The sequence below is a fragment of the Chenopodium album genome, chromosome 15, assembly GCF_948465745.1.
Source record: "Chenopodium album chromosome 15, dcCheAlbu1.1, whole genome shotgun sequence".
Classification (NCBI taxonomy): domain Eukaryota; kingdom Viridiplantae; phylum Streptophyta; class Magnoliopsida; order Caryophyllales; family Amaranthaceae; genus Chenopodium; species Chenopodium album.
Window position 1 is genome coordinate 41,178,312 of NC_137848.1, and position 144,179 is coordinate 41,322,490.

The 144,179-nt window shown below is 38.5% G+C and overlaps 8 protein-coding genes, 2 non-coding genes and 1 pseudogene across 11 annotated transcripts; 6 read left to right on the forward strand and 5 right to left on the reverse strand.

The window, feature by feature from the left end:
* Positions 1-20,283: 20,283 nt before the first annotated feature.
* LOC145581172 (uncharacterized) lies at positions 20,284-20,748 on the forward strand. Its single transcript, XM_081638229.1, has one exon. The coding sequence runs from the start codon at positions 20,284-20,286 to the stop codon at positions 20,746-20,748; it is 465 nt and encodes a 154-aa protein (XP_081494355.1).
* Positions 20,749-35,894: 15,146 nt separating this feature from the next.
* On the forward strand, positions 35,895-62,508 carry LOC145581173 (NADPH-dependent aldehyde reductase-like protein, chloroplastic pseudogene; annotated as a pseudogene).
* A 2,571-nt stretch (positions 62,509-65,079) lies between these two features.
* LOC145582235 (PHD finger protein ING2-like) lies at positions 65,080-76,415 on the forward strand. Its single transcript, XM_081639240.1, has 7 exons — positions 65,080-65,233; positions 65,331-65,402; positions 65,519-65,712; positions 73,958-74,021; positions 74,396-74,658; positions 74,760-74,798; positions 75,860-76,415. The coding sequence occupies exons 1-7, from the start codon at positions 65,188-65,190 to the stop codon at positions 75,965-75,967; spliced, it is 786 nt and encodes a 261-aa protein (XP_081495366.1). The 5' UTR covers positions 65,080-65,187; the 3' UTR covers positions 75,968-76,415.
* Positions 76,416-81,462: 5,047 nt separating this feature from the next.
* On the forward strand, positions 81,463-85,044 carry LOC145582236 (protein SINE1-like). Its single transcript, XM_081639241.1, has 3 exons — positions 81,463-81,700; positions 82,231-83,833; positions 84,365-85,044. The coding sequence occupies exons 2-3, from the start codon at positions 82,238-82,240 to the stop codon at positions 84,863-84,865; spliced, it is 2,097 nt and encodes a 698-aa protein (XP_081495367.1). The 5' UTR covers positions 81,463-81,700; positions 82,231-82,237; the 3' UTR covers positions 84,866-85,044.
* Positions 85,045-85,380: 336 nt separating this feature from the next.
* LOC145582237 (protein NDH-DEPENDENT CYCLIC ELECTRON FLOW 5-like) lies at positions 85,381-87,501 on the reverse strand. The gene is made up of 3 exons (XM_081639242.1): positions 86,898-87,501; positions 85,971-86,411; positions 85,381-85,858 (listed from the first exon to the last, which is right to left on the reverse strand). The coding sequence occupies exons 1-3, from the start codon at positions 87,438-87,440 to the stop codon at positions 85,664-85,666; spliced, it is 1,179 nt and encodes a 392-aa protein (XP_081495368.1). The 5' UTR covers positions 87,441-87,501; the 3' UTR covers positions 85,381-85,663.
* A 736-nt stretch (positions 87,502-88,237) lies between these two features.
* Positions 88,238-90,391, reverse strand: LOC145583154 (photosynthetic NDH subunit of subcomplex B 2, chloroplastic-like). Its single transcript, XM_081640324.1, has 3 exons — positions 89,853-90,391; positions 88,659-89,078; positions 88,238-88,543 (listed from the first exon to the last, which is right to left on the reverse strand). Exons 1-3 carry the CDS (start codon positions 90,336-90,338, stop codon positions 88,346-88,348), a joined length of 1,104 nt encoding a protein of 367 aa, XP_081496450.1. The 5' UTR covers positions 90,339-90,391; the 3' UTR covers positions 88,238-88,345.
* An 893-nt stretch (positions 90,392-91,284) lies between these two features.
* On the reverse strand, positions 91,285-102,793 carry LOC145583153 (T-complex protein 1 subunit theta-like). The gene is made up of 13 exons (XM_081640323.1): positions 102,559-102,793; positions 101,684-101,946; positions 101,436-101,582; positions 101,173-101,334; positions 100,099-100,176; positions 99,635-99,768; positions 98,113-98,185; positions 97,950-98,027; positions 97,697-97,819; positions 94,180-94,274; positions 92,841-93,050; positions 92,549-92,606; positions 91,285-91,669 (listed from the first exon to the last, which is right to left on the reverse strand). The coding sequence occupies exons 1-13, from the start codon at positions 102,704-102,706 to the stop codon at positions 91,592-91,594; spliced, it is 1,647 nt and encodes a 548-aa protein (XP_081496449.1). The 5' UTR covers positions 102,707-102,793; the 3' UTR covers positions 91,285-91,591.
* Positions 102,794-109,548: 6,755 nt separating this feature from the next.
* Positions 109,549-114,554, reverse strand: LOC145583155 (YTH domain-containing protein ECT4-like). Of its 2 annotated transcripts, XM_081640325.1 has the most exons (9): positions 114,392-114,554; positions 113,166-113,273; positions 112,648-112,724; positions 112,390-112,528; positions 111,875-111,945; positions 111,029-111,619; positions 110,723-110,935; positions 110,429-110,575; positions 109,549-110,131 (listed from the first exon to the last, which is right to left on the reverse strand). In XM_081640325.1, the coding sequence occupies exons 2-9, from the start codon at positions 113,191-113,193 to the stop codon at positions 109,934-109,936; spliced, it is 1,464 nt and encodes a 487-aa protein (XP_081496451.1). In that variant the 5' UTR covers positions 113,194-113,273; positions 114,392-114,554; the 3' UTR covers positions 109,549-109,933. The 2 variants fall into 2 exon arrangements, with proteins under 2 accessions (XP_081496451.1, XP_081496452.1); XM_081640326.1 differs by lacking the exon at positions 114,392-114,554 and having other exon boundaries at positions 113,166-113,312.
* Positions 114,555-125,389: 10,835 nt separating this feature from the next.
* Positions 125,390-126,259, forward strand: LOC145581174 (uncharacterized). The gene has a single exon (XM_081638230.1). The coding sequence runs from the start codon at positions 125,390-125,392 to the stop codon at positions 126,257-126,259; it is 870 nt and encodes a 289-aa protein (XP_081494356.1).
* Positions 126,260-134,913: 8,654 nt separating this feature from the next.
* LOC145583567 (small nucleolar RNA R71) lies at positions 134,914-135,020 on the forward strand. The gene has a single exon (XR_014100204.1). It is a non-coding gene; the product is annotated as a small nucleolar RNA R71 (small nucleolar RNA).
* A 7,685-nt stretch (positions 135,021-142,705) lies between these two features.
* Positions 142,706-142,777, reverse strand: TRNAD-GUC (transfer RNA aspartic acid (anticodon GUC)). Its single transcript has one exon. It is a non-coding gene; the product is annotated as a tRNA-Asp (tRNA).
* Positions 142,778-144,179: the final 1,402 nt, after the last annotated feature.

Consider the following 144,179-nt stretch of genomic DNA (forward strand, 5'->3'; position numbering starts at 1 on the left):
ATGACATTAAAGTCAAAGCATGGGGGTGCTTTTTCTTTATGGATAGGAGTTGGGATCTCATTTAGAAAGCTACAATCCAGAAATATTTCGAACCCAGGTTGTCTTATGCCGTTTACAACAAAGGGTTCTGGAAATTCGTAACATGGATAATCTTTTCCCTCTCTCATGAACTGTCCATTTAAAGTAAGAGGGTATTGATCCATTAGGATTACTTTCTTTTGTGTGCGGGCATTTCTACATGCTTTTGATCTTTCCCGGGCTCGCTTTAGATCTTCGAGAGTCTGTTCAAAACCAAGTCCAAAAGTATCTAATTTAGGGAGGCCAGGTAGTCCCATCTGTTTTGCTATCCCTTTCTTCTTTCCTAGAGTCATTCCAGGGAAATGTCCTTGTTTTCTCAGGATAGCATTGGTTATCATGTTGGAGTGGAGGTCATAGCGAAGAGGGGTCCTTTCATCTTCCTCGATTAAGGAGACCTCTTCATTAAAGCCCCACGGATCTTCGTCATTCTTATCGTGCTCCACATTAATTAGAGGATTTTCTACTGTTTTGATCCTCATGGGTGAAGCATCGATTGTAATTGGTACTCCTCCAACTATGGCTTTCACTTGTTGGTGAAGAGATGAAGGGATGGCTTTTAGGTCATGAAGCCAAGGGCGTCCGAACAGTAAGTTGAACGAGGCCTTAATATCTACCACATGGAATGTGGTGGCATGTTCAATTACTCCCACCGTTATGTTCATAGTAATTGTGCCTAATGCTTGGCGACGTGAGTTATCGTAGGCTCTTATTCCTTGTGTTGATGGAGATAAATCTTCATCTCTTATCCCTAAAATCCTCGCAGTTCTAAGTGGGCAAACGTTAATTGCCGATCCATTATCCACAAGAGTCATAGGGACGTTCATTCTCTTGCAAATTATTGTGAGGTTGAGAGCTTTATTGTGCTTCTCACCTTCCGGCGGTAGATCTTTGTCGGAAAAAGTGATCAAATTAATAGGACTTGGGAGATCACTCGTGAGGAAGTTAGCCAACCCCTCAGGAGTGGTGTCCGAATCTATCCCTACTTTAGCTAAGGCATCCATGACCGCAACTCTATGTTCTTGGGATGTAGCTAGAAGTTTCCATACGTTCATTTCGACCTTAGTCTTTTTTAATTGTTTGACAACATCGTTGTCTTCTATGATTGGTATGGGAACTTGCTGAGTAGTGGAAATAGGTTGTGTAGTAATGGGAGGTTGCATTCTCCCGGATCTTGTGAGGACATCTATAGGTGAATCCTCTTCATCCCAAATGTCACCTACTGGATATATTGTCGAAAGTGGAGTTTCTTTGACGTCCTTGAGGTAAACATCCTCGTCATCACTATCCCAAACCCCATTAATGGTAGCATCTTGTTCTTGTGGGATTTGAACTAGTTTCTTGTTATCAATCAATCTTTGGACCAAGTCTTTGAACTTGAAACAATTTTCTATAGTATGTCCTCCCGATTGATGATATGGACAGTAGTACCTATCTGTCCTTTTTAGTGATTCAAATGGTCTCGGTTCGAGAGGTTGAATTTTACCATTCTCGGAGAGCATTTTGAACATATTTGCATAAGAAGTCCCAATTGGAGTGTATGGCCTATTGCTCCTTTTGGGTGTGTCAATTACTTGGAGGGAGAATGATTTCTTCTCTTTAGGTAGAGGTTTACTTTTAAGTAGTTCGTTTCGTTCTTTTATAACCTCCATGGCCGCACGTAATAATTCTCTTGCTTCCAACACAACATGAATAAGGATACACACTTCTTGTTTAGTCGCAGGTTCTTGTCCACAAGGAAAATGATCCTCGGCATCCTTGAAGACTTCCTCCTCTTCTTCAATGGCTTCGACAGGTTTAATGAGATTCGAGGGGTCAACCTGATTTTCCTCATCGGAAATAGCCAAGGAATCCGACAGTGGTGCATTATTGATACTTAGCTTCTTGCTTGCAGGGGGCAATGGAAGTTTGTTGTTATCAATTAAATCTTGGATTGCTTCCTTTAGCTTCCAGCAATTTTCTGTGAGATGGCCCCTACCCTGATGATACTTGCAATATGCATTGGGGTTCCAGCTAGCCGTTCTCTTTTCGACAGGTGGGTCCCCAAACGGTCCAGTGGGAGTTATAAGACCTTTTGCATGTAAGCGATCAAATGCGTGTCATAACTCATACCAATAGGAGTAAAGTTCCTCCTAAATGGTTTCTTTTCTCCTTGATTATTCATAGTGAGGACTTCATTCAAATTAAAGGTGCTAACATTATTTTAGTGGGTGGTTTTGGAAGAAGAAGGATTGTCGTTCTTCTTGCCTTTCCAGCCACTATTAGAGTTACTATTGTTAGCAGCTTTTTATTTAGCTAGGTCGTCTTCAATATTGATACCAATGTCATAGACGGCCTTGAAAATGTGCAAGTTATTTTGGTATTTAAGATGCTCAAAATATTTTTCTTGGAGGTTCCTGATGAACATCCTCACAGATTCTTTCTCACTAGGCACCTCAACCATCTTTGCAGAAGTTTCCCTCCATTTATTATAGAAGGAAGTAAAGCCTTCGTTCTCTTTCTACTTAAGTATTTCAAGTTCCCTATGATCAGTTTCAACTTGAACATTGCATTTATATCTATCAATGAAAGCGTTTACAATTGACTCCCAACTAGAGGTTTTATCTTTATCAAGAGAAAAGTACCATTGCTGACAAACAGTTTCTAAAGATAGAGAAAACACAGAATGAAAAGCTTTCTTATCTATTCCCTTAATATTCATTACAGTTTCAAAGGCTCTTAAATGAAAATAAAGGTTATCCATTGCCTTGAATTTCGAGATGTCGTTGGCATTGAACTTCTGCGGAAGAAGATCCTTGTCCACCGAGACCCCTTGTGAGCTAATGCCCTGGAATCTATAGTCATTGGATAATCTGCTCAAACTTTCCTGGATGAGCTCCATTTGCTGTTGTCTCACAGGGTCATTGATTTGAAGAGTCAGATTCTTCAACATTTCAGCCATGTTAGCCACTTTTCCCTTGAGTTCGTTGACTTCTTCCTAACTTTCCATTATCTTCTTAGCTTTCCTTTTTCAACCGATCGGCTTATCAAAAAGTGAGACTTGAACGAAAGTGTTGTCCTTGATTAAACGCCCTTCCTTTCTTGACCACGCGCTGTAGATTAAACCATATTTGTTTTAATGACTTGACTCAAGTTGACTTTGATTTTATGGTTTAAAAAAAGCAAAAATAGGGTGCATATTTTTGGGAATGGGTTCAAACAAGTGGTTTAATTGGAGGATTAATATCCGACTTACCCCCCCTAAAAAAAATGACGGAAAACACGCATTCAAGATTCTCTAGACATGGTCAAGGTGTGACATACATGTTAAGTGTGTGCTTTATAAGTGAGTGCTAATGACATGTTTTGACTCTTGTATATGACCATGGGACTAAGTGCCTAGAATCAATTAAGGACTTAAATATGGCTAAAGCCATTAAAAAATTGGTTAAACTGATTAGCAGACTGTTTAATTAGACTCGTCGTGATGACTCGAATAAGAATCTTGACTGTCGCCGGAACAACAGAACTGTCGCCACAGTTTGAAGCTTGTCGCCAAACGACAAACTTATCGCCAGGCGACAAACAATAAACTGCGGCGCCACAGCCCAAACTTCTGCGCCATTGCTGGAACATTAATCTGGGACTGTTTCCAGTAATTTTACTCTAAGGGGACATGCCTACAGTCGTACTAAGTCAGACTGATTGCTTTATTAGTCTTTAATTAGTCAAATTAATTAATTAATTAGTTAGACAAAGTCCTTTTTAGTCATTAATTAGTTTATTTAGACTTAAACACAAGTCAAACGAACGGTTAGCACATATAGGGTATGCACAAGTAAAGAATGCACAAATAGTTCAAATAGTCACAATATGATGCAATGAGTTTGCAACCTAACCATGGCTCTAGTTCTCTAAAGTTCAAGGATATGGGTTAGTCAAAGAGGGTCCATGGTTATGAGTCCGGATGCATCGCGCGGAAGCCTTACCTTTGGAAGGGTTTGCGCGTATGGATGGGATCCCGCAAGTTACAAACTTTGTTCCACGGTTTGGTGGATTCACAAACTCGGATGTACCCGTCGTTGCCAGAAGCGATCGATTGGGTAAATGGAGCGTGAACCCCCAGAGGGTTATGTCCGTATGTAGAACACATATGGGTTTTAGAAAATAGAGAAAAACTCAATCAGGAAGTAGAATCGAGCCAACAGTGCTAGAAATGGTCAAAACAAGAAGGCAGAGTTCTAGCTCGGTATTGGAAGAACTTGGCACCAGACTACAGGGACTGTCGCCGCAAAAGTACCCCTGTCGCCAAGCGACAGATCTGTCGCCAGGCGACAGAGCCCTGTTTTCTAGACCTTAGTTCCTACATGTCTCAGCAGGTATCTACGTTCTTAGAATTTTCCAGATTTCGCAGTATTATTTCAATTGTAGTTGTGAAAGATATTTCTCAAGTTTCCTACGTGTAAAAATTCTATGTTTTTTACTCATTTCGGATGGTCTATCCAATGAGGACCTTTTTTATGCATATGACAATAATGCTAATCAAAATTACGCACATGAAATACTTAGAACTTTTCGAGTCTCATCCACTCATTCTAAATCATTGCCGAAATAAATTTTAGGAATTAAAATAGAAATCCTCCCCAGTGGAGTCGCCAAAAACTTTAGGGAATATTTCAAGCATTACCCTAAACTTGAGCCCCACTGTGATCATACACTTAAGCATCGTGGCGTCCAAAGGGAAGGAAGCTAGAGCAAAAGAGTCGCCAACAAGTTTTAGGAACTTGTAAACCGTTCACAGGGTGAAGGTTACACCCCTTAACGATCTATGAGATCGTCAACTCCAAAAGGTCTTGAACCTAATAGGGTTCGGGCATGAGGGTACGAATCCAATCTACAAAAGAAAGAACTCGTCCTAATAATAGGCCTCTACTTTATTCTACTCGTATTCATGTGCGCTTTCTGACTAACATGCAAACATTAGGTTCATCCTAAACTTGTTTATCTATGTTGGTTGATTTTAATGCACAAGCAAATCTATTATTGGTGATCACTTGAATTAAAATCATATTAGCCTAAACCAAATTATTAATTATCTTATTAAGCGTGATTTAAAGTACAAATTCCCTTTAATCATGCATAAAAGGTGTGATCAAGCAACAACAATAATAATATAACATCAAGCAACATAATAATCATCATAATAATCATAACAATTATAATCATGTTAATAATAAAGCTTAAATATAATAGCAAGATCCTAGGCATGATACTAACAAGATTAATAACAAATCCTAGCATGTCACTAAGCATTAAAGATCAAAGCTTTAAACCTAACATGGTACTAACATGATATTAGGAAAGACAATAAAAGGCATCGTAGGAATCATAATAAGCATATTTGATATTATAACCTTTTCCCTAAACATGATATTAGTAATCAGAATAGGAACCTAAACATGATTTCTATATCATAATATCAATTAAACAATTAAAGTACTTACTTGGATGCCCGTATCTCTTTCTTTCACGTCTAGGGCGAAGGCAACTTTGAACTTGGTTAGGTGCCTCTAGATCTCGTGTATGCGGAATTATGTTTGTGAAAAGCTAGAGAGATGAGAGCTTAGAGAGAATTTAGAGAATAGATTAATTGTTGAATGTAGATCGTAGATTATAGATTGTAGATGAATAAAAACGGAGGTTCAGGACCCTATTTATAAGAAAACAGTCCGGAAATAGGTAGAATTTGATAAGGAATAAAACTCCACGCTGTCGCCGCAAAACCAACTTGTCGCTTGGCGACAAGCTCTGTCGTGTGGCGACAAGGCTTGTCGTGTAGCGACAGGCCTGTTGTTTGGCGACAGCCTGGATTCCTACGCTCTTTCAAACACGGAGTCCACTTATCAATCAAAATTGACTTGTAAAGTCCGTATGAAAACTGAAATCGTATTTTTCGTAAAATAATATTTTATTCCAAGTAAACTTATCAAGATATAATTATTAATTCTAATTTTATTAGGACTTAAGAGAACCTTCTAGAGAATTCTAGAAGACTATAATTAATTCTAATAACTTTAGGAATAATAATTAACATTGGGCCCTCCCCTAGATCATCAGGCCGCATGTAAAGATCAAACCGGGCCCAGTTAAGTATTTTGGCCATAACTTCCTCTTTATTCATCGGAATTGGGCTTATAATATATCGTTGGAAAACTCTTTGCAAGCCCCATCCAACTACACTATTATTGGACCCTTTTCATGGACCAAACTAAACTGGATTGGCTGTTTTCATAAAATAGAGTTGTTTTTCGAAAACAGAAAGAAAGAATTTTTAATAAAAACTAACCGCAACACCTGACCTTTCACACTTTCACTTTGTTCGATTATCATTTGACGCAAAAGTTATTCATCACTGGGTTTGGTTTTGGGGAGACACAAATGGGTGTCTACCCTTACCTAGATTAAAAAATGCAACCACAACCTTCGAATATACATGGATATCGCGATCAGGCGGAAGCCATTACAAGAGTGGTGCATTCAAAGAGTTAAAGCTGGATAGAAAAGACCTAAAAAGGGTGAGCTATGAAGTCACCGGGTTCAATGGCTCCGGACTGATTCCTGAGGGTATAGCCGAGCTCTCATTCCGAGTTGGAGAGAAGTCAAGGAGACGTGATGCTCGAGTAGAATTCTTGGTAATAGACTCCCCATCACCCTACAATGTGATCATGGGAAGATCACTCATTCACAAAATAGGCGGGGTGGTATGAAAGGAATAGTGTCCTTCGAACAAGTGTATTATTCCGATAGGGGTTCGGAATTATTAAAAAGCTAATTTTTTAGTTAGGTCAAGTGATCGGAATGCCTGGGTGGAGGCCGCTTCTGATCAATAATATTAATGCATAATTAATATTACAGCTTAATCTTGACTGAACCCTTCGGGTCACACCCAAGAAACTAACGAGCCGAAGCGACGAATTAATTAGGAATTAATTAATAAGTCGACCGAGTAATTAATATTTGGACGTCAGAAATTCGAGCTTGGAGCGTCGAAAGTCAAATCGAAAATAGTAAAAGACGAGACGTGAAAATAATAATAAATCAACAAAGACTAAAATACCCCTAGCATCGGAATGCCCCAAGCAAACCGAGTGCTAGCGGATATGGCCTAACATGGTGGCTAGCATGCACACCAAGCCGAGCCTAGGCTAGCTGGTGCATGCTAGCGCACCAATGACTAGCATCGCATTGCTGGGCGCTGCCTTGTGCGTGCATTGGCTAGCAGCCATGCCGCAGCAGCAAGCTGCAACAACTAGCACGCTAGGCGCGCCAGCCCGCAGCAGCATGGCTGGGCCATTGTGTGCTGCCTAGCAGCCCGCAAGCAATGCGTAGCTTGCTAGGCCGTGGCAGCTGGTATCCCGCACCAATGTGTGAGGCATGCTGGCAAGCAGCAGCTAGCAGCCCGCACATTGTGCGCGGCGTGCTGGCAGCTAGCCTCGGCCAAGCAGCCCGCACTTGGTGCGTGGGCCTGCTGAGCCGTAGCACATGGCATCCCACCTTGGGTGCCTTGGTGCCCAAGTGTGGGTGCCACATGGCGCAAAATAAATGGGAGTTGGAGCATTGAGGTGGCCGGTTATGGGAGTGAGAGTGGGGAGCAAGTTTGGTCCCCCCTCTTCCAAATGATCCTCACCTAATCTCTCATATGAGTTTGTCACTTGTTGATTTATTACTAGTTTGATTATTAATTTTATTTTAGCTTTAAAATAAAATGGGAAAATCAAATTCTCCCACATTGATGGGAGAGCTTTTCACACTCATGATTATCCCTATAAATACCCAAGTTGAGGTATTTGAAAAATCACTTGAGTAAGAGTTGAAAAAGGCATCACTAGTAGTGAAAACCTCTGAACTCAAGAGTTGAAAAAGGAATCACCTTTGTGAAAACCTTTGAACTCAATTACTCGGGTTTCGGTCGGGCCTTGCTAACTCCAAGGCATTGGACCTAGTCGGTGTTCGAGTTGTGGGTGGACTTCCGTTGGAGGTCATCGTATTTTCGAGGCTAGCTTTCGAAGTAAGAGCCCATTGAGGTCGGGCGAAGCACGCGTCAAAGGTATAATTATTATCTTAATCTTGTCATTAAGTTAATTATGTTTGTGGTTTATTTATTGCGAGTGCGGTCTTGGTTTTGGGTTTGTTTCCGCGGTGAGTCGGACTCACCAAACCCCAACAGCGGTTTATATTGTCAAAATCTCAAGATTAATTTAAATTTCTTAAATTAATAGTGAGAAATTGTCTTATTTTGTTGCACCAAGTTAAACCAATTTTATTAAAGAATGATTCTTGGAAATAATTTAAGTTGTATGCATTGGATGAATTTATTAAAGTTGGACTTGTTATATTTTCATTTTTCCTCAAAATTAATTGATTCTAAAATTAATTTAGAATTGATTAAGAATGTCACACAAAATCGGGAATTTTTCCCGAGGCATGAGCATACAAATCAAGGCCTAAGAGCCCCAAGCAAGCTCTCGGCCAGCTGGGCTGCTCACGCAACCCACATGAGGCTGTCGAGGCTGCTGGGTGCCTCGAGTGGTGTGTGCGTGCGAGGTGTGCGCATGGGCAGCAAGCTGTGCGTGCGTGTGTGCGAGGGAGGTAAGTGGCTGCTACTCGCTGCTAGCAGCATGGCGCGCCAGCCAGCAACAAGTAGCAGCACAGTGCAGCAGCAGCATGGTGCTATGCGCTGTGTGTGCTGCTATACTAAGCTGGCCATGGCTGGTGCGAGCAGGAGCTCGTGCGTGGCTTGGTGCGGCAGTGGTGTGCGGGGGAGGTGCTGCGAGCTTGCGGCATGGTGTGCATAGCTAGCAACCTTGTGCAGGCTCGTGGCTTGTGTTCTTGCACGCCCCGTAGAAGAGTCGACGCGTATGCGGTATTCTAAGCTATGGGTGTGACGCTTAGCATGAGTCATGGCTATGCGCACCTCCCCTTAATTAGCACATATACCCCGGTTTTAAGGCAATGTTATTTTGCATTTTAGCCGTTTATTTAATTAATCTTGTGTATTTTAAAATTTTGGAGGCTAGGACTAGGTTTTGAGCGGTGTTGGCAAAATTTAATTTTGGCAAATTTTGGGCTTAATTAATTAGATTAATTAAGTTGGATGCGGAATTTAGTTGGAGCTTCAAATGATAATTGCGCTTATTTACATAATCGGTTAAAACAACTTTGACTAGTTTTAATTGGGCGTGTTAATTGGATTAACCACCTAGATTAGTTACTAGTTATCGCGTGTTTATGCATTGTTACTTGTTTTATCGTTGTAAAATGCATGGGCCATTCACAAATAGTGAATGGATGAATGGAATATATGTTCTCTCACAGGTTTAATAAAATGGCAACTAGTGGGGCTCGATTAGGATAGAAAATACGGATTGCGATCCGTGATGTATTTTTGTAAATCTAAATACGGTCTGCGTACCGTTGAGTATTTTTGTACCATAATATTTAGATTAGTCCTAATCGTAGATACTAGTAGTTGCATAATTTTGGTCAAGTCATGAAGATGGAGGTTCTTGGAAGACAAAGCCATGAAGTTGCAAAAGAAGACCTTTTGAAGACTTGAAGAATTCAAGGGGTCATGCTAGTTGCCAAATATGCATCAAAATGCTTATGCTTTACATATTTATGATCATTTATATGAATTATATGTTAGATGCATGTTTAGGATTTCGAATGTTGTGATGATTAATTAAGTTCACTTAAGTCAACCAACATAGAAACCCTAGGTCCCTAAAATATTGAGTAAAATTGCCATTCCAAAACAACACTTATTGACCTATTGAAAGTAGTGATGGGCTACGCCAAAGTGAGGCATCACTACTACTCCCTAGACTCATAAGGCATACCGGGAATGCAAGTTGGTTTGGGTTGTACTCAACGATATGAGTGATGGAGTCCTAACATGTCGTGGCAAAGTGAATAAATTGTTGAGAGAGCATTAGATGCGACGATTTATTCAACCAAGAGCGGCTTGGAGCCATTAGCAAAGCGTTGCTTACCTTGGGAGATTGAGTGCTAAGACAAGCCAAAGCATGCTTAGACACTCTTTGTTTCCTTGGATCTTGGAATCGACCTATTTTCACAAAAATAGGGACAATTTTATGTGTAAATAAGACGTTAAATAAGTTTAAAATATGCATGAATTAAATTCAATCTTATTTAAGTATTATGAATGGTTTTTCATTAAAATTCTTTCAATTGTAGAATCATGTCTTCAAGTAACTCAAACAACCAGTTTTCATTACGCCCAATTCTCGACAAGGAGAAGTTAAGTGGGCCAAATTTTCTTGATTGGCAAAGAAATTTGCGAATTGTTCTCATGAAAGAGCAAAAGGAATATGTCCTTGATGAGGAAATGCCCGAGGCTCCCAATGAGGAGGTGACTTAGGCTGCCCTAACCGATGGCAAAGTGCCAATCGGGATGTCAAATGCATTATGTTGGCCACAATGTCTCCCGAGCTTCAAAAGACTTTCTTTGAGAAGGAGACAGCTTTTGAGATCATTTCTAAGCTGGAGAATATGTTCCAAGAGCAGGCCCGAACAGAGAGGTTTGAAACCCACAGACAGATCCTTGAGAGCAAGCTCAAGAGAGGAGAGTCAGTCAGCCCACATATACTCAAAATGATAGAATTAATTGAGAACATGGGAAGGCTTGATGCAGGGTATTCAACCGAGATGGCAATTGACATCATTCTCCACTCGCTACACAAAGGCTATGATCAGTTCAAGATGAACTATAATATGCACAGCATGGAGAAAACCCTTACTGAGCTTCATGGTATGTTGAAGCAAGCCGAGCAAACGCTCAAGGATGAGGGAAAACATGATATGCTCATGGTCAAAAAGGGCAAGTCGTTCAAACGCACGGGCAAAAAGAAGAAAGGCTTCAAAGGGAAAGGTAAGATGAACTTTCCGCCTAAGCCGAAAGCTACCAAGGACAACAAAGGGAAAAAGGTAGCATCTTCTAAATCTGATTCCGAATGCTTCTATTGTAAGAAGAAGGGACATTGGAAGAGATATTGCCTCAAATTCAAGGAAGATAAGAAGAACAGAATCGTTGCTTCTGAATCAGGTATATTCGTTATAGACTTAAACTTCACTAGCTCAACATCATGGGTATTAGATACCGGATGTGGCTCACACCTTTGTTCCAATTCTCAGGGTCTAAGGAACGTTAGGAAGCTAGCGAAGGGAGAGGTTGAACTTCGGGTCGGCAATGGAGCCAAAATTGCAGCCGTATCCGTAGGAACTCTCATTTTGTCTTTGCCCTCTGGGCTTGTTTTGGAACTTGAAAGTTGTTACTATGTTCCCAACATTACCAAAAACATTATTTTAATTTTGGCGTTGGACGCCAAAGGTTTTGAATTCCGAGTAAAGACAATGAATGTTCGTTTTGTCTCGATAATGTTTTATATGGTATTGCACATTCTGAAAATGGTCTTTATGTGCTTTCTTTAGACAAACAAGTTTATAATGTGAATAATACCACCAAAAGAGCTAAGACCATGGAGTCAAATCAAACTTACTTGTGGCATTGTCGTCTTGGCCACATTAACATCTAACGCATCAAGAAGCTTCTATAAAAAGGCGTTCTTGACTCTTTTGATTTAGAATCTTTTGAGAATTACGAAGGATGTTTATTAGGCAAGATGATTAAGCAACCATTATCCAAATTGGGAGAAAGGGCCAGTGACTTATTGGGCCTAATACATACCGATGTATGTGAACCAATGAGCTCCACCACAAGAAATGGACATCGATATTTCATCACCTTCACAGATGATTATAGTAGATATGGCTATGTCTACCTCATGTCGCATAAATCTGAATCGTTTGACAAGTTCAAAGAATTTCAGAGTGAGGTGGAAAATCAGCTTGGCAAGAAAATCAAAGCCCTTCGATCAGATCGAGGTGGTGAATACTTGAGCCAAGAATTCGATGACCATCTAAAAGATCATGGCATACTTTCAGAACTGACACCTCCAGGAACTCCACAATGGAACGGAGTATCCGAACGGAGAAATCGAACCCTGTTAGACATGGTACGATCAACCATAGGTCTTAGTGATCTTCCTATCTCTTTCTGGGGACACGCACTTTAAACTACGGCACTAACACTGAACCGTGCTCCATCGAAAGCTGTTGAAAAGACTCCATACGAGTTATAGACAAAGAAACCTCCTAAGTTGTCTTTTCTAAAGATATGGGGATGCGAAGCATATGTCAAGAAATTGATTTCTGACAAACTTCATCCCAAATCTGATAAGGTTTACTTTGTGGGCTACCCAAAAGAAATCAAAGGGTATTACTTCTACAACAAATCGGAGAACAAAGTGTTTGTTGCTCGCGATGGTGTCTTTTTGGAGGAGGAACACCTTTCCAAATTGACAAGTGGGAGGAAAATCGAACTTGACGAAGTTCGTGAAGATGAGCAACAAAATCAGAATGACAGTCAAAGGGCTCAAACAGAATCTGTTGACAAAAGTCAAAGTGATCAAAATATGCAAAGTTGAACCGACAATGAAAATGCTCAATCAATTACCCTACGTAGGTCTCAAAGGCCTAGATCTCAACCTGATAGATATCTTGGTTTAGTATTAACCGAGAATCAGGACATCCTGATCATGGATGGAGATGAACCGGCAACCTACAAGCAAGCGATGGCAAGCACCGAATCTGCTAAATGGCAAGAGGCCATGAGATCTGAAATGGATTCCATGTTTAAAAATCAAGTCTGGGACTTGGTTGACTTACCCGAAGGTTACACACCTATCGGATGTAAGTGGATTTTCAAGTTGAAAACCGACAAAGATGGAAATGTATTCATTTACAAAGCTAGATTGGTAGCAAAAGGTTATAGACAAGTTCATGGTATTGATTACGATGAAACCTTTTCTCCAGTCGCAATGCTTAAATCCGTTCGGATTCTCCTAGAGATTGCTGCATATTACAACTATGAAATATGGCAGATGTACGTCAAAACCGCATTCCTAAATGGTATTTTGGAAGAAACTGTGTATATGACACAGCCTGAAGGTTTTGTCAACCAAAAAAACGCTGGAAAGGTATGAAAGCTTAAGAAGTCCATTTATGGATTAAAGCAAGCAAGCAAAAGTTGGAATCTGCGATTCGATGAAGCCATCAGTAAGTTTGGTTTTATCAAGAATCTAGATGAATCTTGTGTTTACAAGAAGGTCAGTGGGAGTGGCATCGCCTTCCTAGTCTTATATGTCGATGACATATTGCTCATTTGAAACAATATTCCGTTACTAGAGTCTGTAAAGGCTTGGCTCGGGTAATGTTTTTCAATGAAAGACTTGGGAGAGGCTCAATACATACTAGGCATCAAGATCTATAGGGATAGATCAAAAAGGATGATAGGATTGAGTCAAAGTACTTATATTGATAAGGTACTAACTCGATTCGGCATGGAAGGAGCCAAGAGAGGGCCACCTACCCATGTCGCATGGCATAACCCTAAGCAAGAATCAGTGTCCAAAGACACCTGATGAGCGAGAAAGGATGAATCAGATTCCATATGCTTCGCTTATTGGATCAATCATGTATGCCATGATATGTACTAGGCCAGATATATCGTATGTCTTGAGCGCTACGAGCTGATACCAATCAGAACCAGGAGAGGCGCATTGGACTGCAGCCAAGAATATCCTAAAGTACCTGAAAAGGAACAAGGATAAATTCCTGGTCTATGGTGGCAGAGATGAATTAGTTTTTTAGGGTTACACCGACGCAAAATTCCAGACAGACAAAGACGACTTCAAGTCACAGTCTGGGTACATATTTTATCTAAATGGAGGAGCATTTAGTTGGAAGAGCACTAAGAAAAGCACAACTGCAAATTCTACAACTGAAGCCGAATACTTGGCAACATCTGAGGCAGCTAAGGAGGTAGTTTGGATTAGCAAGTTCATTGGTGAACTTGGTGTTGTACCCTCCATCGAGGGACCAATAGACCTCTATTGTGACAACAATTAAGCTATTGCTCAGGCCAGAGAGCCAAGAGAACATCAAAAGGTCAAACATGTTAAGCGGCGGTTTCACATGATTCGGGAATGGAAATCATAAGGTGAAATCATAATATATAAAGTTGGAACGGATGACAATGTAGTCGATCCACTGACTAAACCTTTGCCTCAGGTGAAGCACAACAAGCACGTTGAGGCAATGGGAATCAGGCACATCGGAGAATGGCTTTGATTTCCTTGTTTTAATTAATTTTGGACAATTTTAATGTAAAGCACTATGATGAACCATTCAGTTTTGAAGTAATTAAATTTTCTTGCAATTTAAATCACTCCATTGGCTATTTAATTGTGGTTTAGAATTAAATAATGAATCCATTCGATTCTTGGAATATTCAAAATAGGGTATCAAGACCAGTCTTGGTAAGGAAACACCTATTAAATGAACATTGAATATTATAATCGAAAATTATCCCTAATCAAGGTTATTCAAATGATGGACAATTAATGACCATTTGAGATTAGTGTGTAGTTTGATTTATAGCACCGTTTCTTGTGCTACAAGGATATGATCGTCATAAATCATTTGCACAGGTATTGGTTTAGAACAATACTGGATCGACCTATGAGAATACTTTAAGAAATTAAAAATCGTCATAAGTATACTTCTCATTATTGCTATCGGAACCTTTTTCCTCGACCATGAGTATGGTGAGCTTTCTTGTTTGAGTACTAGCCCGCTTTGATGATTGTCAAACGTCTTCCGTAACAGGGGATTATAACGGTATCACTCGGGCAGCTAGGTCCTCTCAGTAAGAGAAGTTACATTACAAGACTGGAAATGTCCTCCTATTAAATATAGGAAAGATGTCTTTGTTTTTTACAAGGCCTCTCGTAGAGCGAGACTGTAAAACTGCATGGTCGTGCTCGGATGGATTTTAGAAATCATCTGTTTATTGACAGTCGGACTCGGAATCGAGAAACACTTCTGGACGTAATAAGGATGACAAATTAATCTTACCTTATAGTTCATGAAGAGGCATTAAGCGACATAGGAAAAGGGCTATACACTAAAAGCACACTTGTCCGAAAGGACAAGTGGGAGATTGAAAGGAATAGTGTCCTTCGAACAAGTGTATTCTTCCGATAGGGGTTCGGAATTATTAGAAAGCTAATTTTTTCAATGAGTTCAAGTGATCGGAATGCCTAGGTGGAGGCCGCTTCCGATCAGTAATATTAATGCATAATTAATATTACAGCTTAATCTTGACTGAACCCTTCGGGTCACACCCAAGCAACTAACGAGCCGAAGCGACGAATTAATTAGGAATTAATTAATAAGTCGACCGAGTAATTAATATTTGGACGTCGGAAATTCGAGCTTGGAGCGTCGAAAGTCAAATCGAAAATAGTAAAAGACGAGATGTGAAAATAATAATAAATCAACAAAGACTAATATACCCCTAGCATCGGAATGCCCCAAGCAAACCGAGTGCTAGGGGCATATGTCCTAGCATGGTGGCTAGCATGCACACCAAGCCGAGCCTAGGCTGGCTGGTGCATGCTAGCGCACGAATGACTAGCATCGCATTGTTGGGCGCTACCTTGTGCGTGCATTGGCTAGCAGCCATGCCGCAGCAGCAAGCTGCAGCAACTAGCACGCTAGGCGCGCCAGCCCGCAGCATCTAGTAGCAGCATGGCTGGGCCATTGCGTGTTGCCTAGCAGCCCGCAAGCAATGCGTGGCTTGCTAGGCCGTGGCAGCTGGTAGCCCGCACCAATGTGTGAGGCATGCTGGCAAGCAGCAACTAGCAGCCCGCACATTGTGCGCAGCGTGCTGGCAACTAGCCTCGGCCAAGCAGCCCGCACTTAATGTGTGGGCCTGCTGAGCCGTAGCACATGGCATCCCACCTTGGGTGCCTTGGTGCCCAAGTGTGGGTGCCATATGGCGCAAAATAAATGGGAGTTCATTGAGGTGGCCGGTTATGGGAGTGAGAGTGGGGAGCAAGTTTGGTCCCCCCTCTTCCAAATTGTCCTCACCTAATCTCTCATATGAGCTTGCCACTTGTTGATTTATTACTAGTTTGATTATTAATTTTATTTTAGCTTTAAAATAAAATGGGAAAATCAAATTCTCCCACATTGATGGGAGAGCTTTTCACACTCATGATTTTCCCTATAAATACCCAAGTTGGGGTATTGGAAAAATCACTTGAGTAAGAGTTGAAAAAGGCATCACTAGTAGTGAAAACCTTTGAACTCAAGAGTTGAAAAAGGAATCACCTTTGTGGAAACCTTTGAACTCAATTACTCGGGTTTCGGTCGGGCCTTGCTAACTCTAAGGCATTTGACCTAGTCGGTGTTCAAGTTGTGGGTGGACTTCTGTTGGAGGTCATCGTATTTTCGAGGCTAGCTTTCGAAGTAAGAGCCCATCGAGGTCGGGCGATGCACGTGTCAAAGGTATAATTATTATCTTAATCTTGTCATTAAGTTAATTATGTTTGTGGTTTTATTTATTGCGAGTGCGGTCTTGGTTTTGGGTTTGTTTCCGCGGTGAGTCGGACTCACCAAACCCCAACATGGTATCCACCTATCACCTTGCCATGGCATACACAACCAATGATGGGCGATCTGCAAAGCTCAGGGGAAGCCAAAAGACAGCCCAACAATGCTATATTACAGCCTTAAAGGAGCCAGCTAGGACCAGGCAATAGCCAGGCTCAAAGACAAGGTCTAGTGAGCATGTTGAAAGGAAATCAAGAAAAAGGAAGCAAGAAGAGTACCACAAGGAAAAGGATAAGAAGAAGTAGCAATGGAAAACTTTGAGCCCGCAAAGGAGGAGGCAGTCAGGCCACTGATAAGCGTCGTTTTTGGCGCTCAAAAGAATAAGATTTAGGTTCATTTTCTTTATTTTCTTTCATCATTTTCATATAATTCTTTTAGTTTTATTTGATTTTCCATTTTTATAATTCACTTTAGTTCTCGATTGGTTTTTACGAGTTTTTCATATTTTTAGTTGATAATTCATAATTTTAGTTTTAGTTTTTCCTTGCTACGCTTCTTCTCTTTGTTTTATTTGTGTTTTGTAGGTGAATAATCAAGTCAATTTGCTCATTTTGGGACTGCCATGTTCGCGGGCATCATCTCGAGTGCACTGATGATGGGGATGCTCGGGAGCACGGAGTTTGATCAAGCAAGCGAAGGAGCCAAAGCCTATGCATCGCACAGGGGTGCGCGCGCGTGGCACAAGGGTGCGTGCGCGCAAACCTTGCTGTGCGCGCGCGCCGCTGGGCTGTGCGTGCGCACGGCCTGTGCGGCCCTCTTCGCTCGATTTTTCTTATTTATAGCTTTTGACTCTCTTTTTGGAGGACGACTTAATTTGTACTAGAGAGAGAATTTTTCCAGAAATAGTAGAGAGAGAAGCTTAAGATTTACTTGTTTGTACTTGAATTTGATCTTAGATTCCAATTTGATCTTGAAATTCCTTCTTCAATTCAATTCAATGAATGTTTGTAAGATTTCTTTCCCTTGATTTACTTTTAATGCAATTCCTTCTAGTTTTTTGGATTTGATTGAGATTACATTCCTTGTTTTAGAATTCGTTGATTGATTGATTTTCTTTGATTTAGCTTTAAATGAATATGAATTTGATTGAATTTGTTTTGTTTCTTAATTTCACCATGTTTAGTGAGTAGATTAGTTGCTAGGGAGAAGGGGAAGCATGCTTGATTTATGATTTTTGCTAGTTGATGATGCTAAATTAATTTGAATGGTGCAATTAAATTGATTGACGTAGTTGTGCATGTGATTAATTAGATTAGGAGTGATCAACCTATAAGATTAATCTAGATTGCATTGCAAATTTCAATGACATGAACCCTTGATTTGAGAATTGCTTTAATTGATTGAATTTGATTGTGATTTTCCTAGCTAGCCATTCATAGTGAACCCTATCTTGGCTTATAGGAGATAGCCCTTGAATTCCTTTGATTGCAACTATTGTTTGTCCTTTGCAAAGTTTGAATTGATTGAGTGATCATTCAATTAGCATAATCATTGAGCTTGCATGTGGAACCTATATCCCTAGTGTTTAGTATATTGAATTTCTCGATTTATCTAGATTTCTTGATACCTTAGTTACCAACCGCATCTTCCCACAAACTTCGAAGTAGCTTGACCTAGGCTATAGCTTACACCTATTCATTCCCTTGGGTTCGACCCTTGACTTACCATATACTCGTATTAGGTTGGTCGAGTGTTTATAAATTTTCTTTGGCTTTAGGAAAGGGTAGAGAACGACCTACATTTTCCTCGTGCCAGCCACTGCCCAGTGGGGAGCATATAATTGTTGAGCTTACAAAGGGCGATAACTCTAGAATGGTAAAAATTGGGAAAGATATTGACCCTGGAGTGGGAGTACACCTCATAGAGCTGCTAACAGCGAAAAAGGATATTTTCGCATTTTCAGCAGATGAGATGCTAGGAATTGACCCCGCAGTTATGGTTCACAGGCTGAATGTGAAAGAAGACATCAAGCCAGTTAGGCAGAAAAAGCAAAGCTTCTCCACGGAGAAGAATCAGGAAATCTAGGAAGAGGTGGACAAGCTCCAAGAAGAAGGATTCATAGAGCCTAGTGATTATCCAGAGTGGTTAGCCAACGTGGTCATGGTAAAGAAAGCAAATGGCTAGTGGGGGATGTGCGTTGATTTCACATATCTCAACAAAGCATGTCCAAAAGACTGCTACCCGCTGCCATGGATCAATCAGCTGGTAGACTCAATCAGCGGTCAGGCCTTGCTAAGCTTCATGGATGCCTTCTCAGGGTATCATCACATCAGCCCGCACAGCCAGACAGATAAAAGACCGCGTTCATCACTGAAGGGGGAGTGTACAATTACATAGCTATGCCCTTTGGGCTGAAGAAAGCAGGGGCTACTTTTCAGAAGACAATGGATAGAGTGTTCATGCACCAAAAGGGAAGAAATGTTGAAGTGTACGTTGACGACTCAATTTTCAAGAGTGTCGCGCAAGCAGGGCATATCATGGACCTAGAAGAAACATTTGCCATGATGAACAAGTACAATATCAAGCTCAACCCAAAGAAATGTGTTTTCGAGGTGAGCTCTAGGAAGTTCTTAGGTTTCCTGGTCAGTGAGAGGGGAATCAATACTAACCCAGAGAAAGTGGAGGCAGTCCTAAGCCTCCCAGAGCCCAAGTGCACTAAAGATATCATGCAGCCGGCAAGAAGAATGGCGGTGCTGACTCGGTTCATCAGCAAGTCAGCTGACAAAGCCCTACCATTCTACCAATTGCTGAAAGGAAACAGAGAATTTTAGTGGGGTGAAGTAGAAAAAAGAAGCTTTAGAGGGGATCAAGGAGCATCTGACCAAGCTTCCAACCATGATCAGCCCGGAGCTGAGTGAAAAGCTATAGTTGTACATCTCTGACTCAATACAGACAATCGCGTCAGTTCTCCTGGTCGAAAGGCAGAAATAGCAGACACCAGTGTACTTTGTAAGCCACGTGCTGATAGAGGCTAAGTAGAGAAACCCATTGGTAGAAAAGCTGGCCTTCGCAATGGTGACAACAACAAGGAAGTTAAAACCCTATTTCAACGCGCACACAATTCAAATCCTTATAAATCACCCGCTAGAGAAGGCCCTGCAGAAAATGGACGCCTCAGGCAGGCTCCTGAAGTGGGCGATAGAGCTCTCTAAATATGAGTTCGAGGTCATGCCTAGGGCAACTATCAAAGATCAAGCCTTAGCAGACTTCATAGTAGAAGCCTCTTGCGAAGAAAAAGAGGATGAAGTTGGAGTTTGGAATGTGGCAGTGGATGGATCTTCAACCCAAACAGGAAGCAGAGCAGGAATAATAATAACATCGCCAGAATGCAATGTATTTGAGTATGCCATTAAGTTCAAATTCAAGGCATCGAACAACGAGGCAGAGTATGAAGCAACTCTAGCAGGCCTGAGAATGAGTATTGGAGCAGGAGCTAGAAAAGTGCACCAGCTGAAGGGGGAGTATGAGGCTAGAGAGCTTACAATGCTAAAGTAAACAACCAAGGTGAAAGAGCTGGTGGCTCAGCTAATGCATTTTCAGATAGACTTGGTCCCCAGAGCGGAAAATTTCCAAGCTGATGCACTATCAAAGCTAGCCAGTTCTACTCTACAAAGCCTCATAAGGACAGTCATGGTGGAAGTCCTAGAAGAGAGCAGCATCGCAGAAAACAAGCAGGTGAATTGCACCAAGCAGCAGCGAGCATGGTTCACAAACATACTGACCTATAAGGTACATGGCTTGCTGTCAGATGACGAGGCACAAGCTAAGAAAGTCAAAAAGGACACCAACTGGTATGTGGTGATGAACAAGGAGCTCAACAAGAAGGGCTTCTCCAAGCCACTACTGAGGTGTATTCTAGAGTGGAAACAGGAAAAAATCATGGAAGAAGCACACTCAGGAATCTGTGCCAACCATATTGGCAGAAAAGCCTTGGGAGTTGAAGTACTAAGAAGAGGAGCATACAGGCCAACCCTAACGCAGGATGCCTTAGTATACGTCAGAAGGTGTGAAAAGTGTCAAAAGTACGCTCCAGTTATAAATCAGCCAGCAAACGATCTGACCCCAATTCTCAGCCCGATCCCGTTTGCTCAGTGAGGAATTGACATATTAGGACCTTTCACCACTGGGTCAGCGGGCAGAAAATGTCTCATAGTGGCAGTGGACTATTCACCAAGTGGATTGAAGCTGAGCCCACCAAGTACATAAAGGCAGTCCAAGTAAGAACGTTCATATGAAAGAACATCATAACAGGATTTGGGGTGCAACAATGCATAGTCTTTGACCATGGGTGCTAGTTTGACTATGACACCATCAAGGACTACCTGGAAGAGAGCAATGCCCTAGGAGAAGCAGCAAACAAGCTGATCCTAACAACCTTGCAAAGAAAGTTGGAAGAACATAAAGGCCTCTAGGCTGACCTAGTCCCGGAGGTATTATTGGCAAACAGAACAACAGAGAAGGAGTCTACTAGAAAAAGTCCTTTCACCCTGGCTTATGGGGCAGACGTAGTAGTTCTATTGGAGGTACAAATGCCCAGCCTGAGAATCTAGCACTATGAGCAGCAAGGAAACGAGAAGCGCTTGGTGGAAGAGTTGGACTTCCTGCAAGAGATGCAGCTAACAGCAGCTCTTAAGCTAGTGGCCCAAAAGAGCAGAATCTCGAAGGCTTTCAACAAAAGAGTCAAGCATCGAGAACTGCTGCTTGGGGACTTTGTTCTCAGAAGATAGCAGCAGTAGGGAGGGGAAACCAACATGGAAAGCTATCAGCCAACTGGGAAGGCCCTTTCATCGTCCATGAGCAAGTAGGGCCAGGTGCTTTCCTCCTCGCAGATCAAGAAGGTCAGGTCTTAAGGAATAGTTTCAATGCAGATGTGTTAAAGAAATATTTTGTTTCAAAAGGCAAATGGCTAAGTATTAATCGAAAAACTCTGTTTAAATTACGCAAGAACTTTGTTTAAGATTATGTTATGTTAGTCAAGGCAATTTAAGCCATTTGAATTCAATGAAATACGAGCCTCTACGTAAGGAGTATACCATATGAGCTTGTTTAAGCATGTTTATCTGTTGAGTTATGCTTTAGCATTGCACACTAACATGCAGAAAATGCCATACAAACATTAAAGGCAGAAATCATCACAATAAGGTGCAGCAACACGACATTAGGCAAAAGAAATCACACTTCCCTAAGTCTAACTTACCTGCTCAAAGTAAAACAGGGTACCACCTCGGGGACGCCTAAGGGGGAGGCCTGACACGTTCAACTTGAGCAGGGAAAGGTGAACGAGAAACAAAGGAGCAGGCTGAGCAGGCATCACCAATGTTCTCTTGGTCCCACCTAGCTCACCTCTTTTATGGGGGGAGAGGAGATAGGCCAGCAATAAGCTCTTACAAAAGATAAGTAAGATGCAGAAAATGATAAGTCGCAGCAGAACAAGCTGAATGACATAAATAAGTCGCAGCAAAACAAGCTGAACGGCATACAAACAAGCCATCGCCAAAAAAGCTGAACGACATAAATAAGTCGCAGCAAAACAAGCTAAATGACATAAATAATTCACAGCAAAACAAGCTGAACGACGCACACACAACTTACAGCCAAGCAAGCTAAACGGCATGCAAGTAAGTCTCTACAAAAACTAAGTATATGACATAACGCATAAGCCTTAATCATAAACAAGATGAATGGCATAAAATTTAACAAGTTCCCACCAAGCGCAATAGAAGGCCAAGAAATAAGAGGGCCCTATACAGCCAGGTCAGGGAGCAAAGTCAGAGAAGCAGTTAGAATAAAAGCAACAGGAAAGCTCAACCTATGAGGCTTCACCTAGTACAACAAAGGGGCTGTTGAGTTAAGGTTTAGGTACTAGTACACCATGGCTCAGCAGTGTGTCTAAACAAGCATACTGGCAGCAAGATAAGCAATAAACGAAATAACAGAGAAGTTATCAAACGCATATACTAACAACTTGAACCTCTGCCCACCAAGGCAGAGTAAACATTCAACAAGAAAGTTACAACATTCACAAAGCTAAACCCCCATCCACCTGGATGAGGAAATATTCAGCAAAATAGTTAGAAAAACACATAATTCAAGTTAAGCTGGACAAGCCCAGCAATCAGAAAATAAAATGTTATGGGAAAGCACACAGAAAATACAATCTTTGGCGGCTATACACCCCAAAGACAATAACAAAAGCTACCTAGTGACTACAGACCTAGGTAAGGGAAATTCCGATGAACCGTTGGAAGGGGGTAATAGCCGCCAAAACCTTTATTGCTCATTAGCCAAAGTCTCCACTCTAATGGCAACAGCAATGTCAGTGCATAAAGGTACCTCCAGATTCAGCACAGCATGGTTGGGGACTTTGCAGTTAGCAACACGAGGATGGTCAGCAGACTGATAAAAAAGGCCAGCTTCCCCAGCAACCTCAACCTTAGCCTTAAAGGCGTTGAAACGAGCCTTCTGCTCCTCACTCTCGCCGTAAAGACCGCTCACGTAGTGAACTGCGACCTCCCAACCTCCATCGTGGCGATTAGCGAGCAGTTTAGCAAAAGTTGGAGAAAGCACAAAAGACCTAAGTGCCTACTTCTTAGCAGCTTCAAGCTCATTCTCTCGCTTAGCCCGCAGATGAGCCATTTCAGCTTCCAATGCCTATACCCTGGCTTGAGAAGTTCCCAACTGTGAACTAGCTTTGTCTTGGTGAGCTTGAATTCTCCTAGCTGAAGTTGCAGGGCATCCGCTCTCTCTCTCTCAATGGAGCCACCTCACCAACCATCGTATCCCTCTCAGAACAAGCCTGATGGACCTCCTTATCCTTCTGAGCAAGGGCCAGGTCCTGGTTTTGGTACTCCTTCTCCACTGTAAGCAAGGCATTAGCCAAGTCGCCAACAGACTTGGTAAGCAGCAAACAAACTAAAGGACGAAAATAAGATAAGGAAAAAGCAAAGAAAATCAAGCTAAAACAAAACAAAAGCGAGCAAGCTAAAATAAATAAGCAGGAGGAAGCCAAAGCAAAAAGGAAAAGCTAGAAATATAAAAGCTAACCTTCTACAAATCATGGCATGCAGTGGCAGCAGGGAGACTGACTGAGCTGCTAGTAGAGTTAGCAGGGAGACGAACGCCCTGAGTGAGGCGATATCCCAAGGTGCCACCATTCTGTGGGTTATCCACAAATAAAGACTCATCAGCACGAACATTCATCAGAGGACGAAAGGGAGCGTTCTCAGCCCCAGCAGGGCACAGCAGGGGACGAATAGTAGCATCAATGGGGACCTCCCCAAACTCTATAGGTCTCGTAGGACGAAAAGTGCCTCCAGCAGAAATAGAGGTCGCAGAGAGTGGGTTCTCAAAAGCATCACCCAGGAACTGGTGAACACAGCGATTAAGCTCACTAGAGTTCTGGGTGCTTGTCTCTTTACCAGCATTCTCACCAAAAATCCCAAAGTTAGCAGAGTGAGAAGCAAAGGGATCAAGAATAGAAGAAGTACGAGCTTTCTTAGTAGAGGGCTAATCGGCGTCACCTGAAGGGGAAGGCACAGGGTCATCCTCCAAGTTAATAACTGGATGATCCTGTTTGTGCGAACCTCCAGGCTGAGAGTGCCCTTCCCTGTTAGCACTTCACAAATGGCCTCGCGGCCCAAAAGGGCGAGGTGGAATTTTGGTAACTCCATAATAGCATCATCAGGGAGCTGAAAATCAAAAGCCTCAGTAGAAGGACCAGTAGCGTCCTTAGCAGCAATGATAGTACCAATGCTGGGAGAATAGAGCAGAACATGCTCAGCAGAAGTTGTGGGTTTCTCACCCACCGCAGCTTTAGTCTCAGCCTCCTCAATGGAAAACTTAAGAACGCTGCCAGCAAAGTCATCAACATTATACTTGTAATCATCAAAAGCTTGATTTAGTGGTTCATTTACCACAGAAGTTTGAGGTGCCACCTGGACGAAAGCCGCAACAAAACGCTTCTCACGAGAAGCACCCTGCGCCACTAACGCCTCAGACCCTAAGATAACTTCCCTGGGTGCAGGGCGAGTTTCCCGTCGACCCCCAACAGTGAAAGAGGAAGGCTCAGCTTCAGCACGACTAGACCCTGCACGATGAGCAGCGGTCATAATGCCAAAAACAACTCTCAGTTCAGCTGGGGCTAAGCGAACTTCACCCTTCAAAGAGCCAGCATAAACCTCTAGGGTCTTAAAAAGCCCTGGAGGATTGTCAGGATTGGCAGTAAGAGGGTCCTTCCAATTGCCCTTCAGCCCAAGAATACCCCTATCCAATTTTTCATAACCTGAAAATCAAGCAGCAAAAGAGACAAAACAAAGGACATAAGAGCACAGCATAAGTAAAGGAGAAGAGAGAAAAACTCTTACAAATAAAAGGCAAAATAAAAAACAAGGCTTACCAGGCTCATGGGTAGAACACAAGTGCATAGCAGAAAGCTGCGCATTGCCCATAATGTACAAGGAGTTAGGCAGCCAAAACTTGGGAAACTTAGCGTCACATGTGCCCGCCCCCTGCAGCATGTCAAAAGCGTTTGTTTCGCGAGCAAATTCAGTGGGGGAAACAGTAACCCCAGCCATATTAGTACGAATCTCCCTGAAATTGCGTGGCACAGCAAAAGAGGAAGGCATTGCAACCTAGAAAAACTTGCCAATCCAGTCCCTAAAACGGTCAAATTTAGGGTAAGACAAAACTCGACCTTCTTTGGGAGCCACGTAATACCACCCAGACTCGGAACCAGAAGACGACCTTTTCAGGCTAATCAGAGATTTGAATAGATGCAGTGATTCTAGATACCTCCGAAATCGCAGAAACCACAGTAAACATATCAAAGTGTGTAGAGAAGCAGGATGCAACAAAGCAATACAAAGGTTGAAGGCTCGAAAGACCTTATCCAAGGTAGGGTCAAGAGGAAATCTCAAGCCTAAGTCCAGTTGAGAAGCAAAGGCTGCAATATGACCAGCAGGAGGAGCAGATAACTTGGAGCCCTTAGCTGGCAAACCAGCTTGTAGCCCTGACCAAACCCATAGAACTTCTACCCCACAACAGCAAGATCCAACTTCCTTGCATCCTTACGCCAGTTGGAGTCCAGCACGCAATTCTTAGGGCCATGACACCTTTCGTCCAGAAAGAAGTCAGGTTTGCCCTCTTCAACGAGCACCTCTGCATAAATGGGATGATAGTCATAAAAAGCACTCTCACCAAGAGATTCAGCCACCCTGCTCATACTCGCAGCTGGAGAATGAGATGGTGAAGAAGTTGCAGCGCTGCCACCCCGCACTACATAATGGTCAAACCGATTCACATCAGCCATGTCATCAAGCCAAGCAAAACTGTTTAAAGGCTTAACATGGGGAATAGGGCTAATAAGAGAAACATCAGGGGGATTAGCCTTGACCATGTCAGCTAATATCTCATGGAGCATCGCGTGCCTCCTTAAACGAGCAAAATGGGATATAGGTACCCCATCCTGAATAAGCACCCGCTCACAATAAGTGTTAAAGAAATCAGGACGTGGTCTAAGCCGAAAAGGGCGGAAAACGCTACCCTTAATAGAGCGACTACTACCCGACTCAGGTACAACAGGAGGAGTCGTAGCAGTACTTGCCTTGCCCGCAGCAGGAGGGCAAAGGCATAACCATTTGTAAAGGAAGGGGGGAGAAATAGGAAAAGCAAAAGAAGTGCACGCAGAGCGCTCACCTAAGTGAGATGACTCTGAAAGAGAGCCTGACCTAGTGGTCATGAGAGGCTCACTCACATTTTGACTGTCAGAAGCGTCAGACATCCTAAAAGATCTACAAAGACAGAAAAGCCCCCCAAAGAAGATGAAGAGAATGGAGTGCCAGAAAAGCAAAGATCAGTTAAATTCCAAAAGAACGAGTGCAAGGAAAGCAGCGCAAGAATCGGGAGAAAAGAATTGAGAATACAAATACAACAACAGAAGGGGATGAATTGGACGAAGACAGTCAAAATTGATCAAAATAAGCAATCTTGCAAAGAAGAAAATACAAAAAGAAACAAAAATGAGCACATACATACAAGAAAAGGCACAATGAAAGTACCTTTATGACAAAAAGTTGCTAAAAGCAACAGAACACGACAACAATGGCCGCACAAGAAGCCGAACGAAGGACAAGGTCTCAAACTGCAACCAAAAAAGCAAGAAATCTCAGTGAATATAAAGAGTGAAGGGAAAACAAACAAACAAAACAAAAGTAGAGCAAAACAAAGACGAGAACTTACAATAACAATGGAGGACTGATGCACGTCTGTGAAGAAAATGAAGGGCGAGAAATTTCAAAAAAGAAAGAGGAAGATGAAAAAATGAAGAAGGTAAAAAGAAAGAAAGGAAGACAGTGAATTTAATGGGGAAATAAATAGGCAGTTGAGTCAAGCAATAAAGCCAAACCGCTCAGATGACCGACACGTGTCCCACTCATGCAAAACACTATTCCCGCCCAAAAAATAATGAGCCCGGTAATCGAAATTCCTTCCTGCAAGCCCGTCATTTTTCAGACTTCAACGGGAGTAATCGAAATTCCTCCCTGCAAGCTCGTCATTTCCCAGACTTGTAACACCCCAATAATTCTCTCTTTAAACCTGTGAGTACCATGAACAAAATTCAAGAGAATTACTGACGTGCTACCGCCACGTGTTCAAACGTTAAGGCTATATCAAAAGTTAACAGCGGAAAAACTAATTCAATTATAAATAAGTTTCAAAACCAACAACCAAAACTAAATTAAGTCTTACAACTTGGAACTATTAAGGCCCTTATTCAAAACCCAAACTAGTAAAAGTAGTGTATAGATGAAACCGAGTTTAAATAAATTCAAAAGTAAGAAATAAAGTAAGCTGTGAAAGGTAACCAATACTCAACTCAAAATCCCACCACCTCGATGCAAATTCTAAATATGTAAAAACTTGTGGTTAATCTGCTCCCCAATATTACAAGTGTAAAAATTGGATCGTCAAAGGGTTATTGAAAGGCGAAGGCCATGACCAAAGAAAGACACGCAAAAGCACGCAATCAACAACACTGAGTACATACAAGCTACGAAATATAATAAGAAATCCCTAGCATGCTACTAATATTCAACCATCACATACAATTAAATTATAGACTCAAACACACGACTCAACTATCAACTTTACTAAGACTTCGCTAGTTAATAATAATTAAATCATTTCATTTTATTCATCGGATTAAGCAATAGACAAGGTTGTCCATCCCATGCTCCATTTGGAACATTAATAAAGAAAAACCCCATGCCTCCTTTCGGAAACATCAATAAACATCCAATGGCCAAGAGCGCGACTCCGTGACTATAGCTAGTATGAGATCTCATCTAACTCCTAGTTTTTGAAAAGTATTTGAAACAAGAGACTAATAGATCAGACGGCCTCTAGAAAAGTGCATGGCTAATACCCCGTGTACCCCAACCCCTGATTGTCATTACTCTAGATGTGCACAAATATAGAATTTTTTTGCATGCTCATCCATCTTGCACTTTATGTGATTTACATGTTTAGAATTGGTGATGACTCGTATGCAAAACAATACAATCAATCCAATATCAATTCAATCTAGTAAACCAAGTTTCCAATTCAATTCTTGATTTATTAGTGACAAGCAATATTTATTATTGATTCCCTTTACTACCTCGGTTTTAAACACCTTAAGTGCATAAAGCACCCCAAAACCTTAACCCCGTCTTGTAAGACTTTAATTCTTCCTTTATTCATTCCATCTCAATAATCATGAACGAGTAATAAAATAATTCATTTTACATATTCACGTACCTTTGCCTCTAAAATCATCTTGCAGTTGAATGCATAAATAATACTTACAAGATAAATTAATACACAATCCTCATACTTGAATCAAAACCAACTATCACATCAAACATTAATCACAATTACTACCATACAATTTTAACCCATCCACAAGTTCCTAACATGATTCTAAGTTTTCCAAGTCCTTTAACATGCTTCTAAAGTCTGAGTTTCTGTATCCTTGTATGTACCTTGAGTAAACGAATTGGTATGCCACTTTACTAGTTAGAAATCACCTTCTATAAAGTCCTCTTCTAAACCAAACAATAAGATTTCAATCAACACCCAAACAACCATATTTACAGCAATACTAACTCACTTAAAAACCTTCAAAATCTAATTAAACAATACTTTAATACCTTCCCTTTAATTAAATCCAAAAGCTTATACATAGTTCTTTATATTTCCTTCATAAAAACCTTAAAATACACCTTTGTACATAAATTACAGCATACTTAAGCTACTAAGAAAATCTAAAAATTTAGTTTGTTATTATCTTTTGGAAAATCAACAATCTACGCTTGAAATATCAAAGTAGTAGCTTAATAAAATATGTAGAAACATAAAAACTTCTTATTTTGATACTAAAACAATACAATTCATATTACAAAGTCTGAAATTTAATTACAAACTTTAAATTTGAAACTTTTTTAGCAACCCTTTAACATAGTTAAATTAGAATAACCAAGTAGTATAAATAGAACTCTAAAATATGATTTAGGATAGTTAAACCCAAAAATCCATACTTTTATACTCTGAAAATTGAATTTAATCCCCAAAAATAAAGTTTTAACATAACATAAGCACAATATAATAAATAACTTGACTAACACATTTTAAGCCCTAAAATCAAGACTTTAAACACAAAATTCTTAATTAAGGAAATCTGAAAATTGATCCAAGAATTTTAACATCTAAAACTCATAAATTTATAGTCTTTTGAATTAAATAAACACTTAACAATAGTATTACAATTTAAGACCAAAAATTAATAAAGATTTAAGCTTGAAACAATTTTAACAAAAGAAGGAAGAAAGAGAGGGGAAAACGGTGGCTGGACGTGCGGTGGTTCAAGGGCGGCAGCAGGCGGTGGTGGCTCTGGTGGTGCGTCGGACAGCAGCAGCTCCAGCAGAGCAGGTGCAGCTTGAAGATTTTTTTTTTCCCTTTTTTTTGTAGTTTGTGAATGAAGGGGAAAAGCAAGAGGGAAAGTAGTACTAGTAGTAGTACGTGAAATTGCAAGGAGGGGCGAATTTGAGGGTTTTTGTTCTTTCCAATGAAGTGGGCTTGGGGTTTCTTACTAACTGGGCTTAAACTAGTGAGTTTAAGGAGAAATATAAGAAGAGTTAGTCCAAGTACAATGATAGTAGAATAAAATACATTTCTCATTGAAGTAATCCTCATTAAATATATACATAAATCTTTGATTAAATTATATTAACATAATCTAAACAAATACATAATTATAATAATATACATATAGATATCATAAAATATAATTATAAATTTCACAAATTTGTGGGGGATTACAATATACCTCTCTTAAAAGAAGTTTCGTCCCCGAAACTTAACCCAAAATCCATAATTTTTCAAAATAATTAAGAATTTTATATTTTTGTATTGCTGTAAATTGCTTGCATCGCAACATGTATACTCAACAAACTAACCTTATACACGATAAACTTGTACTTGGCTAAAGTTTACATACTTTAATTGCATGTAAACACAATAATAATGTATAATAATAAGCAAAATCATGCAAACTCAAGCAATAAATAGCATAAATGAGGTAAAAAGCGCGGAATTACATCGCATTCTACCCCTCTTAAAGAAAAGAGTTACGCCCCCGTAACTCACCTCAATAACAACATTAGGCACTTCTTTTTCATCTCTTCTTTCTGCAATGATTTATTCTCAACTTGCTTCTCTATAATTTTCTCAAATATAAACAGTTCAATTCACATGGCATTTAATAATCCCTTTTAGCTCTCCTTGGCTAACAAGGTAAGGCTCTTATGATCCGTAAAGATCTTACAAGTGACATTGTTTAGATAATGTCTTCGAATAAATCTCCAATGTAAATAGTATATCCGCAATCTCAAGATCTACCTTGGCAAGAAGCATTATCATTTTCCCATTTCATTGCAACACACGCCCATTAAGTATAAACTTCAAGTCCACCACTCCCATTAAGTAAGACTAAAACAAATGCAGGTTATATGTTCTTTAAGAGTTTAAAAGGCTTGTGTACACTTCTCATCCCATTCAAACTAACTCTCCTTTATCAAGGTAGTTTCGCTAGCAATCCTCAAAAATCCTTTACAAACCTCCCTAAACATCTAATCCCAATAAACTCCTTGTATCGGTCACATTGTTAGGTATAGGCCACTCAATCACTGCTTGAAAATTAAAATCAAAATACTTTTTTTTTATTATTTTTTTTTTATGTAATCTCCGAAAATGTAACTTTTGGTCATTAATAAAACTCACACTTCTGAAACTTAGCATATTACAGGTCATCCCTAAGAGTTGTCAACAGAATCCTCAAATGCCTATTATGATCCTCCTCACTCTTCAAGTATGGCAAGATATCATTAATAAAACCATAAATTTATCGAATTACTGTACTCATGGAACACTCGATTCATTAAATCCATAATGATTGCTAATACATTAATTAACCCAAAAGACCTGATTCATATTTCCACATTTATGAATCCATGGACTCCTCAAAATTTTCTTTCACAAAATTAATTGATAAGACTCCTCTCCAACTTGGTTTTCAAATTCTCCCAATGAAAACTCAACTGTCTTACGAATCGTGTCTCTATTTTATTTCCACCAAATTTATGCTCCTCAAATTCTCATGGCAATTCAAAGCAACAAAACTCATCTTTCACAACCTAATTCTACAAAAAAACATAATCTAAGTGAGCTATTTATACAACTTTACAAACTCGTTATAAAAACACTAACCGATCACTTGAGCTCCTTTAGCTACTATCACTTGATCAGCCTGCTTAAACAATCTTGACTGCTCACCATTAAGGACAAATTCCAAAATAGATCGTCGCAGGACCACCATAAGAAAAAACATGGCCGCAAACACAAATAGCACAACAAAACAACAAACACATCAGCAAAAGCTGAGTAATCACCACATATCAAAATACAAAGTATAATATAATAATCAATATTACTAGATCAATTAAACAGTGTAGTTCGAAACTACATTACACATTGTACTCTGGAAAAATAACCTTTATCAACTCAACCTCGAATAATAACACGAACCTTTACTCAACTCATCTGTCCCATAAATGTACCACTCTCTTTGTTTTATACCTAGCCTTGGACATGAATAATTCGAACAACAAACCAACAAGTATAAAAACTTGAATACTCTCAATAACCAGAAAACACCTTGAACCAGACCACATACAGGCTAAATCCCACTATAGGGGACCATAGAAAAATATAAATAAAGATTGTACCTCATTCTTAACTCATGATCATTATCTCATTACCAACATGCCAAGGAATAAAGTCTATAACGCCGAGCCTCAAACCAATAACAAAATAATATGTTCAACCTTTTGATCTCATACATTGATCAATTAACCATTCACAAATTAATTTATAATATCTCAATAATGGCACATGTTCCCAAATAACATAACAATTCGATTCATGAATATTTCAACTCTACATTATTAACCCTAATAATACTAGCACCCAAAATTAATTAATTCTCAACCCAAATAATACTCTACATTAGTAACCCTAAAATCTCAATAAAACAATACTCCCTATAACAAATACATTAAAAACCCTAGAAAAATAACACAATCAATCAATACCACAAAAATAATACGGCAATTAGAATCATATTATACCACACACTAATCATGTGTATATATATAAGTCATGATCATATATAATTTACAAATTATAAAATTTACACATAACAATACGGAGTACAATTAATATATACTAACGATTTATAATCAAACAAATCCAAAAATTAATTAATATCGTGTGATTACAAATAATAAATAATACAATCAAATTATAAACAAACAACTCTAAAGGGTTGATAGTGAGATTACCTTTCGGAAACAATTAAACAGATACGAAGTATAGAGCAAGGTAAAGCATTGCGGCCTCTCGAGTCACGACTTGCAATTCACACGCAGGATATTAAAAAGATAAGTGGGCTCATATAGTGGTTGTCAAAATAGAAAGTTTGGTGGAAGAATCAGGCTACAAAATTGGTTGATAATTTGAGAATCAAGAGTAAGTGGAAATTGCATAATCTTTAATTGACGGAAACATGATAATATTTATGATGATCAAAGTTTGAGCAACAATAATATACAACAAGCGTGAGACGGCCGAGCATAGAAAATTATCAACAGAAGCCTATATATATAGATATAAGATATTAAAGAATATATAATTAGGGTTAACATGTAATTATAGTTTCGTAAACAAAAGTCCAACTAGATATAAACTTTTGAAAAATAAACTTTGTTGTTTAAAAAAAAAGTTACATAATATCAAATAAATTATTTTAACTATTTTAAGAAAATATCATAAAATAATCGGGTATTACAAGACTTCAGCGGGAGTAATCGAAATTCCTCCTTACAAGCTCGTCATTTCTCAGACTTCAGCGGGAGTAATCGAAATTCCTCCGTGCAATTCCGTCATTTCTCATGCTTCAGCGGGAGTAATCAAAATTCCTCCCTGCAAGCTCGTCATTTCTCAGACTTCAGCGGGAGTAATCGAAATTCCTCCCTACAAGCTCGTCATTTCTCAGACTTTACCGGGAGTAATCGAAATTCCTCCCTGCAGGCGCGTCATGTCTCAAATTCCAGGCGGAACAATTAAAGATTCGTCCAGGAAAAACCGTTCCTCTAGCATCAGCGAGAATAAATGAAACGTACTACGATACAGAAAGACATACGCGTCGTCGGCGGAAAAAAGCCACTATCACCAAGCACAAACGCATCGCATCTCCACCAACCTACGGCATGACCACTCAAGTCTCAGAATCGCGTAGTCAATCTAAAGACTTGAGGGGCTAGTGGTACACGAGGTAGTTTAGCCAGACGACCCATTGAGCAACGGCCGATAAGACCATGCGCTCAGAATAGCTGGCATGAGTGACCTCATACCATCTCTCGAGGGGCTAGTTGTAGGGGATAGCTCCTGCTGTGCTATTTTCTCCAGCCGGAACCATTAAAAAAGGATTCACCGCGCAAGCAAGAGCCGGCATGAGTGACCTCATACCACCTCTTGAGGGGCTAATTGTATAGGATAGCTCCTGCTGAGCTATCACCGGGGTCCCAGACTAGCCCCCGAGGTGCGCACTCACCGCTGGAAGAATAGTCGAAGGGGCTCCTCGGCCCGACAGTGTCAGCCCGCAGGCTAACCAAGTATGATTCCCCTCAAAGGAGATCGTACGCCTATAAATAGAGGACAAAGTACGACGAAAAGGAGTTTAGACACACAAGTTATTACACTCTCTACATCTCTCTAAGTACACTTTCTCTCTCTAAACACATTCTAACTTAAGCATCGGAGGGGGGTTCCTCGAGCCACCCCCGAGGGCAGTTTACGTGTGTTGCCTTGCGCAGGTCATCAACGGGACCCAGCTCGCGCCAGCAGAACCCTTGAATCCACACCTGGAACAACTATCATTTCTCAGCATAATTACCAATACTCCATATCATCCTCACATCATATCATATCATATATCACTAATATATAAAACTGGTCTCGCAGCCAGACCGCGAGACATCGACACTTGGCATTCCAGTTTTTCGCCAAGTGTCAAGCCACGTAGGCGACAAATTGGTATTATTGTGATTAGATTAGATGTCACGTTAAATTAGATTAGATTGAATAGATTTGTTTAGGATAAAAAAGTATACATAAAATAATTTATAATTCTTGTAAAAAAATTTATCTTTTTTATTAAAAATAGGAGTAGAATTTTACTTATAGCAACACACCACATATGAATATCCAATTAATGATACAATTTTACTCCTATACGAATTACCACGTAATTATAATTATAAATATAGCCATGTACCATTAATTTATTTATTTTTTTTAGTCTACCATTGTTATTGATTTACCATCAAAGCTTTTGAATCAAGTATTCTTCATATTCGATTGTAATATTTTTGTGTATGTTTGTGATTTTGTTAGACATTACTAAGTAAAAAAACAAATACTAAAATCAGGACAAAACATAAACTGTATAATACAAGGGAATTTTGAAGTGAATTCAGTCAATGTTAGGAAGCTAATTATGAATAATTTTTCACTTAAAAAAGTGTTTTAATAATTTTTTTTTTTTTTTTGCTAATTAAATTAATATTTTTTTTAGCTTATTTTAATAAGAATGGAAGCAGTAAAAAATAAAGGGTACTACTAAATTTAATACTACAAATTATTATTATTATTATTATTATTATTATTATTATTATTATTATTATTATTATTATTATTATTATTATTATACAAACATGCCCACACACTTTCTAAAATGGGTATCTGGGGCAACGCCCGGAACACGTACTAGTCCAAATATAAAATTACTCCCCTAAAACCAATGATAGCTTTAAATCATAAAGCTACAAAATATAAAAATAAAAACTTCAATTCTTACTCGGAAAAGTAAAAATAATAATTGGGAAAGCCTTGGCTATATGATAAACAGAAATTATCACATGATATTTTGGTAAGAAAATCTACAATTTTATCAGGTCATTATCACTTGGAGCCCGCTTTTAAGGAAAAAATTATTGATTTATTGATAAAAATGTCATATGATAAGAGATAATTTATTTTATTTCATAAAAACCGACATGTATACATTTAATATATCTTGTGCTTGCTCAGATTATGTATGAGAGAAAATAGTTTACTGAGATGATTTGATTTATTTTTTTTAAGTATTTGCGTAAATTTAATTAGCAAAGTTCTCAAATAAAGATTTACCATCTCAATTATTGCACCTGGAACTTTAATTTTTAATGTAATGTTTTCACAACTGTTTAGTCCATTTCATGAAAACCAACTGGAAAGATGTTGATTTCCACTCATAATGCAAGTGAGCCTCAGTAAATAAAGTGAATTATTATTGAACACTCCATTATCTATATGTACCCATTATATGTGGTGGTGAAGCAAAGTTTAGACAAAACTCAATACTGCATAATTAAGCTCATATCAATCACCTCATTCTTGATCATCTCTTCAAAATTTCCAATGGCCGAGCTCGGAATCTCCATTATTGAAAACCTCATTGAAGTTACTGGGAGCAATTTGATGTTAAAGTCATTCTTTGTAAGATTCTAGAGTTAGTTTCTCATATGAGCCTTGATGGTACATCCACAATGGAAATGGTGCAAAAGCGATTTCAAGAGCAATTAAAAGGTAAGTACTTGCTTGTTCTTGATGATGTGTGGAATGAAGATTGTGAGAAATGGCGTAGACTCTATAGGTTCTTAATGTTGGGTCAAGAGGGTATTCGGATTGTGGTGACTACACGTTTAGAGATGACTGCAAAAATTATCGGGGAAAAACATGTTCACAAATTGCAAGGTTTGTCTCAAGTTAATTCTTGGCTCTTGTTCAAGTCTGCAGCATTTAACAAAGGTGAACAAGAGAACGTAAATCATCTTGAGTTTGTTGATATTGGGAAGAAGATTGTTGAAAAATGCTATAGCATCCCACTTCTATAAAGGTGGTAGGAAGTCTTCTATTTGGCCAGCCTATACATAAATGGCAGACATTTGAAGAGAGTGGATTAGAAGAAATTGGAAAAGGTGATACTGAAATTATGTCTGTACTTAAGCTTAGTTACCACAACCTTGCACCCTCTCTGAAGAATTGTTTTAGTTATTGTGCCTTGTTTCCCAAAGATTTTTATATGAAGAGGAAGGAATTAATTAATCTTTGGATGGTACAAGGATACATTGTGTCGTTGGATGGAGGTCAAACCATAGAAGATGCTGCAGAGGAACATTTCCTAATTTTGGTTCTTTCAAAACACAAGGAAGGATAAATATGGCGATATTGAGTTCGTGAAAATCCATGACTTGATGCATGATGTTGCTCAAGATGTGGAGAGGGAGGAAATAGGTGCAATGATCTCCAATACATCCAAATTCGGAGATAAAGTTCGTCATGTGTGGTGTTTTTGTCCCTCGGGAGAGTTACGTCACAAAGACTGGTCCGGTGCGATCTGTACTTGCTAAACACGGAGACTCCGGTTGGTAGGAGCTCCGCCTCCGACGATCAAGTTAGTATCGATTGAAAAATATATGAAAAAGGTGCGGAAAAGGTAAAAGTGAGATCTTCTCGGATTTAGAGATCAGGTGTTTTCTCTGACGTGAAAGAATGTAGGGTTGTTGTAATAAATGAATTGTGTCCCCCAAAATGGGGGAGATCTCCCTATTTATAGGGTCATTGGAAAAAGTGCCCTTTATTAGGTCAGGATGACCTAATGGGCTGCACCGCTTTGCGGCGCTCTTGGTAATTGGGCCCTAAAGGCCGTAATTCCATCTGTTATCTAAGGCTAACAAGTGTCAGCTGTTAAGTAGTCCATATTAGACCTGTCCAGGGCTGACACGTGTCCCTCTCTGATTAGGCCACGGGTCTAGGGCATTTTTACCCTAAACATTTTCCCCTCATAGGGGTGACGTGGCAGGCCACAGGGCACCTATGACACGCGTCCCCCTGTGGATGGTGAACAGTAAAAAGACTGTTCACCTTCTGGTAGAGTGATGGGGATGCCCCTGTTTTCACCCTTCTATAAATAGGGTTTTACCCCCCTCCTTCTCCCCCATCTTTGACCATTCTTCAAGTCTAGAGAGAGAAAGAGAGCATTTTTCTAGAGAGAGAGACTCTGATTCCACGTGTAGCTGATTTCTCAAGTTTTTCGTCTTCCTTTTCAGTGGACACAACCGGTCACCGTTTGAGGCTGTTTTCAGAGTTTTTCAAAGTTAAACAAAAGGTAACCGCCTCTCCTCTTCTCAAGTTTTTTACAATTTTTTCGTTTGTGTACATACGCTTTCAAATAAAAAGGGCTCTCCATCGATACACACGGCACTGCCTAAGTCATCAGCCAGTCTCCTGATATGGATGAGTCTAAGACCGGGGATGCCCTTTCTGGACATTCGAACCTACCTTGCTCATCCCCAAATCCCTCCGTCTCTGTGTCTATGCAGGACACGATGGCTAGAGTAAAACAGACGGCTACCAAGCCAAGAATACGGCGTGCTCTGAAAGTGTCCGCCGATGAAGTTACTCTAAATGGGGAGTATGAGGGGTTAGATGAGCGAGCAGGATCTTCTCTGAGTGGCCCCCAACCACTCCTAGTGATGGGATCTTGAGGGAGTCAGGCGGCGAAGAGTCCGCCTCTACCCACAATTCAAATGAAGAGTCAGACGGCGAAGAGGCCGCTGAAATATCCGGATCAGAGGCTTCTAGCTCTGACAAGAAAGATGTTGCTGCTGAGTATTAGCAGCCGGCCAGGGGGCCATCTATGACAAACCCCACGCAGGCAAGCATGTCCCTTAGGGGGATTGCTACTTTAGAGGGCAGCTTTAAAGCTTTAAAGATAAACACCCAATAGGGGACGGTTGGGACATAGTAGTACCGCTTGCGGAGGCGATGGTGGCCTAGGACGATGACATTGCGAACGCCAATAACTATTACGGCTGCTACGAGGCTGTGATTAGAGCTGGCCTCCGCTTCCCTCTTCATAGGGGAATTAAAAGAATTTTGAAGGGGTATGAGTTAGGCGTCTGGCAAATCACCCCCAATTCATCCTAAGTTATATTGCCGCTTGTGAGTTTCAAAATATTGAGCCTAGCTTTGAGGCCTTTGCTCACATGCATTACATGAGCCGGGCTCCAGGTGGATGGGGGCATGGTACACCTTGACAAGTATATGATTACATTGGACAAGCCGTCTAAGTGGACCGGCTGGAAGGAGAAGTTCTACTTGATCTCCTCACCCACTTTAGGCCACAACCGGTTCCTACGCCAGTACAATAAGGACCCAACTTTGCTGGGTATAAAATGCGCCCTTCCTCGCATTCCTTCCAAGGCTTGGGAGCAAATAATAGAGCCGGGGTTTTTTGAGACCACCACTGCCCCTTTGGATGATGGGACTCACATAATTGTACCCAAGAATTAGGTACCTCACTCGGATTTTTTGAAAGATGAGGTGTTTCTCTCCGCCTGTGGTCTTAGCACCATGTTTGAGAGACGTATGTAATTTATTCCGGCTGCTATTTTCTTAATTTTTGCTTTTAACAAACTTGTTGTAAAGTAACTATCCAGCCGGTTTCCTTCTGTAGAAGAAGCTTTAGGAATGGTGGATGTTAACAAGACGCCTGCCAAACCGACTACTCAACTGAGGAAAGAGCAGCTGGAAAAGAGAAAGGCGGCCTTGGACGCCAAACAAGACGAGGTAAGGCCCGCCTACCATGCTTTCTTGCAATTGACTTATATTATTCTCATGTGCCGACTATAACCCCTTTTCCTGGTTTTTACAGAGTGGCAGTAAACCCATCCCCTGCCAAGGTAGGGAAACAAAACCCCCCCTCGACCAACTTCTTCTGCTCAGTCGAACCCTACACACCCAACAATAGGTGGCAAGGGCCCGGTTAGTACTTAAGGCCTTGAGCGAAAGCTCAAGGCCGTCTGCGAAATTTCCGAACACCTCTACGGCGTCGAAAAGTGGCGTGCCACTCGAAGCTACAACCGGTAATGCAGCGGTTGGGTAAGGGGGAACTTCCCAACCTAAGGACCAAGGTAAGAATAACTGCTTTGAACCCCCATGGCCGCTTAACTTTATGAAAGTCAAGACTCGAGCAAGCCCGTCTAGAGATTCATGTAGCAGCCGGCACAACTTAGGTGTCGTCTACGCTGCCCTCTCACCAAGTACTTCTTGTGGTGCAAATGCCTCCAGCAGCCGACCTGATGTACAGCAGTTCGCCAAGCGGATGCTTAGGACCCTCACTAAGTCGGAGAAAGACAAAGTGCCTGGGCTGTAGGTGGTTAACTTCGACCAGATCCTTGCCCTGCTAACTGAGGTAACTTGGAATTTATTTTAAGTACGTTATTCTTCTTGTCCGAATTCTAACTTGTCGTATGTACTCTACAGACAATGCTGAGGGTTGACGGGCTCAGGGTCTCGTTCAGGCGGAAGCAAGAAGAGGTAAATGATGCTAAACAAAGGGCCGAGAATGCTCTCAATTTTGCTCAATATCAAAATACAATGAGTTAAATAAAAATTAAAGCTCAAGAATTGAAATAGGAGGAGCTGATCAAGACCTTGACGGCTGCAGTTGAGGAAGCCAACACCAAAGCCACCAACTTAGAGTTGGAATTAAAAAATTCTAAGTCTGAACTGAAGGCTTTGGAGGCGGTGGACAAGGAGAACCTCTAACTGAAGGAAGAGAACAGCCGGCTCAAAATTGAGATGGTTTAGATGAGGAACCATCACCAGGAGGAGCTGTCCAAGGAGCAAAACCGGCTGGTTTCTGAGAACAAGAAAGATACTGAGGCCAGCCTGAAGCTGGCTTGGGATCTTGTTCACCCAGGGTCTGACTTTGAGTATCTCCGGTTGAGGTATGAATACGCCACAGCGGTGTATGATGCTGAGGTCTTGGAGGAGCAGGCCCCGCCTTCGTTCAAGGAATAGGCCTTAGAACAAGGCATTGAGGTTGCCTCTGATGAGGAAGAAGAGAAGAAGAGGGATCAAACTGATCAAGCCCGGGTTGATCCTAATCTGGTCCAACCCGACCAGACTGAAGCAAACCTCCCAACAGGCCATGACCAGCCGGAGCAAACTCATCAGCCTTAAATTTTCTACAACAGTATGCCAACCATATTTTCTTCGGCCTGCGTGCCACACATCTGTGTATTTTACCGACTAAGGAGTCGAGTAAATCAATGATTTTTATTTTTTGTTTTGACCCGGATGCATATCCGGTTAACATTATCACCCGGCCATTTAGTCGGTTTTAAATTTATGAAATATACCGGCTGAGTCGGTTTTGTTCAATTACTTGTTTCAATTATTACGTTTGTTTTTGCGTTTGAATTTTGCATACATATATATAAACTTGAATTTTTGCCTAACTCTTTGAGAGCATGCGGCAGATGACAAACCAGTTGTACTTGCCCCTAGGCGGCTGTGTGGTTGGTTTCAGTACTTTGTTGATTGATTGGCTTGGGAACTTTTGATACTTTAAGGATTCTGAGATGTTCTCAAGTCAATCAATCATAGTAGTGATTGCCCCAAAACAAGTACACAGTCGTCTAATCATACAAGAAAGAAGCCGTTAGCCTAGACGGTGACATAGTTACACTCAACTTTCTTGAACTCTGCCTAGGGTATTTGCAATCTAATTACGCTCAATGTCCTTTTGCCCCATTGGGAGGACTTTGCATAATTTCGAAAATAATCTAAGTTAGAACTTCGGCCGGTAACCGGCTGATGTCCTTGGACATCTGGTTTTCGTAAACTTAGTCGTTCTTTAGATTATCCTGGTCAGACGGCTATGAGTTGACCAATTAGGTCGTTCAATCTTTGTCGTCTGTATGCGCTTGTAGAGCACTGTGTCACCCGGATGGGAGTTACTCTCTATGACGATTCTACCCGGATGGCCGTCGCCGAACGCCATACTCATGTTGGAGCAGACGAATTTATAAAATTAATTATCATCCGGCCATTAGCCTCGCGTCTCTTATATATTTATTTAGCTACTAAGTTTTTAACTTAGTTTATCATCCGGCTGTCGGCCTCACTTCTCTTGGACATTAGCTACTAAGCTTTTTAACCTAGTTTAAATATAGTTCGTGAAAGTTTACCGTCTGTACATTGTACAGGCGGTGCTTGAAACATTGCGCATGTTAAATAAATAACAGTATCGAAAACAAAAAGCAACTTTTTCATTGATAGGCTTTTTACTTACAAAAATTTACAATCCTTAGAAGTAGTACTTTTTTAAGTTATCTACATTCCAAGTTCTGGGCAGCCTCCTGCCGTATGGGGTTTCCAGGCAGTAGGTGTCGTCTCTTACTTCTTCATAGATCTGATAGAGGCCTTCCCAATTGGGAGTCAACTTTCCTTGCTCACTGGCCCTACTGGTTGCCTCCATTTTTCGTAACACAAAGTCCCCAACTTTCAAGGGTAGTTTATGTACTTTCTTGTTATAGGCTCTAGTCATTCTCGGACAGTAAATCTCATGACGCAAGGCGGCATTGCCCCTACGTTTCGGGAGTGAGTCCAATGCTAGCAGCATGGCCTCCCAGTTTGCCTCTTCATCGTATAGCATGACTCGTAGAGTCGGCTCGTAATGTTCGATGGGCAAGACAGTTTCATCACCGTATACCATGAGAAATGGGGTTTAACCGGTTTCCCCTTTTTCAGTTGTTCGGATGACCCATAGGACGTGAATTAATTCTTCTTCCCATAAGCCACCGGCTCTTTCTATTTTCTTTTTGATGCCGTTTGAGATGAGTTTGTTGAAGGAATCAACTTGGCCGTTTACCTGGGGTCGGCCGACTGATGCAAAACAATGTGAGATCCCTTGATCTCCCAACCAAGTTTTGAGTTGAGGCGTTTCGAACTGAGGACCATTATCAAAAACCATAGACATATGTACCCCAAACCGGGTGATGATGTTCTTCTAAATGAAAGAGATGACATCCTTTTTCTTGATATTTTTAACCGCCTCTACCTCAACCCACTTGGTCAAATAATCCACAGCTACCAAAATGTACCGTTTTCCGCCTGGTACAGGCGTATACGGTCCCAAGATGTCCATGGCGTATGACTCAAGAATGAGCCAGAAGTAACCCTGTCGCCTGGTCCTAACAGCCAGGGATCTGCCGCCCATGTGAGAGGCGCAGTATCTCACATGCAATTCTTCGATAACTTCCTGCCCCTTTCTGGGGTAACATACTTCAATAAAGGCTTTAATTTAAGAAACTTGCCTTGAAGAGCTCTCCATTTCTTATCTCAAAGTTTGCAGCTCCTTTCTTTAGGACAACCGCTTCCTGTGGTGAGTCAGGCAGCATGCCATCTTGCAGGTATGCCCGGATTTCGTCCATCCAGGTAGAGCTTCGTTCAAGTACTCTAATGGGCTCTTCTTCAGTTATACTTCGTTTTTCCATAACTTCCCAGAAAACTGACCGAGGCGTATCACAGGAGGCAGAGGATGCCAATTTTGATAGTGCATCCACTTAATTATTTTCAGACCTGGGTACTTGACTCGTGTAGAATTCTTCAAGTGTCCAGTTTCAGCTTTGACCGCCTGAAGGTACTTGATCATAGCCGGATGGGTGGCTTCAAAGTCACCATGGTATTGGCTTACGACCAACTGTGAATCAGAGCATGCGTCAATTTTTGTTGCCCCAACCGCCTTACACATGCGGATACCGGCTAGAAGGGCTTCATATTCTGCCTCGTTGTTTGAGACCTGGAACTTGAACCATAGTGCATACTCATATTTGTCCCCCTCAGGAGACTGACAGATTATGCCTGCACCACAGCCGTTCATGGTAGAGCTCCCGTCTACATACACTTTCCAAACCTGATCAGGATTGTACGGAGCAACCAGCCTTGTCATTTCGACAATGAAGTCGGCAAACGCCTGACCCCTCACTTCCTTTCTTGGTTCAAAAGTGATCTCAAGACTTTGCATTTCAATAGCCCATTTGAGCATTCTACCGGATGACTCCAAGGTTGTCATTGGCCCTTTGAGAGGTTGGACTGTGTAGACAACAACCAGATGTGCCAAGAAGTAAGGTTTCAACTTCTTGACAGCCATGTAAAGAGCAAGGCTAAATTTTTTAACCATGGGATACCGTAGTTCAGCATTTCTGAGTACATGACTTATGAAATAGACTGGGAGCTGAGTGTCGTCTCTCTCAGCAAGGAGGACGACACTAAGGGCATGATCTGAGACAGCTAAGTACATGTAAAGCATCTCTTTGGGCAGAGGGCTAACAAGCCCTGGCAAAGAGTGTAAATGTTCTTTTAATTTCTGAAGGGCCACCTCAGCATCATCCCCCCATTCAAACCTTGTCTTCTTTCTGATCGCCTGGAAGAAATAGAGGCACTTGTCACCTGACCGGCTGAGGAATCTCCCCAAAGCCACCAGGCAACCGGTAAGTTTCTGGACTTCCCTTATAGTGCAAGGTGACTTCATGTCTATCACTGCCTGTATCTTCTCCGGGTTAGCCTCTATCCCCCTTTGATCAATCAGGAATCTGAGAAACTTCCCAGACTCAACACCAAAGACACACTTCTTAGGATTGAGCATGACCTTGTGCTGCCTGAGTGTGGTGAAGGTTTCTCGGAGGTCAGAAAAGTGATCCGTCTGTTGCTTGGATTTGACTATCATGTCATCAATGTACGCCTCTACATTCCTCCCAATTTGATTAATAAAGACGGTATTAATCATTTGTTGGAAAGTAGCAGGCGCATTCTTCAAGCCAAACGGCATCACAGTATAACAGAATAACCCCTAATCGGTGACGAAAGCCGTCTTCTCTTGATCTTTTTTCCATAAGGGTATCTGGTGGAAGCCTGAGTAGGCATCCATAAAACTTATCAAGGCATGCCCGGCTGTAGAGTTGACCAAGATGTCGATCTTTGGGAGCGGGTAACTGTCCTTTGGACACACCTTGTTCAAGTCAGTGTAATCTACACACATGCGCCAGGTACCATTCGACTTTTTTACGAGCACAACGTTTGCAATCCAATCAGGGAAGTTATATGACCGAATGAACCCAGCGTCTAACAGCTTTTTGACTTCGGCAGATGCCGCCTGACTTCTCTCCTCGCCGTGATTTCTTTTCTATTGCCGGATGGGATTCTTTTTAGGATCCACGACGAGTTTGTGGACAGCGAGATCTGGGCTGATGCTTGGCATCTCTTCCACTTCAAAGGCAAAAATGTCTTTGAACTCTTTCAGCAGAAGGTGCAAGTCTGCACCTAAACTTTCAACGGCAGCCATCCCCACCTTAACAGTTCACTCTGGACGGCTGTCATCTAGAGGAATATCAATGTGATCGCCAGCCGGCTGGGGACGGAGCTCATCTGACCGTTCCCCGGTCAGTGATTGCTATTTCTTCTCTTTCTTCACCTCCACCAACTGATCAGCTTTTCTTTTCTTTCTGGCTGCTGGTGGGGCTGGGTCAGAGTCCTTGACATTGTCAAGGTCTATTGGCTCCTTAACATGACCGGCTGCTGGAGTCGTTGGTTTAACGTCTGAGAATTAACACTCCCTTGCCGTCTTCTGGTCCCCGTTCAAGCATCATCCTTTTCATATTTTAGCAACATGAAAGCTGGGATGAAGACGGCCTTGCACTCGTTCAAAGTGGGACGGCCCAGAATAATGTTATAAGCAGTCAGCTCATCAACCACCAAAAACTGGACGATCATATGTCGCCCTTTTCCCCTCTCCCCCATCCGGAGGGGTAAGTCAATTTGTCCAACTAGGTGCACAACCCCTCCCCCGAAACCAACTAGAGGGTGGGAGAAGTCTCGCAGGTTGTCTAGCTTGTAATTCAGCTTGGACAGACACTTGTAGCTGATGAGGTTAGAGGAGCTACCCATGTCTATAAGGATCCGACCAACCAGTTGGTTGGCGACCTTGCATTCAATGACGATCGGGCCGTCATGCGGTCAGCGGACTTTGCCCCGGTCCTTCTCAGTGATGAGGACGTTTGGGAAGTTTCCACTGGCAAACGCATGTCCCTCATCAACAGCATGGATCATCTTTTTCAGATGATCCTTGGTGCCCCGGATAGTCGGACCATCGCTTGCGAATCCGCCTTCTATGGTGTAGACCGGCTCTTTATCAATGTCCAAGCTACTAGCAGGCTGGGCAGTCTTGGACGACTATCCAGGATTCGTCTTGATAGTCACTCTAGATTTCAAGATTTAAGATTTCAGCACCCCCTTGTCAGCCAGACGGTCCAACGTCCGCTTGAGGCTATAGCAGTCGTTGGTGTCATGGCCAACATCCTCATGTAAGTGGCAGTATTTATTTTTGTTTCGCGACTGGACAGAGCTCTTCATGGGATTCGGCTTCTCAATGGTCAGCCGATCCATTATCTCCATGAGGATGGAGTAGTAGTCTTTATTAAACTCGTACTTTGGGACGTACGGTTTGAATTCTTTCTTTTTCTTCTAGGTCGGCTGATCAGAATCATCAACCGCCCAAACTTCTTTCCTCTTTTTGCTCTCTTCAGCTTTCTGAGTCGGCTGAGCAGACCGACTCCTTTTTTTTTGTCAGACTTTTTGGAGTCTGACTGATGGCTAGACGAGTAGAGATTGGTGGCTTGAATAAAGCTCTTCGCCTTTATCAACGCCTCTTGGAGGGTGAAGACCCTCTTCCAGACGAGGTCAAACTTAAAGGTTGACCTATCCTTCAGACCCTTGAAGAAGTCTGTATAAGCTACCTCGTCAGATAGCCCTTGTATCTGGATTCTCACCAGATTGAACCGCTTGGCGTAGGAGCGGAGTCCTTCTCTCTCTCCCTGCCGTATGGTGCTCAAGTCGAGACTTGTTTTCTTGGCATGGATGTTCATCGAGAAGTTGGAGGCAAACAGGAAGGCAAGCCTCCTGAAGCTATCAATGCATCCGGCTGGCAGGTTGTCAAACCATTATTGGGCTATGCCCTTCAAGGTAGCCGGGAAGCATCGGCACCACATAGCATCCTCCAACCCCTACATGTGCATAAGGTTGGTGTAGTTCATGAGGTGGTCCTCAAGGTTGGTGGTACCATCATAGGCACCAACTAAGACATTCTTAACCTTGGCCGGCTGTGCCGCCTCGGTTATTTCCTTGGTGAATGCAAAGGTTTGTTCACCAAGTCTGAGCAGATGGAGCTGCCAGTCTAGGGGTTGGACATTGTGTGCCGCCTGACCTCCGAAGAGGGCCGGCTGCATGAATGGTGGGACATACTACCTTTATGGCATTTAAGGCACATACGGGACTGCCCCAATCATCTGAGGGCCAGTATGGATGGACTTGCCGCCTGTATGGCTCTCATGCAAGGATTGAGAATTCCTTACGGATGTATTTTTGAAGCTATCTGGAAAGCTTGATGTAGAGGCTGACTCAGACAGTTGCTGGCTACGGTTGTGCTCGATGATGTGTCGAGCATCGGAGAAGGTTTTCTTGCTTCCATCCGACTGAACAACTCGGATGACCTTCCTTTTGCCCTTCTGGAGCAGAAGTATCTTGGACCAGTCAATGGCAGGCGTAGTCTTCTCCTTTGGATGTGGAGTAGGCTGCCTGTCTCTGACTGACTTTCTCCTCTCAGCTTAAGGAGTCTTTTTGGCCGAATGACCCTTGCTAGAGCCAGTCGTCCTCTTGTTGGTCAGGTCCTTGATTTCACCATTAAAGCTTGTCATGAATTTCATGAGTTCATCTCGGGTGACTAGAGCCTGGCCCTACGCCGCCTGGGTATTCCCAAGCAGTGGTCCAATAGACCTGCTGGTACCAGCTTCGTTGTTGCCTTGTTCCAGCCTATCTCTGGGACGGAGGCGCTTTGAGATGAGTGACCCATCAAGGGCCACATAAGTTTCGACGTCGCAGTCGTTATCTGAATCTTGGTCCGTGTGGACCTCCTCGGCCGGTTAGGATCAGGTGGCAGTGCAGAATCTTGAACCATCTTAGAGGTATTCTCCCCACAGATGGGGCCAAATGTTTTGGGTGTTTTTGTCCCTCTTTAGACATACGATATCATATGGCTTATATTCATATAATAGTGTACTTTTTGTATTTTGTTTGTAAATAGATATCTATGTTATTATTGACTTGACATTATTTTTATTGAATCTAAATTATTTTTACTGAACTAAAAGTACTTTTACCAAAATAAAATTAGTTTTACTAGTTAATACAAAAACTTATTTTTAATGATTCTCTAATTTTTTTAAAAAAAAATTAAATAAAAATACATTTTTAATGCTGCTAGCCACACCATCTGACCGGACAAAGTAACCCTTATCAAACTGACCGAGTAACCCCGGTAATACTAACTGAGTAACCTCTAACATTAACTAAGGGCATCAACTGATTTATTGAAGTGAATTAAAATGATTGGAGCTGAATTGAACTTAACTTAACTTAACAGAAAATAAGATGAAGAGAACAAGCCCTAAGTAACCATTATCTATATCACAAATTGAGTAACCACTATAACACTGACTAAGTAACCCCTATAGCATGCACTAACGAAGTAACTCTTGTGATTTTAAATATGTTATAAATGGATCTTATTTTAAAGAAATTTCTAAAACGAATTTGATGATGGAAATAGAATTGAGTTATAAGATATTTATTAAAAGTTATGATTAATTTTGTATATATGAAATATTAGAATTCTATTGATAATAAAACTCTATACAATTATTTTATCTTACAAAATCTATCCAATAATCACTTACTTAGCATCATATGTGTCACAATAATTCCTATTTGTTGCATATGTGGTTCGACACTTGGCGAAAAACTAGAATGCCAAGTGTTGCTCTCTTGTGGCCTGGTTGCGAGACCAACTTTATTTATTAGTGATATAATATTTCGAAGGGTTTTCCATCAGATCCTACTAGTGAAAAGCCCTAATTTAAGTTTTTTTAAATTTATTATTTTTTTACTTTTTGTTTTTGTTTTTAACTTAATAATATGGTTCCTTCGTTTGAGATGAATTTGTATCCCTCAAAAGAAAAGGTTTTTCCTTTGCAAAAGAAAAAGGTTTTTCACTTGCAAAAGAAAAGGTTTTTTCGATCTCTTTCAAAAAAAACAAGGTTTTTCGACCTACTTCTAAAGGCAAAGTGTTCAATGTGCTTTAAATAGTATTAGGATATGTGGGGTTAAGATTGTTGTTGATTGCTCGGATTCATGTTACAAAACAATTACAAGAATTTTCTTCCTCCCAAAAATACGAAGCTACAACGGATCCACTTATAAAGTTGTATGAGATAACGAATCAATAATGTGTCGAATTGTTATATCAATGTATTTCTAATCTTAGTCCTGTTAAAACACTTTTACGAAAGCTTTATTGAAAATGCGAGAAAACATCAAAAAAGAAACAACTACTTTTTGGTTTTAACTCTGCAACATAGACGAAATAAGAAATTGCCTTACTGGTGAATTCTTGTTTGATTTTGTTAGATCTATTTTCTTTGTAATTGTCAATTGTAATGTCATATTGCCTTTGGGGATTTATTTAAATAAAGGAAAATGTTATACATAGCCCTAAGGGCTACATATAAGCATTAAATTTACACTTGAAAATCGTAAAAAGTTGAGAAATCATAAAAATATAAACACTAATAACACTAATTTACGCAAGTTTTTATCATTAATTCCTAATTTTATACAATTTCCAAGAGTATATTTAATGCTTATATATAGTCCTTAGGGCTACATATAACATTACCCTTAAATAAAAATTACTCGTATTAGATTTAGACATGATAACCACACCAATAAATGAATTCTCTTTTTTATTCTCAAGATAAATGAATTCTCTTTGGGCCACCATTTTAGCCATATTGAGTTAAACTTCAATAGAAAATAACTTATTGGAGTTCATGATTGATGAAATGTTGTCTCTATTAACTTTTCATTTTCATTTTGGAAGATTACCCAATTTCTTTTACATATAGGCAATACATCATGTTCTCTATAATTCCATGACTTTTCCTAATAGTAGTCGTAATAACCCAAAATTCCAATTACCTACTCGTATCAAACACATGCACAACGGAGAAAGCATTAGCGCTGCCAACCTGCCATCAACACTAACCTACCCGACTAAACTTCTCAAACTCTCTTTTCCTAACCTATATTAAAAAAAATTTACAACAATTAAACATAACACATGAATTTTTAGGCTTTTTAATAAAATTAAATTTAAAAATGAAGTAGTAGAGTATTATGAAAATATATATTGAGATTATTAATCCAAAAATTTACTTAGTATTTTTTTTTTTTTTTGAAACCACGTAACCATAGTTTCATATATATATAAGTAAAACAACCATACTTGTAGGATCTGTTTTATAGGTCGTACCTCTGAATCCTTAGCCTCTAAGGAGACAGAAAACTAAGTCTGGATGGGTGATGATTTATGTCCGATATGATCTGAGTGTGACTATCAGCTATATATATATATATACATATATATATATATATATATATATATATATATATATATATATATATATATATATATATAGGGATGGGATCTAATGAGAAGGGATCTTAAAATGAGAAGGAATCCTAACCATTCAAATTATTTAATGCAACGGCCATGCAAAACTTGGAAATATGCCCAACAAAAAATTAAAAACTGACCAAGATGAGATTGAAAACCCCGATTAATTGCTGCTACCTTAATTTGTTTTATGGACAACTCTATTTGCTGCTTACTTCTTCCATGGACACAACTTCATGACTTTCATATTTTTCACTCCTCAAATCTCCCACTTCTTTTCAAAGCTTTGAATATGAATTTTGGTGATTTATCAAAAATCCTAATTTTATAATTGCAAAATTTAATTTCTTGCTCTTGGTTCTTATTCTAATCTGGAAAAAGTTCTCGAACAATGTCGTCAACGACGCCAAAATAACTAGGTACAGAGTAAAACATATTACTCCAATAGTCTTTTTTAAGTGGTTGTATTATTTTACCAGATGGTATGTAATTCACAATTGTAATTAATTAGTATTCTTTGTTGCTAAATTTCGCGTATCTAGTTGAGAAGGATGCACATTTAGCTTAATACTTGCAAGAACAGAAGATGAGGGAGAGAATCGAAGAGACTCTTAGGTGAATGAATAAAAAGGAGTAAATATTATGCATATTTTGAAGTAAATTTTTGCATATTTAGTAGAAAAATCATGCACAATTAATATCAGTTTTCTTTCGATTGAACACATGTAGTAGCATCTTAAGGTAAACAGAGGATGAGGAAGAGAGATCAAGAAGTAGACTCTCTTAGGTGAACGAATAAGTGGAATAAATATTATGCATAGTTAGAAGTAAAATTATGTATATTTTGTTCAAAAGTTACGCACATCGAATTTGAGTAAAAAATATTTGCACATTCGGCTCAAAAAATATACACATTTAGGAAGAAAATTATGCACATAAAATCCTTCTCATCCTTCTTGTTTAGGATAATTTTACCCCGCCATGTGGACCAACCAGAGGGTGACACGTGTCAGCCCCAGGGTGGTCCAAAGTGGACCTATCCCTGCTTGACACGTGTCATCCCAGATATTTGGAGGATGACGGCCTTCAGGCCCAAATCCCGAGAAAGTCGTAAAACGGCGCAGCCCACCACTGATTAGGGTTCTGTGACCTAATCAGGGGCATAATTCCCAAGGACCCTATAAATAGGGAGATTCCCCTCTTTTGGAGGGCACGTTCTACCATTTATTACAAACTATCCCTTTGATAGAGACAACTGAGCTTGGAACCCGAGCAGATCCCCACCTAAATTTCCGCACCTTTTTCTCTCCTTTCAAGTTACTAACTTGATCGTCGGAGGCGGAGCACCTACCAACTGGTGTCTCCATTTGTCTTGCAGGTACAGGCCGCACCAGACCAGTCTTCGAGCTGTAACTCTCCCGAGGGACAAAAACACCCAAAACATTTGGCGCCGTCTGTGGGGAGAGTACCTCAAAGATGGTTGGAGAGTCTGTACCCATTCCTAATCTTACAACCGGTTATACAACCGGAGAACCAAGAAAACCCTCAACCGGCACCTCAGCCGGGAGGTTCTGGAATTCCTCAGTCGTTCCCTCGGCCTCCGCCTGAGGTCGTCACTGAGGATGAAGCTGATGATGAAGATGATGATGACGTGGAGACCTATACCACAAAGGATGGGTCCTTCGTGTCTAAGTACAAGCGTTCCAAAGATAAATTGGAGCGCAATCTTGATCAGGCGGGCCCAAGCAGGCGCCCCTCTGGAAGGCCAAAAGAGGAAACCCAGAAGGCCAAAGGTCAAGCCCCAGTCACCCGGGATGAGCTCATGAAATTCATGACCTCTTTCAAAGGTGAAATCAAGGCCATGATCAACAAAAACAAGGCAGGCTCTAGCAAGAGTCCGCCGGCTAAGAAGTCTCCCACTCCTGGGAAGAAAAAGCCCGTCAAGGACAGGCGTCCAACTCCCCATCCCAAAGACAAAGAAAGGGAGAAGGAGAGGATGGCCTTCAGACTTGACTGGTCGAAAATTCTACTGCCTACTGGTCCTCAGAGGCAGCCTCGGCATGAACAGCCGGGGACCAGCAAGAAAACAGCCTCCGACGCTCGACACATCATCGAGCGGAGGAGAAACCAGCAGCTGTCTGAGTCAGCCTCTACTTCGAGCTTTCCAGACAGCTTCAAAGAAACTTCTGTAAGGAACTCACAGTCCTTACTTGAGAGTCGGACAAGCGGCAAAACCGTCAATACCGAACCTCAGCTAATGATTGGGTCTGTCCCATATGCGCCTCAGGCGCAGTATGGGCAATATGGCCTACAGTTCATGCAACCTCCTCCTTTTGGAGGACAGGAGGCATACACCCCCGTCCAGCCTTTGGACTGGCAGCTCCGGCTGCTCAAGCTTGGTGAACAACCCTCTGCGTTTGCTAAGAATATAACCGAGGCGGCTCAGCCGTCCAAGGTTAAGAATGTGTTGGTGGGCACCTATGATGGTACCACCAACCCAAAAGACCACCTAATGGCATACACCAACCTCATGTGCTTACAGGGTTGGGACGATGCCACCTGGTGTCGATGTTTCCCGGCTACACTGAAGGGCATTGCCCAACAGTGGTTTGGCAACTTGCCAGCCGGCTCAATTGATTTCTTCAAGAAGCTAGCCTTCTTGTTTGCCACCAACTTCTCAATGAACATCCCTGCTAAGAAAACGAGCCTTGATTTGAGCACCGTTAAGCAGGGTGAGAAGGAAGGGCTACGCTCATATGTCAGGCGGTTCAACCTGGTCAGAATTCAGATCCAGGGACTGTCTGACGAGGTAGCTTTTACAGACTTTTTCAAGGGTCTGAGAGACGGGTCGGCTTTTAAGTTCGACCTTGTCAGAAAGGGGGAATTTACGCTACATGCGGCCCTGAGGAAGGCGGAGAGCTATATTCAAGCTACCGACCTCTGCACGCCTAGTAGTCAGTCAGACTCAAAGAAGTCTGACAAACAAAAAGAAAGTCGGTCTGCTCAGCCGGCCAACAAAAAAGAAGAGAGCAAAAAGAGAAAAGAAGTTTGGGCGGTTAGTGATTCTGACCAGCCGTCCCAGAAGAAAAAGAGAGAGTTTAAATCGTACGTCCCCAAGTACGAGTTTAACAAAGACTGCAACTCCATCCTCATGGAGGTAAAGGACCGGCTGTCCATTGAGAAGCCGAATCCAATGAAAAGTTTCGTCCAGTCGCGGAACAAAAATAAATTTTGCCAATTCCATGAGGAGGTTGGCCATGACACCAACGACTGCTTTAGTCTACAGCGAACGTTGGACCGTCTAGCTGACAAAGAGCTTCTAAAGTCCTACATTTCTAAGTCCCTAGCTAGGGCAAAGAAGAAAAACAAGGGTCAGTCCCCCAAGACTACCCATCAGCCTACTAGTAGCTCGGATACCGACAAGGATCCAGTCTACACTATAGCAGGCGGATTTTCATGTGGTGGCCCTACCATCCGGGGCACCAAGAGCCATCTTCGAAAGATGGACAAGGATGATGATGATGAGCAGGCGTCTGCCAGTTCCACCTTCCTTGACGTCCTCATAACTGAGAAGGACAGGGGCAGCGTCCGCCGTCCGCATGACGACCCGGTCGTCATTGAATGTAAGGTTGCCAACCAGCTGGTTGGACGGATCCTTATTGACACTGGCAGCTCGTCGGACATTATCAGCCTCCGGTGCCTGCAGAAGCTGAAATACAATGTCAGCTGCATGCATCCGGTCACCCACCCCTTGGTTGGTTTTGGGGGTGGGATGGTCTACCCAGCCGGAAGAATTGACTTGCCCATCCGGCTGGGAGAAAAAGGCCAGGGACGACATATTGTCGTCAGATTCTTGGTCGTTGAGGAGTTGACCGCCTACAATATCATCCTTGGTAGGCCAACCCTCAACGAAGCCAAGGCGGTAATCATCCCGTCTCTCATGCTCATCAAATATGAGCGGGATGATGGCTCTGTTGGTTCCCTGAACGGGGATCAGAAGACGGCTCGGGAGTGCTACCTCTCAGCCGTTAAAGACACTGTGGCCTCAGACGGCCAAGAGAAGGAACCAATAGACCTTGACGATGTCAAGGATGTCAATCCTGCCCCACCAGCCGTTGGTAAGAAAAGAAAAGCGCCTCTGCTGGTGGAGGTGAAGAAAGAGAAAAAATAGCAATCACTGACCGGGGAACGATCAGACGAGCTCCGTCCCCAACCGGCTGGTGAAAACATTGATCTCGTTCTGGACGACAGCCGTCCAGAGCGTACTATGAAGGTTGGTACGGTTGCTTATGCTACTCTGGGTGCAAGCTTGCACCTTGTGCTGAAAGAATTCAAAGACATCTTTGCCTTTGAAGTGGAAGAGATGCCAAGCGTCAGCCCGGATCTCGTTGTCCACAAACTCGCCGTGGATCCTAAAAAGAAGCCCATCCGGCAAAAGAAAAGAAACCATGGCGAGGAAAAAAGTCAGGCGGCAGCTGCCGAAGTCAAAAAGCTGCTAGATGCCAGGTTCATTCAGCCTTGTAATTTCCCCGACTGGGTGGCCAATGTGGTCCTTGTTAAGAAACCAAATGGGACCTGGCGCATGTGTGTTGATTACACAGACCTCAACAAGGCGTGTCCAAAGGACAGTTACCCGCTTCCAAAGATCGACAGTCTGGTCGATTCAACAGCCGGTCACGCCTTGATGAGCTTCATGGATGCCTACTCTGGTTTCCATCAGATACCCCTCTGGAAGAAAGATCAAGAGAAGACGGCCTTCGTCACTGATTTGGGGTTATTCTGCTATACTATGATGCCGTTTGGATTGAAGAATGCGCATGCCACCTTCCAACGGATGATTAATACGGTCTTCATTAATCAAATTGGGAGGAATGTGGAGGCGTACATCGATGACATGATAGTCAAATCCAAGAAACAGATGGATCATCTGGCTGATCTCCGAGAAACGTTCACCACCCTCAGGCGGCATAAGGTCATGTTAAACCCCAAGAAATGCGTCTTTGGTGTTGAGTCTGGGAAGTTTCTCGGATTCCTGATTGATCAGAGGGGGATAGAGGCTAACCCCGAAAAGATACAGGCGGTAATTGACATGAAGTCACCCCGTTTTGTCAAGGAAGTTCAGAGACTAACTGGTTGCCTAGCCGCCTTGGGAAGGTTCCTCAGCCGGTCAGGCGACAAATGCCTTTACTTCTTCCAAGCAATCAGGAAGAAGACCAGGTTTGAATGGGGAGACGATGCTGAGACGGCATTTCAGAAGCCAAAAGAGCACTTGCATTCTCTGCCTAGGCTGGTCAGTCCTCTGCCTACGGAGACGTTGTACATGTATTTGGTTGTCTCAGGTCATGCTCTCAGTGCCGTTCTCCTTGCTGAGCGAGACGGCGTTCAGCTCCCGGTTTACTTCATTAGCCATGTTTTAAAAAATGCTGAACTCCGGTACCCCATGGTTGAAAAATTTGGCCTTGCTTTGTATATGGCATTCAAAAAATTGAAGCCTTACTTTCTGGCTAATCCGGTGGTGATTTACACCGACCAGCCACTCAAGCGGCCAATGTCTACTTTGGAGTCAGCCGGCAGAATGTTGAAATGGGCTATTGAAATGCAAAGTCTTGAAATCACTTACGAACCAAGGAAGACAGTGAAAGGTCAGGCGTTTGCTGACTTCATTGTTGAAATGACCCATCCGGTGGCTCCGGATAATCTTGATCAGGTTTGGAAAGTGTATGTAGACGGGAGCTCTACAAAGAACGGCTGTGGTGCAGGCGTAATCTACGAGTCCCCTGAGGGGGACAGATATGAATATGCACTACGGTTCAAGTTTCAGGCCTCAAACAATGAGGCGGAATATGAAGCCCTGCTAGCCAGAATCCGCATGTGTAAGGCGGCAGGGGTAACAAAAATTGACGCCTACTCTGATTCACAGTTGGTCGTTAGCCAGTAAGAGGGAAAATTTGAGGCAACTCACCCAGCTATGATAAAATATCTTCAGGCGGTCAAAGAGGAGGCTGGGTCTCTTGAGGAGTTTTATTTGAATCAAGTACCCAGGTCTGATAACAACCAGGCGGATGCACTGTCAAAACTTGCATCTTCCGCCTGCCATGATACGCCTCGGTCAGTCTTTTGGGAAGTTCTTGAAAAAAGAAGCATCTATGAAGATCCCATTGGAGTCCTGGACCGAAACTCTACCTGGATGGATGGCATCCGGGCATACCTCTCAGACGGTACACTTCCTGATTCGCCACAGGAGGCAGCCATTCTGAAAAAGCGAGCCGCAAGCTTCGGGTTGAGAAATGGAGAACTCTTCAAGGCGGGGTTTCTTAAGCCTCTTTTGAAGTGTGTAACCCCAGAAAAGGGGAAAGAAGTTCTTGAAGACTTGCACTCAGGATTCTGCGCCTCCCTCATAGGCGGCAGATCCCTAGCCGTTAGAGCCAGACGACATTACTTTTGGCCCACTCTGGAGGCAGACGCCAAGAAGTTGGTGAAGAAATGTGACAAGTGCCAGAAATTTGGCAAACTTATTCACCGTCCGGCTACTGATCTGGCGGTCATCCACAACCCAATCCCGTTTGCAAAATGGGGCATGGACATCTTAGGTCCTTACACGCCTGCCCCAAGCGGAAAGCGTTACATCTTGGTGGTTGTGGATTACTTTACCATGTGGGTAGAGGCTGAGGCGGTAAAGAATATCAAGACATCAGACGTCATCTCTTTCATCTGGAAGAATGTCATCACCCGGTATGGGGTTCCTATGTCCATGATGTTTGATAATGGTCCTCAGTTTGAGACGCCTCAGCTAAAAACTTGGTTGGGAGATCAAGGGATCTCAAGTTGTTTTGCATCAGTCGGCCGTCCCCAAGCAAACGGCCAGGTTGAAGCTTTCAACAAACTGATCTCAGACGGCATTAAGAAGAAAATTGAAAGAGCCGGTGGCTTATGGGCTGAGGAATTAATCCATGTCCTATGGGCCATCCGGACAACAGCAAAGGGGGCAACCGGTGAAACCCCATTTCTCATGGTTTACGGTGCTGAAGTCGTCTTGCCCATTAAACACTATGAGCCGACTCTTAGAGTCATGCTTTATGATGAAGAGGCAAACTGGGAGGCAATGCGCCTGGCATTGGACTCACTCCCAGAACGCAGGGGCAATGTCGCCTTGCGTCATGAGATTTACCGTCTGAGGATGACAAGAGCCTACAACAAGAAAGTACACAGGCGTCCTTTGAAAGTGGACGACCTAGTGTTACGGAAAATGGAGGCAACCGGTAGGGCCAATGAGCTTGGAAAGCTAACTCCAAATTGGGAAGGCCCCTACCGGATTTATGAAAAAGTAAGAGACGGCACCTACCGCCTGGAAACCCCAGACGGCAGGCGCCTGCCTAAAACTTGGAATGTAGACAATTTGAAAAAGTACTACTTCAGAGATTTGTAATGTTTGTAAACAAGATGTAAATTAATGAGAAATTGCTTTTGTTTTCACTTGTTTATTTCTCTGAGTTTGTCACTTGAAAATTAAATTAACGTCTGATTAACGAGAGGCCAATGGCCAGATAATTAAGCTAAGCACAAAACCGCTTAGTGGCTATACAGCCGGTCTCAAACAAGACCAGAAGGCCAATGGCCGGATGGCTGCTTTTCCCATAAATTCGCCTATCCCAACATGGACAAAGGCGTCCAGCGACACCCCTCCGGGTGCAATCGTCGCAGAGAGAAGCCAACCTGCTTACTCTACATACCAATGCAGGCGGCCACAATTGGACGGCTGAATCAGCCATCCATAGCCGTCTGACCTGAACAGTCTAAGGAACAACCAAGTTTCGGAACCCGGATGTCCAATGACATCAGTCGGCGACCGACTAAAGTCCTTACTTAGCATTTTTTCGTTTTAAATTGCATACATCCTCGTTTGGGGCAAAAGAGTTGTGCAATGGCTATACAATCTCTACCTAGACGGTCAACACCGTCTAGATAGTGACTGGAACGCCTGTTAATGTACGGCTGTGCACTTGGTTTAGGGCAATCACTACTGTGATTGATTGACTTACAAACGTATCATGCTCTATGCAGCATCAGACGTTCCCAAGTCAATCAACCAACTCCACTTGAAACCAACCGTATACTTTTGATAAGTTAGGCAGAGATCGCCGCATGCTTTTGATAAGTTAGGCAAATATTGAAAATGCAAAAAATTGAAATGAAATTGAAGTGCAAACACAAGCGCAAAGTAATAAAAACCGACTCAGTCGGTGCATTCATTGAATTTCCACCCAGCCAAACGGCTGTGATGGATTAAATGTTAACCGGACCCCGTCCGGGTAAAGGAAATTGTTTGACAACACGGCCCTACAGCCGGTAAAGATACAAATATACTCGGCACACAGGCCGGAAAAGCAAGTTTGGTGGCATACTGCCGCAGATAAATAAAAAAAAAAAAAAGAAATTGGCACACAGCCGCTGAATTCATTGCCCCGCAGACGGTCCCTCCTGGCCCTTCTCCCCTTCTTCTTCAGTCTCGGGGGCTTCAGGCTCGGGGTGCTCAGTGTTGGCCCAGGCGAGGAAAGACTCAGGCTCTGGCTCACCCTTCTCTCTCAGGTATATCACCTCTTCAGCATATTTGTAAGCCAGAGCCCAGACGCCATAATCCTTGTTTGGATACAAGGCAGCCCAGGCGATCTTCATCATGGCCTCGCTGTCGGCGGCCATCTCAGCTACCAGGCGGTTTTGATCCGCCTGCAGAGTCGCTCGGAAGTTATCCTGAGCTTTGGCCGCCTCCTTCTCCAGCTTGGCAACCTTGCCCTTCAGATCAGTGTTCTCTTTCGAGACACCCCGAAGCTTCTCAAGGTCCTCCTGGGCCTTCTGGAGGTCCTCCCTGAGCATGGGGAGGTCCTCCTCCGCCTGTTTTTGGGCCGTCTCTGCATCCGCCGCCTTCTTCTTGGCCGTCCGCAAGTCCGCCTCCAGCTCTTGGATCTTGGTCGCCTGTGTCATTTGGGTTGCTTTAGTTTCAAGATCGTCAATGATACACGAGTATAAAGCAACATTATTGGCGTCTGAGGCGGACTGCTTGGCCCGTCTTACCTCATCCCGCTTGTGGGTGTAAGGACGCTTGAGCCCGTCTACCCGCAGAAGAGCCTGCAAAAGCAAGCAGGGTTAGCACTGCAGGCGGAGAAAAACTTGGAGAAAAAATGATTCAAAATTATTCAAGTGTCTTACCTCAGCCAGGAGGGACAAGATACGTTCAAGATTGAACGTCTCAATCCCCGGGATAGCATCCTTATCCCGCTTGCTCACAGCCTCCAGCATGGCCTTGGCGTGCTTCTGGACGTCTGGCCAGCGAGGTGATTGATCTGCACCACAATCAGCGTCAGAGTGTGAAACTAAAGCAGCACCAATCTGGTTCCAACCGTCTGAGGATGACGTCTGCTGGGAGTGTGATTTCACTCGCAACGGCCACCCCAGCTCAGGCGGGGATTCAAAAGGGTTCTTACCTGCAGAGCCGGCCAGACGAGAGCCGCTGGCAGGTGCGGTGAACCCCCCGATTGCAGATAGGGGGTTGGCCAGGTCGAGGCCTAGGGAGCCACTCACCTTCTCCGTTCTTCCCCCTATCCGCATCTGAGTCTTCCCGCCTGGGGCGTTGGGAGTTGCGGTGGAGGCTGCCTTTTTCGAGGACTTGCTGGGGTTAGAGGCGGTGGTCTCCTCCCTTGCCCGTTTGAGTTTTTTCTCAAACGTCTTATCCACCTCTCCCCCCTAAGAAAATAAACAAGTTAATGTTAGCAGTCGAAGAAAGCAAACTTTGAAAGCAAACTCAAGAAAAGAGTCAGACGTTTACCTTGGCCCTGAGTTCCCTCGCCTGAGCCTCGGCCAGGTCTCTGCGGATTTGAGCAGAGGACCGTCTGGGAGTCTTCTCGTCTGGCAACATGTTCAACGCTTCTTCTGCAAAAAATAAAAAGGAATTGGTTAGTACATCATTAAAAATGATTCCGATACAAAAGTACTACAGACGGATATTGATTCAGGCGCATACGTCTGGTGAACATGTGCCCTAGCCCGCAGGCGGCTAAGAAGCATTCGTCCCTGAGCCAGGCGCTCTTAGGGATCCAGTTTCTGGGGACTTTTATTGTCTCCCGGGTTGACAGTGTGGCGTCTGTGAGGCCGAAGAAGTCAGCCTCAATTATTTTATCGAAGTCCTCATCCGGGATCCGGGGCAGACAGCATTTCCGACCCAGAAGGTCGGGCTTTATATTGTATTGGCGGAGCTCACAATTCTCCCGCCTGGTTGGGGCCGTCAGCAGGTAGAACCTGTGCTTCCAGCCATCAAATTTGGAGACCTTATCCAAGGTCATCATATATTGAGGAAACGTGGTCAAAGTATACCATGCTCTGTACCCGCCTGGGCTACGGCTAAGATAGTGCATCTTAGCAAAAGCTTCCCAACCGGGGTGAATTCCTTGGAACTCACAGGCGGCAACATACCCTAGAATGTTTGCCCAAGAATTGGGGGTAAGTTGCCAGACTCCGAGGCCGTAGCCTCTCAAGATTGCCTTCACCGCCTGGTGAAGGGGGAAGCGCAGACCAGCCTTGAACGCCGCCTCGTAACAGCCAAAGTAGCCGTTGGCGTTTCGTTCAGTGTCTTCCCAAGAAATGGTGCCGTCTGCAGGAGGCACCCTTATTTTGTACCCGTCTCTTAACGGGTGCACTTTCAAAAAAATTTCAAGGCCTCTTTCCATGAGGTCCCTATCTTTGTTGGAGACGTGGATCTTGTAGGGATCGTCCTTCTCATTCCACCTCTTCCTCTCTTCTTCCTCGCTATCCTCAAGCGGGGGAAGATCATCACTGCTCTCAGAAGAGGAGACGGTAAATCCACTCCCCGTCTCCTCCCCAGATTGGGAGACAGAAGCTGAGGCGGCCTCCTCACCGCCTTGGTCGCACTCGTCCAAAAACGAGTCTGGAGGAGTTGGGGGGCCACGCGGAGGGGATCTCTCCGGAGCCGTCTGGTGTTCTGAGCCAAACGTCTCTCCCTCAGGCGTTTGGCCGCCTGAGCCTTCGCTCCTATAATTCGGATCATGTGCCGTCTGCATAGTCCGAGCCATTGTGTCCTGCACAGACGCGCAAATGGTCGGAATCCAAGCATGAAGGTGGTCCCAACACCCTGAGACGGCACTACCAGTCCTAGACTCAGCTGTTCCTGGTGAACGGCTGGATTCTAACCTAGGTTGTGCCGTGTGTGTTGGTGATGAATCCATTTATTGCAAGAAATATGTACAAGCAGTAAAATGAAAAAGAGCTGAGAGTGTCAGAGACGGTACCTTTAGATTTGAGATCTGAAGGTAGACGGGTCCGCCTGTGTTGAGAAGAATGAGTTTTCTTAAAACTTGCGCTTGACTCAGCAGATGACTTCTGCTCTCTCTTTCAAGATTCTCTCAAAGTTCTCTCTGAAAATTTTTGTGAAACGTACAAAAATAATGAGGGTAAACGGCTATATAAGGAGGGTAAATTAAGGGGTATTCCTGTAATTTACTCAGATGGTGAACGGTAAAATTTTGGCGGTAAAATTACCACCAATCAGAGAGTGACGCGTGTCACAGATGCCACGTGGCGTGCCACGTCACATCTGTGAGGGGCAAATGTTTAGGGTAATTTTACCCCGCCATGTGGACCAACCAGAGGGTGACACGTGTCAGCCCCAGGGTGGTCCAAAGTGAACCTATCCCTGCTTGACACGTGTCATCCCAGATATTTGGAGGATGACGGCCTTCAGGCCCAAATCCCGAGAAAGCCGTAAAACGGCGCAGCCCACCACTGATTAGAGTTCTGTGACCTAATCAGGGCACAATTCCCAAGGACCCTATAAATAGGGAGGTTCCCCTCTTTTGGAGGGCACGTTCTACCATTTATTACAAACTGTCCCTTTGATAGAGACATCTGAGCTTGGAATCCGAGCACAATCATCACCCACCACAATCATCACCACCACCACCAACACACTCCAAGACCGAGTCGCCATCGTAACCGGCTCATCTCGTGGAATAGGCAAAGCAATCACACTCCACTTAGCCTCATTAGGCGCAAAACTTGTAATAAACTATACCTCTCCATCCTCCAAAACCCACGCTGATCAATTCGTCCCTCAAATCAACTCCCTCCCTATTTCCTCCATCACCACCCTATGCGCAATTGCTGTACAAGCCGACGTCTCCGACGAAACCCAAGTCAAAGCTCTCTTCAACACCGCCGAACAAACCTTCAACACTCAACCCCACATCGTCGTCACCTCTGGCATATTCGATTCCAAATACTCCTCACTCTTCGACATCGAAGCAGCCCACTTCGACCGTATTTTCGGTATCAACACCTGGGGTACCTTCCTCTGTATCAAGGAGGCAGCCAACAGAGTCAAGCGTGGTGGCGGGGGAAGAATCGTGACAATGTCATCATCAGTGGCGGGGTCTTCGAAGGAGAAGTATGGGGCTTACGCGGCTTCGAAGGCGGCAGTGGAAGCAATGACGACGATATTGGCGAAGGAGTTGAAGGGGAGTGGGATTACGGTGAATGCGGTGGCACCGGGGCTGGTTGCGACGGAGATGTTCTTTGAGGGGAAATCAGAGGAGATGGTTAAGAAAGTAATTGATAGTTGTCCATTGAAAAGGTTGGGGAAGGTGGAAGATGTTGCATCTCTTGTTGGCTTTTTGGCTAGTGATGCTGGTGAATGGGTTAATGGTCAGATTATTCGAGTTAACGGGGGCTATGCTTGAGGCCTTGAGTTATATACTTTTATGTGTTCGGGTCTAGTTTAGTCGACACTTTATTATTGTATTATGTTTAGAATGACAACTAAATACGGATGAATAATGCGAATTAATAAGAGTACTTGGCAATTGGCATAGTTTATGTTAATGCTTATCAGCTTAACTATATGGCATTGTAATGTAAGTTGTCATATAGTACAAAGTATGAAATAAGTCTCTAAGTCGTGGTTGATTAATTTTTTTATCTTTTTTTTGTGACAAAAACAGGAGTAAGTATAGGTCCATATCTGGTATGGTCCATACTAAGTACATTTTTTATTTTTATTTATCCTGTTATTATTAATAAATATATTGTTATTAGTGCGTCTTGTGTGTGGCTGGCCACATCTTGAAAAAGAACAAAGTAATCCCTATAATATTGACCGAGTAACCCCTGTAATACTGACAGAGTAACCCTTAAATAACCCTCATAACACTGTCGAAGTAACCCCTGTAAAACTGAACGAGTAACCCCTATAACAAACCCTCATGATGGATAGTCACACCGTGTGGCCAGCCACATATAAGACTTTGTGTATTGCTATTGTTGCTTTTATACTGTTATTTTTTATTCTATACTGTTATTATTCCAGCGAGATTTTCAATGAAGAAAGAGGAAAAGAGAAAATAGCGTATATTTTTACCATACTATTATTATTAATTTTATTATACTATTATTATTGATTTTTATACTTTTTGCGTCCCTTGATATGGACCATACCTGATAGCGGCCCATCACGCCTCCGAAAATAGAGGAGAGGGGCTTATTTATTCATGGAAATAATGTCATTTTATTACAGAGCATTGAGCTGCTTGTGGAACTTTTTCAATCCAAACTATCATCCCTCATGAGAGAACTACAAAGATGAGCTAGCTTAGGGACAACTATATCGCCACTTCTTCTAACATGCAAAAAGAACAAGCATTACATATTTATGGTACAGAGCTAATGTCTTTTACAATGTTGCCAAATTTCCATTTTTTAATACCCAACTGCTACATTTATAACTTTTTGTATTAAAGGTTTAAAGTCAGTTAATGTCGCGTTTAAAGTATGACACTAAAAAAAACTAGAATATAAAGCGTTACTCCCTTCCTATTTTGTTTTTTTTAAGTAAAACGCGTTTCCAGTCATACATATTAATGCAAAATTTTGCTTAATAATATCTTTAATTATCAATAAGTAAAAATAATATCTTTAATTATCAATGAGGTTTCGTTCACTTCACCTTATTTTTGCTGAATTGAAATTATTTTTACTGAAACAAAATTAAATTTGCTGAACTTAAATTAATTTTACTGAACTGAAATTATTTTTGCTGAGCCGAAATTATTTTTACTGATTTTCTATTATAATTCTTCTTTAAGAAAACTGAATTTTACTGAACTGAACTTACTTTTACTTAACTGAAATTATTTTTACTGAACTGAAATTAATTTTATTGAACTGAACTTATTTTTACTGAACTGAAATTATTTTTACTTAATATTATTTTTTTAAGATGAAGTGAACAGGGCCTAACTATCAACAAGTACCCATAAACCTATATTTTTTTCTTATAGATAAATCATTGTCATTAGTCAAAATGAATTAAGTAAATAAGGCAAAAAGTCAAAATATTTCACGGAAATAGGAAAATTTGTCAAATGCAATCATATAAAATACCCACTTTGCCAATTGTAGCCTTTTAAAATAAAAATTGCAAATTGCGGCCTAAAAGTTTCAATATTTTGTTAATTGACGCCCATTTTCATTTTCGGCCAAATTTTTTTAAAGAATGACATTATGCATTTTTGCTATCGTTCACGTGTTTTGTTGGGTAATTGAAAATCACAAAGAATTTTGTTGTCGATGTCACACAATTCAGAAAAGAGTGGAGATATTTGGGTAATTTTCTCACCCATTTGTTTCCAAAAATATTGAATTCGTGAATGTTGGAATGATTCAACCAATACTTACACCGAAAATCATTCTTCTATAACCAGAGAGTGAGAAAATTGGTCAATTGGAGAAATAATTCCATCAAAAATGTTAGGAAAGGAATTGGAGGTGGTAAAAAGGTGGCTTGTTCACCACTTATGATTGTGAATAAAAAGTGAGTAGCGTATAAGGATGGGAAAAAGAAAATACAGTACATAACATTATTCATAGGTACGCTATATTTACCAAATTCGGTACTTTTAAATGCCTACAATCGACAATTTTTTCCAAAAAAAATTAAAAACATAACCTAAAACCTAAGGGCTTGTTTGGCATCATTTTTGGTTTTCAGTTTTCTGTTTTTTTGAAAACCAAAAACCAAAAACAGGAAACAAGAAAAAGGTGTTTTCACTTTTCTGTTGTCAGTTTTCAAAACTATCATGATTTTAATAAGTTTATATAATTTTTGATTCATTATGGGACATATATCATATACTTTTAAAAATTAAAAAACCAAAAAACAGAAAACCACAGCAATGCCAAACGAACCTAAGTTAGTATCCGTTGTAATTTAGCGCAATCAGTAACAGAAATCTGAAAAACCCCTAAAAAAAATTAAAGTCTTGCTTCCCTCCTTTTCTGAGATCGAAATAGAGAGAGAGAAGTGACACTATCATAATTCGACAAACACAAACCTCAATAACGCACTACAAGAGAGAAAAACAATGGCAATTGCAAGAACTGGTGTTTACGTCGATGATTATTTGGAATGTTAGGGTTCTTATTCCCTAATTATCTTCATATTTGATTAATTTCTCAATCCCCAATTTTCATTTGATTAATTTCCCAATTTTCTGTGATTCGACAGATGCCAGTACCTTGCCTGCTGAGCTTCAAAGGCTTCTCAATACAATCCGCGAACTTGATGGACGTTCCCAAGGTACTTTCTCTCTCCTAATTTTGAATTTAATTGAATTTGAGGTGGATTTTGGAAAATTAGGGTTATTTTTTTATTTGGATTTTTTGAAAATTTTTGATTTGTGGTGGTGGTGGAAGGAATGATAAATCAGACGAGGCAACAAACGAAGTATTGTTTAGGGATTTCGGGCCAGAGCTCGAAAAAAGGGTATAATGGTGAAGATGATGATGTTGGGCTTGACAAATTGCGAAGAGATATAGAAGCGACTCAGGATAATGCGTTAAGCCTTTGTACTGAGAAGGTTTTACTCGCTCGACAAGCTCATGATCTTGTAAGCTTCTCCTTTGTCTCCGTTTTCTCGTTTTAATGTTCGATGTTGGAGCTTTTGGTTACTTACATGCTCGTTTCGCTGCTAATAATTATAGAATTGATGGTGGATTGTTATACTGTAGTAGGCAGCTTATTCTAGATGTAATTGGTATGATGTAAGATGTAACTGCTAGTATAAACATAAGCCGGAAAAATGATATGAGTAAATTGTAGCCAAAGTACTTACAATAGTGAATTAGACTAGCACACCAATCACTTCAGGAATCTTGTTATATATTAATATGTTTGCAAACCATAACCTGGGAATTTTGCAAATTCTGGCAGGGATTCTAACTATTCAAATTTTCCATTAGTATTATGTTTGGATCTCTAGATACTTGGTTTGAGTTGCTGAATTTGAGCTAGTGGATTTAGTATGTTTGAGCTCTTGCTTCATCTACTAATAGTTTGGATATTTGAAACTTCCTTTAAAGGGTTTTGCTTAACTTAAGTTCTTCGGGTGTTGCAGTTGATTCCTTGAGTTAAATGTCTTTTAATCTAGGTACATTATGAGTTCTAAAGTTAGACGCCAAAGTCATCTGGTTGGTCTTAGTTTATACTCTCTTTGTCCCATAATATAATGTCCACTGCACGGTCTTCAAAACGTACTTTTGACTACCAATCTCTTTAATTTCAGATTAACTAAAAATTTAAAAAGTTAATATTATAAACTTCACATTGACATGAACCTACCATTATTTCTCATGACTATATATTTTTGGATGTACTAAGAATTTTTGATTAAGATTAAAGTTTGACCATGAAAATGGATATAGGCAATATATTATAAGACAATAGGAGTATAACCTTTCCTTCTATTCTCTCACACTTTGTCATTTTTTGGCATTTCTATGCATGCTTTAGGAGAGAGATCTTGAAAAAACAAGTGCTAGCTAAAATTTCTAATTTTTATTTGTTGATATGTTTGTTGCTTTGGGAGTTTAGGTATTACTCCCTCTATAGCCGAATAATTGTCTCATATACTGTTTTGGTCGGTTCCCAAACAATGTCTCATTAGCTTAAATGAAAATTTTTCCTCACCAAACTCATTTAACCCATGTGATGTGTGACTCTATGGACTTGTTATCTTCACCTAAAGTAAGATGGTCTTAATTTTTTAAGATCTAATTTGAATATTTGATCTGGTGTGGTCTAATTCTTCTTGTCATTATTTAACAAGTTTATTTAGTCTAATCTGCATATTTTTTATCTAATCTAGTTTTGTACTTTTATATCTATATATAATAAGTTGAAGAGAACAAGTCCTACTACTAACTACCTCACCTCTCTCTCTCCTTTTCTTCTTATTTTATGGGATGTGGGATCTCTCACTAAATCTTTTTCTATCAATCTATTTTTTCCACTATCTATTGGTAGAGGAATAATCGATCATTGGACAATCACCCTAAACCAAACAATAATTCTACCTAAACCAACCTAAGACAAGTCTAGGGTAAGTACAGGATCGTATCCACAGGGAATGGGTAAAGAACACCAAGAGTATGAAACAGTTGTAAGCTAATTCGGTCACAAATTGGGTTTTGATTAGTTAACTTCTAAATAGAGGGATGCTAAGGGAAATAGGATTCAACACCAACCAAATCAAAGAATCAATAACAAGGATAAATCATGAGCATACATGGGAGATAGAATAAGAACTTAACATTGTCTTCTTTCAAAGTCAAAACATAAGTATTCCCTAGAAAAGCACTAAAATGACAAGGATTAAGTCTCACGAATAGGAAGGGATTTCTAACTCGAGTTTGTCTCTCGATCGTTCCGAACTAGCATGAAGCACAAATAATTGGGATTTCTCACCTAATTACCACACTAAAGCATTCTACTCAATAAAGCCAAACATCCATAAAACATCCATAATCATGAAAGTAGCATAATCTAATTGCACAAGAAAGAACTCACTCCAAAACCCCATCTTTCGATGTAAGTAAAGGGATGAACACATGAGCATAAAGTGGCCATCAAAATACACATGCAATAATCTATTCAAGCACAAACAACTATCAATCCAATGTAGAACATGAATAAATCCAAGTCAATCAACCATGGCTTGGTTGGGTTTTCACCCAACCCCTAACTAAGAAACTACTCACTAAACGTGGTGGGAACTACTCCAACAATTATATCTAGGGTTTTCATGAATTCAAGTAAGCTAGGAGAGAGATAAAGCAAGGATGGATTGAACATGCAAGAACAATTAATAAGGATCAAGCAAGAACTAGAATTAATCAAAGATAAAATTAGAAAATTAAACAACAAAGGAGAAAGAAAGTGATTACTAATTGATGCTTAAAAGTTGAGGAAATGTTGAATTCAAGAGAATAATCTTCAATTAATCCTTAAAAATGATTGAGTTTGAGAAGATCTATGCTAATTAATGAGAGTTCTAAGAAACTAAGGGTCTAAGAAGACTAAAAGGGAACAAGATTCGTACAAATGAGTTCAAGGGAGGTATTTATAAGACCCCCAAATATGAAGACGGAGAAAACAAGAATCGTGCTCGACTGCAGGCCCCACGTCCGTCCGTGCGGGCTATGTTGCACGGACGTGCCATGATGTGCAAGGTCGTGCAGAACATGAAAAATAGAAACAGTAGCTACTGTTTTGGTGCTGCTGACTTGCACGGACGTGCAGGAATCCTACATGGACGTGCCATATGTTGCACGGACGTACCGATTTCTGCACGTCCGTGCTGGCTGGGGAGAGTTGAATCAGGAACTTCCTGATTCTACTTGGACACCCCTCACGGACGTGCAAGTGTTAGCACGGCCGTGCAGGGTCTTCTTGGTCTTGCTTTTCCTTCCTTTCTTCGATCTTGGTTTTTTTTGTTCATTTTTGCTTCACTTCTCTTCCTCTTTTTTAAAATTCCTTACATACTTCCCACGATGCTTCGTAGTCCGTTCTTTGGGCCTAAAATGTCATCAAAAACAATAACAACCCGTGAAGCACGTAATACACAAAAAAATGCATAAAAATAGACTGAAAAATAAAATAAGGCATCGATTCCTCACATATTCAGTGTTAAAAACCACTCTATAATCATACAAAATAGCAAGCTATCATCTATCAAGAAGTATACAACATGGTATTAAATCTTGGCTGCATGATCACATCTCGTCCGCATTGTTAAAGGAATTTGAGCTTACCACAATCGATATATTAGGCTACAATAGTCATATTTCACCCACATTCCCCGGGAAAGTGGTTATGTGACCGTTACCCCGATCGTGACGACATCTAAGATTCAAAACCGTGGTCTACACACCATATTATTTGTTATTTATACGTGTGTTGAAGCCTTGAGGACAATAGTTTGAGGATCAAGGGAGTGCATGATTATGGCTACTAATTTGCTTATTAAGGGGACAACCATTGGTATCATTATCAAAGTAACGTTCTTAAATGCACCCTCTTCGTTTCGTAATAATCGCAACACTATGTGTTGCACATAGTTTAAGAAAAATTATAGGGTAGGGTCCAAAAATGGAATTTTATAATATAAAGTATAGGTATTGGGGATATATTTAATTGTTATAATAAAAAATAAAAATAAAAAATAAAAAAAGTAGTGTAAATAGGATTGGTAGAAGGGAAAAATAATAAAATAATATGAATCCTTACCAAATAAAAAAGTGTTGCAATAATTATAAACGAATGTAAAAGGAAAATGTTGCGATTATTACGAAACGGAGGGAGTAGCTATTTTAAGTGAGTAGCTATTTTAAGTCTTCAAACTTGTATTTTTTTTTATAAAAAAATTAAATCAGGTTTAAGCAACTAGTAATAATTAAATCAGGTTTAAACAACTAGTATTTTTTTTTAACTAGTTTTTGGTACAATGCAAGTTGACCAATGGTCAATTAGAAGACAATGTCAAAGAGAGTTAACGGAGAGAGGTACACTGAGAATATCAACAATGTTGTGTAGGTGATGAGATGTGCATCACAAATTAAAACGTCTAGCAAGATGTTATGAAATTTGAAGTGGAAGATTGCATGCTTTTCTAAAGTCAAGTATGTAGTTACATGTTTGTGTTGAGATTAAATAAACAGTATATCGAGTTCAAGTCGAAGTTCATCACAATATAGATCATTGTAGTTAGTAGCAAGATTTAGCAATTGTATGTGATTTTGAATCAAGGGGGAGTGTTGAGTAATGTGATCAATATCAGTTCCTATTATTTAGGAGTTTTGGTAGCCTAGGATTCTTAATTAAATAATGTAGTTTGTTAGCATGTTGTTAGTGGTGAATAATCCTAGCCGTTAGTGGAGGGTACGTCACTAATTCTTAGAATTTCAATCTGCTTTCCTATAAGAAGCCTTGTTAATTGTTCTTAGAAAGAACTTTTAAACTTGTATTCAATCAATTTCAAAACAATTTACAAGGCTTTAAATAGGAAATTGCTACTAACAAATTGCAGAATGAAATACTAAGAATTAGTGACATGTCTTCCACTAATGGCTAGGATCATTCACCACTAACAACATGCTAACAAAGTAACAAACTACACTATTTAATTAAGAATCCTTGGCTAACAACACTCCTAAATAGGAACTGATTTTGATCACGTTACTCAACACTCCCCCTTTGATTCAAAATCACATACAATTGCTAAATCTTGCTACTAACTACAATGATCTATATTGCGATGAACTTTGACTTTATCTTGATATCACTTTTTTTTTTATATCTAAACACGAACATGTAACCACACACTTGACTTTAGAAGAGCCTACAATCTTCCACTTTGAATTTCATAACATTTTGCGTTCTTGCTAGACATTTGAATTCGTGATGCACATCTCCTTACCTACATAATATTGTATACATCATCACCAACATGATATTGTCGGAGCACCTCTCTAATCGACATGTCAACTTGCCTTGTACCAAAAGTCTTTGGTACAATCTTGAAAACCGTCTTTGCGTTGATTACGACTTCCACACTCGCAAAGATTATGTGATCTTTACCTTAAACAATGTTTTTCCCTCTTTTTTGCATGATTAATTTCATGGGCTTAAAGGGAACCCATTAACACACCAAGTCAATCATTACTTCCATGGTTAAACACTCACAATGCAAAAAACGTCTCTCGAAAAAAACCTTATTGCTCACAAAGTCGCAAACAACGAATCAAGCTGCTTTGCTTGTTTCTCTTAATCAATTTTTTTATTTTAATACTCTCTTTTCTCTCTCTCTCTCTCTCTCTCTCTTTTTTTTCATCTCTTTCTCTTCTCTTTCCTCGAGTCTAAGCTGGCTCTAATACCATGTTGAAATTATAATTAGAGAGATGAAAGAGGGGAAAGAACATTAAAACTTGTATTCAATCCATTCCAAGAACAATTTTCAAGGCTTTAAATAGGAAAGTGCTACTAACAGATGCAGATTGAAATTCTAATAATTAGTGACATATCCTCCATTAACGGCTAGGATCATTCACCACTAACAACATGCTAACAAACTTCATTAGTTTATTAAGAATCCTAGGCTACCAACACTCTTAAATAATAGGAACTGATTTTGATCACGTCATTTAACATAAAGGTGGAGCCCCATGAACGTCCACATCCCTTTTATTGTTTGAATTGTAATCCCATATGGCTATTATAGGGTCCACGATGCGAATAAATAGGGTGGAGCAACTGGACCCCCTTCTTATTGGCTTAAATTGCCATTTAGTCCCTATTGTGGTATGGTTGTATGTGAGTCTGAGGATGCTGATCTAGATTTTTTTTATGGAGAATTTTGATATTATGCAATGGAAGAATTAGAATCTATGGAACACAACCGATGTTGGTGTTAGGAAGTACGAACACCCCCCACCCCTTCAACGATGAAATTAGTCATAGTTCAGGAACTTGAATCGCTATGATGGTCAAGAAATCTGATGGTTGGAAATATAGATTTGAAGAGAGATGCTTTGACAACTTTTGTGTATGATGACAGTGGAATGACACTTGTTTCAAAAATTAGCTCCATGTTCACTGTTCATGTCCTCATGGGCTTAATTAAAGGCCTCCAATAGTGGAGTACGCTTGTGAGATTATATAAACTGATATGGATCCTATGAATCTTTACTAAAATCCAAGTTTTTGAAATAAAGTCCATGATATATTACTTGAAGTTAAAGACCTAAACTAAAAGGTAAGAAGTGGAGAAAACAATTCGTTGGTTTTGAAATCACTATAGCTCAAGTTTACTAATATTATCTCACACAAAAATTACTAATATTCTGAGAGGAGTACAAAGGGAAGGGCAATGTGTAAAGTAGAGCTGTTAAATGTCAAACCGTGTAAACTGAAATTCAGTGCTAGTTACTTTGCGCCTATACTCGACTAATTATCCTTAGCCCCTAAAGTATATCATATTTCTTTGTTTTCATTATCCACCCGAAATAATAAGGAAAGTAACATGACTTTGCTGCTAAAGGCAAAAACACATAAAATATTCCAGCCCAAGTTGCTTATTACAACATACTAAAATCATCATTTTCATAGTATAAGGAAGTAGTTAGTTTGTGATCACCAAAATCAACATCATCATCATCATCATTTTTTTTACAGAGCTTCTAGTGTAGTTAGTTACTGTAAACTAAAATACTTCCTCTGTTCTCTTTTAAATGCATTACTTGTTTCATTTGATCTTTTTTTTTTTTTTTTTTTTTTTTTTTTTTTTTTTTTTGATTAAATGTATCACTTCTATATTTGTTAACTTTATACCATATTTTATTTTTATTTCTCTGTTCTCTAAAACCCCACTCAAAATATTTTATCATTTCTTTCTCCTTCATGGTCCTTATTCAAATGATGAGAAAAACTACTTTTTCTGTCACATGATATCTCTTTCATGGCCCTCATTGTACTTCTATTAATTAAATTAAATATCTCTATTCAAAAAAGTAAAATAAAAATTAAATATCTACTTGCCCCACTTGCACTATATAATATTAGAGCAAATAAAGTGTCCTAAAACTCTGCATAAATGCAAGTGATGTATTCTAAAAAACAAAGGGAATAACATATTTTAATCTAGATAATTGTTGTGCTTGTATTAAATCCTAGCCATCTATTGATTATTTATAAAATAAAAATAAAAATTTGTAGCCATCTTTGAAAGCTTTCTCAAATGTTGCAAGCTTTATTTTTGTCTTTGTATGTTCTTTTTTAATTTCCTGATGAGCATAAAGAACCTCTTGCTTTCTCTCTGACATGTCCCGTTTTTATGTTTTTTTCACAATTAACACAAAAATACTATCTCAAAGACTTCCTTGTATACTGCCTTGTATTCGAGCTCAGATCCTTGTTATGCCCAATTCTTTGACTAATGATAGCCATATGAACCCGGTTGAGAGCGATGGTTGAAGGTGTAACTATAGAACAAAATCTTTTTCATTTTCTTTTTTTATTATAAAACATGAATTTTGGTGATACGATTCGACTAATAACCCAGCCATAACGTAACATCTTTTATAAGTTGATTACATCGTACTTTAGGAGTTGCACAATTACCCCCTCTGTTCTTCAGTATTTGCAAAAAATTGACTTCTACAGTTCACTACATTTGGTTGTGTAAAAGGTTGTTGGATTAATCTTAAATGTTATTATATTAATTTTTTTAATAATTTTTATTAATGCATAGAAGGACCTATATGTTTGGACTATGCAGCATGTACTAAGCACAAGCATTTTGCTAAGGACCTATACTCTCTGTTCCATAAACGTTACAACATTCGAACTTTTATACTATTCACACTTTCTTTTGACCATCTATTATGATTTATAGTTAAAAAATAAATAGTCATGTGAGATCTTGTTAGATTTGTCTCGGTTTATGTTTTCAAGATATCAACTTTATGATTTTTACCTACTAAATACTTAAGACATCAATGGTTAAAGTTGTGCGTTAGGAAGCATGAAATTCTACATGATGTAATGAGTCATCCGGTGCTTGTTAGTGGCTAATTTTAGAGGTGCTTGATGTCTTCTTACTGACTTGTTTTGTGGAAAACAGAAACTTAGGTGTATTTAAAGTCTGGGCTAATACTTTTGTGACATGCAATGTTTAACTCTTATACAAACAGCTTATGAATGGAAGAGTGGACACCAAATATTACATTATAGGATCCATGTATATTCATTTGCATGTTTTCCTTGCAATTAAACTGCTGAAGCAGTGTATTTCCTTGCAGATAGATAGTCATATAAAGCGTCTAGATGAAGACCTGAATTACTTTGCTGAAGATCTAAAGCAAGGTATCTTGTTCAATTGTATTATTCAAATTCTGACCAGCAGTAGCTCTCCTCATCCAAAAAAACCTTCAACCACATATTTGTTTTCCATGATCAAGATGCTTATAACAGATTGACTTATTTTTCTAGTATTCTCATATTGCAAATCTGAAGAACAACCTTTGTATACTAATTTCACTTAGGAGGGGAGGGTGTTGCTCCTGATTGTTGGTGATGATTGTGCTTGAATTACTTGGCTCATCTCGTCATCATGGTCCTATCTCAATGAATCATAGTCAACTCACCAATACCTTTTTTTTTTTTTTTTTTGAGGTGGTAGGCTTTACTATTAAGTTAGGCTTGTGCTCATTGCTGATATTTCCTCTGAACTTATGCAGAGGGAAAGTTACCACCGGATGAGCCTGCCATTCTTCCACCCCTTCCCATAATGACAGTACCAAAATCTGAAAAGCAGCGAAGTGCATATGGAACACCTCAATCAAGGCGCTTTAGTTACAGAGACAGGGATTGGGACCGTGAGCGTGATAAAGATTCAGAGCTAATGCCACCTCCTGGTAGCCACAAAAAGGAATTCCCTGTCCCTGTTGATACTGATCAGCCTATTGATCCAAATGAACCAATCTACTGCGTTTGTCATCAGGTGACTACTTAATAATGAATTATTTGGTTTTGTCTAAAGTCTATTTAAATGCATATTATCTTGCTTAAATTTTTTTTAATGATATATGTCCAATATTGCAGGTATCCTTTGGGGATATGATAGCATGTGACAATGAGAGTGTAAGTTTTTGCCTTTTGTGTACTGCTCTTTATATCTATTGATTTATGGTCTTTTAAAGGCTCCTGAGTTCTTGCCTTTTGTCTTTCAATGGTGCACCTAATGATACATGCCAACTTGGGTTTTTCCTTAATGCAGCAAACTTCAGTTTGTGAGTGGACATTTTTTTTTTTTTTTTTTTGTGGTATGTGTGGATGTGTTTATTGAAGTTTGAAAACCAAGTGTTGTAGATATAATTCAGGATTATTGGAACAAAATGAAGATTCAACCTTGTATACCCTATTACTACACCATCATGCTTCCCTTCACAATGATTTTAAAATTTTGACTCCTTGTGTCCATTTTATTGGTTTAGTGGATTTGTTTTGCTAATGTGAGCTTGTTTGAGAAAAGTTACGCCCTTTTCGCTTTCTCAGTAGGATAAAAAGAGGGGTTTCAGGTGGAGGTATGTAAAAGAGAAGAAACATAAAAGGGGTTCTGTCAAGATGCTCTGTTTTATGTTGCTTATTGTATTTGTTACTTTACCAAAGTAATTAGTTACCATTTGTCCATTATTCATTAACATGTGGTTTGACAATAGGAAACATTAAATTTTGGTTGGTTTAATCCTGCAATTCAACTGCCATTATGCTCTTTCTTTTCACTTGAATTTAAAAAGGCAGTGAATTTTCTGACTTAATGTTTATACAGAGATCTAAGGACAAATATATGATATTTTTATTGGGTAAAACTTTTATTCTAATCTGGAAATTGTCCATTAGTTGTTTGTCTAGCTTTGTCTGTGAAGGCTTGACATTCTCTACTAATTGATATCAACATGATTACAAGCAACTAGTTTAACCCATGTGCATCATTGCCAAAGAACAGCAATAGCTAAGTTCTCTCCTCGTTTTTTTTAACCTTCTTTTGGTGGAATTTTATCACTCGTTTTTCACCTGAATTTGGACCTAACAGCCATTTCCTTTATCAGCTTCAGCTGCTGTTTTTCGTTGTTTTTTCCCTGCGGTGTGTACTACTGTTATTTTAGTTTATTATTCTGAAAGTAAAATTCTGATGTTGTCAGTGTCAAGGAGGAGAATGGTTCCATTATGCGTGTGTTGGACTGACCCCAGAAACAAGATTCAAAGGGAAATGGTACTGTCCAACTTGCAGCCCTCAGTTTCGGAATTGAATCACTTTTCTGTTTTTATCAACTCAAAAGCCAGGTACATCAGCATAATATCATTTAGTTCAAGATTCAGAAGTCATTTCTGTACTTTGCCTCAGCAAAGCGATTCAATTTAACTGCCATCGGATTAACAATTTTTTTGAGTCACATTTTGGGTGGGAATAGCTACTTGAAGCCTTTGCAACTATTACGAGCTGTATAATATTTTTTTTAGGAATTACAACTTTCCGAGATTGATTTGGCTGTTATGTGCATTGTAAATATGGCCTTAACAGTTTGTAATTTCTCTGGGTGTCAATTTTCCTTGTCAAGGCCTCAAGGGAATGCTAATTTCCTCTGTTAAGCCAGAATGTGGATTAGTCTGCAGACAGCACTACAGCAGCAGTATATGATACTCTACAACTTATATTTTTTTTGTCTTGTGCTATATGGCTTATGTGATTTATTTTTAAAAATCTAATATACCTAGATAATTTTATAATGATTAAGGTGGCTAACGCGCGTGCTATATCTAGCCATTTTCAGGGAGCTTTTTCTGTCTAAATTTAGTTGGTGACAACATTTTCATGGCGTACTATTCGTTTTGCGTGTCTAATTATGTCAATTACGAGCTTAATAATGCCGATTTAAACACACAAAATGAGACATTTACGTTATTTTTTTATCAATTCTAAACTCAATTTGGACCTTAAGTACCCGCAATTTTCAAGGCAAAAAGTATAAATGCACGCAAATTGTTGCATATTTTGACATGCAAAACGAGACACTTTTGTTTTTTTTTTTTTGGCAATTCCGAGCTCAATTTGGATCCTTAAGATAAAAAATGACCCTCTAAAACAGGACATTTTTTTACACATAAAACGAGGAAAAAAAATTAATAGCTTACCACTAATGAAACCCTAACGGAAACCATTAAGTGATAGCAAAATCTTTTTTGTGTGTGTTTTTGGTTGTAATAAAATAAAATAAAGTAAAATTTTAGATTAGTAACAAAAATCAAAGTGGTGCTTTTTAGTGGTAGTAAAAGTCAAATTTTCCAAAACTTTTTAGAGTATAAAAATTGTCCAAACACTATTAATAAGAGTTATTTCAAATTTTTTTTTTTAAAAGGTAATTATTACATACTTTGGCAACTATTATCTTTTACTCCTTCCGTCCCTTATTGATAGTCCCTTGTGGCCAATTTTAAATCTCAAAATGATAGTCTCATTTGCTTTTTTCAAGTACCATTAATATCAATTTTTTACCAAAATTCCCTCTCATTTGGAATTATATTTGTGCAAATTTAACTTTCCCATGTAAATTTTACTTTTCCATGTACATTTATTACTTTCTCTCTCTACTTTTTTGCATACCCGATATAAATTTATCTTTTCAATGTACTTTTACTACTTTTATTTATTTTTATTAATTCCCGTGAAAATTACCCATAAGGGACTATTAATAATAAGGGATGGAGGGATTACTAATCATTATAGTAAGTTTATTATTGTTATTGTCATAAACCTCTATGAAACATTATTTTTTTTCCCAAAAAAAGTCCTTTTTTTTTTAAGAACATACCTTAGACTAGATTTTGAGCATTGACTATGTTTGTTAGTGTTGACCACATCATGTGTTCTCTCAAAACAGTCGCCCTTTATTATTTTTCTCTCAATTGACAATTCTCTCTCCTTTGTTCTTCGAAACTACCCTCGTTTACTATCTCTCTTCTCCTTCATTACTTTTCTGCAAAAGATTTGTCATAGCATAAACGAATTGATTTTAATTTTAGCCTCTCAAAAGAGTAAGTTTTTTACTTTCTCTCTCCCCACATTTTGTTAGTGATTTTCTACTTTTGTAAATCTATAGTTTGTTCGTCCTTCATGTGTCTGCCATGGATTAAAAAAAAATAAAATTAGGAAACTTGTAGCAAGAACAACAATGGTTGGTTCCCACACCCGGGTGTACCATGTGCATGGTACACCCGGATTAAAACAGAAAAAACATAGCTTATAAATGCAAAGAACATCATTAAATTATAAAAGAACACATCATTGAAATATAAAGAACATGGTAAGTTATGAGAAATTAATTTAAAAAAAAAGGTAATACATAGTTACTAATTAATTTTTACCACGCATTTAAAGTCAAATCATTTCAAAATGTTGGGTTTTCCAGGATGTCTTTATCTAAGATTATTTTCTACCAAAAATAATTCAAGATTTCATTTTCAAATTTCAAAAATTCAAAATTTAAAATTTTATTTTCAATATACTTTATTTCAATTTTTTTTAAAAAAAAAATATGTACAAAAATTAATCATATATTTTCACAGTTACCAAAAAAAACATAAGGGATAAAAACAAGAGAGCGCAATGATTAAAAAAAAAATATTAATACAAGTTTTAAAGCAAACGCACATTAATATAGAAGAACATATCATCTAACTTAAAAGAACATTATTTGTATTAATGAAACCCAGCAAAGAACATTTTTAATCTACATATATTAAAGTGTATTGTTTATAATGTAAAGAACATATAGTTCATATAAAGGAACATATTGATCGGATTTAATGAACATATTACATTCCAATAAAAAAAGAATATGTATCAAGAAATGATAAAAGAATATTTATCATAATACGAAGAACATTATCTTCAACCTGAATATAGCACGAAAACAAGGAAAAAATAAATTTAAAAATACCTTTTCTCTCAACAATGAATTAATCAATTACATCATTAAGAGATTATATTGGAACGATAAAATCAACTCTATTATAACATTGAATCACTTAGAAATACAAAATTTACCATGGTTTCTCTCTCTATATAAATTCAATTTCTCTCTAAACAAAAAAAATGAACTTCTATTCACCAAAAGTATTCTATTAATATATAAAATGTAAATAATAAATCAATTTCATGAATCAAGGAATATAAATAACAAATCAATACCTTAAATCAAGGAGGGAATCATTTTGATTTTTTCTTTTTTTTTTGACTCATGTATTTTAATTTGTTTGCAATATTCTTTTTGCAATTTTTAATAACCTTGTATTATGACCGAGTATACCATGCTCATGGTACACCCGGGTGTATGGTGAAATTTGCACAAGCACAAAGTGTGGAGGAGTGAGGGGGATTAAACAATTTATACAAAAACCACAATGACACTTTTGGCCCTTCGAAATCAATGTTACATCCAGGCTATACACAACAGTGGGCATAATCAATTCCCATTTCAAAGAATTAATTTGTAATTAAAAATCCTAATTTATCGTAAAAGGAACAAACTCATAGCCTCGAAATTAGTAAGTAGCAAATTCATTAAATTTAACAACTTACCTACCTCGAAATTAAGTGAATTGAGGTGCCCCTAGTTGCAAAGTGCTCATAATGCATCCAGGCAAAATAACAACATATTTCTTTAGGTTTAGACCTAGTTATTGGATAAGGTAGCATAATGATAATAGGGTCGAAGTCAACCTTAAAGGACTCTTAATGATTAGGGCCTTTAATTGACAAAGCACATATTAGTTATGATCAATAATTCAATATTGGGTCAAAATATTTTTCTAATTTAAAATATTAAGAAAATAAATAATGTAAAAATAATTACATACTCCCTCCGTCCCTTTTTTACATTCCTATTTGTAAAATTACACGGGAATTAAGGAACTTGGAATAAAACAAAGAACAATAAAACAAAGTACAATGAAAATTACAAGACAGTAATTGATGTCTTTGAGTAAAACAAAGATAGAATAATATTTAATGCTGCACATATCATCAATCCTTTGAAAGAAAAAGGACCAATAACATTTTTTGGTGGAAAAAAAAGGATCAATCATATTCATCTAAATTAATGCACATGGATTCTGAAAATAAGAGTGAGAAAATAGAGAAAACATTAATTACAAAACAGAAAAATAGGAATAATTTGGGATATTTGGTAAAATTTACTTACTAAAAAAGGAAAGTAGGAATGTAATTTTGAAATACCTAAAAAGAAAAGCAGGAATGTAAAAAAGGGACGGAGGGAGTAGATATTTTTGTATTCATAATTTCATATATACTAAATAATGTTTATATCTATTATTTATTTAGTTGGTCCACCATTATCGACCTCGCTATTGACTCGCAACCCGCATTGGCTCAACTCATTATTAGCCCTATAAAATGTTTGACATGCAGTGACCCTGACCCGACCTGCCCAGTAGCCAAGTCTATTTAGAACTACGTGATATTTGGTTTTGAATTTATATGATCTCAACATAAGTCGTTCTTTTAATTTCATAACGGTCTCTCATCAATAACGGGTCATGAGAAGAAGGTTGCTAGACTGAAGTCCAGAAAATTTTGTGGTTAGTTTTATAAAATTTTTACTGTATAAAAAAGGGCTTTTAGGCATCTCGGATTTGTGCCTATACTATGGTGTAGGCGCTTGAAAGTTGCGCCTACACTATGAGAAGTGTAGATGGGCATTAATGATACGAGAGACAAAACACGTAACTTTAGAGTTGCCACTACTAATCTCATTGACAAGAAACTAAGAAACCCACTATCCAACTAGTCGATGTCTAGCTAGATTGATCGACTTTCTCCAACTAGACGATATCTACTATATCCTTATAATTGACAAGAGTTATCCAAAAAAGGTACACTTGTTCAAGAATGATAAATGTCTTGGAGTTCATAACATGGTTTATATCACACACAAACAGTATGATGAGTAACACATGCACGATAAATAAGAATGACAATATTAGACGAATATCTGTGAACTCAATCCATCTACTTCAATACATTGGACGAAAACCCCAATTGAATGGATGAGAAGAGGTTTGTGACATATGAAGCAGGTGATGGATCAGATCTACTTTATCCGTTTAGCATCGACCCACTAGTATAAATGCTCTTAATTCTTGTACGAAGTTGAAATTTGATATTTCGTAATTGAATAGTTTTCTTTCAAAATCAATTCAAATCGTTACTACCTTTCAAAATAAATAACCCTATTTGACTTTGCATTATTCACATACACTACTCTGACCTCTATTTGTGCATTATATGTGTATGATTATATTTAATATACTTCCTATAATGTAAAAATAGAGATATACGAGTATCATATAAATCCGTACTTAAAACATAGAGTGTGTATATTCCTTAGACCACAAAAACAAAAACAAATTCAAAAAACAAAGAAGAGCTGAGGAGAGTGAGGGACAGCGGAGGGAATTACATAAAAAAAATAAAAAAAAAATTTCAAATTAAAGGGTATTCCCGTTTCCCAAGACTAGATTCAAATGGTTTTGTCTTTATTATGCACATTACTCAAACGTCACAAACACAATGCGCGCATTTCATGCCAAGAATTCAAACCTATAAACATTTTAAAATTGGATCATACAGTACACATTCTTAAGTGCTGTAATAATTGTTTAAACCCTAAAAAAAACCAAAAAATTAAAAACCCCAGAAAAAAATTTAAAGCCCTGTTTCATGCATTACAGCTGCTCTTTCCTCCTTTTCTTTCACTATTCATTTCTCGATTTCTTTCCAAATTTTGAATATTTTTACTTTCTTTGTCTTCTTTAAAGAGAAAGAGTAGATCTTTCATTATCTTTTCCCATTTAAATTTTTTCCTGTTTCAAATTAAAGAATTTCATCATTTGAATTTTGAGTTGTATATCTTCAACAGTAATTCGACTTTAATCTCTTTCTTTAATCTGCTGCATTGGCCCAGGTAATTTCTTTCTTCCATTCTCTATTCTTATAACTTCATAAAAGTGTAACTTTTCTTGTGTTTTTTAATTTGATTTGGGTCAATTTTTGGGGTTTTAAGGTTAAATTGATGTGGGTTTTTGTCAAAATGTGTAAATAGTTGATGGGCTATTAATATTTTAGCAAATTGTATAATCACAAGGCCGAAAAATATGATTTCTTGGTTAAAAGTCCACTCTATTTTTTCAATATTTTTGCTGCATTTTTTGGTAATATGTGGTGAAATTGATGTGGGTTTTATTCAATAATGCAATTAGTAAAATGGGTGTTTGATTATTTTGGGTTTAATATTATAAAGTTCAGTCCTTTGTGTATTTGTTTTATCAATTTAGTGACAATTTTTGGTTCCTTATTAAGTAAATTGATGTGGGATTTTCCTTTCAATTGAAAATGTGAAATGGGAATCTGAATGTTTTTAGTGGATTAAATTTATTTTGTAATGTGATTTTTATTGATTAGTTTCTTGTCTTTGTATGTATGAAATTGGACCAGGTTATCAATGGGTAGGAATTTGAGTCCTGCATTGCGGCAAGAGTTAGCCAAACTAAAGGATGCAGACTGTAGGAGGTCTGCAATGAAAGCACTGAAACTGTATGTAAAAGACATGGACTCGAAAGCGATTCCACTATTTCTTGCTCAAGTTTCGGAGACAAAGGATGCCGGTTCGTCGCCGGGGGAGTACACTATTTCCATCTATGAAGTTCTTGCTAGGGTACATGGGCCTAACATTGTGCCACAACTTGATAATATCATGTCTTCTATTATTAAGACTTTGACTACTAGTGGAGGGTCATTTCCTCTTCAGCAGGCATGTTCTAAGGTGGTTCCTGCAATAGCTAGGTATGGGATTGAGTCTGCTACGCCGGAAGATAAGAAACAACAGTTGATCCATTCGCTTTGTAAGCCGCTTACAGATGCTCTTTTGGGTTCTCAAGAGAGCCTGTCTTGTGGTGCTGCCCTTTGTTTGAAAGCCCTTGTGGATTGTGATAATTGGAGGTTTGCTTCTGATGAAATGGTGAATGAGGTTTGCTTAAAGCTAGCTAGTGCTTTGGAGGATAAATCGACACAAACGAATTCTCATATGGGGTTGGTTATGTCGTTGGCCAAGCGCAATTGTCTTACAGTTGAGGCTTATGCACGGCTGTTGATAAGGGCAGGGTTGAATATCTTGAATTGTGGCCTGACTGAGAAGAATTCGCAGAAACGCTTGACAGCTATTCAGATGGTGCATTCCTTGATGAAATGCTTGGATATCAGGAGTATATTTTCGGAGCTAGACTCAATTATTGTGGAGATGGAGAACTGTCAGTCTGATCAGATGCCATATGTTAAGGGTGCTGCATTTGAAGCATTGCAGACTGCTAAAAAACTATTAGTAGATCAAGGATCTAAGATCAGTTGTGATGAGGTTTCAACGACTGGTTCCAACTTCAGTAGGAGTAGTAATAGCCGGAGACAGTTATCAAGTCCTGGCAGTCAGTCACCGTTATCTGTGTCACCCGAATCACAGACCTTTGATTCGTTTGGTGAGTCTTTCATGGACTCGCCAATGTCAATGAGTCAAGCTTCGTGTAATGGGAATCATATCAGGAGAAATTTCAATAGGAAGCAATGGAGTCAAGAAAATGGATATGTGAATGTGTCCCTAAAGGATGGACTTTTCTCAGAACTTGCTCACGAAGGCGTCAGATCTCATGTGTCCTCTGAACAGGATGAAGGTTCTGATAGTAGGAGAAGTTATACTAATGGATTCCCAGGATTTATTCCTGGAACTCCAGTAAATGGATCACTGAGAAGCCGGCCTCAAAGTCCATCAAATGGAGCATTCAGAAGGCGAGCTCAAAGTCCAGCAAATGGAGCTCTGAGAAGCCGACCACAAAGTCCATCTAATGGAGCATTCAGAAGGCAAGCTCAAAGTCCAGCAAACGGAGCTCTGAGAAGCCGACCACAAAGTCCATCAAATGGAGCATTCAGAAGGCGAGCTCAAAATCCAGCAAATGGAGTTCTGAGAAGCCGACCTCAAACTCCAGTAAACAAAGCTTTGAGAAGCCGATCTCAAAGTCCATCAATGAGAAGCCAAACTCCCAGTCCTCAGGTAACATAAACATTCATCTCAATTATTCCTAAAACAATAATGTTGCGTAGACTTTAGCATCTTAGTTCCCTGATTACAGTTGCTAGGAAATAAAACTTGACATACAAGGTTGTATGGGCCTAGAAACATGCTATAGCATATGATTCTTCTACCAACATGTATAATTTTTGAAATAATTGCTATTGTTTAGATCTGTGTTTAGTTGCTTGAGTGTTTTTAATAGCGCATTCTTTATGCTTTTGTTTATATTTTATCACATCCTTTTTACTCCCTCTACTTTTTAATCATGGAGCTAGAAATTGTTGGCATTTTTAAGTTTTGATTTGGTGCATAATTCTGAATATGTATGCCATATCTTCTTAAAATTAATTAAAGGAACTATTACTTGGCACGACATCATATTGTCATATTATAATTGCCTATTTCAGGATGAAAATTTACGGCCTTACCGCTTTAATCTACTTTATTGATCTGTGGCTGCAATAATCTTGAAGCTTGCTAAGCTAATCTCTTTCTTTTTGGTGTTTTCAGAGGACACGCTCTCAGATAAATCTTGATTATTTTAAGATTTTTACTACTCCTAGGAAGCTTGTTCGTTCACTTCAGGATAATGATGAGAACTCAGACTACTTTGGTGATCAATCTAGAAGACAGAGAAGTCCTTGCTCAGCAAATTGTGAATGGAGCCCTGTAGTCAAGTATGACCAAAGCAGTTGCTTAAATAAAAATAGGCCACAAGATGGCACTGGCAACATGACAGATGGATGTGAAGATCATCAAAGTCATTCTAATTCTAATTCAGAATCAGTCTCATCAACTCAAGATGTTTTGGCCATGGCTAATGGCGATGTCTCTCTCAAATTGTTCCATAAAGATCAAAGTACATCTGAGAAGATTGTGAAAATTCCTGGGCGGAACTTTCGGAAGATGTCCACTTTGGTGTTGTTAATCGTCCTGGTATTTTCTTTAGGTTTTGCATCAGTGTTATTGCTAGGTGATCAGGGTGAATTCGTTGGAATGGTTCCAACTTAGCTTTCCAATGTAGTATGATTAGTTCATTTAGTTGTCATTGGAAAACTTCATTTTTTTTCCATAAAAGAGACCTACTATGTATCAGTCTGTTAAGCTGTATTGTATCTGTACAAATGAGTACTTGTTTCATCTTCTGAAACTTCAAGTAGCTCTCTTTGGAGAATATCATAGGTCTCTTCTGGCAGGAAATTATCATATGAGATTTCTCGTATTATGCTTAATTTATAAATTTCTTTTATGACCAACAGCTTCTGTTAATCAACAGAGCTTGGTGCTTTTTGTTCAGTCATATTGTAAAGAGAATGACCACAGAAAGTTGGTCTGTCATCAGTAAAAAAAAACAGTTCCATTTTCAGATATCAGTGAGCCTGAGAAAAGAGAGAAGGCAGCATAGAAGGATACTCCCTAAGTCATGGTGGTAACTGATAAGCAATGTTTTTGTGATCAATCTATTGGGTGCAGGTGAACTTGTGAGCATGTCAAGTCTACCATTGTTGATAAGTTATTTTCTAAGATTCTCGAAAAACAACATATTCACAATTTATTTGTTTTCAACAATGATAGCATTTCTGGAAATTTATACAAAAACCTGACCTCTAAAACGGGGAGGAATATAACCTGAGAGCTAGTCAAATAGTCAATAAAGACCTAACAAAGAATCATTGTTCAGCAGTTCTGTGAAAAGAGAAGAAATAGAAAATTTTGACATCAACACAACAAAGCCAGACTCAATTCATTTAGTTGATGCATTTTGCATGATGGGTTCTTTTTACAAGATGGAAGTGTTAACTATGGAATTTAAAGATTTGGATTATGTAAGCGCAGCTCGCCTTTCCACGATTGTTCAGGACCTAAAGTTATAGGTTTGAGCAAAGCTGATTGTCCAACACATAAGTATGCATACTTGCCATAGAGTTCATGGCTTGACCCTGGACTGTACATGTATAATTCTCCAAAGCCCCTCCTTCCAACAATGACTGAATTTCTTTTACCCTGTTAAAAAAAAAAACAAATTTCAACAAATTAGTCCAGTAAATAATCATTGTGAAGTTTTATCCATAATTTTTCAAATTAGTTATCAAAATAACAAGTTAAAAAGCCCAACCCTGTCTATTATTGTGAAGTTTCGAGGTGCACATGTGTATATCCTGCTCATTTTTGCAGATAAATGCTTATAATTATCTTCCTCTTCACCTTCTGTTTGCTCGTTTATTTCTGTATCGTCTGTTTTTGCACCAAACAACTCTTTGAGTGATGATAGAGGCCATGACTGACTAGTCTTTTTGTTCTTTGCCATGTTTGGAGGCATTATGAAGAAGTCTGAGATGGGAGGTAGCTTGTTGACATAATTTGATCCCTCTAATCCAATTGCATAAGTGGCATCTGGTGAGCTCACAGTCAGATGGCTTAGAATAGAGCCTGTTGACTCGAGTTCTGAAGATCTCGAGTTTGAAACACTGACCTCTGAACTCAAGGTATCATCTCTCAGAGTTATGTTGTATTTTACTTCAACCATGTTTTCAAGTTCTCTGCTTATCATTTCTACCTGCATTTTAAGATATACAATATGCCATCAGAAAAACTGTGGCGAGGAAACTGAACTTTAATCACCTTACAACAGCTAAAATGTCTATAAAAATTTGCACCATATGGTTAGTTCAGCAATTTTTAACTCAATTTACTCACTTAAAGAGGTGACTACTAATTCACAATTGCTGCTGCAATCAGATACATATACACCATCCACAACGTCCCAAAGATAATAATTGGTCACTCATTCTATAGTAAGTTAGATTTTGTGGTATTTCATATTACCTTTATGCTACAATGAGGAAGAAAAAGATATCATGATGTAAGTCTATTATTCCTTGCATCAAATGAAGGGAGTACAAATTTGCTTTGCGCACTGTTTCTTATAATTCATCAGTTGCTTAACTGTTTGATCATTGAAACCTTCTTTCTACTTGTATATGTCAATTATGTAACAAAAATTCAGTACTTAAATGTTTCTCGAAAAATATCAGAATCAAACCTGAATAGAATCTTGGGAGTTCCCTTTAACATCAGTCAGAACCCAACTAACAGGAGACCATGAAAATCCATTCTTACCAACACAGTTCAAGGCCAAAGAAACACCACCTTGAATGACAGGACCACCACCACCATCTCCATACACGGTTGCTCGTTCTGAAACAGAGGTATGCAAAACCTCAATGGAGCTTCCATGCCACATCTTAGGCTTATAGGATGTGATCAGACCACTAGGCATCAAAATACTGGCTGCACTCCCATTCTCCAAGAGCATCCTGATGACATAGCTGCTTTGTCCAAGCTCGGAAAAAGATACTCCATGGCTTCCAAATTCGCTCTCTAAGTACTTAACATTGAAGGGAGGTTGTGGGTAGGCAACTGAAGGAGAAGTCACCGGTATTGGTAATACAAAGTCTCTTTTATTGAAGGTAATATATCGGGATGAAGTAGACAAAAGGTGAGGAGGTAATGAGGTAGGGGAGTTTATGGATTTTGTAGTGGTTAGTAGAGAGGTATTTGATGGGAAAAGAAAACTGCAAGACATTTTTTCTTGAGTTCCATCAGAATACGGTGTTCATGGTATAGAATGTAGGAAGGACATAAAGTGCAAGAGGAAGCAAAAGAAGATAAAGAGGGTCCACTTATCCTTGCTACCAGCAATTTGTCTCAAGCAGAGCTTTTACTTGGAAGTGTATATTGAGATATTTTCTGTTGATTATTTGTCCACTTATGGAGATTAGCTATACAAATTTTTTCTTATTGTTGAATATAGAAAAATTTAAAGGCGAAATAATGTCTCCTACTACTTTTCATCTAAAATTTGATTATTTGAACTTGTAAGAGCTTATGTATGCAAACTTATTCTTCCTAAAATAAGGAGCTTTGAATTTCCCGTTTTTTTAAAGGTGAAGAGGAAAAAGCCTAGGAGGGGGGTATGATGTAATCATGTAGTAGCCTTATGCATCAGACTGTTATTATATCATTGAATAGCACCATACTTACTATCTGTTGATCCAAATATGCACTCAGAACATGAACTCTATGACAAATATATTGATGAATTCATTATGAATATGGTGTATATAACATGTTAATTGTTCCAAAAACTTGTCTTCTTTAACTGGAGCACAATGCACATCATACTCTGGGTTGTGGGATATAATTTGCGCAAAACTGGAGAGCTCATTTTCCTTTTAAGAGTAATTAACCATACCATTGAGTAGGCTTTCATATTTCGCTTCTATTTTTATGTTTACCTCAAATGAGTCAATTATTATGGGAGTTTTCTTCCTAGGGCAGGATCCGAATTGCTTAACCTACAACATACATAACAGCTAACTGGTAAACTTTCACAAAGTCACATGAATAAATGATTTATGGAGCCTATTTATCTTCAAGGTGATAAATCATGTTACAATGACACATCTTTACAGTGAATGTAATTACAAATTATGTAAGATTATCATGCTCGATAACCTGAGCCCCTCTCCACCCCTCCCCTGGGTCCACAGTCACTGGTACCAACATCGAAGCAGGTCCTGTGCAGATGAAGTAATTCCTGCCATATTTTTCAGATAAAGAACCAGGGCTTGCTAAGTATATGTCATCATAACCCATTCTAATCACTCGAAACACAAGCTCCCTTCCCTGAAACAACGAAAACATAAGAGTTTCAGTCAGAAAATGATAGCAGAATGTACCAACTTTATTATGCAGTAATTATACATAAGTGTTTCAGTCAGATGAAGGTTTTTTCTGTTACCTGATCAATCGTCTCATATTTTGATGGCGGGGTTCTGTAGAATCGCTTTGATCTCTCTGAAGGAGGAGCTGTATAAACCCTGCTAAACTTATCCTTTAAAATGGTGATAGGCACATCTTGCGTGGTCCATTGACCGGGCTTGCTAGGAGACTGAGCACTATCAGCTTTCATGGCCTCAGCAGGAGAAAGAATCTCAAAAGGTGAAGATAAAGGAGGGTGAGAACAATAAGAGCAACCCTGAAGTCCTTGTATTCCCGAGCCTCCACGTTTTTTGAATTTGATATGGCTGAGTATTGCACTTGTAAGATCAATCGCCTTGCGGCCATTGTTCTTCACAAGAACTGCTGATGCCATGCTTTCAGGATACAGGGAAACTACATATGTTATGTCTAGAGTTCCACTGGTGCAACTCAATTCAACCTGGAAGACGATTAAGTGAAAAGGGGAACAAGAATGAATGCATCGTATAATTTCTGAGCATAATAAGCAGACAGGCCACCAACAATGTATTGAACATAACAAGCAAACAAACAATTTAAAACCCAATTTAGCATTTTAGTACCAATGCAAACCCCTCTTAGGGAAGCAGTGAGCCAGTCAGAGATTGTCAGATTAAACAGTCTTACTTTACCTAAACAGTCTAGAAACTAGTTTCTCCGTGACTCCATCTAGTCATCTCTTTGTCCCAAGTCCCAAATCCTCATAATTACTGTATGATTCTACCCCAAAAAAAATCTTTATACTTTAGTAGCTCAGTCAATTCTTTCATGTCGTAGATAAATCAAGTAACGGTATAGATTATTTAAATAATCTCTCATTACTACATTAGGAAATGTGACAATGTTTTCTTGACATCCTAAAATAGTACTTTATACTTCGTATGTGACTAGTTCTGTCTTCAGATTATGTGGATGGTCTCTTCTAGCTCCTTTTAAAAATTTCAGAGGAATTCCTATATGGGTAGCCTTATGGCTGGCTTTACCCCTATGATTAAAGCGTACCTATAGCCATTGTAAATTAGAGTTTGCTACGTAGTGGTACTTCAAACTACATATAGTATCACAACCTCTACGCCATTATATTGCACAATTCAATACTTTGAAGTAAATTAATTGGCCAGTTGATCAGTAGTTTATCATACAATGCCGTTTACAACAAGATAAGAAAATTGAGACAACTTTGTTTTGAATATACCTGGACAGCATCAAAAGAATCTGAATCAACATTTTTTACAGACCACTCAGCTCCTGCAAGTACTGACCCTTTAGCAGCAGCAGCAGGTTCAGACTTTCTGAAAGGGTCGGGTTTCTTAGCAGCAGCAGCAACTGGTTGTGTTACATCATTAAGCACTAATCCAATACCGCCTTTGGACTGTGGAAGTGTGTACAAAACCTCTTCAAAACCATCGTCTTTCCAGTACACTTTAGGCCTATACGAGGTAACGTGTGCATTTGATAGTTGCAGCTTTAATGAGCTCCCATTTCTTACACTTAGTTCAACTATGGGAGTATTAACATTTGTACTTGTATCAGTTGATTCTAAAAAGTTTATGCCTTTTCTACCAAATTGATCATTGAGAGACTCAACTAGTGCAGATGGTGAGGCGGTTGTTGCCGGGGCTGAGGAGGCTTTGCAGATTGTGGTGGGTTTGAGTAGGTAGAATGGTAGTAGAGAGGCCATAGAATGAATCAGTGGCAGTCGATGAGGTGAGATAGAGGTTTCTCATCCTCTTTTTTTTTTTTTTGGTTTTTTCAAATGGGATTTTCTCATAAGTGGGAGTGGGACACCCATTTTTTGGCTTCATATTCGTAGTTTTGGCTCCATTCTTGATTTATTAATTTATTTTTATATTAAATTGGGGGTGGATTTTTTTTTTTTTTTTCAGATTTGGTTGTTGCAATAAGGATAGAAATGTAAACTTGTAAATGAAGAACATAATAAACTTTTATTCGCCCTACGTAAAAATTAAATGATTTGTTAAAATATTGAGAGATAACTAGTTTTGTTGTTGACTTGAGATAACAGTTCTAATTGAAAGATTACGTCTAGTTACGAAATAATTGTTTGGATATGTAGAAGTTTAGTACAGATCCCTGAAAGGTCACCCGCATTTGGCCAACACAACAGCAACACTGCTAGCCTTCCAAAGCCTGAAAGCCATGGTCTTTCATAATGTTCCCTCAACAGGTTCCAGCAACTCTTAACAGAGAATCATGCATATTTTCCATTAAATTGCTACTAGACGGTTTCTGTAGACTGATTTGTTATACATCGTCGGAATTAACTTACAACTTTAGGCCTCTGACCAAAGCCAACACCAGTACAGCACCGCTTTTTACAGCTGTATCCACCCAAAGCTGGCTGGAAATGCCAGGACAAACCCACAGCCCTCGGTGCTTCATCTGTATTCACAAGAATCACAACCACCTAACCTCAGGGTACACATGAGCTGAACATTTTTAAAAAAATTCTAATCACTTGTAAGATGATATTTAATTCAAGTCTTTGTCATTTAATCATGCACAAATGTCATAGATTCACCTCAAGACTTGGCAACTATTACAAAAAGGTTGAATTTCTTTTAAAAAGAGGTAGAGAAGCTCACTACCTTGCCAAAACAAGATGATTGGGAGAATGAAAGAATCAAAACTATAATATTAAAGTTGTAGATTCAGTTTTCTTCCCCAAACAAGATGAGCACATAACATGAACTCTTAGAACTGATCTACGACTAACAGTTTTTCTTTACTAATTTCTTCTGACTATAGCTACAACAACAATCTAGCACTCTCCATAGCAAAATTTTTTGTTTCAAATCATCAAAAAAACACTAAAATAAGAGGTAATTAATGCACCCAGGAAACGGATTTTACGCGAACCAACAAAATTACAAACAAAAAAAAGGGGAAAAAAAAGCTTTTCATAGGAAGCACTTAGTCCTCTTCCATTCCAGCCCCAGCAGCAGCGGCAGCATCTCTCCTGGGTCCACCAGCTTGTTTTGCCATTATGATCTGCAGGGCAAAATCAACCAGTATAAATAATTTAACTACTGTAAATCAAGAGTTAATCAAGAACACGATAGAGCAAAGATGCAAGAAATATGTAAATGCATCCTGAACAAGGTTTGACCCTCAAATTATAATCTAATTATTTAAAATTAATTATAACAATTCACAGGATGGCTAGCAATTAAGAACTGGCAGTCACTGGCTTAAGTGGCAAGGCTTCTCAAGTGGTTGCCAGCACTGTCTGCCCCAGCGGTCCTAATCTATTCAGATTATGTAAATATGTCACTAATCTCTTCAATATATCTCACTAATCCTTTACAAAGAACAAATACAAATTATGTAAATATGTAAATGAGCCTTGAGGTCCTTGCCCTTCCTTCGCATTAGGGCCTTGATGTGCATCTTTTAAAGCTAAGAGAAACAACCGTATTGTTGAAAAAGGTGAGAGCCAGACTTTTACCCCAGTTGAACAGCACAATACCAATGCCAAGGCGGGTGAATTCCCCAAAAAAGAAAATTATTTAGTCCTACAAGAGAGGGGTTTGTCCGGTTCATACGTGCACAGAGTTATTTTATAGGTCATTCATAGTTACAGCGAACTATATAAGAGCAGGCATCATACACTGACAAGTTACTAAAGTAAAGCAGTTAAGAATTGAGATAAGCTTGAATTGACCCCCTTTTACGATGCTTAGCAAAGCAAACTCAGTAATAGTTCTATTATGAACTAATGATAGATGAAGAAGAGTTGAACTCTAAAAATTTAACACAATGTTCCTTTACCAATTGGATTATTGCCATGTTCGTAGATACTAGATAATCAACCTTTGACCAACGTTATCCATTTCAACTTTTCAAGCTACAAAGCAAGTTGTAATATACCTGATCAACTCGTAGAACAGTGCAGACAGCGTCGGCAGCATATTTGAGAGCAAAGAACCTGCACAGAAGGCAGTAATATAAGTTATGATTATCTAGCTCAGATACAAGATTTATGTAAGACCAGCAGCTCTAACTGAAAATTTTGGCCAGGACTTTGCTAGAAGGGAAATTAATAATTGACACTTGATTCACAATATATTAATTAAAACTGAGATTCCTTGAACAGATATTCCATGGAAATTTGATATAAATTTGGGAAATGACTACACTAGGCAAGCAGAAAATATCTTACTTGGTGACATGGAGGTCCCAGATACTCAATGCTGAAACATCCTTGCAGGCACCCTCCTCAAGGTCAATGCCAACTCTTGTATTTCCAGACGAATGCTCACTATATAATGATGATATGATCTCCATCGCATCAAGGCCAGCATTCTCTGCTAGTGTTCTGGGGACCATCTCAAAGCTCTCCGCAAACTTTGCAATGGCATACTGATCTAACCTGTAGACATGAATGGTTCAGCATAATGTAATATAGTTCTCAGAGAAACAGGGCTGATATATTGCACATACCATAAGACTTTAAAGCAAAAATTAAAGATAGAACTAGAAGAGAAATGATGGGAAAATGACCAAAAATAAGCCAAATGTAGACACGCAAACAATTCATCTAACTACTTTGAAGTAATAAGTAGAGAGATTAATAATAAAGAAAAAACACTAGTGTGTGAAAAGTAATGCTCAAAATATTTCCATATGACTTCTCAGATTGATAGGCAAGCTTTTAAATATACACATATAAAGCAGATAAGAACACAAGCAATGGATACTTAAATGACAACTAAAATTACAGATTTTGAACCTACATTTAACTTGAACAAAGAAAATGCGACGCCAAAAGAGATTGGAGAGCTAACTCATTACGTCTTCTAGGATTAGAGTCATTTAAGGGAGCAGAACTGACAAATCAAATTTCATGCATTACCATACAAATCCTACATTGACAGATTGAAAACAAATAACACATAATAAACCTTCTATAAATTCCGAAATAGCATTGTTCATATCAAACACTATCCCATTAACATGATTAAGTTCATCAAAGTCAAAGGACAAGTCAATACAAGGACATAATAGACAAGTCAAAATAGCATGCATAATTACCATTACAAGGAATTTGACGTTCATGCATGGCACTAAAATCTTTCACAGGGGAAGAAACAGTCCAAACAGATTAATATGAACTCAAGCAACTATATTCAAATCAGACTCAATCTTATGACCATGAGTACACAACAAAGCGCATTAAAGTCAAACTGAAGGACCTAGGAAGATGTCAAGGAAAATAAAATACATAAAAGTTATTTTATGAAAAATAAGAATACACATGACAAGTCATCTGATACATCTTCTCTCAAAAAGACGAAGAGTGGAAGCTGGGAAAGGAGAAACATGGCCAGTACTCAATAGGCAGCACTGCAGTTTAATTAAAGCAGTGATGATATGACAGCAAAATGACCAGCTTGGTCAGACCCGAAAGGAAATGTAATCAAGATGAGGTTCCTCCGACTAGTTATTAACAGCTTTGTACTAACATAATCATGTCCTAAAAGTCTAAGATCCATAATTACCCTGTTTCTTTGAAAGAGAATTCCTTCAGTCTTCTTGCTAACTCAATCTCAGTAGCTGCTGCACCAGGGACAGTTCGACTATCCTTACACATAGCCTGGAAACAAAAAGCATAACAAAACATGAACATCTTATTCAAACTCCAATACTATCAATCAATATCAATCAATCAATCAATCAATCAATCAATCAAAGCCTTAATCCCAAAAGTGGGGTCGGCTAACATGAACCAAATTTGATTATTCCGTGTAGTCATCAACATAAATCTTTCTCCTCCATCCCTTACGATCCAAAACTTCATCCTCACGTAAATCCATGCACTTCATATCCTTCCTCACTCCTTCCAACCAAGTCATCTTTGGTCTCCCTCTTCCTCGTTTAATCCCTCCATGGTCCCACTCTTCCACTCTTCGCACCGGTGCACCCTCGGGTCTCCGTCTTACATGTCCAAACCAACGCAGACGATTTTCCCTTAATTTATCTACAATGCCCGCCACACCTACTTTCTTGCGAATAACCTCATTTCTGATTCTATCTCTTAAAGTGTTTCCACACATCCACCTTAACATGCGCATTTCCGTAACCTCCATCTTTTTAATATGCTCTTTCTTAGAAGCCCAACATTCTGTACCATAGAGCAACACTGGTCTTATGGCAGTCCTGTAGAATTTTCCCTTCAACTTTAAGGGAATGCTGCGGTCGCATAACACTCCCGTGGCCGCTCTCCATTTAAGCCACCCTGACTTAATCCTGTGGGTCACGTCTTGATCAATGTCACCATTCTTCTGGATGATCGACCCTAGGTACTTAAAACATTCACTCATGGTCAAATCCTTTCCATCCAAACTCACCACTTCATTGCTTGTCCCCCTCTGAGTGCCAAAACGACATACCAAATATTCAGTCTTACTCCGACTTAGCTTAAACCCTCTAGATTCCAACCTTTGCCTCCATTGCTCCAACTTGACATTAACCCCATCCTTAGTCTCATCCACCAAAACGATATCATCTGCGAACAGCATACACCATGGAACCTCATCTTGAATTGGTCTAGTTAATTCATCTAGAACCGTTGCAAAAAGAAAAGGGCTTAATGCAGACCCTTGATGCAATCCGATTGTAATAGGGAAATCTTTTGTCAACCCTCCGCATGTCCTCACATTTGTTGACACATCCCGATACATATCCTTAACTAGGTCTACATACCTTCGTGGGATACCTTTCTTCAACATTGCCCACCAAAGTATCTCTCTTGGCACCTTGTCATATGCCTTCTCTAAATCAATAAAGACCATATGAAGATCTTTCTTCTTTACCCTATAAAACTCCATCATTTGTCTTATCAAATGGATTGCCTCCATAGTAGATCTCCCAGGCATAAAACCAAATTGGTTATCTGAAATGCTTGTGCATGCCCTCAACCTTTGTTCAATCACCCTTTCCCACAACTTCATAGTATGGCTCATAAGCTTAATTCCTCGATAGTTAGAACAATCTTGAGCGTCTCCTTTGTTTTTATAAACCGGGACCAAGGTGCTCTTCCTCCAATCTTGTGGGATCCTTGTAGCCGTCCATATCTTGTTGAAAAGGTTTGTTAACCAATCAATACCAATCTTACCCAAACACCTCCACACCTCTATCGGTACCTCATCAGGGCCAACCGCCTTCTTAGGTTTCATCTTCCTCAGTGCAATCTCCACCTCTACTCTCCTAATCCTTCGCACATACTCCATGTTGATTTCTTCATCACTCATAGAGGTATCTCCTATCACAACTCCATTACTTCCATTAAATAATTCATCGAAGTACCCCTTCCACCTGTCCTTGATGCCCTCCTCTTGCACTAGGACCATTTGGTTCTTATCTTTGACACACTTCACCATGCCAATATCCTTCCTTGCCTCTTGTCTTCTCTTTGCCATCTTATAAATGATCCTTTCTCCCTCCTTGGAATCAAGCTTTTCATAAACCTCCTGATATGCCTTTTCTTTTGCTTGGCGAACAGCTGCCTTTGCCTTACTCTTAGCCTCCTTATACGCTGCAAAGGTTTCATCACTCCTACATTTTCCTAAGGCTTGATAGCATTCCCTTTTTTGCTTAATTACTGCTTTCACCTCTTCATTCCACCACGAAGTATCTCTCTGTACCGAAGTTCTTCCCCTTACTTCCCCTAAGACCTCTTTGGCCACTCTTAGGAAACAGTTCTTCATTCGTAACCAAGTCTTGTCCGGATCCACCTCTCCATCCCAATCCGCTTCTTCAATTACCTTTTCTGTAAAAACCTTAGCTTTTGCATCCCTTAGGGTCCACCATCTTATCCTTGGTTCTTCTTGTCTAACTTTTTTCTTCGCCTTCTCTTTCAGACGAATAGTCATTACCAATAGCCGGTGTTGGGTGACCACACTCTCCCCTGGGATAACCTTACAGTTTATGCAACTTTGTCTATCTATGCTCCTTGTGAGCAGGAAGTCTATTTGAGTTGCATTTGCTCCATTCCGAAAAGTTATCAAGTGTGAATCCCTCTTCTTAAACCAAGTATTAGCCAAAATTAAATCATATGATTGGGCAAAATCCATAATAGCTTCACCACCGGCGTCCCTCTGCCCATACCCAAAGCCTCCATGGACACTCTCATAGCCATCTCGGCTCGCCCCAACGTGCCCATTTAGATCCCCTCCAATATATAACTTCTCTGAGTGGTGGACACCCTGCACCACCTCGTCTAGGTCCTCCCAAAATTGTCGTTTCTCTTCTGCATCTAAACCCACTTGGGGAGCATAAGCACTGATAACATTCACAATCTCCTTGCCACATAGCAACTTCAGCCTTATCAACCTATCGTTCTTCCGATAGACCTCGATCACCTCTTTTGCCAACCTCTCATCGAGAACCACACCAACTCCGTTCCTAGCTCCACCATTCCTTGTTCTGTGGCTCGTTTCTTGCCCAACATACCATACCTTATACCCCAAAACCAAGCCTCGAGCTCCTTCTCCTGTCCATCTTGTCTCTTGGAGGCACATGATGTTCACGCGTCGTCTTTTCATTACTTCTACCAATTCTGCTGATTTTCCCGTAAGAGACCCCACATTCCAAGAACCAATCCGCAAACTAAATTCTTTTCTCCCACGCTCCCTCCTGATCCCAACTCCAAGCCCTTGATTATTTGACACCACAATTGGGCAATATGGCGCGTCGCTTCTGGGCGACGACCTAGCAACCCTTACATACTTATCACTGCACCCGGGTCTGGGAAGTGCAGCGCGTCGCTCAGTAGGGAACGCCCCAATGGCACGCCCTTGCTCATTTGACACCACACTCGGGCAATGTGGCGCGTCGCTTCTGGGCGACGACCTAGCAACCCTTGCATACTTATCACTACACCCGGGTCTAGGAAGTGCAGCGCGTCGCTGAGTAGGGAACGCCCCCACGAAAATATCTGTTTGGCTCATGTCATGGGATGTGACGAAGTTTTATACTAATACTAATGAGACAGAAAACAAAGTGCAAAAAACTAGCCTTGTAAGTGTTTACTCCATCATCAACTGCTCTTTCCAGATCATCCAATATACTATCTGTGCTTCCTCGTAATACCACAGTTGTCAAAGAGTTCCCACCTTCTTCATTTCTTACAACAGTGACCTACAGGAGTAAGATGATATAAATAATAAATTTTCAACCATCGAACACATGAAGGAATCCATAACACAAATAAAAGAGACAACCACCCTATAATACAATTGGATGTAACAATACTGATCAACAAACATACCCTAGTACCACCGATTTCTTCAACAGAAACAGAATCGACATGTCCCAAATCATTTGGATTAGGCTGGCTGAGTTTTAACTGCCATACCGATTATAAGCGCAGATAAGTTAAGGAAACCAAAAGGATAACTTAAAAGACAACCACCACATTTAGAATTCCTTACAAGTGCAACTGCCCCAGTAGTGCGACAAAATCTTCGCAACTCAAACTTAGAGCTGATCTTGAGGACCATAAGCCTGCAACCAAGAGAAACAGAGTTAACATCCAAAAAAAATAAAGAATCTGTCTGAGCATATCAACAAATTACCTTAGCAGTTAATACATACTCAAGATCCTCCAACATGTAAGAATCATTTTACTATATGATGAATATCAACCTCATTACACCATAACCAAGATCAAACACAGCACTTCACAATTCACATGCATCATAACTCCATCACATTGGTTAATAAAAAGAATATAAATGCATAACAAAGTTATCCACCATACGAAAATATTAACTAAATGAAACAAATTGACATTTGACACAACAGCAATATGATGGTCATCATCTTCTACATAGAAGCTTGTTATACCAAAAGAGGGCTATCTTCCAAATCCCATAAAATATAGTCAACAAGTTCAAATTTGTGAGGAGACAGTATGGACAGTGTACTATGCCTAGACCTGGCAATTCTGACCCAGACCCGATGACCCGACCCGAATGACCCGACCCATGACCCGAAATCGACCCGAAATTAGTGATCCGAAATTATCTTATACCTTAAATGACCAGAATCTATTTAAGCTAAATACTTAACCTGAGCAAATCGAAATAGAAAAAAACCGCAATCAAACTGACTTAATTTTTTTTTATTAATTTGTAATGTGTAAAAGTGTAAGTAATTTACATAATTTGAGCATTACTTTTCTCGATTTCTTCGGCCTTTTATCTCTATAAGTTATTAAAAAATTGTAAAAAGATTGAAATTTAACGACTATTCTACGGAGTTTGTCCATAAGATTAAAAAAATTAACTAAAGCTCGAAATAAAAGTCACAATTCTCACAAGTCTAGAAAAAAAAATAGTACAATAATAATGCGTACATAACATAATGTTCAATACCAAATAAAATTACAAAATAATCTAAAGTCCAATAATTACTGTATTCCATGAAAAAAGTAGCCTTAATAAATATAGTGTATTTCTAGTCAAAAAATATATAAATATATACAATGTATATAGAGTTGAATTTAACCCAATGCATCGACCCGAATATGACCCGAAAATTGGACCCGAAGATTAATCCGACCCGAACTGCCCCGACCCGAACTCGACCCGAAATGTTGACCCGAAACCCAACCCGACCCGATTATCAGTTGACCCGAAATCAACCCGAAACCCAAAATGACCCGACCCGAAATTGACCCGATAACTTTTTAACCCGAAATGATCCGACCCATACCCGACCCGAATGACCCATTTGCCAGGTCTAACTATGCCCATGGCTCCATACTTGTAAGCTTTTGATTTTATTTATAACTAAAGACAAAAGGGAATAGGTTGCCTTCACACGCCCACATGAATTTTCTTTCACAAGTTTACATATTTCTGAACTTGCAACCAATAAGGCTTTGTCAAGCCCGTGACCAAAATAAGACACAAAATGAATATAAAGTTTTCCGAAGCAAACAACACATACTTGTAACGCTCACAGAAGTGCAATGCCATGTCTCCTACAGCTCCACCGCTGACGATAACTTTGGCACCAGATTCGGCAACTGCCTTAATGAGCTCTTCAACTCTTGCTTCTTCAGTTTTGGAATAATTCTCCAGCTGCAATGTATGGAAATAAATATAAGAATTACTACAGAATTACAATAGCAACTGTATTCTAATTTGACTATGCCCATCTCGGATGCCAACACTAGCCATGCCCAGTATAAAACACAGTATTTGTAATAGCCAACGTCACTCAGACTTGGCTATTTGTAATTAAATACATGTGTGCTATTTCATGAAAAATGAAGATTCAAGGTCAATACCCATGTCGTAGTACTGAACACCTGACATGGGGATGTGACATAAAATGAAGGGTCCAAAAAGCAATTGTAATCATTCTATTTTCATCTGATCATCAAAGTAAGCTACAAGTAGCCAGGGTACCTGCTCAGCACTGTGAATGAGAACAGTTCCTTTTGTTTCGGTAGCTGAAGTATCTACACCTTGTACGAACACAGCAACCTGAAGATACACAATTAAATAATCAAGGACTGTAGTACTGCATTTTCCCACATAGTAAACATCAGGAGCTTATGAGTACAAATGTACAGTAGAGTTTATTGATTACAGAAAAGTACATAAGCAAGGAACTAGTCACTTAACAGTTTAGAAAGAGCTAGTAGTGTAGTGAAAGAAGTAGAATTTTTAGAAGTAATGTAATAGACAGTAGTAGTGAAAAAAGTATCATTTCTAGAATTAATGTAAAAGACAACCTGATCATAAAAGCTAACATGAAAATCTAACTAGTGACAATAAGTTTATAAGTTGAATAGGGAAGGAATCTGACCAGCACAAAGTCAAAGTTAAAAAAAAAAAAAAATTCCCAACACTCCTTTATGTCTGAGTTCTTCCCAGACATATCTTTAACAGGATCACACATCCTTAGTCAGTAGTCATCTACTTGATCCTTTTAATGTAGGCATAAAACTAAGCCATACCTTTCCCCTTACTTGGAACAAAAGTCCCCGTTCAGCTAATTTTGAGCCACTTCATTCCAGACATTGACCATCACTTATACCCATCTATCAAATAGCATAATGCTACTAACCTACTACCGAGCTCTTCTTTGCAAATGAAAAGTAAATTAAAGAGAAGCAGCAGGCAACAAAATAGAGCTCATAAGAAGCTAGGCATTAAGAGAGAGAATACTATAATCCAGGATGGCAGAATGTCAATCTTAATTCCTTCACCTTTGGTGTGAAAATAAGGATTTTGAAAAGAAGAAAACGCGATGGCACTAATAGGGTAACATCTAACAGAGTAACACATGTTAAAGACACATATATGTGATTATTAGGTAAGCAGGATAAACGATAAACTAACAGAGTAACATCTAGAGCTATATACTCACTCTCGACAAGTTAGTTTGCAACAAAGACAAATGTAAGAAAATAATATCAAATATAGGCAATAATACCGCCTCACGAAAAGACAATGGAAACATGAAGAATAACTTGCCTTGGATTTCTCCACTCGCTTTATGCTGCCAACAGCATCACTCTTCAAAACCATCCCTCGCACAACAGTGGAGTTGTGCAAACCACCTCCCACAAGTTTTGCAACACGAACATTATCAACATTGAAGTTTATAGGGTTGTATGGACACACTTGGATGCATGCCTATGGAACAATGACAGTTGAAGCCAATTAAGAAATGAATGACAACTAATACTACAAGGATACTGATTTCTTTATCAATAATAAGAGCAAAGGCCATTTACATCAGCAATAAGGTTGCACAGCATATCTTCCTGACCAAATTGCTTGCTTGCAACCGCAGCTTTCATCCGAGAAATAACCTCGTCCTTGTTTCTCACATCCATTTTGTCAGAACCTTCCTCAACCAACTCCCCCAAAATTTTAATTGTCTAAAGGAAAATTATAAACATATATTAATTCAATAAGCAAGAGTCGTTAAACCTGTTACACATCCGAATAAAACATAGCAAGCATGATAGATATGACGAACCTCATTGATTCCTTTGGTATATCCCGTGATTATTTCACTTGGGTGCAGTCCCATTCTTATTAGTTCTTCTGCACCTCGAAGAAGCTCTCCTGCAAATGAGATTGTCAAGTTTGCTCCATCACCAATCTCTTCTTGCTGAGCTTTACCGGCTAAAACCAAGATTTTAGCAGCAGGATGCTGTATCTCGAGCTCACTCACGATGGTACCAGCATCGTTTGTAATAAATTGCTTATCCAAGTGATTAATGACCAACTTGTTCCTCCCTACACAACATAAAATACACATCTCCCAAATTCAATTTAAAGTAATATCAAACCATGTGAGATCCCTCGAGAAATGAGAGCAAAAATAACAATATAGAAACCCTAAAGCTACTTCAAGCGCTCCAAATCATGATTCCCTCCGCCAAGCAAGTAAAACCCGTTCGCAACGACGAATAATAGAGTGGATCCAAGAGTAAAGTGCGGTTAATTTGGGGGTTTGGACCTTCATTTAAGTCTTAATTATTAAATTAATGGTACATTTACACTGTAATAATGCTCAAATCATTGACAATGTCCAATACATTAAGCTAGAGTTTGAGGATCCAATTATATCAAAAACCTAGAGCTAACTACAATACTTAACCAATACAATCCAAAATTTCAAATCATTCCCAAAAAAAGCAAGTTCTTTTCAACAATTAAAACCTAAACCCAAAAAAATTCACACTCGAACAAAGCAAATAACATCAAAAAAAATCAAAAAACTGCAAAAAAAAATCTGGGTTTTTCCCAAGACAACAAATTTAAGTAAACAAGCAATAACCCACTTCATAAATCAGAACAAAAACCCAGAATCTGTGATCTAAGAGAGAAAAGGAGGGATATTTTTACCATTAGGGCCAAGAGAAGTGCGAGTAATGTCAGAAAGTTCTTTGCAGGCTTCGATATTTTTACAGACGGCTTCTTCGACACCAGAAAGATGGCGATGGCCCTCCTTAAGCATGGATTGTATACCGTACGGCTGTAAATTGAACCCCATTTTTAGAGAGAGAAAGCAAACGAGAGGAGAGAGAAAGAGGAGGGTTTGTTTGGGTTCGATCAGAGAAATGGGTTTAAAGTGAGAGAGTGTGGTTTTGGAAGAACAAGTTTGAAGAACTGAGAGAGTCAAGTCGAAAGCCCTAGATTTTTTTTTTTTTTTTTTTTTTTTTTTTTGAGTTAAAAAGCCCTAGAATTTTAACAAAATTTTTATCTTTTAAAAAGCTCAAATTATTTTTTTTTTTACCTTAACTTGAGACTTAATGACTTTACACTATTCAACACTTCTTTTTTAACCGTTTTTGTAAATAGTAGAAATGGTAAAGAAAAACTTATTTATGAAGGATATTGTTAGACTCATCCTAATAACTAGATTTAACTACTATCATAATATTTATAGGAAATTTTGTTCTTTCAAAAAAAAAAAAAAAATTGTGTATAACCACCCTAAAGATAGGTTGTTTTGTGAACAACTATCCATTTTTTAAAATCTGTTTAGATACCCATAACTTAACAAACGGTTGTCTAGCACTACCTAATAACGTTTTTCGTCCAAATTAAACGTTAGCAGTGCTCACTTCTTCTCTTTTTCACCCAATTAACTTCCCTCACTCTCTTCTTTTACCTTCCACATTTCACCATATTCTTTTGACCTAAGCGAATCTCCACCATAATTTTCATCTCCTTCTCAAAAAACTGACATCCCTTTCAACCTTTTCTTTGATGTCTCTTTCTTTCCTACTCATCTTGTTGCTATTTATGGTAATTTCAAGCCAATGAGTGAAGTATTAGAATGCAATTGAATTCAATCCCAAAGCCAAAATAAGCAAAACCTCTCCAATTCAATTTCACCCAAAACTCTTGAAATCAAAATCCCAAAACTAAATTGAAGCATAAACCCTAGATTGAATCTCTAATTAAGTTAATTGCTATAAATTAAAACCTTAGAACAAATTCAACAGACCATGAACTAAAATTTAGGTTAAAACACTAGTGTAGCGCTTGTGAGATGCACAAATTACAAATTATTATGTTAATCTCGTTGAATAAATAATACATACAGGTTGGGTGGGTTTTTAATGGTGGTCCGAGTTTGGTTATGGTCCGAGTTGATTGGTTGTGGTGCGAGTTGGTTGGGTGGGTTTTGAGTGGTGGTGTGAGTTGGTTAGGTGGGTTTGAGTGGTGGTGCGAGTTGATTGGTGGTGGTGCGAGTTGGTTAGGTGGGTTTGGGTGGTGGTGCGAGTTGATTGATGGTGGTGCAAGTTGGTTTGGTGGATTTTGGGTGGTGGTGTGAGTTGGTTTGGTGGGTTTTGAGTGGGTGGTTTTGGGTGGTGGTGCGAGTTGATTGGTCGTGATGCGAGTTGGTTGGGAGGGTTTTGGGTGGTGGTAATGGCATTTCAGATCTTAGTGGTGGTGAGAGGGTGGGTTACAAGGTGGGTGTTGGTGGTGTTTACTTTCTCTCTCATCCAATTAATCACATGCCCTTTTTACAAATCTTTGCTTAAGAAATTCTATCTTAGGGAATATACAACCAAGTTTGTTGCACATTTTATAAAATGGAGGTAGTATATTCAATGAGTATTATAGGGTAATAGACTCCTATGCATCAACAAATTCAATTTTGGAATACAACTAAACTTATGGTAATAATAGTATTTAAAAATAAGACTTTGTATAAGAGAAGTAGACTCATCTCATCTATTCACATATTCTTTGTAGCAGCCTAGCGAGTACCAAATTAAATATGAAATTATTTTAAACATACAACCACTTGCTTAAGTAGGCATAAATTCTATTAAATAATACTCGTTTTATTGGTCGTACTCACCAATTTATCGAGCCAAAATAACGAACTTTTTATTTTACATACCCATCTAAAGATATATTTTTTCCTAAGCATTGTGCCATGAACTATGAACTGATAACATATGACTAAAAATAATCCATACATACTTAGATATTGGTATAGATATATATCAAGTTTTTTTTTTTTTTTTGAAAGAAGATAAATTTCATATAGATCAATGTTGAGATTTAGAAAAATGTTAGTTATAGTTCATCAACCAAACATGTAATGTACTGTTATAATTATAAATTAATAATTGGCATAAGAATCATATATATGTATTTTTAATAAAATACTGGAGGGAAAAAAAACTGCACCAGGAAGTGATACGTATCATTCCTGGTGTCTATTTTAGTATTATGTTATTGATTGATTGATGAATTAGTGAGTAATTGCATTGAATGCTTGATTTTTCTTCTTTGATTTTTGGATAAGTTTGGCGGGAAAATAAATTAGGGATGGGAGTTAATCGTGAGAAACACAAAAAGGCTGGCCCCACTAACTCCCAAATTGGACAGAAATCGTTATTGGATAGTGCTAGACAAACGTTTGCTAACTTATGGGTAGTTCTAAACAAAATATTAAAAAAAAAAAATTAGTTGTTCACAAAACAGCCTATATTTAGGGTAGCTCTACACAAATTCTCTAATAATTATAATTTTTATAATTTTTACTTTGGAAAATTGGCTAAAAATAATACTCCGTACCAACTATTAGTTGTGTGTGCAAAATAATACGACCTCAATTATTTAATATCAACGGTATTTCCTTTTGTACTATATGTGCAAAATGGTACGCCGGCCACCGATTAAGGTATCTCGAGGAATATTCCGTCCATATTCATCATTATACTGGTATTATTTTTATTATCATCATTTATATTAAATACATTACTTTTTTTTTTCAAAATACGTATTATGTTAATAAATTCCTTACTGCCCATATTAATAATGTCTCACCCCTTTATTAGGCTAGTTAGTAAAGTTTCGAAAGAAAAATTAAATTCTACTATTAAATTGATATAACTGGTTTTTAAAATTGTTCTAAAAACCAAAAAATTTCGACATTCACCAACCAAAATAACTAGTTTCCTCTTACTTGAACAACCTTAGAACTAAAAGAGGATACAAAAATGTTTAAAAAGAACAACTAATTTAAGGTACCTTGTTCTGCTTGACATAGGCTTGAGTTGAGGGTTTTTTTTTTTTTTTTTTTTTTTTTTTTTTTTTTTTTTGACATAAAATTAACATAATATGTACTTTGAAAAAGAAAAAGGTAATATTTAATATTAAAAAAATAATAAGAATACTATAATAATGAATATGGACGGAATATTTCTCGAGATAACACTCCGGTGACTGACGTACCATTTTGGACATATATTATACAAAGGCAGTACTACTGATAGCAAATAATTAAGGGCATATTATTTTGCACACACCTCTAATGGTTGGGATTATTTTAAACCAATTTTCCTACTTGATGTTGTCAACATATTTTAAATTTTTATTTAAAATAAATTGCAAATATCTATTCTTATTCGATATATATAGATAAAATATCTAATATAATGAAATCTTATTTTAAAAAATTATTATTTAAACTCTCAAATCTCATTTTGTGTTTTTTTTTTTTTCTTTTTTTGTGATTTCATTCATCCAATATTTACTTAGATAAAATCCTTAAAATCATAAGAATATTTATTTAATTTAACCTTTCACATTATCTTATACTTTGTAGTTTTTAATATATACGTGGGAATTTTCAATCTAATTCGTTTAATTTTCTCATATGGCGATCATATTTCTTAATTTTAAAATAAATTACAACTATATTTTTTTAATTAGCTAGAATATAATATATCCTACGTGGCGCTTTGAAATCTCTTGAAAAAAACTCCTCTTTCTATTATATATCCTTCATATATAATACAAAAAAAAAGGAAAAAAAATTATATATAACCCTAATTTCTTTGTCTAACAATTCTCTCTCATCTCTTCATGTAACATTCATTTAGTTTTTTTTCCTTCTTTCATAACATTAACGAAAAACACACATCTAAGTCGTGAAAAAGGTGTGCATTGTATTTTTTTCCCCTAATCTACAATGTTTAGTTTTAAGATGATATGTTCTTGTATTGAAATTTAAGATTTCAAATTGTTTGTAACTACTTCACTTGACTATCTTTTATTTATGAGACCCCTTTTTTCAAGCAAAAATAAAGAAGTATTCTCAAAATCATAAATAAATAAATAAATGTCTAGTCAAAATGACATTTTTGTAATTATATCAATAATTGTGGGCTCTATAATTTCTAAAAAGTTGTTGATTTATTTACAATTTTGTCATTTTGTTTATCAATTTGATAAATTTGTATTTTTTTTTTTTTATAATTTTATGTCATTATTGGAAATATTATAAAATAGACCTTTGTTTGACTATCGCTTTGTTTGGATAGCAAAGAAGGAAGGAAAAGAAGGGGAGGGAAAAAGGAGGAAGGGAAGGAAAAAGAAAGGAAGGGAGAGGTGAGCTCTATTTTTTCTCCAAATCTCTCCAATTTTGAAGGGAATATACTTATTATAGAGAGACGGAAAATGAATCTCTTGCTCTCTTTCCCCTTCCTTCACCCAATTTTTTATCTAAACAAAGAATTTGTCCCCCTCCCTTTCTCTTCTCTTCTTTATCTAAACAAAGTGTAAGACTTGTACGGAGTAATTTTTTAGTTGATGTAACAATAGATATATCTGTAGTAGGGAAAAATTATCAACTAATCTAAGTGATAAACCCTTATTTCTTCTAGCCATCCTGTAGTGTAGGAACAGGAAGAAGAGTTTATTAGTGAGATCAGTACATTCAGACATGGCTTAACATTTGGACTTTGACTACAACAACCAGGGCCAAATTGAACTTGTGCATTAGGTTTGCTAGCACAGCTCGTTAATAGTAGTAGGCTAGCATCTGCAAATGATATTCCTGGGCACATTTTTCTGCTACCCCTGAATGGAATAATCAATGCCATGTATTGCCATCTCAAAATGGTCTTTTTTTTCATTTATTGACTGGTTGATTGAATTGGTAACCTGTTTTAAAGGGTAATTTGACACGTGTCACATTTTAATTGGGTTTTATATATAATTTTTTAAAAAATTAAAGAATGAAAAATAATAATTCTTCTTCCTACCCCTGCCGGAGTAAATGCCTCGCCGGAGCAGCCCCCGCCACCGTCTTCCCGGATTCCCTCCCCTTCTCATGGCAGCAAACACAAAGCCAAAACGGCGTCGTTTCCGTGAAAATACCTCGTCCTCACCGAGTCCAACTTTCTCCCCTTCAATGGCGGACTTCGATTCACAAGAATCACAACAACCCATTTCATCAAACCTCTTTCTCGTCGGACCATCAACCCGCCGCCGGCCAACAATAATCCCGACAGCCACAGCCACCAATTAGTTGTTGATTGCAGGTGGCGAATTGGTGATTGCGAGTGGTGAATTGGTGATTGCGGGAGCTGCGATACTTCGATAATCGTAGGTTGCTGGGCGAAATTGACGGTGCAAGCCATTAAAATGGGTGTTGCGATTTGATGTTTTAAGATGGATTGGCTGGTGAGTGATGAGGTGGAGTGGGGCTGAAGTTTTAAGCTGGTGGTGATGGTGGTTGTTTGGTATTGCGGGTTGTGCGGTTGGTGCTGTAGACTGGAAGTAAGATGAGTGGGGTGTGGTGCAGGTTTAGGAGGTGAGTGGTGGAGGATAAAAAAGCTAGGGTGCAGGGAGTGTGATTGGGGCAGCCACACTTAGAAGCCGGGAAGGTGGTTAGTTTTGTGTTGGATGGGTGTGTGGTTTCCGAGGAAGGTCGCTGCCGATCCCAGATATTGGCCCATTTAGGTGGGGTTTCGGGTTGGGGGTCAGGTGGTGGTTTTGGGTTTGATGTTTGGACATGGCAGCCCCTTTGGGTTTCGGATGGGGGTCAGCTCGGTGGTGATGTGGTAGTTAGGGCTACTTTAGTTCAGAGGTGGGGGTGAGGGGTGGTACCCATGGTGGTGATAGAGTGGTTGCCATGAAAGAAAGTGATGAGGAGGGAATAGATAGATTAAAGGGAAAAAAAAAAAAAGTTTACCTGCTGAAATGGTTGTAGGAGAATATGGGGCACAAAGGTGGGATTATTTATGAAATATGCAAAGGTGGAATTATTTTAAGAAGATGTGTCAAAGGTGAGATTATTCTTTTCATTTTTTCCGAATAATAATAATATTAATAGAACAAGGAGTGTAGCTAAGGAAAAAAACCAAAGAAAGTAGAATTCGTATGGATTGAAGAGGTGCCTGATGGTGCCAATGATGTAGCTCTTAATATTTCAAGTTCTCTTTAATAAAAGTCTTGCTCATTTACATGTAAAAAAACGTCTACTAGAAAAGTAAGGCGTCATGTGATAGAAAGTTGTATTCAAGAAATGATGGCTGGCTTATAGGAGTAGCATACGGAGTAACATACACTCTTTGTTCCACTAAAAATTGCAATATTTGTACTTTTACCCTACTTTAGAATTATTAGTAAAAAAAAAAAAAAGAATAACTCCAAATTATACTACTTCTGAAAAACATGATGGTGCAATATACATGAAATAGAATACGCTAGCATGTGACAAATTGATCTGTAGACATGTGATCCACTTAGGAGAGGGAGACTCCAGATGCCTCAAAGATTTATGAGACAACCAAATGATTAACACAATGAGATACAACTCGTTATTTTAATTTGAGAATCAAAATGGCTATGATTGCGCACAATATTCATAAATGATTCACTAAGATGCTTTGAATGGAATAGAATGTCAATCCAAATGGTTAAGTAGTTTTATTCATTTGACGCAAAATAATTAGGCTCTAATTTTATCTGAACTCTTTTATACAATCTGATCTATACCAAACATGATCCAATTCAATTTGAACAAGTAAATCGTGATGCAGGATAAATGTAACACAATCTTTGTTTACGCCATCTCCATTACTCAGAAAACAGAAACTCAATTTCATTAAAACTACACATACTCTTAGGTCTCAGAAAGTCCTCCTATGCAGCTACGCTACCACTATCCCAAATCCACCAAAACACAGCCCTTTTACTACAAAACGCAAATCAGTATCTGCCCTAAAAGGCTACATTCAAAAAGAAATTGAAAAATAGAAGATAACACAACCATATCTTGCATATCAACCCCCTCCCCACAATAAGAAATAATCAAAGAAAAAGGTAAAGTCGCAATAACAAAGAAAAGGAGCACCTATAACTAACTAAAACTTATGGATCAAAACTAGGCACTATGCTGGATTCTCACTCTGCCATCAAAAACCTGTGATTTGCCAGTCATGTCGAGATTATTGAAGCACATTCAAGCTGATGCAACGTCAGCAGCAGAACCTGCCTTTTCTCCTTTGACACCTTTGGTGACATCAGCAAAAGATTGAGGTCTAGCTGCAGATTCCTGATGTGTCTTGAACTGGCCGTTGGGTACAGCTGTGTTTGCTGATCCATCAGTGAGGACTTTGGCAGCAACATCTACATCTCCAGAGCTGTTCTCATTCTTTACCTGCAGTTAGTTCAGCAAGTTTAAGAAGATTAAAACAGAGCAGAACAAAGCAATGCCATCAACTTCAAATTTAGTCACTGTCTTACAACTCATATATACAACAAAGTCAGCAACATAACTATACCAGTATCTAAAAGATTAAAAAAGTCAACCCTTTCCCCCCCTAATACTAGCATGGATTAGATTCAAGGATCACTTTCAGGAACAAAAGGCAGCTTAAAAAAGGATCGGTAAGAAAATCACAAAAGAATCAAGAGCATGACATAAGCATCATCAACAAAACAAAATTATTCTGACCTGTTTCTGGAATTGAAGTCTCTTGGCCTTCTTGTCCTGCAAAGCTTTTTGTCGTGCCTCGTAAAACTCAAAGTCATCCAAAATACTAGTCTTGGTCAGATGAGACTTGAAAATTTGAAGTACTTGAACTCCCTGCTCAAGTTTAACCTGCAGCATCACAAACTAATCATCAGCAATGCAATATACTTGGAATAGAAAATACCCCAATTTAACAAAAAAGCAGGATAGCAAAACATGAGACAAGGGAGAAGCAAATTAAGCACGGTATCAAATATCGCAAAGATGTTACTCTACCTCTTGTGTGTCTCTGCTATTTGTAACAGGTTTGTTATCATTATTTTCAAGTGTAATGTGCTTCAACAAACTGTTGGGGACATCCTTAACTATGTGCCACTTGACAGGAAAGCACCCAGTCCACTTGTCCTGTTGCCAAAAGTCCATGCTCTTGTTGAAATCAACAGGACCAACCATCTCTGCCAGGCCAACAAATTGCCCACTAGCATTTACCTGTAAGGACAAGATGCCGTTAAAAACATGGAATCCAAAAGCAAATTACAATCTAATTATCAGAGAAGCTCACGGCACAATTGAGCAACTTACTGAAAACAACAAAAACACAGGGCAGCTTTCAGGCTTTCCTTTGGCTTCCTGATATGCTGCATCCAGCTTTTTGTTTCCATTGGGAGTACTTGCCCAGACATTGTACTTAATACTTTTATGGACATCATCCTCACTATACGATTTGATAACAAAGAACTTAGCATCTGAGTAAGTCTCAGAAAAGTCATCTTTGTTATACTGCTCCTTGTCAGGAACTGTAGAGATAGTTTCTTCTTTGCTATTTACTTTCGAAGTGAGATCCTGCCCTTTCACAGCCAATTTAACTGATCCAAAACCAAGCTGAGCTTTCACATCCTTTGATCTAGGCCCCTTGCTAAGCTCATTCAGACTATCCTTATTCTCATTCCCATAGCTAAAGAATCCATTGTTACGTCCTTTAGATGCATATTTATTATCAACTGTTCGCCAAGAATTCCAAGTTGATTTGGGATTGTAATAGTTCAACCCAAATCCAGAACCACCTCGATAAGTGTTTCCAAAATGACCATACATTTGATCATTTAGATGTGACCTGCTCATGTACCCAGCAGCCTGACCAACCCCTGAATTCACTCGTCGCTGTTGTAGGCCCTGCAAGAATTAGCCAATCAGTTCATTAAACACAGTTACATATACATCAATGCATACCAACATAAGAGTCATCAGTTTGACGATTAAGTATGATTAGAAACGATAGAATCCGCAGCTGAACAATAAATTCCTAATACCTATGAAACAAGCTAAGTTAGCAGCACTAACATTAATCCCCCCAACCACAAAAGAGCTTTAGAACCCAAAAAAAATTATTCTTCAAAAAAAAACAAAGATGCAATGCAGATAACTTACTGAGTGCATATCAACTCCATCATGATTCATGTATCTGTAATCATTCCACATGTTAAGTGAATCATCATAGCCTGCCAAAAAAAAAAAATGGCATTAACTCCAAGATAATGATGCCTAATTAACACATGGTGACAAGCCTAGACTATTCAAAGTGTATACTTTAATCATGCATCATAGTAGCCATGACTTTGTCAATGAAATGTTGAAATTTGTATAAAGGCCATTCAGGAGGGCTATGAGCCTATGAGTATGATTTGCATGCTGCCTTATTCCATAGAACAACATTCCCTTGCCAACAACAGATCCAGAATATAGGAAAAAATATACAAAGTAACTCAGCCTTATTCATCAAAGTCCTTGGACATAGGACGAACACTCTACTTGGATGTATAGTAATGAAAAAGATATATCATAGCTTTTATCTCATCTTTGACAAACAAGGTTATAGTCTTTTTAGCAATGTCCAAAGATTCCAAAGGCTAAAAAGTTTCAACAAATAAGCAAGAACCTTATACCATAAAAGAAGGGAGCCGAGGGGTAGCCATTATGCTGGTAGTACATGCTCAGGTTGGCATAATCCTGGATGGGTACGGTAGAACGCTCATATGGCTTCGCCAAACTGTTGATAACATTGCGAGAACCAATTGAACCAAACTGCAAAGCAAATCAGCATTTGTAAAGAACTTGCCACAAAATATCAAATTAACAAAAAGATCAGAGTAAAACAGAAGGAAGCCACTCATTTAAGCAAAACATGCATATAGAGCACCCACCTTTTTTGGAGGCTCATGAGCGTCAAGAGATTTGGTCTGAGATTCCAGAGATAGCTGCTGCAACAAATCTGCTGCATCTGCAACATTACAAAACAAGAAAGCATAGCAAGCAATGAGAAAAAAATAAATGCATAACTGCATCTTGACAGACTTGAAAAAATAAATAGAGATCACATATCAACTATGAATGGTTCTGAGCAGAAAAACAATGGGATTAGTTAGATTAAAATCAATAACAGAATATTATAAAAAAAAAAAAGAGTATTCCAAAAATACAGTCAAAGAGCAAGCAAATAAACAACAAAAACATATAATTTTGTTGGATTGTCCTTAAATAAAAAAAAAAATTTGAGAATCCAAACCATACGAAGACCAATATTGACAAGTCCCAAGATACAGCAAACAAATGATACAGAAAATAGAAAATGAACCAGCATCAGAAACAAGATGAAGAAAACACAAAGAACTAAAAAAGGGGAGGTCAGAAGACAAAGTAAATTGAAGTTATCCGGTATTACCACTTGAGGGTGTCCCAATAGCTGCCATAGTTAATAAGGGGATAGTACAAAAATTGAATAGAGATCTGGCACCTCCTCAAGATATGCACACAGAAATGCACACAGTCACTGCAAAACAAGAAATGAAAAATAAGTCATCAGTTTAAATGTGGAAAAAGTAAAAGATATAAAACATAATAGTATATTAATTGAACATCAAAATTGCACAAAACCAACTATATAGTTCCAGGCAAAAACAACAATTGACATGATTCCAATTTCCAAACCAAACATTTTAAATTCACAGAACATAAATGAATAAAACATCAACTCAAAGCCAAGTACATCAACAGGGGTCCAGAAATTAACATACGTAAACAACTTAAAATTACGTATACATGCCAGATCTGAAGAACAACAATACTATTTAACAAAACCTGCATTTGCCCATGCTACAAAACACCGTAATTCTCAAGTGAATAATCAAGTGCAACAATCTTACATAGAAAGACGATGTCAAAAAGAATCAAAGCAAATATCAAAACCAACAGAAAGAAAACTTCACTCTACCACTCATACTTGAAAATATCAAAGACAAGTACAAATTCTTTAACATCTTCATGAAATTTTAGTTTCATTATAACCCAACACACTATTCATAAAACCCTGAACGCAGCGACAAATCGAGATATAATAAAAATATGTTGCTGACATACACCCGAAATCAGATAACAATCAATCACAAATAAACCTTAATATTCCTCAAAGAATGAATTCCTTTTACACAGTTTGAATTAACAAAACTAGTTAAAACCCCAGAAAAACATTCAATTCCTTCCACCCACTAACATCAAAATTATCTTCAACTCAGCAAATCTGGGCAAATCAAACTCCAAAAAACCTCGAAAAATCACGAGTCATATCATAAGCCATAAAATTAAATCACAAAAATCATCAAAACAATACCAGTTGACCCAAAACAAAATTCTCTCCAACCTTCAACCCTAAAACCCTACTTCAAATCAAAACACCCAACAACAAAAAAACCCCAAAAAAAATCAACTAACAATCAATAACACAACAAAACATAAATATCCAATCAAACTACAAACAAAAATTTCCCATACTTCGATAAAACCCTTCTCAGAGCTAAAACCCTAATTTACAAAAAACCATCAAAACAACACAAAAAACAGATCGAAAAAACAGAAAAACAAGGAGAAAAAAAAAAGAAAAAGAAGAAAAACCTGAAGAAAGAGATCCGGCTAAGAGGAGAGAGAAAATCTCGAGCCTCTCAAAGTTGGCGGTTCAGTTAGGAAGGGGGGGAGAGAGAGAGGCTTCGAGAAGAAGAAAAGAGGAGAGAGAGAGAGAAGAGAGGAGGGCTGGCCGCCAAGAAATAATTTTGGGTTTTTAGACAAAAAAAGCGGTGTAAGGTTGGAAGGCAACCAAAATATAAAGCCCAAATCAAACGTCAACCCCTAATTTTTTTATTTTTATTTTTTAAGAAAATATCCATTTTATGGCCGACGACATTTTCCCCTCACCTGGGCAAATATTATTTAAGATATATTTTGTTAAATTTACTACTCATAGATAATTTTCGGATCGTGCTCGATTAATAGTTAATAGTTAATTATCCATTCATTTTAAAAAAAAAAATTAAAATAAAAAAGTTTTTAGACAAATAAAACACAAAATAGTCAATTGTAAGTATAAGCTTTTATAAATGTAAAAATAAAAATAAATAAATAAATAAAGAGTTTAAAAGTGAAAATTTCCTCCAAATACAATTGCAATTTAGTCTAGAGTTTTGAAAAAAATAAATAAATAAATAAAATAGTGTGGAGTAATAGATTTCATAAATAATAAAGACAAATCAGATTGGATTGGAATCCATTGGATCGAATGAGAATCAGATCAGATCTGATCAGATTTTCTCTTTATTATTTTATTTTGTAATTTAAAAAAATTATTTTTTCGTGTGCATTATTTTACAGATTAGGTCAAAATTTGGTCAAATTTGAAAATTATATTAGATTAGAAAAATTCAAATCAGATTATGTGAACTAAACATAGCCTTATTTTCTCTTTTGGTTGGTGTTTTCAGTGATCTCGCTTTCTTTGGAATTTTGGATCAATAATCCTTTCATTACATATTATATAGTAAATGTTGAAATTATTAATCAAACCCACATAAGTGCACCCACTCCCTCAAAAGAAAGGGTTTTCTCTCTGAAAAAAGAGCGACCTCTATCGTTCGATGGCTTGCTCCAGTATCCGGCTATCCGATCTAATTTGCTCTTGCTATGGAAGATGAAATTGCTGACGTGTGCTCTCACATGCGTATTGCGGAGGAGGAGAAAACAACAATTGATTTGGGCGCAATTGATTGTGAGGAGGATGAGAATAACCTAGCCCTTATGCTATTGGGCAAATCGTTGATAGAACGATCATACAATATCGAAGCTTTTAAGAAGACAATTACTAGAATATGGGCACCTGCTCATGGCCGTGCAATTAGGTTACTTAAACCTAATTTATTCGCTTTTCAATATTTCCCTTGGAAGGATATGGAGAAGGTGTTGAATGGCCATCCGTGGTGCTTTGATAATATGTTGGTGTCGTTGAAGGAGACCAAAGGCAACGAACAACCAGAAGAGGTGAAATTGACGAAATCCCCTTTTTGGGTGTGAATTAAAAATTTGCCCTTTAATTGTCGTTCAGATGCTCATGTGTGTGCCCTCGTTGATGGGATGGGGGAAATTCTGGAAATAGAAGAAGACGAATTGGGGATTGGAAGATATCGTAGGGTTCGAGTTATGCTTGATACTACCCAGCCACTTAGACGATTTAAGATGATCAAAGATCGAAAGGGTAGAGAATTGCAAGTGGATTTCGACTATGAGAGATTTCCTTTTTTCTGTTTTGCGTGTGGCATCATGGGTCACTCAGAGAGATCTTGTCAAGAAGATAAACAAACAGCCTTAGAGTGGAGTTCCCTACTCAAAGCCACTTCGAGGAAGGGGCACTCTAAGGAGGTTGAAGACTTGGCGAATTTGAAGGCTGCTAAACGTCTATCCTTTGTGATAAAACATTTAGAAGAGAAGCAGAGTGCAACTTCAGAGTCTATTGCGATAAAGTATGAAGGCCAGCCCACTCCCTCACATGACAAGACACAAGACTTCCCTCCTAAATTTACTGAATTGCAGGATACCTCTAATTCCCAGGAACTATTCTTATTCAATGCAGGATCAGAGGTGGTTATTTCCCCTGTTACTGATGATTATGATCAGTGATGGCAGAAAAGAAGGGTCGTAGATGGAGAAGGGTCCCCGCAATACCTTTCACTTTGACAAGAATGAAGCCTTTTAATCCTTCTCATAAAAGACCTCTAGAAGGAATTGAAGTGACATACATGATACTTAGCAATGAGGAGGCTCCATCTAAGCGTACTAAGATTGATTCTCTTGATATAGACTCTAGAATTCTGGCGGTGATTGGCATATGAGTGCCAGTTTCCTTAATAACGTTCTCATCAAGAAGCCCAGTGTTGGCAAAATGAGAAGTAAAGGGATCAAGCGTAGAAGAAGTACAAGCCTTCTTGGCAGGAGGCTGGTCGGCATTACCTGAAGGAGAAACCACAGGATCATCCTCCAAGTCAATAACTGGATGACCCTGCTTATGCGAAATCCCAGGCTGAGAATGCCCTCCCCTGCTAGTACTTCGCAGACGGCCTCGAAGTCCAGTAGAGCGAGGTGGGACCTTAGGAAGCTCCATGACAGACTCATCAGGTAATTCAAAGCCAGAAGCCTCAATAAAAGGACCAACAATATCCTTAGCAACAATGGTAGAACCAATGCTTGGAGAATAGAGCAGAACATGCTCAGCAGAAGTTGTGGGTTTCTCACCCAACGCATCATTAACTTCAGCCTCCCCTTCAGGAGAGAACTCAAAAACGCTGTCAGCAAAATTATTAGCGTTGTCATTTTTAAGATCACCAGAAGCCTGGTTCAATGGTTCATTTACTACGGCGGGCTGAGGTGCCACTTGGTCGAAAGTCGCAGCAGGATGCTTCTCAAAAGAGGAAACACCCTGCGGTCTGCGCCACTAACGCCTTGGACCTCGAAGTAACATCCTAAGGCCTATTACAAATTTCCTGTCGACTTCCAACGGTAGAGGATGAAGGCTCAGCCTCAGCACGACTAGGCCCTACCGGATCAGCAGCAGTCACAGTGCCAAAACAGCTCTCAGCTCAGCTGGAGCCAACCGAATCTCACCCTTCAAAGCACCAGCATGGACCTCCAAAGTTTCAAAAAGTTCTAGAGGATTATCAAGAGTGGCGGTGAGGGGATCCTTCCATTTAGCCTTCAGACCGAGAATGCGCTTGTCCAGCTTGTCATAACCTGAAAAATCAAACAGCCAAAGAGAAAAAACAAAAAGGCGTAAGAACTAAGTGCAGGCAAAAGTAAAGTAAGGAAAGCACATAGAAAAACGAAAAGCAAGACTTATCGGGCTCATGAGTAGAGCACAAGCGCATAGTAGAAAGCTGCGCATTATCCACAATGTACAAAGAGTTGGGCAACCAAAACTTGGAAAACTTCGAATCACCTGTGCCCGCTCCCTGCAGTGCATCAAAAGCGTCCGTTTCTCGAGTAGATTCAGAGGGAGACACAATAACTCCAGCCATGTTATTACGAATCTCTCGAAAATTGCGCAGCACAATAAAAGAAAAAGGCACTACAACCCAAAAAATTTACCAGTCTAGTCCCTAAAGCGACCAAGTTTGGGATAAGATAGAACTCTACCCTCTTTGGGAGTTACATAATACCAGCCAGACTCAGGACCGGAGGACGACCTCTTCAGGCTCATTAGAGACTTGAACAAATGCAGCGATTCTGGGTACCTCCGAAACCGCAGAAACCACAATAAGCATATCAAGGTATGTAGAGAATCATGATGTAACAGGGCAATACAAAGGTTAAAGGCACGGAAGACCTTGTCCAAAGTAGGGTCCAGGGGAAATCGCAAACCCAAGTATAGTTGTGAGGCAAAAACAGTAATGTGACCAGCAGGAGGGGCAGACAACTTAGAGCCCTTAGCTGGAAAAACCAGCCTATAGCCCGAACCAAACCCATAAAACTCTTGGCCCACAGTTGCCAGGTCCAACTTCTCAGCGTCTTTACGCCAGTTGGAGTCCAGTACGCAATTTTGGGGGCCATGATACCTCTCATCCAGAAAGAAGTCAGATTTGTCCTCTTCCACATGCTCCACAACGTAAGTGGGCTGACAATCATGAAAAGCGCGCTCGCTGGGAGACTCAGCTGTCCCACCCATATTCGCAGCCGGGGAAGGAGATGGTGAAGAAGTCGCAATGCTGCCACCTCACACTACATAATGATCAAATCGATTCACATCAGCCATATCATCAAGCCGTGCAAAACTGCTTAAAGGTTGAACATGGGGAATGGGGCTAACAAGAGACACATTAGGAGGATTAGCCTTGACTTGGTCAACTAACTGTTTATGGCGCGTCGTGCGCATCCTTAAGCGGGTGAGATGGGACAAAGGAATCCCATCGCAGATAAGCACCCATTCACAATAAGGGTCAAAGACATCAGGACGAGGCCTGGATTGTAAAGGACGAAAACCGCTACCATCAGCAGGACGACTACTACCCAATCCAGGTGCAACAGGAGGAGTCGCACCAGTTTTCGCTCTGCTTGCAGCAGGAAGCGCAATCGAATGGCATAACCATTAGCAAAGGAAGAAGGGGGGAAGCAGGGGAAGTAAAGGAACTGCGCGTAGAGCGCTCACCTGAGTGAGATGACTCAGAAGGAGAACTTGACTCGGTGCCCGCAGAAGGGTCACTCACATTTTGGCTGCAGTAGCGTCAGACATCCTAAGATCTACAAAGACAAAAAAGCCCCCCAAGGAAGACGAAGAAAATGGGGTGCCAAAAAATCAAGAATAAGTTAAATCCCAAAAAGAAAGCGTAGAAAAACAACGCAAGAATTGGGGAAAAGGAATTGCTAATACAGATACAACAACAAAAAGGGAAGAATTGGACAGAAACAATCAAAATTGATCAAAAGACGCCATCTTGCAAAGAAAAAATGCAAAAAGAAATGAAATTGGGCACATAAGTACAAGAAAAGATACAAAGAAAGTACCTTTATGACAAAAGCTGCAGAAGCAAGAAAGCACAACAACAATGGAGACACCAAAAAGCCAAGCGATGAATAGGGTTTCGAACTACAGTAAAAAAAGCAAAGAACCTCAAGATAGAACGAAGAGCGAAAGAAAATTAGTAAGCAAAACAAAAAAGCAGATCAAAGACAAAAATGAAAGAGAACGAAAAAGGCAAAAACTTACAACAACAATGGAGGAGCAACGAGCGTCTGCGATGAAGATGAAAGGCAAGAAATTTGAAAGATGAAAGAGGAAGATGAAAAATGAAGAAAGTAAAAGGGGGGTTAAATGAAGAAGTAAATGGGCGGTTAGATAGGCAATAAAGCCAAACCGCCATGTTACTTCAGTAAAAATAAACTGACCCTCGGATGGGCGACACGTGTCCTACTCATGCAAAGCACTATTCCCACCAAAAAAAAACTTCAGCGGGAGTGATCGAAATTCCTCCCTGCAAGTTCGTCATTTCTCAGACTTCAGCGGGATTGATCGAAATTCCTCCCTGCAAGTTCGTCATTTCTCAAACTTCAGCGGGAGTGATCGAAATTCCTCCCTGCAAGTTCGTCATATCTCAGACCTCAGCAGGAGTGATCGAATTCCTCCCTGCAAGCTCGTTATTTCTCAAGCTTCAGCAAGAGTGATCGAAATTCCTCCCTACAGACTTACCGTCTTTTAAGCTTCGGCAGGAGTAAGAGAAACTCCCCTAAGCAAAGTCAAGTGTCGTCATCACATAGAAGCACACCTCAACTCCACAATTTACATATCACCTTAAGCCTCAAAATTGTATAACCAATCTTGAGACTTGAGGGGCTAGAGGTATGTAGGAAGACTCAGTCAAACGACCTATTGAGCAACACTAATAGAAGTGTACGTTCAAAACAGCTGGCATGGGTAACCTCATACCACCTCTTGAGGGGATAGTTGTATGTGATAGCTCCTGCTGAGTTATTCCCTCCTAGTTGAACCCATCTTGAGAGGACGGCAACATCCAGACAAGAGTCGGCACGAGTAACCTCATACCACCTCTTGAGGGGCTAGTTGTACGAGATACTCCTACTGAGCTATCACCGGGCTCCCGGCTCCACTCTCGAGGTGCGCAGTCAAAGCTGGAAGAGCGCCTAGAGGAGCTCACCAACTCGGCAGAGTCAGCCAGCAGGTTAACCAAGTAGGACTCTCCACAAAGGAGATCGTACACCTATAAATAAGGGATAAAGTACAACGGAAAAGAGGTTAGACACATATTCTATTACATTATCTATCTCTCTAAGTACACTTTCTCTCTCTAAACACATTCTAACTTAAGCATCAGAGGGGGGGGGGGGTTCCTCGAGCCACCCTCTAGGGCAATTTACGTATGTTGCCTTGCGCAGGTCATCAACCGGACCCAGCTCGTGCCAGCCTGAACCCTTGGATCCATACCCGGAACAATAGTCCCTTTTTATTTATTTTAGGAAAATTTGTCAAGAATAAGTCAACCTTTACGTGGTTTGCTCAAAATAAGTTAACCATTCAATTAACTCAAAATAAGTCGACTTTTAAAGAGTATTTTCTTTTAATAGGCCAAATGACGAGTTAGTATTATATATTCCTGGATCATGTACTCCATACCATCTATGATTAAGTTATTTTGTCTAAACTTTATGTTATAAGAAGTTCATATCAAAATAACATGAATTTTATATAAACTTAGAGTACAATGAAATGATCGATGTTGAATTATAATATATATATATATATATATATATATATATATATATATATATATATATATATATATATATATATATATATATATATATATATATAATTAAAATAATAAGAAGTTAACATCAAAATAACATAAATTTATAAACCTGGAGTACCTTGTGCATGGTACTTCAGGAGTAAGATAGAAATTGTGCCAAATGACATACTACCTACCAAACAGGTCATTTTTAAAATTAAAAGTACTTTATAATTAAGTAATTTAAATTTAATTATATTTCATATTAAATAAACATTGCAATAAAAAAAAAACAAATTATAGAAATTAAAAAAAAAAGCCTAGCCATCCCCTTCCTTTCAATCACTGCCAGCCTTCTGCCAGCGGTCAGCGCTAGCGACCACGTCCATTCCCCGGCGCCGACGACCCACTCCCCTCCATTTCCCCCCACCCACGACACCCTACCCTCCCTTTTACCCATTCCCGCAAGCCCCACCCATAACCGACGCCACCCATTTCCCCCTTTCCCCGTATCAGAAACTGCCCCCTCCGATCCCCTCGTTCGCCACCTGAATTGACCCCCTCCCCCTTTCCTACCCAAAAACTGTAGCCCAAAACCACCTTAAAAGACACCCTAAAACTAACATAAATGACCCAGAAACGAGTTTGGGTGTCGTTTATAGTGGTTTTGGGGGTTGGTTTAGGATTTGGGGGTTGAGTTAAGGGTCGGGGATGGGAAAAGGAAGGGATGGAATCGCCGGCAACGGGGGGAAGAAGGTGGTTGCCGGCCGCTAAAAAGGGGAGGGGGCTGACAGTGACGCAGTGTGGTTGCTTGGGTTTAATTTTTTTTTTTAATAATTATTTTATTTATTTGATTATATTATTTAATTGTAAAATGATTTTTTTAAAAATGATTAATAAAGGGCCATTTACATAATGACATGTGTGATATTTTACCTTAACAACCGGTTTCCTTTTCATCTAATGTTTTGACTCATTTTGAGAAGATATCTAATAAAAGTCGACTTATTTTGAGTTAATAAAAAAAAATGACTTATTTTGAGCTAACCATGCAAAGGTTAGCTTATTCTTGACAAATTTTCCTTTATTTTATTGAGTTATTTCTTTTATAATTAATTTAGAATATTTTATTTGTGATATTATATTTTTATTTGTAATTTTACTAGTTTATCATTTATTTGATTTAGATATTATTATTCGAGTTGTGCAAATCAATTGATGACTATCAAAAGTTAGTGGCCCAATAATTTAAAGCTCAATGCCTTTTCTTATCTACATGCACAAATTAATAAGGAAGCCCCTCTTAACTTCCTCTTTCGTGCTCTTTGTTGCACTTTAAAAAATGGAAGCAAGTCAAATCTTATTCTTTTCCTCTTCTTCACATCCAAATTCCTAAGAAATAAGCACAAATCAAATTTGTCAAATTATATATTTCACGAAATGGAAAGTATGACTACTAATTGTTGTAAAGTATTCATCTACTTTGGAAATTATTTCCCTTGCCTCCCACAAATCTCAAATGCCAATTGACGGGCTATAGATTGGGATCTCATTATCGAAAAGACCATGCAAGAAAAACCCTAAAAATTAGAGGGAGATTTGGCTTAATGATTCAAACTTGCTGAAATTTTATAAACAAAGTTGTATTTTAATGATCTTTCGAAGGAAATTCATAGTAATGCTTCTAAACTATTAATTTTAGTATTTAGGAGGCTTAAAAGTGTCGTTTCAAATGGAGCTTTTAAAGTTTATTAGTATTGTTGTAAATTTGATTCCTTGGATATTGATTTAGATTTTGTTGTTGTAGACACCTAATTGTGTCTCCCCAAAAATCAAACCCAGTGATGAATATCTTTCACGTCATTGATTATCGAACAAAGTGAAAGTGTAAAAAGTCTTGTGATGCGGTTGTTTTAATAAAAATAACTTTCTTTTCTGTTTTCGAAAATATACTCTATTTATGAAAATGTCCAGTCCAATTTAGTTTGGTCCATGATAAGGGTCCAATAATAGTGTAGTTGGATTGGGCTCGAAAAGAGCTTTCCAATGATATATTAAAAGCCTAATTTCGATGAATAATGAGGAAGTTATGGCCAAAATACTAAATTGGGCCTGAAATGGTTTTATATGGCCCAATGATCTAGTGGAGGGCCCATTAATTAATATTATTAAAGTCATTAAGACTGATTTTAATCTTCTAGAATAATTTAGAAGGTTCTTTTGAGTTCTAGTGGAATTATGATTGATAATTATATTTTCAGAAAATAAAGAATTCTATTTGGAAGAAAACAAGTGTTTTGAAAAGATTAAATCTGATTTTAAAAAGATAAGTACGGATGTTAATTAATCGAATTTAATTAGATTAAGGATTCCGTACGGATTTTAGAAAACGTGTGAACCATCGCGAAATGACAGAACTAGCGCGCCACGACAAAGCTGTCTCGCCGCGACAGAAGTAGTAGTTTTATTCCAGATGGGATTCAGTCTTTTTCTGATCGTTTTCGGACTATTTTTCTTATAAATAGGGTCGTATTTCCCCGTTTTAAATCATCAACAATCATCTAATTCTATTCTCTTCTCTCTACAAGCTAGAAGCTTATTCTTTCTCCCTTTTTCTAAGCCTTCCCTTTTCAAATAAAAATACCACATTCACGAGTCTTAAACAAACCTAGCCAAGTTCGAAGTTGCCTTCGCCCTAGACGTGAAAGGTTGATAATTTCTGAGGGTTTGGTCCTAAATCCCTATTTCAATTATTTTAATTGTTTGATTTAATATTTTCCTTGAAGTTACTAACGAGTGTATTTTGTTATTAGAAAGAGATACGAGGCAACAAAGTAAGTTGTTTTAATTGCTTTTTATCTTTAGAAAGCATGCTTAGATTATTTTAATTCCTAGTATCATGTTAGGATGTCTTTAATGCTTTCTAGTATCATGTTTAGGCTGCTTCCTATTTCTTCTATCATGTTCATGTTAGGGTTAAAGCTTTGATCTTTATTGTTTAGTGACACGCTAGGATTTGTTATTAATCTTGTTAGTATCATGCCTAAGATCTTGCTAATATTATTATGCTTTGATGAGAATATTATTATGATGATGATGATTTGTTGTATCAATATTATTATGTTGCTTATTATTGTTATTGCTTGATCATGCCCTCTCTTGCAAGATTAAAGGGAATTTGTATTTGTAATCATGCTTAATAAGATAATTAATAATTTTATTTAGGCTGATGTGATTATAATTTAAGCTACCATTCAGCATTAAAGAGGCTTATAAATAGCAGCCTCCACAATTCATACAGCATTCAATGCTGTTCATAAATTACAACACCAAGTTTTTTCAAAAGATGGAAATATTCACCCAAAAGTTAGCACTAATTACACCAAATTAGCCCATATTAACCCAAAAAATTACACCAAATTAGCCCATATTCACCCAAAAGTTAGCACTGATTACACCAAATTAGCCCATATTAACCCAAAAAAATACACCATTCAGCATTAGACTTGATAATCAGCCTTGCATACACTGTAGGGCAGCTTCATCTCCTCAAAAACCTTCATCAGCCACCCCTACATCATCTACAGCAATCTGGAAAAAAATTTCCAAGCAGACAGAAGACATGGCAGAAACAGATGAAGATTTATTTTTCGATGTTGATCATTTAATCACAGAGGAAGAAATGGCAGAATTGTACTTTGAGCATGAAGAACAAATGCAAGATGAAGACTATGAGCAATACAATTCAGATAATGAGAATATGCAGGAAGAGGAAGAAGAAGAAGATGCAAGTACTGACAACAACACACAAACAGAACAAGAAGACAGTCATGCATCATCTGAATAAGGTGTTGTCCAACCAAACAGAAAACAACTCACCATGCAACAAAAGAGGGAGATAGTAGATGCAATGCTACTTAAAATGTAAGAAGGGAACTTACCAAGAGGCTACAAGATACAATTATCAGTGAAATTCAAAGTTCACAAATCAACAATCACAAGAATTTTCACAGATATAAAAAAACAGATGGCACAAGGGAATTTGATTGATGTCAGGACTAAAAAGATAGGGAGGACAGGTCCAAAGCCAAGGGAATTTTCTGATGAATTCCTACAGTCAGTCCCTCTACATTTAAGGTAGACAGAAAGGTCATATGTTGCAGCACTCAAGATTTCGCATGTCACTCTTCATTATTTGAAGAAAAAGGGAAGGCTGAGAACACACACAACAAGCAATAAGCCAGCACTGACATCAGACCATAAGGTTGCAAGAATTAAATGGGTTTTGTCTCTTATAAACCCAATCCAAAATAATGAGGACCCCACTTTTGATGACATGCAGAATGTCATTCACATTGATGAGAAATGGTTCTACCTCAATCCAGATAAGAGGAGATTTTATCTCCTGCCAAGTGAGGAAGATCCATACATGGCACAACAATCAAGAAGGTTCAAGTTAAAGGCTATGTTCATGGCAATTATTGGGAAGCCTCTCTATGACAGAAATGGGGAACTCCTACATGATGGGAAGTATGGGATATTCCCATTCACAGTCCAAGAAAGGGCAAAGAAGTCAAGTAAAAACAGAGCAACAGGCACAATGGTCACTAAGGCACTCCAAAATGTTAACAGAGATGTAATCAGAGAGATGTTATTAAACAAGGTAATACCAGCAATTGTATCAAGTTGGCCTGAAAGTTTGTCCAAAAATGTGGTCATACAATGGGATAATGCAAGGCCACATCAAATTCCAAGAGATGAAGAGTTTATTGCAGCTACACAAGCAAATGGGTTCAACATTCAATTTGTGTTCCAACCAGCACAATCACCTGATTTGAACGTATTGGACTTAGGTTTATTCAGATTAATTCAGTCTTTGCAATATCAGTCATTTCCTAAAAATCTAGATGAGCTTGTTGAAAAGGTTATTGATTCTTATAACACATTCAAACCAGAAGTAAACAAGTACATTTGGGTGACATTACAGAGATGCATGATCAAAATACTCAAGGCACAAGGTGGGAACAAGTACAAAATTCCCCACATGAACAAGAAAAAGCTTGAGAATCTTGGCATTCTACCAAATCAGATTCAAGTTGACAACAGTATAGTGATGGAAGCTGTGGAGTATCTCAACACAATGTTCAGGCCAGCACCCCAAGGAAATCATGAAGCAGAAGAAGACATGGAGGTGGATGCAGACTAGTTACATGAGGGTACAAAGCAAATCAAACATCAACATATACTGCCACACATAACCACTTAAGAGTCTTTTTTGCAATGTTTTTTTTCCCTTTTGTTTATTTTTACTTTTTAAGTCTCAATGAATAGGTGGTTAGGTGTATTTTGTGTGTTAGGGATTGAGGTAAATATCAAAGGCAGTGATGTGTAAGTTCTAGTTCACAAGTCAGAGGCTTTTTGTAGCCATATTTTGAATGAAATGATATTGTCAATGCTACTTATGCTTATTAATCCATCAGAGGAATGCATATTAAGGGGACTCCAATACACATTGTTCTCTACAACAATGATCATTGAGAATAATATAGACATCAAACATCCAAAGCTGACACAACCAACCATCATTTAGCCTCATCATTCAACAATCAAATTCCCAAAAAGGCCATAAGTCATCAATACAACATCAACCAAACATAAATCAAACCACTTGATCCATCAACCATCAACAGAATCCATCAACATCTAACATAATCTCCCAACAATCTAAGGCAACAAAAATCAACAACATAATCAAATAATATAATCCAGCATGCTCCAGGCAACCAAAATCATCACCATAATTTATTCAATAATCATCAACAACATCAGAAGCAGTAAATCACAAGAAAAGGGACTCACATAAGCCATCAACCAACAAGTTAATCCATAAACAGCCATTAAAGTTAGCCATCAACCAGCAAGCCCAAATCAGAAGCAGTAAATCATAGCAAACAACCAGCATACAATCACAAACATCAAATTAAAGGGACTCAAAAAAAAAAAGAAAGAAGTTAGGGTTAGGAATCGTTACGCAAGTAGTCACTCAGAGGGTTGAACCTTAGGGTTCAGCCGCCTCACATAGTGCTTCCGAACAGGGGCAGAACAAGAGGCAGATTCAGGCTTCCTGGAAGGAGGTGATGAACCCTCCTCCTTTTCAACCTCTTCATCAGATGACAGGACAATGAACTCACGGTCTGGAAGCCCACGCATCCTCCTCAGAGCAACCAGCGCCGCCTTCCTCTTAGCACGGATCTTGCGGGGTGGCCTAGCCCTATTAGATCTGGGTTTTTTTGGGGCCACAGCACTCCCCTCGCCACTTTCAGCAACCAGATCTACACCAACATCTTGCCTCGGGACTCACCTTGACCCTCCTCTCTCTTCAGACGTTCCTCCTCCTCCACACTCTCTAGAACCTTCCATAAGGCTTTGTAAGTGGTAGAAGTACAGTAGGGACCAGATTCACTGGACTCGTAAAATTGACGAGGAAACGGAGATCCTGTCTCAATTGATTGAATGAGGGACTGGATCAAATTCCCCTCACCTTCGTCATTCGTCGCCATGTAAGCGTCATGTAAGGGACTTAGGTTAACCATTGTTGTGGGGGACTTTTTTTGTGAAAATACGTAGAGGAGAAGAGTAGATCTGGAGAGAAGAAGAGCAAGAATTGAAGATGAAGAGGAGAGAGAAAGTCACAGAAGATGAACTAGGGTTCATCTTATGAAGAACTCTCCAGAAAATATAGAGAGAACCAACCATCAGAATTTAATTTTTGGTGGTTGGGTGAGTGAGTAAATGAGGAGAGAAGGGGGGAATTGGGAAAATAAATGGAGGGAGTCATTAGATTAGGGAAATCTGATTAGTTTTAGGTTAATGTGATTAGGATATAATAAGGGTAATGTTTAATGAATTACATTTTTTAAGTAAGGGTAAAAGTGTAATTTCCAGCCTTTTTTTTTTTACTAAAAATAGGAAGAAAGTGGAAAGTTGCACATAACCCAGATCATCCCGAAATGGCAAAAGTTGCACATAACTATTAACGGAGGTATTATTATTATTATTATTATTATTATTATTATTATTATTATTATTATTATTATTATTATTATTATTATTATTATTATTAACAAAAACCTACAAAGTCAATCGATTTACAAGAAATTAGTGGGGAGCCGAGATACAATCTGGGCCCCCACTCCTCTAGCTATAGCGAACCCGATCCTGCTGAAAATGTGAGCAGCTGCACGAGCACCTATATCCTGAGTCCTTGCGAACGCCTGAACCCGCTTCAGCAACGAAACAACATCCTTTTCTAATTCCCCCAAAGAAGAAAAGGAGAAGGGAAGAAAATCATAATCAATAGCCCTGCAACGCGCCCCATACTTGTCCCGTTTCCGCTGAGCAGCAACCGACACAACACGACCAGGAACAAAGTCAGACAACCCTGATTGTGTCAAAGGAGAAGACCCCGTCAAGTCAACACACACATCAAGACCTCTATCCCAAGAATAAAGCAACACATCTGCAGGTCGAAGAGCCCCATCGTTGCCTCCAGTCAACCCAACGTTAACCTCCTTTCTCGCAGAAATCCCGGACCGAAAACAAATATCAACAAGGGTGTCGCGAACAACATTATGCCGATGTTTAATACCCACCATCCCAGCACATGACACTGCATGATCTCCAAATATATCCCCATCGAAAACCCTTGAGCAAGCGGAACATGGTGCCGAAACCGAGAACAATGGAACATCCAATCTGTAGCAAACATTATTATTATTATTATTATTATTATTATTATTATTATTACTATTATTACTATTATTACTATTATTATTATTATTGTTATTATTATTATTATTATTATTATTATTATTATTATTATTATTATTATTATTATTATTATTATTATTATTACTACTACTATTAAAAGCAAATATTAAATTTATAAAGGGTTTAAATAATAAATTGTTCATGCACAACTAGTTAAAGTCGGTATTTTACGTCCTTGAGTTTAATGTTGGATAGTTCTTTAATAAAAGTTATTGATTATTGTAGGAGGAATTTGAAGTTCGTAATTAGGAGTTGTTCCGTACTTGTGTGCAAAGATCAAGGTACGTATTCGTGGCTAGATCTTTAACTATGTGATTTTATATACAAATGTGTTTCACGTTTTGAATGGTGAACTATGTTGAATGTTGAACAATGATTTATGAATGTTTATAAAATAAATATTATGAGCATGTTTCAATAAAAACGATTGTTTGAACTTAAATATTTAAATGCTTTATAAGCTTCTTTGTAATCTTACACTGGTTACCAAATTGTTTAAAAAGGAAATGTTATTATTTAAATCATACCATACATGGGAATTGAAAGGTTGGTTTACCAAAAATATTTATCGGATTTTTATGACTCCCACTATGCGGAGATAAATTATAAGACTATGAACTATGTATGATCTAGTCTTCTCCCCAAGTATAGCACTATGTAAGGAGTCACTAGTTTGGGGGGTATGCACACTTAGGTTGGGAAAATGACTTTTATAAGGTTTATTAATTTATTCTATTGGACTATTTTTGGAAAGTTGATAATTTTCGGAATGCTCTAAGTGGGAAATTTCTATTTACGAATGGTTTGAATAAACTATGCTTTATTGAAGTTAAGTTATTTCGAAAACATGTTTGATCAACTAAATTGATTTTTACATGTCTGGCATTTGTATGTACTTAGCATTTTACTAACCCGTACTTCTCTTTTGTTTTGGCTTGACCCTACTTATCATTTCTGATAAGTAGTTAGGCGATGATGATTGAACGAGAACTAAATGCAAGCATTGGGGGCAAAGGCGATTATCACCTAGTTTAAGTTTAATGTTTTATTAAATCCTAGTATAAGTACTACTCTGGAAATGTTTTAAATTGGAGTACTATTACTACTATTATTAATTATTATAAATGTCAAGTACTTTTCTTCCGCTGTGAATTTTTGTTTTAATAAGCGTTACGTAATCACGTGGTGGTAATGCTCCTAAGCTACTATCTTAATCATGTTTTATAATCATTATTATTGGAGAGTAATTTGGGGGTGTTACACGACATATTTGTAGCTTTGCGATAAAAACGTCGCTTGGCGACATAGTCTGGCGCAACGCGATGGAAATGTTGTGCCACGTGGCTAATTGTCGCGTGGCGACGGACCCTGTCCTTCAGCGGCATTTTTGTCGCGCCGCGGCAGAAATCCAGTTTTTTTATGGTTTTTGTTTTTATCATAACTTTTGATCCCAAACTCGGATTAAGGCAAATAATATATCGTTGGAAAGCCCTAGAAGTCTAATTTCCAACCCAATTAAAATCAGGTCAATATATTTTCTATATCAAAAGATATGGTCAAAATAGTGTAAGGGTGTCGATTTTGGATAGAGTTTGGTATTTCAATCATATCTTTTTTGTTATAGCTCGGAATTGGGCATATGATATATCATTGGAAAGCTTATTTCAAGGGATTTCCAAATATTTAGGATTTGGATGGTAATTATGAGGTACAAAGTTCGGTTTTTGGATTGTAGTTATGAAAAGATAAAATTAGGCTAAGATATGTGAATTTTGGTTTAAGAAAAGTTTTTGGGCTATTGAAATGGCTAGAATGGCTTATGAAATGATAGGAAATGGAAATGACATGGATTTCTAATCAAGAATCAAGTGTTCCTTTCTTTCAATACTCCGAACCAAATGACGATGAAGGTTTTCCTAATCATCACGGGGTTCGGTCAGGGAGACATTTTTAGGTGTCTACAGGTGAATATTTTTTTAAGGAAGTGTATCACAATTATATGTAGAAGTGAATATTTTGTTTTAGAAATTGAATAAAAAAAAATTAGAGGGAAAAAAACAACCCCAAGAAGTGGCACTTGTCATTCTTGGTGTCTGTTTTAGTATTATATTATTGATAATTTAATCTAAGTAAAAATAAGGTGAAGAGAATATGGTCTTAATCATTTAAATCTTGCATATTAAATAGTGCAATAATCTACATTATGACAGGAACCAAATTTGAATTATTATCAGTTAAATAGGAAGGATATAATTCTGTTTATAGAACATACTAATGGCAAATGAAATTCATAATCATATGTACAAGGAGAGTATATTACTATAAAAGGAAAAAAAAATCATTTAATTATTAGAAAATCAACAATGATACATAATTTGCAAGTATATAAGGAGGCCAAAAGTTTGGATAGTCTTGTCACATAGCTTATTCTCTATACTTAAGTTATAAATTCAATTATTCATCTCCCTTAACTCTAAAAACAAGCAACAAGCTATAACAAATGGCTAGAATGACATTCTTTGTGTCCTTCATGCTAGTGCTACTAGTCATTTTGTCTTGCGGTAAGTGTTATTTTGTATTGATTAATCTCCTTATTATGAATTAAAATTATGTATATATTCAAGTTTTATAAAATTTAATCAAGCAAGATTCTATTTTTTATGTTAGTACTTTAACACCTAGATACAGTATAATCACTGTTCTTAAAATATTTCATACGAAGTACTATCAAATTTAGTTAATCTTTTTTATTATTGCAGGTTCTAGTGCTATGCGTTCAAGGCCTGACAAAGTGATCTTTAGCGATTGTCAACAATGTGAACCCTTAGAAAATTGTACTGATAGTGCATGTATGAATAAGTGTGGCCGTGGTTACATTTGCGTTCCCTATAAGGGGTGTTGTTTTTAAATTGCATTTGTGATTTTATGAAATAAACACATCGAGGTAGTGCAATTGCAATTGTTATGCACGATTTACAAATTATATAAGGGGATGATTTTACATTATTAAATGAATTGTTATATCGTAATTATATTCGAATTAATAGTTGCTATGTAGACACCTAATTGTGTCTTCCAAAACCAAACTCGGTAATGAATGACTTTTTACCGTTAATTGGTCAGGTTACGCATTGGAATTAAGAATTGCTTGAAATAATAGCCTATTTTTATATCAGTCCACCTAATTCAATCCATTTCTATCCCAAACATCCATTTAATCCCTTTTCCTAGCCCAAATCCACAAACCATAACCCAATTTTGTCTTTTTATGACTACAACCTAAAATCAAGAAATAGATTTTTTTTTTGGACTGATAACTTTGATTCAAATCTTATTTTATCGAATAGGCCTTGAAATAAGATTTCCATTGATATATCATAAGCCCAATTTTGATTTAAAATGAAAAAGAAATGAGCAAAACACTAAAACTCGGCCTAAAACCGACACTCTTGTACTTAATCACTCATATCTTGAAATCTACAAAATATTTTGACCTAATTCTAATTGGTTTGGAAATTATACTTAAAGATCTTTTCAACGATATATTATATGCCTTATTCTGAGTTACAGATCAAAAGTTATGAAAGTTTTAAAAATGCTCAAAATATGCTAAAGTACTACTAGAAAAAGAGGATTGGGCGACGAAAGATCTTGTTGCACAAAGACCCAAATTCGTCGCCCAAACCTTTGTGCAACGAAGATGAACTCGCCGTGGGCTCTTTGTACAAAGGTCAACACCCTTGCTGTTTTGTGCGACGAAATATGTTATCGTTGCCCAAAACCTATTTGGGCGTCGAAGAATGTCATTGCCCTTAATCCATTTGGTGCGACGAGTTAATATTCCGTTGTTGCCCAAAACTATTTTTGGCGTCAGATAATTTAGCCCAATCAATTTTGTACAACAAATATTTTATTTTGTTGCACATAGCCTATGATGTTTTAACACTTGATTTATTACCCATGTCCAATTTTAGATAGAATAATTAGCTTCATATTAGCTCCATAGTTTGAACTGGGGGTTCTTTACTACTACTTGCAAGGGACACCTCTTTGGCCTTAATTTGCCTTGGTTCTCCACTTGACTGAGCTATTGTCACTTCATCAGGTGGGACTCTCATTACGGCCTCAGTTCTCGCAACTTGCTCACTTTTCTCCACTTTCTCATGGTCAAAGCCAAGCCCTTCACAATATATAGCTCTTTCTATTGCATCCACTTCCTCTTTCCATGTATTGGATTTTCCTGCGGAAGATGCAACACAAGATACCGCCTCCAAGGGATATTTAACAAGAGCTTGGGGCTTATTAGAACAATTATCGACCACATCAATACTAAAACACTTCTCCTCTATCATGGGGCTTTAGGGGCATTATTCAAATTAAAAACAATATTATCATCCCCTACTGATAGTGTCAGTTTGCCACTTTTCACATCTATAATTGCTCCTGCAGTATGAAGGAATGGTCTACCCAAAATAATTGGAGTTTGCAAATCTTCCTCCATATCAAGAACAACAAAATCAACAGGTATATAAAACTTACCTACTCTAACAGGAACATCTTCTAAAACACCTAAAGGGTATTTAAGAGAACGGTCGGCCATTTGCAGAGTAATATTGGTAGCTTTTAATTTACCCATATTAAGCTTAAAACATACAGATGATGGCATAACACTAACACTAGCACCCAAATCACATAATGCTTTATTAATCATCAGATTGCCAATATGACAAGGGATAGGAAAAACTACCCGGATCTTTTAGTTTAGGTGGAGATTTATTTTGTAGCACGGCACTACATTCTGCAGTAAAAGCAACTATCTCTACCTCACTAATAGACCTTTTCCTAGTCAATATTTCTTTCATGAATTTAGCATACGCAGGAATTTGTGTAATTAACTCTGTGAAAGGAACTGTTACCTGCAAATCTTTCACCATCTCCAAGAACTTACCAAACTGCTTATCCAACTTAGACTTCAAATGTCTATTGGGGAATGGTAGTTTGATAACTGGCTTTCGAACATCTCCACTTTTATCTTGGGTTGCAACCTTCTCTGAAGTTGTACCATGCAATGTATCATTAGAAATATTAGTACTACCCTGGAGCCTTGCAGGGCTAGTGCTAAGATCATTCGGTATAACAGAATCAGGATTAACAATTTTCATTAAAACAGGTTCATCATCCTTGGGCATAGGAGGCCCATCATAGTGTGAACCACTCCTCAGGGTAATTGCATAAGCTTGATCTGTAGGTTATACTAGCTGCGATGGTAGGGCTCCCTGTTGGCGGGCTTGTAGAGTAGAGGAAATCTGTGCAATTTGATTATCCATGATTTTATTATGGGCTAGGATCGAATCAATTTGAGCATCCCTACTCTCCATGTGATTTTGCATATTTCCTAGCATCGCTCTAATTTCATATAAGGCAGGGTCAGTAGATGGAGGGTGAGTTTGTGGTTGGGTTTTCTGGCCAGAGTTGGGGTGGTAATATTTCTGCTGTGGTTGTTGTGGTGCTTGTTGTTGTGATTGTTGTGGAGGTGGAGGGTTTTGCACATTGGTACTCCGGTAAGAAAGATATGGATGGTTCCGGAGACCAGGATTATAAGTGTTGGAGTATGGGTCATTCTGCCTATAGGCTTGAAAGGCATTAACTTGCTCCACGGGACTCCTACAATCTTGTTCCCAATGACCTACAATTCCACAATTTTCACAAAAAGCATCGTTAGAATTATTATTAATAGCAGAAACATTAGCTACAGAAGTAGGAATAGCAGTACTAAGATTATATATTTTCTGGCAAATAGATGTTAATTGGGCTTGCACAAAGGATACGTAATCAACACTATGTCTCCCTTTGTTAGCAAAACCTCTAGGATTCCCATATTGGGAATTGTGAATTGCCATATCTTCGATAACTTGACCTGCATCATCAACATTAAGATTCATAAACCTCCCACTAGCTGCAGAATCTAGAATTATTCTAGATGAATTTCCAATCCCATTGTAAAAAGCTTGGATTAACTGCCACTGTGCTAAATTATGGTGGGGACATTCTCTCTACAGATCCTTGAATCTCTCCCAAGCCTCATGTAAAGTTTCATCTGGCTCTTGGGAGAAATTTTGAATTGCACTTCTCAATAAAGCTGTCCTTTCTGTAGGGTAATATTTGTTGTAAAAATTCAAAGCAAGTGTCTCCCAGTCAGTAATACCAAGTGCAGTTCTATTCAAACCATTAAACCACAATTTAGCTTTTCCACATAAAGAAAAGGGAAAAAGAATCTCCCTGATTTGGTCCTGCGTGACCCCAGCTTGCCTAATGGTATTGCAATATTGACAGAAATCTGCAATATGAAGATTTGGGTCTTCACCCTTAGCTCCACTGAATTGCTTTCTTTCGATCATCGTAATGATTTGGGGTTTGATCTCGAATTGTACTCCATCGAGATTTGGAGTAGGAGAAAGGTGTGGAAAATTTGTCAGGGATGGCTGCGAATAATCGCTGAGCTTGCGAGGTGGATTTCCTGTCATCTCTGGTTCTGGTTCTGAAGAAACTTCTGAATCACTAGAATCAGATGGAGGGTCCCTAGGAATATCACCCCCAGAACTTGCCAGTATTTTCCTGTATAGATTCTTTTGTCTATGAAATGAGCGCTCGATCTCAGGATCGAATGGAATATAACCTGATCTGGAACACCTTGGCACAAACAAAGAACTAGACGACAAATATGAGAACTGTCCCAAAGAACTCACGTTCTCTGGGACGAAAGAGAATAATCTAGACCACAAAAACAATCAGAAATAAAAATAAAACCGTTTCCCCGGCAACGGCGCCAAATTTTGATAGTCTAAAGTCGTATCACCTAATCAAAAGTATTACCTAAGTCCTCTAACTAATATAGATAGGGAAGTAGGGTCGAATCCACAGGGAAACAAGTCTTCCTATTCCTAATTAATTAATATAATCTAAACTATTGAGTAACCAAAATATTGTTGTGAAAGGAATTAAACTAAGGAGATTAAGAATAGGGAGAAATCAATTAATAAAAGGCCTAGGGTCACAGGTTCACCAATAATTAATATTCCGGGATAAAACATAACAATCAATAATTAACATTGCACATATAACATGATTAACAGGCTCTCGCAATTTACTAGATCTAAGTTCCTATTGAAAATAGCCTTTAATATCAGATTAACATATGCTCGATTCATCAATTCAATATTGCTATACTTTTACAATCAAATCACATCTGCTCGATTCATAATCTAATTGTAAAGAATTAAAACAATTCAATAAGAAATTATCATGCAAAATCAATAATCAATAATAACAAATTATCCCTTCATATTAATTATGGATCCCCCAAGAACCCTAGAATTAAACTACTCACACATAATGAAATCTAAACTAATCAAAGCATATAAAGAAGACATGATTAAGATCAAAGCAAGAAAATAAGCAATAAAAGAGAGGAGAGATAATACCAAAAGAAGGAAGTATGAAATTGCATAAACCAAGAGTGTCGAGAGAGAAAACAAGAGAAAGATCCCCCAAAACTTAAAACTAAAACTGAGAGTTTAATTAAAGAGAGAGAGAGAGAGAGAGAGAGAGAGAGAGAGAGAGAGAGAGAGAGAGAGAGAGAGAGAGAGAGAGAGAGAGAGAGAAGGAGTAGAATGCTAAACTCGCTTAACAAAAGTGTACTTATACTAAGCTAGAAAATCCTAAGCTTAAACAAAGTAAACAACCGCTAAATCTCCTCCAGAGACACGCGCCTGATCGGGCCATAGGCCGCCCGATCGGGCCCGCCTTTTTGCTTCGCCTTCGTAATCGGGGCATTCGCCCGATCGGGCCCGGTCTTTTCCTTCGGCTGATCTTTGCTTCTCTTTCATTTTGGGCTTCAACTCATAAAAGGCCCAAACCTTATCTTCCTTGGTCCATAGCTCGGACCAATTCCACGAACCAAGCCCTTAATCACCGATACGATCGGTCTTGGGCTACAATCAATGGTCATGAATGTGATACAAGCTTCGATATCTCGTAGTGGCCGGAAAAACATAGAAATCACCGACAAATCCGGGAAATTCCTACAAAACAAATGCCAACTCTACAAAACACTCGAAACCACACATTAGTACTAAAAGTAGCTCCAAAGAGCTCAAATATGCAAATAAATGACCGTGGGACGGGGGATAAAATAGCATATAAAACACATATATCACATGACACATGTCATGATATGATTGGTTCAATTTAAAAAAAAATCTTAAAAAAAAAGAAAAATTTTTAAAAAACTTTTTTTTTTAAAATTCCTAACCCTAACCCAGCCCCACCACCAACACTGTCGCTGCCGGCAGCCCAACCCCAGCCGCCGGTACTCCCTACCCCACCTTCACCGTCAAAACCAGCCCAACCACCACCCCTAAAACCAGCGACTTAGCGCCTTCCGCTTTTTCCCCTCACGAAAAAACACCCAGCGTTTTCCGACCACCACGCAAAACCACCCTTCATATCCTCCAACCTTGAAACGACGAAATCGGCCATAGAAATCGACCATTCTGGATTTCCATGGTTGATTTCGGCCGTTTGAGGGTGAAGGGTTTCCATGGTCGGGTTTTATTTTGGGTTTCCATGGTCGGTTTCGGTGGCTACCGTGATGCGTCGTGTTGGTTCGTCATGTGGTTGCGGGGGCTGGGGTGGGGATCAAGGCAGGGGTCGTCGGGCAGACGGAGTTCTGTGGGTCGTCGTCTGGGTGCTGGAGTCGGGCAGGCGGAGTTCTGGGCATTGCGTGAGACGATTGCGGTGGCTGGAGTGGTTTTTCGGGAGGAGGAAAGGGGGATTAAGTGGAGTCGGCGGTTTTGATGGGGTCAAGGGGTTTCCAGAGGGAGGTCAGGGGGCTCCGGCGGGTTTCGACGAGAGGTTAGGAGGTTCCGGCAGGAGGTCAAGGAGTTCCGGCGGTTGGCTTTGGGTTGTCGGTTGGCTTTCGCAGGTGGTTACGGTGGTGGGGCTGGGTTGGGTTAGGATTTAGAGTTTTTTTTTTATTTTTAATTTTATTTTTATTTATCTTTTTTTAAAACAAATAGCTGACTGACACGTGTCCACATGTGTCATGATTAAACCCTGATGACTAACGGAGTTAACGGCCATCAGTCATTAATGGCACTCGATGAATTTTTTTAAAACTCGGTGGCATTTTTGAAACCTTGATGGCATTTGGTGAATTATTAAAGTGCTCAGTGGCATTTGGTGAAAAAGCCGTAATAATTATCTTCATCGATTTTTGCATAAGAAGAAAATGGAAGAATATATTATTTTTATTCTTGTTGATGAATCTACTAGGAGTACCACTTTTGTAATATAATTTACTTTCTGTGTTTTTTTTTTAGTTGCATCACTTTTTTAAAACGAAAATTTCAAATTGAGTGCATCACTTTTTATTAGTTAATAAACTCTATCTCTCCCCTATAACATGAGTCCACTTTTTGATTCCGTCTGTCTCATCTCAAAAAAATTGTTTAGAAGTCCGCAATTTAAAAAAAAAAAATAAAAAAAAAAGAAGAAAGTGCGGAGTAGTTTTTTTTTTTTTTTTTTTTTTTTTCTCTTGTTAATTATTATCCTTCCATTTTTGAAAGTTGATCTCGCTTTACGTCTGCACATTTTTTAATGTGCATCTTTGATAAATAAATTTAAATTAAGATCTCACACATTTTAAATTTTGTGGTCAAAGTTATTTCATACTTCCTCTGTTCTTTTTTACTTGACCTGTTTCTTTTATCACGCTTGCCAATGCAAAACTTTAACGATCAATAACTTTAATTTTTGTTAAGTACAAATTATAAAAGTTATATATTATGATAGTACTTATTGAGACGAGTTTAAAAAGACCCTACATGAATATGTTTTTCCTTACATATTATTCACAAAAGACGGTCAAAGAAGAGGTGGTGAATAGTGTAAAAGTCAAAACGGGTCAAGTAAAAAAGAACGGAGGAAGTATAAAGTATATGAATAGTGTACTCTATCCGTTTTAAAATTCCATTTTGACTTTAACTTGATTTTATATTATTATTTAAAAGACAAGTGTCATTATGTAAAGTTTTGATAGATTAGTCACAAACTCTTGTTTTTTTTTTTTCTTTTTTTTACAATAGATTCGTCACAAATTCAATAACATCAAGTTTTTACTGTATTAATTTTGGTTAAATGGAATTTCACTCGTATTGCGTAAATATTTATTCTCTCTCTTCAAAAACCCTAAAATTTTCTCTATTCTCTCTCTTCAAACCTAGCCACCATATTAAAACCTAAGGGCTGCCATCGATTTCTATCGATGGTAAGCCCCAAATTCTTCTTTAATTTAATATTTTTAGCCAATAAAGATCACCATATATAAGTATGGTGATTATAGCCAGTCCCTCCATATACGGTTTAGTCAGTCCCTCCATGTAGGGTTTAATATTGTTTGTTTGTTTTTAGTGTGTGCAGGGATACAAATTTGAAAGATTCGTCTTGCAAATTTGTGGAATTGCGAGTTTGTTGGTATAGGGGTGCAGATTTAGAAGATTCGTCTTGCAAATTTGCAGATCTTGATGACCAATCAAGTTTTATCACTTTTGCGACTATACATTAATGGAGCTCCGTCAAGAACGATGCAAAGACATCTAAAATTATCCAGGAGCAGTTCAGAAGTGATGCCATTAGTTTAGGGGTGTTTAATTCTTGTATTGAGAATTTAGATTTATTAAGGAATGATTGTAAGTGCCGAATGGCTATTATTATTTAATGAAATCACCCCTCCCTATTCCATTCCAAAAAAAATAAAATTTGGTTAAATGGATGTGGGTATAAAGGCCACTACCATTGGGCTTGACATAAGTAAGGAACCACTTAATTTTGTCTGACATCTGGGCCTATATAAAGAGAATACATCCGTTATGTATCAACTTAAATCCCAGCTTCAGTGTCCGACTCAAGACAGGAAGAAGTTGGTGGGTTGCCACAATTTCGGTGGCAACGATGGTGATTTCCGACAACAAGGCACCAGAAACCATTCTGGAAATTTTTTATTTTCTTTTTTTTCTTAGAAATTCCGATATTAATGAAACGCCGATTATCCATTTTTTTTCCTTTTGATTTCGTTTTATTCTAAACTCTGATCGCTTTTTTTTTTATTTTTTTTTTGGAAATTTCGAAATAAAATGACGATTATCCGTTTTTTCCATTTATTTTCGTTTTCTTCGAATGCCCTTATTTTTTTTATATATTTTTTAAAATATTTTTTTTTTCAAAAATTCCAATATCAACAAAGACGAAAACCCTTCAATTTTTTTTAAAGAAAGGCAAACAGGAAAAAAAAAATTTTAAATTCCAAGGGCCAATAAGTAAATTAGGTAAAAATGCCCTAAACCCTAACCCTAAACCCTAAACCCTAACCCCTAAACCCTAAATCCTAACCCTAAACCCTAACCCTAAATTAAACCCTAAACCCTAAACCCTAACCCTAACCCTAAACCCCAACTCCTAACCCTAAACCCTAAACCCTAAACCCTAACCCTAAACCCTAAACCCTTAACCCAACCCTAACCCTAACCCCCTAAACCTAAACCCTAAACCCTAAATCCTAACCCTAAACCCTAACCCTAAACTCTAAACCCTAAACCCTAACCCTAGACCCTAAACCCTAACTGTAAACCCTAGACCCTAACCCTAAACCCTTAACTCCTAAACCCTAAACCCAAATCCTAAACCCTTAACCCTAAACCGTAAACCGTAAACCCTAAACCCTAACCCTAAACCCTAAACCTTTACCCCTAAACCCCCTAAACCAAACCCTAAACCCTAAGCCCTAAACTCTAAACCCTAAACCCTAACCTGAAACCCTTAACCCTAAAACCCTAAACCCTAACCCTATACCCTAAACCCTATTATCATAACCCTAAACCCTTACCCTAAACCCTAAACCCCAAACTCGACAGTTTAAGGTCTCCCATTAGCTTTAAGCTTCTTTCCTTTTTCTTTTAGGTGAATATGTTGTAAGGTTTTCTTATGTTGCTATGAAGTGTACTGTGTATAAGATTTAGTTAAATGAAATATGACATTTAAATATTTTGTAAACCTATTTGAAGGTGATTAAAGAAGTACGAAGTAAAATATTATATTTTGATGTACATGTTAACCTTCTAACCAAAGAATTTCTTGATAGAATCTGTGGGGGAGGCCAGGTATATATAAAGGAAGGGGAGAAAATCTCCGGCCGGAACGAAGACTAGTGACTGAAAATTGTTTCACAATTAAGTCACAAACTACTAGAGTATATTACTATGCCCGACTATTAAGGCTGATATGTGCATTATTATGCCTAGTTCTAGATCTATTATTGATATATACGGATAGAGAATTGTTTTGACTGTCTTTGTTAGTTCTTTAATATTTGTAAGGATTGAATGTAATATAGTGAGGAGTTTTGTTTACTCAATTTTGTGTAAGCATTTGAATGATCATGAAATCAGCTGATATAGATAATTGGTTGTCCTTTGCCGCTGTTTATCTATGTTAATCCCATTATAATAGCTTCGTCTACTACTTGGACAAGCTTATCATTAAATTTGGTAGTAGTTGCTAGTTTTTTGTTGTTTTTTTTTTTTTTTTTTTTTTTTTTACTGTTTCTTATCAACTTGAAGGTAGTTAAATCTCATTAACCATGATCTTTTTATCGTGACTTAGGTACTAAATTTTCATTGACTATTTGTTATTCATAGTGCATAGCATAAATAAATTGCACATTTGAGTCTTTAGCAAGCGACAAATTAAAGAAATGATTTTGGAATGATATGTTTTAATTTTAAGTGATGATAAATAAAGATAAGTATTTGAGTCTGACATCATTGAAGTTTTTCATAAAATGCAATCTGGTTACTTTTGTTGATTTACAGTTCAGGACTTTTGTTTTCTTGTTTAATCATTCACACATCTAGTTTGCAAGCTAAGCTAAGCTAAGCTTTGCTTTTCGGCATATCCGTGATCTGTCTTAAATAAAACAGTTTCTTCTAAAAGATGTTTGTATCTGGCAAGAATTTTTTATGTAATTCAGCAGTGTTTATATGTTTACTAAAGATTGATCAATTTCAATATGTATTCTTTAGCTTTTAGAGTGATGGTATGTTTGACTTATTGTTCTAGTCTTGCAAACGGTGCCTAAAAGTATCACAAAGACATTAGTTAATTAGTAAATGAATTAGTGTATAAATATTTAGAAATCTAAAGCACAATTCGCATGAATGTAGATATAACTTATATAGAGTATATAAACCAATATGGGGCTTCAACCGTTAGTTTAACCTTTTGGTTTATGCATGTACTCTATCAATAATTGGTTTAAGCTTATGATTGGTTTATATAATCTATCAATAATTGTTAGTAAATGAAGATGTCCTTCTTTACCCTAGTTATTATTCTGGTTTTTAATTAAGCTTTCATCATTTTGAAAAAATTCCTTTGTATTTGAATAAATTTGGTTCCCTACCGGTATTCTAACTTTGTAAGTTTTATTATTGTAACTCGTAAAGTCATAATGAAAAATTTATACTATAAAGAAAGGACGGATAAATACGAATTATTAAGCTTAATTTTGTAAAACGTTTAATCTTTAATTAATCTGCTCTACTTAAACCAAAAATAAGCAAATAATTAAAATTAATTAATAAATAAATTAAATTTTGACAGCCTTTTAGGGTAACAATTGAAAAAAAATACGGAGTCAAAAAAAAAAAAAAAATAGTGTAATTTTGCAAGCCTTAACTCACTCATGAATTGTAGAAAAATGAAAATGCGCCGTTGCCGGGGATCGAACCCGGGTCACCCGCGTGACAGGCGGGAATACTTACCACTATACTACAACGACTTTCTTAGTAATGTGAATTTATAATTTATGTATTTCATTCTTTACTCCCATAAAACTAGTTTTTATTATTAATTTTTTTAAACTATAATTATATTTCAAGCAACTTGCTTTGTTTGGCATTGGCCTCGTCAACAGGCATCTTCAGTACTCCGTATTGTGTATTTGTGTGGGTTCTAACATCGCTTTTACATTTCTATGAGAGAAAATATTTCTATATAGATAGAGGTAAAACTAAGAATAAAGACAAATTAATTAGTGAACATCCTTTTTGTTATTTTTATACTTCGTATTTTGTGACTTTTAGAGCAAGAGTGAACAATAATTCACATGTGTAGCATTAAATAAGTGGTGGACCTATTGAAAGACTACAAAGTACTTTGTATATTATTCGGTAAGTTCTAATTTTATTTTTTTTCGGGAGGAAATATTATCATTAATGAATAGTCATACACTCATACCCATACTCATACGGCATGTACGATAAAATCAAATACATTACCCTAAAATTATAAAATACTCCCTCCGTCTCTTATTGATAGTCCCTTATGGGCAATTTTCACGGGAATTATTAAACACAAATAAGAAGTAGTAAAGTACATTGAAAAGGTAAATTTACATTGGATATGCAAAAAAAGTAAAGAGAGAAAGTAATAAAAGTACATGGAAAAGCAAAATTTACATAAGAAAGTTAAATTTGCACAAATATTGTTGCAAATTGGAGAGAATATTAGTAAAAAAAATTAATATTAATGGTACTTGAAAAAAGCAAATGAGACTATCATTTTGGGACTTAAAATTAACTGTAAGGGACTATCAATAAGGGACGGAGGGAGTATGTAAGAAATTTCATTTTGGCTTTAATAAAATATTTAATCCTTAAAAAAACCAAAATTGTTACCCGATAAGAAATTTCATATGAGGATCTTTATTTATTTTGTTTATGAGTACGAAATTTTATGCAGTTGTTATTCTTTTTACAATAATTATATTGATGCTATGGTATTTATTTTGACTTTTGTGGATAAAATTAGGTGCCCTAGCCACAAATGCACAAGTTAATATGAAAGTTTTATCATATGATATGTGAGAGGGATTTATATTTGGTTGATGAATTAAATGATAAAATTAGGTGCGTTACCCTACCCACAAAAGCACAAGTTAATATGAAAGTTTTATTGTATGACATGCAAGAGGAATATATGTTTGGGTGATAAATTTAATGATATAAAAGTACTGTATTTTCTAAGAGTACTGTATTTTTTACATGTTGTGCACTTTTATTTATTTCTATCTTAAAGTATAATGTCTGGACTATCAAATTCGTACAATATTCTAGGTGTTTTGGGTAAAACAATGGGACCTTCGGCAAGGTCCTTCTGAAGTGGTTGAAGACTGGGCTTGG

Bases quoted from the DNA above. Each gene is read 5' to 3' on its own strand.
- LOC145581172 (XM_081638229.1), top strand. From the start codon at position 20,284: ATGGTGGAAGTCCTAGAAGAGAGCAGCATCGCAGAAAACAAGCAGGTG.
- LOC145582235 (XM_081639240.1), top strand. From the start codon at position 65,188: ATGGCAATTGCAAGAACTGGTGTTTACGTCGATGATTATTTGGAAT. The intron at 65,403-65,518 runs GTACTTTCTCTC...TGGTGGTGGAAG, and splicing joins ACTTGATGGACGTTCCCAAG to GAATGATAAATCAGACGAGG. The intron at 74,799-75,859 runs GTAAGTTTTTGC...TGATGTTGTCAG, and splicing joins TAGCATGTGACAATGAGAGT to TGTCAAGGAGGAGAATGGTT.
- LOC145582236 (XM_081639241.1), top strand. From the start codon at position 82,238: ATGGGTAGGAATTTGAGTCCTGCATTGCGGCAAGAGTTAGCCAAACTA. The intron at 83,834-84,364 runs GTAACATAAACA...TGGTGTTTTCAG, and splicing joins GCCAAACTCCCAGTCCTCAG to AGGACACGCTCTCAGATAAA.
- LOC145582237 (XM_081639242.1), bottom strand. From the start codon at position 87,440: ATGTCTTGCAGTTTTCTTTTCCCATCAAATACCTCTCTACTAACCACT. The intron at 86,412-86,897 runs GTTTGATTCTGA...CTTAAAATGCAG, and splicing joins ACTCCCAAGATTCTATTCAG to GTAGAAATGATAAGCAGAGA. The intron at 85,859-85,970 runs GTTGGGCTTTTT...TTTTTTTAACAG, and splicing joins ACTTCACAATAATAGACAGG to GGTAAAAGAAATTCAGTCAT.
- LOC145583154 (XM_081640324.1), bottom strand. From the start codon at position 90,338: ATGGCCTCTCTACTACCATTCTACCTACTCAAACCCACCACAATCTGC. The intron at 89,079-89,852 runs GTATATTCAAAA...ATCGTCTTCCAG, and splicing joins ATTCTTTTGATGCTGTCCAG to GTTGAATTGAGTTGCACCAG. The intron at 88,544-88,658 runs GTAACAGAAAAA...TCGTTGTTTCAG, and splicing joins AATATGAGACGATTGATCAG to GGAAGGGAGCTTGTGTTTCG.
- LOC145583153 (XM_081640323.1), bottom strand. From the start codon at position 102,706: ATGGGGTTCAATTTACAGCCGTACGGTATACAATCCATGCTTAAGGAG. The intron at 98,028-98,112 runs GTAAGGAATTCT...TCGGTATGGCAG, and splicing joins CTACTGGGGCAGTTGCACTT to TTAAAACTCAGCCAGCCTAA. The intron at 91,670-92,548 runs GTATATTACAAC...TTTGCCCTGCAG, and splicing joins CTGTTCTACGAGTTGATCAG to ATCATAATGGCAAAACAAGC.
- LOC145583155 (XM_081640325.1), bottom strand. From the start codon at position 113,193: ATGGCAGCTATTGGGACACCCTCAAGTG. The intron at 111,946-112,389 runs GTATAAGGTTCT...TTTTTTTGGCAG, and splicing joins CTCGGCTCCCTTCTTTTATG to GCTATGATGATTCACTTAAC. The intron at 110,936-111,028 runs GTAAGTTGCTCA...TTGTCCTTACAG, and splicing joins CTGTGTTTTTGTTGTTTTCA to GTAAATGCTAGTGGGCAATT.
- LOC145581174 (XM_081638230.1), top strand. From the start codon at position 125,390: ATGCAGAATGTCATTCACATTGATGAGAAATGGTTCTACCTCAATCCA.